The following is a 144,179-nucleotide window of genomic DNA, read 5'->3' as shown; positions in this document are numbered from 1 at the left end:
AGGGTCCTAACCTAAAATATCATCTGCCCATTCCCACCACGGACACTGCCTGACTTACTGAGTTCCTCCATCACTTGGTATTTTAGTCATGATGAGAAGCTGGACTGGATTGTACATGGAAACATAGGAAATAGGTGCAGGAGTAGGTCATTCGGCCCTTCGAGCCTGCACCGCCATTCAATATGATCATGGCTGATCATCCAACTCGGTATCCTGTACCTGCCTTCTCTCCATACCCCCAGATCCCTTTAGCCACAAGGGCCACATCTAACTCCCTCTTAAATATAGCCAATGAACTGTGGCCTCAACTACCTTCTGTGGCAGAGAATTCCACAGATTCACCACTCTCTGTGTAAAAAATGATTTTCTCATCTCGGTCCTAAAAGACTTCCCCCTTATCCTTAAACTGTGACCCCTAGTTCTGGACTTCCCCAACATCGGGAATAATCTTCCTGCATCTAGCCTGTCCAACCCCTTAAGAATTTTGTAAGTTTCTATAAGATCCCCCCTCAATCTTCTGAATTCTAACGTGTACAAGCCAAGTCTATCCAGTCTTTCTTCATATGAAAGTCCTGACATCCCAGGAATCAGTCTGGTGAACCTTCTCTGTACTCCCTCTATGGCAAGAATGTCTTTCCTCAGATTAGGAGACCAAAACTGTACGCAATACTCCAGGTGTGGTCTCACCAAGACCCTGTACATCTGCAGTAGAACCTCCCTGCTCCTATACTCAAATCATTTTGCTATCTTCACTGTGTTAGATGAGCATTGCCTGCTGAGTTGTTGACTTCCTCCTTACGTCTCATGAAGGCAGCTGTATTATCAGGATTCTTGACTCCAGTCCCAGTCCAAGCTGCCATCCATTCTCTATCTATCTTACTTTGCCACCATTGCATTCTCTGTAAGCTCTGCAGCTCGCATGATCCCTCCTTCTGCAAATGTTGTCTCTGTTCTCATGCACTTAACCGATTCCTTTCCACTGACACAGGTCTTTAAATCTTGCTCGGGAGCAGTGACTCCGCTTTATGTTCAGGACCTCCTTGGATGTAATGGGCAGGGATCCTGTGCGGTTCTGTTCAGCTTAAATGGTATTAGCCGATGTTGGAATTTTAAATTCCTGGGCCAGCTCCCGCAGTAACAACGAAAACCTGAGGGAAAAGTCACCACTTGCACATTTACTGCACCTTCCTCTCTCCACGAATGAGCTGATGACCGTTATTAGCTTTTCTTTTCTTTTAGATTTCCAACATCTGCAGTATTTTGCTTTTAATTGTACTGCTTAGTAATTGTATTAATTGGGAAGTGGACAGATGCAAACAGTCATGGGGGTCACATTTTGAATTGACTTCATTAAAGACACTTCAAAGCTGCCCACAACTCTGACATCCATCCAGTGTCTGAAAATGTAAACATTAAAGAGGATAATTGATTTGGAGTGTGAGCATTGAAATAATAAACTGAGTCTATCATACATTTTCCAGATTAATTTCTGTCATAAGTAAACACTACTTTGAGTAATGAATCTGCTTGCTGATCCCTGCAATTCCTTGCGGGAGCTGGAAAATACTTGCTCTGTTTGCCAACCTACAGTGAATTGCAGGTGGAGGAGTTGGCCGGCCTCAGCCATCTCACAGTAATCCAGTGGTACCAGGGGTCTCGTATTATGGATGGGCAGTGATCCAGGATTATATTAACATCAGCTTTGCTAGGCACAACCCTCACCTTATGCTCATATAGCTGCTGTCAACAGTGGTAATTGCTTAACAAAGATATAGGAGCATCTAAAGTGTGCAATACTGGCAAGAAGTGTGCTGCTGCAGAGGGAATATTCTCTTACACTTAGTGTTGAATCTGAATGTTATCCCATTGCCAAACTGGTTGTCTAATTGGAAAGTCCAAAGCCAACCTTGAAATGTGCACCGGGTTCATATAATTCCACCTTCTCCCTTCCCTCCCCTCTCCTGGCTCCACCTGGTAGATTTTGTCTGCCTCCATCTGTTATCCACCTGCCTCTCTCTCCTGACTCTACCTCTCCCCTCCGCTACCTCCCCTGAGTTATTACACTTGTCCAACACTAGAGGGCATAAAGTGAGAGGGGGAACGTTGAATGGAGATGTGATGGACAAGTTGTTTTATGGTGGAGGCCTGGATTGCATTGCTTGGGTGGTGGTGGAGGCCTGGATTGCATTGCCTGGGGTGGTGGTGGAGGCAGATATGATTGTAGTGTTTAAGAGGCTTATGGAAGTGCAGGAATGGAGGGATATGAATTATGTGCAGGCAGATGAGTTCAGTTTAGCTAGACATGATGTTTGGCACAAACATTGTGGGCTGAAGGGCCTGTTCCTCTGTGGTTCTGTTCTATGTTCTATGTTCAGATAGTTTATTGCTCCATATTGAGGCATCTGCAGTCTCTCGTGTCTTCACAACATTGGTTGGCCGAATACCTGGTGTCTACCCTATCTCCAGAGGACATTGATTTTACTTCGGAGTCACGTGAGTGACTTCGTGAAGAAGCCCGCTCAGGGCGCAGGCGCGGCATTACGCCCAGCAAGTGCAACAGCGGCGGCAGCTGGAGTCAGGCTCTCCAGCTGCACTTTAAAACGCACCATCAGGTAAGTGAACGGTGCGTTGGGAAACCGGAGGGAGTTGTTGTTGGTTCTTTGTTAGGAAACATGTCCCAACGCAGAAAACTCTCTCATAGACCTGCCCGTGCGTTAACTCCACCGGAGGAGCCGATTCCAGCGGGGCAGCAACCGGCGGTACTACCGCTTGAACAGCGGTTTGAAATTCCCCAGACCGAGCCGGTCCCAGTCACGCCAGAGCCTACACGGCGGGCTGGGAAAGCCACCCGGAAGATAAACCGGCCGGTCGATTCCGACTCGTCGGAGGGGGAAATGTCCACCCCAAAGCGGGGGAGAGACAGCCGCCTAAGCTGCATCCAGCAGCTATTGGAGGGGATGGTCTACCGAGAGCAGCAGCGCTCTCGGACAGACAGGACAGGCGCCCCCTCCATGGTGTCGAGCCAGGCACCTCCCTTTGCGACCTCGGACCAGGAATTGGAGGTCAGCATCGGTGACCAGGGCAGGGCTGGTCTGAATATGGGGCAGGCGGAAGGAGTCGAAAGAGAGCAGGGTGTGCAGGAAGAACAGCTGCTGGGTGTTGTAAGCCGATTTGTCGCTACCCCACGGGTTGGAGCACCGCTGGAGCCAAGGATGGCTGCCAGCATTAACCATCTCTCCAATAAACCACTTCAGGAGAAGGTGCTCGCCCAAGTGCTGGAGGAGCACACAGCCCCGGACAATTGTGAGGCTCTCAAAGTAAAGAGTCTCAATCCTCAAATCTGGGGCAATGTGGGGGGACCAATTCGGGCACAGGAAGTCAAACTTCAGCGCATACTTCGCCTCCTCACGTCGGCAATTACAGCCTATGCGCGGGGTGTCGAGACGGAGGAGATGACCACACACCAACAAGATGTTCTTGCACTAATGTGCACAACTCAATATGAGTTAAATAATCTGCGCAGAGAGAACATCAGGCCGGCCCTCAATCCAAAGTTTGCAGGGTTATGCAAAACACCATCAGTCGAGTCCGACTCATTGTTATTCGGGAAGGACCTGAATAAACAACTAAAGGACATGGAGGAGGCGTCCAAGACCTTTAGCCTCATGAGGGCTGTACCGGTGACAAACATACCAAAGCCTTTGATTACACCCAGGCGGCAGCACACCACTGTATCTACCAGTCGGCGTCCCGAATATGCGACTGGTCAAAGCTTGGGGCCGCACTATCCCCAGAGACCTTTTTTAGGTTAGGGCCCGCCGCGGACCCCCTGGAAAATGCGCCTCCCCCCAACATCGCCAGCACGTCGACAGGGAAGAACATTGCGAAAGAAAAAACCACAACCCCGCCAATAACCATGGAGGTAGGTGGATCTGGTTCCTACCCGCATATCGAGAATAAGGGTGACTCACTAACGGGTGGAAGGTTACACTTGTTCAAAGAAGCATGGGGAAGGGTCACTGATGATAAATATATACTTAATAGTATTCGAGGGTATAAAATAGAATTTATCTCAAAAATACCGCCAGTTCAACACGTGCCCGAAAGGGTATTTGTACTCTCCAATAAGGAACAACAGGAGGGACAAGCTGAACTGGTGAGGCTTATAAACAAAGGGGTCATAGAAAAAACTAGTCATGAACCCTTGGAATTTGTTTCCAACATATTTACTAAAAGTAAAAAGGATGGTGGATGTCGCATCATCATTGACTTAACATCCCTGAATGAATTTGTTAAGTATATACATTTCAAAATGGAAACATTTGTGACTGCTAGACAACTGATTTCCAAAGGATACTATATGGCCAGCATTGATCTCAAAGATGCTTACTATCTGGTACCTATACATAAGGATTATAGCAGATATCTTAAATTTATCTGGATGGGGGAGCTTTGGCAGTATAAATCACTGCCTAATGGGCTTACTTCAGCTCCAAGACTATTCACAAAAATATTAAAACCAGCCATGGCAACGTTAAGGAAACTTAAGCATATAGTCATGGCATATTTGGACGACATCCTCATAGTTGGGAAAACTATGGAATTGGCTGTAGCAGCAATATCAGCTACTAAACAGCTCCTAGAGACTCTAGGCTTTGTCTTACATCCAGATAAATCCAAGTTAAATCCATCCACAATTATGGACTACCTGGGTTTCACAATTAACTCAGTCCAAATGACTATTACCCTGCCAAGGGGAAAGATGATTGCATTGGTACAATCATGTAATAACTTAAAGATAAACAGAAAACCAACTATTCGACAAGTGGCAGCAGTAATTGGCAAAATGGTAGCAGCATTTCCAGCTATCCAATTTGGACCTTTGCACTATCAAAATTTACAAAGAGCAAAGATAAAGGCTCTAAAACAACATAAAGGTCATTATGACCGAGTCATGAGTTCACCCCCTGAAGCAATATCAGAGCTACAGTGGTGGATACAAAATATTTGGCACAGTTATAGTCCTATTGTTATTACTAATGCTACTGTAGTACTCCAAACAGATGCTAGTGCTCAAGGCTGGGGAGCAACTAACTCCATATCCAGCACAGGTGGTAGATGGACTAACTTAGAATCATCATTACTATCTACACTGGGCATTAATTCTTTGGAAATGTTGGGCGCCTTTTATGGTTTAAAAGCATATGTATCCAATATGCATCACTTGCATGTTAGATTACAAATAGATAATACTACGGTGGTGGCTTACATTAACCATATGGGCGGCATAAAATCTTTATCATGCGACAAATTGGTCAATACGATTTGGCAATGGTGTGTCGAAAGACATATTTGGCTTTCAGCTACCTATCTACCGGGTAAGCTAAATACAGTGGCAGACACCAGGTCACGCAAATTCAATGACAACATTGAATGGATGTTAAATCCTAAAACATTCGCTAAAATTGTAAAGCAATATGGGAAGCCAGATATAGATTTATTTGCATCAAGACTGAATCACCAACTACCTATCTATGTCGCGTGGGAACCAGATCCGGAGGCAGCAGCGGTAGATGCATTCACGCTGGATTGGGGAAAGTTTGTTTTCTATGCCTTTCCTCCCTTCTGCCTCATCAGTCGGGTACTTCGAAAAATCCAGATGGATTCAGCATCTGGAATTTTGGTAGTGCCCGACTGGCCTACACAGCCATGGTTCCCAATACTCCATGACATGGTGGTGGAAGCACCTATGGTATTCCCCAGTCATCCAGGGTTACTGACTCACCCAGTGTCCGGCATCAGCCACCCATGCCATCAAGACATGAATCTCCTGGGTTGCAGATTCTAGACCGACCTTATCTGGACCTGGGATTATCGCAACAAACCATCACCACCATGTCAGCATCCCTCAGAACATCTACAAAGAGGCAGTACCTTACCAACATCAGGAAATGGGAGAGGTACTGCCAGGAAACGGGGACTGCTTACGAAACAGCCACAGTAGCGAATGTTCTAGAGTTCCTGGCCGATTTACATCATCGTGAAGATATGAGCTACAGTGCCATCAACACGGCACGTAGTGCACTCTCCAGCTACCTCAAACCTGCAGGACATCAGCCCATGGGGTCCCATCCGCTGGTGGTCAAACTGATGAGGGGCATATTTAACAGCAAGCCCCCCAAGCCCAGATATAATCAAATTTGGGATGTCAGTATTGTGCTCGCATACCTTCGGGATAGACCACCAGCAAGATCTCTCAGTTTAGAGCAATTAACATTAAAAACGCTCATGCTGATGGCTCTAGTATCTGCTCAGAGGGTCCAGTCATTACATAAACTTCGACTGGACAGCATGGAAACAACGTCAGATCAGATAACCTTCACAATACAAGGTCTGATAAAGCAATCAAGGCCAGGAACATCCAACACGCTAGTGGCATTCCGGGCTTACCCACCAGAGCCACGATTGTGTGTGGTGACCCACATAAAAATGTACATTGACACAACCAATAATATACGAGGAAGTGAGAGAGCCTTATGGGTCAGCCACAAAAAACCACATGGCAGGGTAACAAGCCAGACCATTTCAAGATGGTTAAAACAGGTATTGGAAGCTGCTGGGATAGACATTAATGTATATAAATCTCATTCCACCAGGGCAGCATCCACATCATCGGCAGCAAGGATGGATGTGCCTATTGACATTATCCTCAACAAAGCAGGATGGTCAAGGGAATCCACATTCCGAACATTTTATCACAAGCCGTTGGTGAAACCTGATGTATTTGCAGCCAGAATTTTAGAAACTGCAAATATTTAATTTAAAGCCCGGGGGAGCTATTTTGTTTTTGTTGTTGTTAATAAATACCGTTTTGTTTTCAAAACAGATTAATTGGTTGATTACAATAACACTTCCTTCCTCAAGAGCTTTCGGTAGTGAGTGAGTAAAACTGTTACACGGTTTGAAATCACAGAGCTTTGAAATCTTCACGAAGTCACTCACGTGACTCCGAAGTAAAATAGTAAGATTAAACGAGAACTTACCAGTTTGAAGTTTGATCTGTATTTTATGAGGAGTTACGATGAGGGATTACGTGCCCTCCGCTCCCACCCTCATTACATGGATCAAACTGATAATTGATGTCTCTTTATTCTTCACTATGTTACTTCAAATACGTGTCTGTCTGTGATTCCACACCGCTGCTTGGAAGCATGCCGCGCCTGCGCCCTGAGCGGGCTTCTTCACGTAATCCCTCATCATAACTCCTCATAAAATACAGATCAAACTTCAAACTGGTAAGTTCTCGTTTAATCTTACTATTTTAATACACACGTCGGTTTTACCCAGGGTATGAGTGCTTCCACGTTCTTCGTATTTTCTCCCAAACAAGTTCTTTGGTCGGAACCATGATGAAGCAACTAGGAGAACAGAGAACAGGAGAACTTCAAGGATATTCAAAACCTCTCCACACAGTGGTCAGCACCAACACCAGCCCATCGGTGTTTGTGGCACAAGACTAATCACACTGGAGGAAGAGCATTTTTGGCAAAACGATGGCTCTGGTGGCAGTAGGTATAAACCAAGTGCAAGCAGTGGGAAGACTGCACGGCACATCAAACCATCCCCCCACTCATTTGGGCAAATATCACCCAGCCCATTAATTTTAGTTTAGTTTAGTTTATTGTCATATGAATGGAGGTACAGTGAAAATCCATTCTGGTCGTGTGCCATCCAGTCAGCTGAAAGAATGTGCATGATTACAATCAAGCCAACCCCACAGTGTACAGGATAAAAGAAGCAGAATCACGTCATCCTCAGACTTGAGGGAGAGGCGAAGAAGAATCATATGAATGTTGCTCTTTCTCTCTGTGAGAAAGGGTCGGAAAGCTTTCCCTTCAGTAGGCCCCTGAAGAGGTCAAAGTAATCTTGAGAATAGACAAATGTCATTATGAATGAAAAATTAAATTCACTAATGCTGACGTTTGAGCAAGGAGCAAAAAAACAGCTCGAGGAAGGAAATATTTAACCTTTTCCCGAGTTCCATATGATTGTTCCAACTGAATGCAATCTGACAGTGAAGATGAAATCAGCAAAGCTGGAATAGTGGATCCACTTCTATTGGGTGTATGTGTTGTATGAACTCATGATCCTCGGTCTGCGTGGAAAAGGCTTAGGGAAACTTTTAGCCTTGTGGAATGTGGTCAGCTGAGTGGAGGTGATAGTCTTGGCATTGTGGTTTCCACGATGGTCATTGCTGCTCTTTCTGCCAAGGAATGAATGTGCTGTTTGCCAATTTTATTTTTGAAATTCCACATTCTTTCCTATTTGGGCACTAAAACTCTGATTCCCAGCAGATTTTAAACAAAGAGTTACACGCATAAACTTGTTTTACATTTGAAAGAACGAGATTGAAAGAGACTCCTATTTTGCTATCGCTGCATTTATCCATTTATCAACAAGCTACACACAATGCCCCATAATAAAAAAGCGAAAACAGGTCTTTAGAAATTAGGAGTAGAATTAGGCCATTTGGCGCATCAAGTCTACTCCGCCATTCAATCATGTCTGATCTATCTCTCACTCCTAATGCCATTGTCCTGCCTTCTCCTCATACCTCTGACACCTACTTGTACTAATCAAAACTCTATCTATATCTGCCTTTAAAATAACCACTGACTTGGCCTCCACAGCCTTCTGCGGCAAAGAACTTGGGTGTCTGATTAATCCTATTCTCTGACTCACTTCCCTTGCGCTCAGACCCAGTAGCCTCTCTCTGATTGTTCTATCATCCAGCTCCAAGTTTATTACAGTAGATAATTAACCTAACAACCAGCACGTCCTTGGCATATGGGGAGTAAACCAGAACACCCCGGGGAAACCGAAGCAGCCACTGGAGAAGATGCAAACTTCACACACGGCACCATAGGCCACTGCTTCATGGGTTGAAGCGGATAGTGCTGCCACCTTAGAGCCTATCTCTTGTCACTTTGTCACCTTCTATTCATGTGCCTAGATAATTTAGATTTTTTAAATTGTACACCGTTTCAAACTAATAACCATATAACCATATAACAATTACAGCACGGAAACAGGCCATCTCGGCCCTACAAGTCCGTGCCGAACAACTTTTTTTTCCCCTTAGTCCCACCTGCCTGCACTCATACCATAACCCTCCATTCCCTTCTCATCCATATGCCTATCCAATTTATTTTTAAATGATACCAACGAACCTGCCTCCACCACTTCCACTGGAAGCTCATTCCACACCGCTACCACTCTCTGAGTAAAGAAGTTCCCCCTCATATTACCCCTAAACTTCAGTCCCTTAATTCTGAAGTCATGTCCTCTTGTTTGAATCTTCCCTATTCTCAAAGGGAAAAGCTTGTCCACATCAACTCTGTCTATCCCTCTCATCATTTTAAAGACCTCTATCAAGTCCCCCCTTAACCTTCTGCGCTCCAGAGAATAAAGACCTAATTTATTCAACCTATCTCTGTAACTTAGTTGTTGAAACCCAGGCAACATTCTAAATGTAAAACAATATTTTACATTTATTGTTTCAAGTGCCTTAGCATTTATATTTGATACTATTGGGTGTATTCTAATAGTTTCTGAATATTTCTGAATGCCAGTTCTTTAAAAGCAAGCAATTGCACGATCCAAGTGCATTGATAATATGCCTTCCCTAGGACATCCCTCCAAAGAATTGTATTCATGGAGACTGCAGATGAGGGAATCTTGAGCAAACAAACAAATTGCTGAGGGAACTCAACGGGCCAGGCAGCGTCCGTGGAGAGAAATCAACAGAAGACATTTTGGATAGGGACCCTTCTTCAGACTGAGTCATTTTCATAAATTATTTGCAACAGTTAGGAGGGTCAGAGGGTGAGGATTTTGACTGGAGCATAATTGCCCCCTTTGTATTTGTTTCTCATCCACTGGGATTCATAGTTTGACAGGTCTCAGTCCCTATGATTAGGCCGTGCTCTTCTATGTGATCTGTCCACCTCTTGGCCCTCATCCACTGCTAACTGTGGAGTATTATAGGGTTTATAGTAAATACCTTGCTTCCCCCCAAAAAAATGCATTTCTTGTTGAGGATACCGCCATGCTTGGCTTTATAACGACCATATCATTTTATAGGGTGCAACGAAGACTGTAAAAAGTTGAAAACACTGCCCAGTCCATCACCGGCTCTGACGTCCCCACCATTGAAGGGAATTACCAGAGTCGCTGCCTCAAAAAGGTAGCCAGCCTCATCAGAGACCCACAGCACCCTGGCGACACACTCTTTTCACCCCTGCCATCAGGAGGAGGGTGCAGGAGCCTGAAAATTGTAAGGCCCAGGTTCAGGAAAACTACATAAACTATTATTGCACTATTATTGTCTGTTTTTGTGTGTCTACGTATATGTGTGTGAGTGTGTGAGTGTGTGTGTGTGTGTGTGTGTGTGTGTGTGTGTGTGTGTGTGTGTGTGTGTGTGTGTGTGTGTGTGTGTGTGTGTGTGTGTGTGTGCGTGCGTGCGTGCGTGCGTGCGTGCGTGCGTGTGTGTGTGTGTGTGTGCGTGTGTGTGTGTGTGAGTGTGTGCGTGCATGTGTATGTGTGTGTGTGTATATATATATATATATATATATATACTAGACTAAGTGTTCACACGAGAGGGCTGGTCCCCCAACGCAATATTTCACCTCTCCACTAATTCCAATATTGGTGACCAGGGGGGGGGGGGGGGGGGGGGGGGGGGGGGGGGGGGGGGGGGGGGGGGCTTTCTGGAGCGCTGATATGGGTGTTGTGTGCTGAAGGGACTGGTCTCCTGAGTCCTAGTATGGACATTGTGGGCCAAATGGATTCTTTGGGTGGCAGCTGTCCCTCAAGCCAGATGTGCTGGCAGGCAGTTGACTCACGGCTATTCCTTGAAATTCCATCTCAAGCAGGATGCAAGGCCACCAAATTCAGGTACAGTTTCCTACCACTTCAAGCAGGGTGCAAGGCCACCACATTCAAACGCAGTTTCATACCATTTCAAGCAGGGTGAAACCACCATAAAACCACATAAAACACCACACACAGTTCAGTAGACTTTCAATGTGTTCAATTGATTCACAGCTCAGACAGAGTCGTGACCTCTCCCTCCCCCATCATGTAGAGACTGAGCCACACCCACACTTCCGGGTTTTATAATCCCTCCACCCCTCCCACCAGAAATGGTGTGGCCTTCATGGCGTGATTGACAGGAGAGAGATTCTCAACATTTTTAAAACACTAATAACACTTTCATTTTTCATTGATGGGAAGAATCCTCTGCACCTGACGCGCGGAGTGGGACTGAGTAAGATGGCCAAAAATCACAGCCGTAAGTGGTAGTGTTTTATCTAAAATCAATATACAGTGCAAACAAGAAGTTGTCAAGTTTAGACCACCAGCCATTTGCAGTGCTTTTTATTTCAACCCAAAAACCCCACCAGCCATTTGCAGTGCTTGCCACCAGCCATTTGCAGTGCTTTTTACTTCAACCCAAAATGCCACCAGCCATTTGCAGTGCTTTTTACTTCAACCCAACCACATTTTCATTTTCAAACCACATTAAGGGCACTCAAGGTCAGTAAAACCACACTCACAGTTTAGTAGACATGTGTTCAGTGAGAGATGTGACCCTCTCACTTCCCCCATCTTGCAAAGATTGACTGAGGCACAACACTTCTGGGTTTTATAGTCCCTCCCACCAGCAGGGGCAGCAGAGAGAATGTCAACATTTTTTAAACATTAATAACTCTTTTATGTTTCATGAATGGGAAAAATCCTCTTGTCCTGCGCAGCGGAGTGGGACTCTGAGTAAGCTGGCCAGAAATCACAGCCATAAGTGGCAGCGTTTTTTCTAAAATCATAAAACAGAAAAACAGGAAGTGGTCAAGATCTTACTTTTGGTAATATATATATATATATATATATATATATATATATATATATATATATATATATATATATATATATATATATCTATATCTATATCTATCTATATATCTATAAAACTCTGGGGCCATCCGACCGACTGCCGACCGGCGCCCTTCCTGCCTTTTGATTCGTGCCCGATACTCGCAGATGTCCAATCGGAATGGCCGATGCTCGCAGATGTCCAATCGGAATGGATTCATTTGCATGTACGGCTGCCGGCTGCATTTCTTCCTTTGATTCATTGCCACGCCCAATCCAGACGCTCAATCTCCGAGATATTTTCCATTTCGGTAGAGATTTCGCTTTTCTTTCTAAGTATCTGCTCCTCATTTCATTTCGTCGTGTTGAAGTACACGTTTTTAATCAAATCCTTCTCCCCCCCCCCCACCCACCCCCAAGTATTTCAAAAATAAACAGGCTTCTCCATTTACATGTCAGCTTCCAACACACTTCGAAACAAAGTTGCAAGACAGGAACACTGAACTTTTCACTGCTGCAGCAGGCAGGGGAGGTGCCATTGGATTTTTTTTTAAAGTGACAGGGCAGTGCTGGAATCTTACTTTTGAGAACGGCTTCAGTTCCATTGGAGGAGACGGGTGCATGGTGGAATATTGGGTTGGGGGATCACACCATTGGGGGAGCAGACCCAACGGGTCTGCACTTGGTCTAGTATATATATATATATATATATATATATATATATATATATATATATATATATAAATATATATATATACATATTGATCTATATATATATATATTGATCTATATATACAGTATATGTGTATTTGTGAGCTGAACATTTTTTTCTCTCGTTTATTATATTGTTTACAGTGTACTATGTTTACATATTCTGTTGTGCTGTTACGGGTAAGAATTTCATTGTTCTATCTGGGACATATGACAATAAAACATTCTTGACACTTGACTTTTAGAAGTACATCCATGTTTAGGGCTAAGGAACTAGTTTAGTTCAGCTTAGTTTATTGTCACATACACCGAGGTACAATGAAAAGCTTTTTGTTATATGCTATCCAGTCAGCGGAAAGACTATACATTGGTTACAATCGAGCCGTCCACAGTGTACAGATACAAGATAAAATAAATTATATATAGTGCAATATAAAGTTCAGTAAAGTCCAATTATGTGCTACTAGGCTGAGAACTATTTTCAGCACTCTGTATCTGCCCCTTTACTCTACCTATTGTACTTTGACTCAATTGTATTTATATACAGTATTATCTGATCTGTTTGGATAGCATACAAAACAAATCATGCAAAACAAAGCTTTTCACTTTTCTTCAATACAAATGACATTAATAAACCTAAACCAATGATTCTCTCAGCTGTTTCAGTGGAGGAGCTTGAAGGAAAGTCTGAACCACTAGCTTTAAAGTGTCAACTAAGTCTACTGGAATGTTGTAAAAAATCTTAATGTTTAATGAGTAAGATATTTACTCTCCTATAAGCTATTTAAGATTATGTAGGCTGACATAACTATTCTCCTCAATCATCACCCACCTATTTCTTAATAGTCTCACACACGTTTTCAATCTTTTAGTTAATTTGCCATGAATTCCAAGAACCACAGTTTTTTTTAACAGCTTTACTTGCAAAAGGACATTGATTTACATCGCCGGGCTAGCTCTGATCCTCAAGGGACCATTTGAACATAACCTATCCACCAGGAAACCAATAGGATCAGGTTGAACCCTGGTTTTACACTCGGTCTGATTTTACTTTCCATTGAGGTTGATTGCAGGAGCTGTAAAATGAACATTCAGTCCAATCCTGTCAGTACCCGGCGGGAAGGTTCACTTAGAATGACCTCTAATAAATCCAGCAGATGGAGTGAGGCATGAACAATGGCTTCAAACTCCATTTACTTGTTGGTCACTGTGCTCTTTTCCCATCTATTTATCAGCTGCAAAGGGGTCCTTTATTTCCTCCCCTCAATATTTTGTTATGGATCCAGGAGGAAATTCTATCTTGCCTCGGCACCCTATGGTTAGATATTTTGTCATGACCATTCTGGGGTCAGGGTGAAGTCAAGTGTACATAGCCTGTAATGGAAATTAGTAACTTGGTACGATGGATGTCTTCCAAATGTGTAATGTAACCCAGAGGGTCATTTGTTGAGATGGCGAAGCAAAGCATTGGGAAAAATTATCTTCAGCAAAACAGTCGATTCTTCATCCTTTCAGTCTACCTGATATGGTTTTACTTGCTTTCAATATGTCCTTTGCACTCCATTCATAACCAGGAATAAGGCAAAGAGTTTACTTAACATGAAGCTGGCCAGTGCAAAATAGATCAGAACAGAAAGGTTGAAAGCAAGTCTGTCGACATTTGAAAACAAAAACTGGTTAATATTTCCGGACTCTATGTCGAGACTGAACTTGAATTATTAACCTGTCCTTTCTTTGCAGGTGCTGGCAGACGTACTGCACATTGATAGCGTTGTCTGAATTCATTTCTCATCTCCAGCAGTCATGGTGAGGTCACCGTACAAATGAGTGCCCTCTGTCAGGAAGGCATTTCTGGAGCACCTTGTCCCCGTCACTGCATCTCCTTTCATCCGCTCACGGAAAGTGGAGAATTCCAGAGAGAACCACTCTTAAATTATGCTCACCCAGTGGGTGAAATGACACACTAGGCGCTGGGGTAAAAAGACACAAAGTGCTGGAGGAGCTCAGCAGGTCAGGCTGCACCTTTGGAGAACATGGATGAGTGATGTTTCAGGTCAGGACCCTTCCAGCAGCTGGAGTTTGTTTAATCCTCTACACTAAAGATACTCAGTGAACATCCTTTACATGGTTACAATCTGCCTGTGCTTTTCAAGTCAAAACTCATTATTTGAGTTAATAGTTATTTAGGTAAATAGTATCTCGTGTGGTGTGTGCCACAGTCTGTGATAACCTGCGCCCTAACAAATCTTCTTAAAACTTAGCAAGACCCATATTATCTGTTTGTATAGCTCAGCCTTTTTTTTTAAATCTAGATCACATCCAGGATATATTACCTTCTGGTATGGTGCGGTTTTCATTGATGATGAGTTAATTACATTGTAATTGTAATTCAATTTCCAGTTCTAATGGGTAGAAACAAAGAACTACAGATGCTGGTTAACACACTAAATGACAGGAAGGGCTGGAGTAACTCAGAAGGACAGGCAGCATCTATGGAGAACATGGATAGGTGATGTTTTGGGTTGAGATGTTTCTTCAGTTCTGATGGGTATTGGAACTGAAGAAAAGAACGTGAATGGAGATAGCTCAATCCTGTACTTTGGAAATTGCTTTAATGCATTTTAATGGTTTTCATTGTGAGTCATCCTAATGCTGTTATTGCATAAGGATTACATCTGCAAGGTTCCCAGAAACAGTGTTGTTGGGTTTCTCTGTGTAACGCCATACTGTTTCAGCGCATTGCAGGTTTTTGCAGCTGTGAACACATGATTGAGCAGCTGTGATCTTGGCTGAACCACTTTGAAGGGAAATGTCACAATGCAAGCAACACTCTTCCAGTTCCTGGCGATTGCTGCCCCTTCACAATGGATCGTGCAATAATGAGATGGATATGCAGTCGTAGAATACTCCCTGTGGTTCAATGGTTCTTTATTGTCATGTATGCACAGCACTGTGAAATTCTTCTGCACAAATGCACAGTCGCAACAATTTTGGTGCCATTTGAAAGACAGAGAAAGAAAACGGAAAACCCACAGTCCAAAGTGCAAAGTCTAGTCCAGGTGTTGGAACTCCTGGAGTGCCCCCCATCCAGGTAAGCCTAGGTAAGCCCGACCTGACATCCCTCTCGTCTGCCGACTGCCTGAGTCCGGGGTGGTGCTTACTGCAGTCGGCCTTGAACGCGCTGGAGGCAATACCCCCAGTCCCTCCCCTACCAGCACACTCCTCATGTCCGTTGCCACCAGCTGCTCCCTCCTCCATTTTCCAGTCTTTGTGGCCACGAGCTTCCCCCGCACGTGGCCGATGGGGCTTCGTTCTCGGTGGCCGACAGGTCTTTGTTGGTGTTGTTGGCCACCGGGTCCGTCCTTGTCCCTTGTTCTCATCCGTTCTTGTCCGATCTGTCATCGTTCTCGGAGGTCACTTCGATCCGCAGGGCTCACCTTTGACTTTGGCAACCTCCGGCCGGTTCGGGTCTTGATCGGCTCTGTGCTAGTGGCTGGATGGAGAGCAGCGCAGGGGGGATTTGGCAGAGAGAGGCAGATAAGATAGAATGAGAGAGTAAACAGGAACTGTAGACCAGACCAGTGAAAATTGTACTGGAGACACCTTATTGTGCATTGCCAACATTACTTGCCTCTTAATTAGACACAAAATGCTGGAGTATTGAATTGAATAACCTTTAATAATCCTTTACAGGAAATTGCAGTGCCACAACAGCTTCAAGACAGACATAACACCACACATTTCCACAGATAGCTTCAATACTTAATAAGTTAAAATACAATGAATGAATATTAAAAAAAAAAAAAAATCCAAAATTATTTTTGTGCATTATAAAACCTTATAGCAGCAGGTATACAAGACTTCCTATATCTCTCCGTTTTGCACATTGGTGCAATCAGTCTCTGACTGAAGATGCTGCACTTGATCACCTTCAGGGCGTGGAGTGGGTGAGTGGGGTTGGTCATTATTGAACCTAGTTTGTTCAGAGTTCTGATCAGCTTGGCCAGTCTGTTTTTGTCCGCTATGCGGGCGCCTTCTCCCCAACAGGCCACAGCAAAAAACAGAGCACTGGCCACCACTGAATGGTAGACACTGCACAGTAGGGGTTGGCAGATGTTGAATGACCTTAGCCTCCTTAAAAAATACAGTCGACTTTGTCCCTTCCTGTACACCGCCTCCATATGACTCTTCCAGTCCAGCTCACTGTCAAGCTGCACACCAAGGTACCTGTGGTTGGCGACCACCTCCACCTCAGTGCCCCTGATGGTGATTGGTGTTGGTTGTTGGTAACTCAGGTCAGACAGCATCGCTGGAGAAAAATAATAGGTGCTGTTTCGGGTTGGAACCCTACTTCAGACTGAAACGTCACCTATATATTTTCTCCAGAGATGCTGCCTGGCCCGCTGACTTACTTCAGCATTTTGTGTCTATCTTTGGCATAAACTAGCATCTGCAGTTCATTCCTATTGCTTACATCTTTTTGCTAAGCTTTACATTGGAAAACAATATTTCTAGTGCTAGGAAATCAGAGGTTAAATTTCTCACCAGGTTGGGAAAGATGGCCTGAAATTGAAACAATTTTGCTCCAAGCAGGGTTAAGCCAGTTTTCAATTGTCTTTTCATGTGCAGTTTCAAGGTCTGACCTTATACCCCAAGTGAAGCATGGATTTCATAGAATGTGTATAAAGATATGCAGCTATTATCTATGCATTGAAGATTGGAAAGGTTTCAAAGAGTAACATACAAGAAGCATGTAGTGTGTGGTTCTTGGTTAAAGTTTCGACTGGGCAATGTTGTCCCTGACTATTTTAACGGTGTAGAAGGAACAGGACTGGATGGAGGAAGGAAGAGCGAGACAGAGACTGTGTTTGTCCATCTACCACCCATGGTCATCATCTCTACAAATCCAGACATCTTGTGAAGATGAAGCACTGTGATGAAAAGATGAGAATGCTGATGAAAAGTCGTGGAAATGAAACATAAACTATCTCTCTCAGTCAGAAGTTATCGGACCTGCTGAGCATCCCAAGCCTTATCTGTTGTCTAAGAGGGCTTCCCCAACACCTGTGCTATGATTTGATACTAAGATCATCAGCTTGGGCAATACTACCTGCAGAACAAGCCTTTCCCATGCATTTTGTACAAGTCTCTTCAGTGACAAGACTTTGTGATTGAGGTGAATTTTAGGCAGGCACAGTAGCGAAGGGGTAGAGCTGCTGCCTCACATTGCAAGAGGGGGCAATTCAGGTTCAATGATAGTTATCAGGCAACTGAACCATCGTATCACCAACAGGAGCAGGGGGTCTACAAACAATGGCCCGCGGGCCACATCCGACCCGCCACGAGATTTTATCTGGCTCGCAGCAAACTCATAACGGGTTCTGTGCGGCGGGCTATTTAGCGGGTCCTGTGGTAGCGAGGGAACTTACACGTCAGTTTGCCGTGGGCTGTCGGGTTGAGGGTTTGGGTGCAGATGCTGACAGGTTACTGTCAATGGCCCTGCGGAGACAGTGAAGATCGGCAACAGCGGTGGCCCCAGTGTGTGTGTGTGTGTGTGTGTGTGTGTGTGTGTGTGTGTGTGTGTGTGTGTGTGTGTGTGTGTGTGTGTGTGTGCGTGCGTGCGTGCGTGCGTGCGTGTGTGTGTGTGTGTGTGTGTGTGTGTGTGTGTGTGTGTGTGTGTGTGTGTGTGTGTGTGTATATATATATATATATATATATATATATATATATATATACTAGACTAAGTGTTCACATGGGAGGGCTGGTCCCCCAACGCAATATTCCACCTCTCCACTAATTCCAATATTGGTGACCAGTGGGGGGCTTTCTGGAGCGCTGGTATGGGTGTTGTGGGCTGAAGGGACTGGTCTCCTGAGGGCTAGTATGGACATTGTGGGCCAAATGGATTATTTGGGTGGCAGCTGTCCCTCAAGCCAGATGTGCTGACAGGCAGTTGACTGTGTGTGTGTGTGTGTGTGTGTGTGTGTGTGTGTGTGTGTGTGTGTGTGTGTGTGTGTGTGTGTGTGTGTGTGTGTGTGTGTGTGTGTGTGTGTGTGTGTGTGTGTGTGTGTGTGTGTGTGTGTGTGTGTGTGATTTTGCCTGAGAAACGTATCTCCTGGAAAACCAGATGCCGCAGACGTTTTACACAGAGGGTGATGGATGCCTGGAATGTTCTAGCAGGGGTGGTGGTGGAGGCAGATGCGATGTGAGGCAGAGAATTAGCATTTTAGATAGGCACATGGATATGGAGGAAATAGAGGGATATGGAATATATACGCAGGAGGAGACGATTAGTTTAAATTGGCATCATGTTCGGCACAGACATTTTGGGCAATAGAGCCTTATTCTATGCACTAATGGAACATGATGGAAGATAAATATCATTGGTGATTTAACCTACAATAGGAGCTGCTTATTTATGTCAATAAATCAACATTTCCACAGATTACATGTGATGTCATGAAATTGACTTGATTTGAGAATCAACCTTACCTACACCAAAATTCCATCCTGGAAAGTTTCCAATCAGGTTTGAGGGCCCACCACAGCACAGAGTCTGCCTTGTTGAAGGTACACAACGACCTGCTTCTCGCCATCGACACGGCGACTGTGCAATCCTGCTCCTTCTTGACCTCAGCGCAGCATTTGATACAGTGGACCACACCATCCTAATTGACCGTCTCTGGTACGGGGTTGGTATTGATGGCACTGCCCTGAGCTGGTTCATCTCCTACCTCAAAGATAGGAGTTTCTCTACTAACATAGGCAACTTTTTCTCCTCCCCAGCTAGCCTTTGCAGCAGGGTTCCACAATGCTCCATCCTAGGCCCCATTCTCTTCTCTCTGTATATGCTCCCCCTAGGCCAAGTCATTCAAAGGCACGGCATTTCCTTCCACTGCTATGCAGACGATACACAGCTCTATCTCCCCCTGAAGCCCAACAACCGATCAAATCTACTCAGCCTTATGCACTGCCTCGAGGATATAAAGTGTTGGATGGCGCAGAACCTCCTCCAACTAAACGAGAGCAAGTCTGAGGTCATCCTACTCGGCCCCTCGGACTCCATCAAAACGATAGCAGGAAGCCTTGGAAGCCTAATCTCCTTACTCAAACCTCACGTCAAAAACCTTGGCGTGATATTTGACTCCGCATTGAAGTTTGACAAACAAGTCAATGCTGTGGTAAAAGCTAGCTTCTTCCAGCTTCGCACGATTGCTAAAATCAAATGTTCCATTTTTCTCCTCCCGCCTTGATTACTGCAACTCCCTCTACACTGGCATCAGCCAATCATCCCTGTCCCACCTGCAATTGGACCAAAACGCTGCAGCGAGACTTCTGACGGGCACCCGTAAAAGGGACCATATCACCCCAATTCTGGCCTCTCTCCACTTGCTCCCAGTGCGGTTCAGAATCAATTTCAAGCTCCACCTTTATGCATACAAACCCCTTAACGGGCTTGTCCCCACCTACATTATAAATCTGCTAACCCACGATTCTACCTCCAAGTCCCTCAGGTCGGCCGACTTGGGGCTACTGACTATCCCACGGTCCAGGTATAAGCTCAGGGGCGACCGCGCTTTTGTGGTTGCAGCACCTAGACTATGGAACAGCAACCCTCTTCTCTTTAGAACTGCCCCCTCCATCAACTCCTTTAAGACTAAACTTAAAACCTATTTCTACTCCCGAGCGTTTCTTGAGGTACTCTGAGGGAGCGCTGTACGTATGTATTTATGTTTGTATTGTTAGACCTATGTACCACTGTATGTAGCACGTTAGTACCCGCACTGATGTAAAGCACTTTGGTCAACGAGATGTTAAAGAAGGAACTGCAGATGCTGGAAAATCGAAGGTACACAAAAATGCTGGAGAAACTCAGCGGGTGCAGCAGCTTCTATGGAGCGAAGGAAATAGGCAACATTTCGGGCCGAAACCCTTCTTTAGACAGATTGTGTACCTTTGGTCAATGAGAGTTGTTTTTAAATCTGCTATAGAAATAAAATTGACTTGACTTGACATGTCTAGCAATTTGGACCTTGTTTTGAGAATCTTAAAACTGAGGCATTACTCAACTGGGAGCAAATGAAGGTCAGTGAGGAGAGGGACACAGGGCAACCAGGATGATGCAAAATATAGCACGCACATCAGAGTCCTGGATTATATTTTTAGGAAGAATTGAAGATTAGAAACCTGCCAGGAGTTCACTAAAATTGACAGGAGTTGAGATAATAGCAGCGTGGTTTTGGGAGCACAGTGAATCAGTGGATGGGCCAAAGGAGGAAGATGGCGACATTAGTTACTGGACAGGCATGTGGCAGGAAGGTTACACAGGGTCAGTTGTGACATTGAGGATGGAAACATTCTAGTAGCTGTCAGGCAAAGGGACAGAGGCAATGGAAAAGGAACAGAGTTTTTGCTTTCAGTTATCAGTGCATATCGTTTAATACCTTTCTCGATGATTCACATTGTTTGTATGATTGATGCCACGTGTCATTTGATAAACAAGCAACCAACCAAAGTCTTAAAATTCAGCAACTTTTGGACTGTTATCGGGAGCGCCACGAACAGCTGCAGGGACGGAACATCTGGCTGTCCGTTGAGGTGAGCCGCCGCTGGCTGACCTCATTCAGTCCAGTGTGTTTGAAGAAAACAGGAAGATCTCTTCATCTCGTTTTCCCTCCACTTTTACTCTCCATCCAGCTGCGTACATCAACTTTATTATTCACAAAATGATCCTTTCAAAACATCTCTTCAAGAAACATGAGTCGCAAGTTTTTTTTTTTACTGAAGTGGTCTCTTTGTAACTTGACTTAAGCTCTTCTCTTCGACATTCGTCACTTCCCCAACCAAGACAAACACATGACTGTAAAGTATCTACGTGGCCTCCTTTCAATAAAAAAAGTTTTTTTTTTAACCAAAGATAGAAGAAGCATAAACTAAGGTTTCAAAGACCCTGGGGTTTAACCATAACTGAATGAAACATACTCAGTGTACATCTGTTTACCATCAGCGCTCTGTAAGGCAAAAAAAAAAAGAACATCTTTGAAGTCCAATTTTAGCTATTGTAAAATGTTTTAACCCAGCTGGTATATACTTGATCACATTTGGGTAATTAAGAACTCTACAGAAAAAAATTGCCTGATAAATTTTTTTCAGAGTCTAATGAAAGCTTTATATTATGGGAGCTCATTTTATCTCACCCTGCCCCACTTTTAGTGGCATGATTAGGTTAAGTAAGGTGCATCTACTGATGGATTGTTATTGGTATAGTTGATGTTAATTCATTAAGTTTTATTCATAAAATATCTGTTAACTTGAATCACTGCAGAGTAGGTAGAACAAATGCACATTCTTTCACCCAGAGTACGGGAATCAAGAACCAGAGGACATAGGTTTAAGGTGAGGGGCAAAGAATCTAAGAGGCAATTTTTTAATACATATCGAATGAGCTGCCAGAGGAGGTTGTTGAGACTGGTACTATCACAACATTTAAGAAACATTTGGACAAGTACATGGTGAGGATAGGTTTAGAGGGATATGGGCCAACCGCAGGCAGGTGGGACATGTGTATATGGGGCATGTTGGTCAGCATGGATAAGTTGGGCTGTATGACTCTATAACTATGACTACGACTCAGATGATCACATAGGTGTCAACTTGGTTGGTTGGTAGAATTCTCAAATCCAATTCAGCAGGTTTAAGACTAACCACGAGGAGCACGTGATGTGAGTTGTCATTACATTGTAGTAGACGGGGATTACTCTTTCATAAAGGAGATTAAATGGCAGTCCTGAAAGACGTTGTGGCTGTTGGTGCTTTTGAAGTATAGTCATGCTTTTCTTCTACAATGCTGACCAACATCCTCCAAGAGCCAATCCCCAAAACGTTTGATCATTCATTTACTGCCAATGAAGCCTTGTGATATGACAATTGGCCAATGAGACAGCCACATAACAATGAATACATTCAAGATGTATTTCTTTATTTTAAAATACTTTGTGACGCTTCAACAATGGATATGCAGGGAATGGAAGGATATAGATTACGTGCAAGCAGAACAGATTAATTTAATGTCATTAGAAACGTCATAGGCCATTCGGCCCTTCGAGCCTGCACCGCCATTCAATATGATCATGGCTGATCATCCAACTCAGTATCCCGTACCTGCCTTCTCTCCATACCCCCTGATCCCCTTAGCCACAAGGGCCACATCTAACTCCCTCTTAAATATAGCCAATGAACTGGCCTCAACTACCCTCTGCGGCAGAGAGTTCCAGAGATTCACCACTCTCTGTGTGAAAAAAGTTCTTCTCATCTCGGTTTTAAAGGATTTCCCCCTTATCCTTAAGCTGTGACCCCTTGTCCTGGACTTCCCTAACATCGGGAACAATCTTCCTGCATCTAGCCTGTCCAACCCCTTAAGAATTTTGTAAGTTTCTATAAGATCCCCACTCAATCTCCTAAATTCTAGAGAGTATAAACCAAGTAAATGGGCTGAAGAGCCTAAACTCTACACTGTTTAATAACTGAAGAAGTGTCTCGACCCATTCCTTCTCTCCAGAGATGCTTCCTGTCCCACTGAGTTACTCCAGCATTTTGTGTCTACCTTCGATTTAAAACAGTATCAGCAGTTCTTTCCTACACTGTATTGTTTTATGTTTTGATATGATAGTTGACATATAAATGCAAATTGTTTCAAGGATGATGTGTGTGACTTGGGTGTAGATCAAAGAGAAAAGATTTCAGAGATGTGCTAAGAGGCATCTAGAATAGTAATTCAACATGGATAGAAACGTGAACACCTGGATATATTTATGTGCCAAGGAGTGGGTCTTGGTACTAATTTTTCTGCTTAATTGGAGTACTTATAGAATATGTGGCAGATATCATCGATGATTTGATCTACAGCAGGGGCTGCTCTATCTGTGATAATACATCTACCTGGCCACAGATTACATGTATTATTTATTTTTTCTCAGTTGGAAGCCGAGACTGGGCCACAAACGATGCTGCTCTTGGCATCAGTGAAAAACTGAAGAATACTTGCTTGAAAATAAGATTAAAAGATAGCTAGTGAAAATTCCAGGAACGTTTTTTTCCCTTTTCCCAATCATAATGATAATTGCCATGAACAAAAGCTTTCTGCCCACACACATTATTATCTTATAGAGCAACATTCACATGGCATTGAGATGTTTTACTGGCAGTCTTGTTTTCTCATATAAACTATGGATTTATTAATGCCCTCGTTTTTACTGTTTTGAGACAACAAGATTTAAATAAATAAGGTTGTTTTTCTCTAATGCAATCCTGACTGGGAGATTCATGGCCGTTCCAAAAATTAAGCTAGATATTTGTGCAACATTGCAGCCTTTTAAATTACTAGTTGATAAACCCTACATCTGGAATTCTGCTGGGCGCCAACAGCACATGAAACACTTAAATATGAAACAGGAGGCACTTTGGATTGGAAAACTAGAATGGAGATTGCATTTTATCCAATTCAATAATCTTTGCAGATTATCCTGCACCTTCTGCCACTTTTCAGATCCTTGGACAATCTGCTGCTATACGATGCTCTTTTGACCCATCAATTCCTGACTTTCTCCATTTACCCTTTTTCTATAAGTTACACTGCAATCAGTTTGCTTTAGAACTAAATGATAAACCTTGTAAACACACATTTTTGCAGGATTCATTTGTATTTGTGCCAGAATACTTTTATAAGCTTTAGGCTAGATCCTACGGATTTTAGGAAAGTACATGCACATCACATACTGAAAGACACAAATGATCTGAAGGACTCACCAGCGGAACTGACATTAGCTACCTCTGATCTTCCTGCTTTTCATTAAGACATTATAGGGTTTCATTCAGAGATATTCTTGTGTTACACCGTAAGATCTTATCACGGGGCACATAAACAACGTTGGAATTATTTCAAGTTCTGTTAAAACACCATACATTCAGACTTTCATATAACTACATGATGTAGAATCATAAGATCATTGCAGTACAGAATGGTGGCTGAATGGAGAATGATGCACAGGCTTTTTTCCAAAGAGTTTTCTGGTTATCTTAATGCTGGTGATATGATGCTTCAACATGAAGACGTTTATCGAAAAGTGTTTAAACAAGATCATTCCCTATGTATTTTATTTAGATTGATGCATTTGGCCTCCTTCAGGTTTGTGATTTCTTTATTTTTTGATAATACTTCTAATTTTGTTCTGAAGAAGAGACAGAACAAAGCTAAACACAGTGTTGCAGTAATTCAGTGGGTCTGGCAGCATCTCTGGAGAATATGTGTAGGTGACATTTTGGGTTGAGACCCTTCTTCAGACTGATTGTGGTGCAGGAGTGTGGGAGGAGGAAGAGGCATCACCATTAACTTTGCCAGATTCCTTGTCTTCATCTGGTAAACACAGAGGAGAAACGTTCATTGGGGATCTCCTGTGTCTCGATGCATAGATGACTACTTTGGTTTATGAACAGCCCTAATCTCTCTCGAGTTACCTTTTCCTCTAATATACATATATTTCTCTGGATTCTCCTTAATCTTATCTGCTATAGCTATCTCATGCCTCCCTGTTGCCCTTCTCATTTCCTTCTTGAGTTCGATCTTCAATTCCTTATACTCATCCAGGTATGCTCTTGATCCCAGCTGCCTATACCATACCCATGCCTCCTTCATTTTCCGGAACAGAACCTCAATTTCTCTTGTCATCCAATGTTCCTTATTCCTACCTGCCTTGCCCTTGACTCTAATGTTAAAATATCTTAAACTCTAACCATCACACTTTTAAAAGCATCCCACTTTTCGTATGTCCATTTGCCCACAAGCAACCTACTCCGATGAACTTTTGCAAGTTCCTGTCCAATACCATTAAAGTTGGCCTTGCTCCCAACTTAGAACTTTAACTAGTGGACCAGGCCTGTTATTATCCACAACTATTTGAAAGCTAATAGAGCTGTGGTTGCTGGGGCTAAATGGTTCATCCACTGACACATCAGCTTGAACTACTTCATGCAACAGGGAAATCGAGGTCAAGTCTTCTGAGACATGAGCAGAAAACGTTGTTTGTGCAGTTTCCCAATAAGGCATCTGCAATTCCTGTTGATGGCTAAATATGATGACGGGGGGATTCCAACGTTGAAGCTATTTGCAACCAAGCTATTGCTAAACACAGAACACACCTGAAGACCTGTACTGCTCCAAAACGCCGCTTGTCCATTCATACCCCAGATGCAGCCTAATTCATTAGGTTCTTCCAGCACATTGGTTTTTACTATAGATAAACACGTATTTGGCTTACACAAATTCATTGAAATTCTATTCCGCAAAGCCAATTGAGAATCTAGCCAGTTTATTATCACGTATCAAGAAATGCCTAACTAGGTATTCCTTGTACAAGACATAGGTATTTAGATAATCTGTTGACCTTTTAAAAAATTAAAGTTGGTTAGCAAACTTTTAGCAAATGAATTCCAAAAGCTATTGTTGAAGATGCTTAATGTCACAAATATTTTGTTTGCAAACTTATGAAACCAGCATCACTTTGTTTTTCCTTGGCATTGATTTACATCAAATACTCAATTTTGCACAGGAATGCAATTGCGTTTGTAAGTTTGGCCAGCAAACTGTAAAATAACCACATTTTAGACCATGCAATTCAATGAAAATACCCTTCTAAAGTATTGCAGCAATAACAATGTCTGGATATCATTTTTAATGTAGGAAAAAACCTCTGTGGGTCATGATAACAAAATCAAGCAAAAAAAGGATCCCGAGAAATTGAAGCAATTAGATGGATGCTCAAATAAGCCATCAAAAAAAAGCCCGTGATCACTCTATCTAATTCTTATCCTCTCACCATGGCGAGTTGTCAATAGGGGATAATCAGGTGGAGCTGTGGGATGGTTTGGAAAACCATTGCAGAGCATGAACTTTACATAACTGAAAGCACATTTGACAATACGATACATTGACTTAATTTACACCTCACGCTGCCTTGACAATGCCACCAGCATAATCAAGGATGAGTCACACCACCGCCATTTCCTCTTCTCCCCTTTCCCATCAGGCAAAAGGTATAGAAGCTTGAAAATGCATACCACCAGATTCAGGGACAGTTTCTTCCCAGCTGTTATCAGGCAACTGAACCATCCTACCAAAAACTAGAGAGCAGTCCTGACCTGCTATCTACCTCATTGAAGTCCCTCGGACTATCTTTGATTGGACTTTACTGGACTTTATCTTGCACTAAATGTATTTCATGCTATACCCTTTAACATTTACCTGTACACTGCAGATGGCTGAAATGTAATTGTGTATTGTCTTTCTGTTGACTAGTTAGCATGCAACAAACCCTTTTCACTCAACCTCAGTACACATGACAATAAACTAAACTCAACTCAACTCAAAACAATGAAGCACGGGTCTTAGTATTGCTTTATTATTATCTCATATGCTGAGATACAGTGAAAATCTCTGTTTTGTCTGCTAACCAAGCGAATCATACCATCCATGAGTCATAGTCGTAGAGTGATACAAGGTGGAAACAGGCCCTTCGGCCCAAATTGCCTACACTGGCCAACATGTCCCATCTACACTAGTACCACCTGCCAGCATTTGGTCCATATCCCTCCAAACCTGTCCTATCCATGTACCTGTCTAACTGCTTCTTAAATGTTGGGAGGATAAGATTACCCCTAATTCTCCAGCACTCCAAGGAATAGAGTCCAAGCCTACTCAATCTCTGCCTATAGCTCAGACCCTCTAGCCCTGGCAACATCCTCATAAATCTTCTCTGTAACCATTCCAGCTTCACAACATATTTCCTATAACACAGTGCCCAGAACTGAACACAATACTTTAGGGGTTGGACAGGCTAGATGCAGGAAGATTGTTCCCGATGTTAGGGAAGTCCAGGACAAGGGGTCACAGCTTAAGGATAAGGGGGAAATCCTTTAAAACCGAGATGAGAAGAACTTTTTTCACGCAGAGAGTGGTGAATCTCTGGAACTCTCTGCCACAGAGGGTAGTTGAGGCCAGTTCATTGGCTATATTTAAGAGGGAGTTAGATGTGGCCCTTGTGGCTAAGGGGATCAGGGGGTATGGAGAGAAGGCAGGTACGGGATACTGAGTTGGATGATCAGCCATGATCATATTGAATGGCGGTGCAGGCTCGAAGGGCCGAATGGCCTACTCCTGCACCTAATTTCTATGTTTCTATGTTTCTAAGTGTGGGTAGACAAAAATGCTGGAGAAACTCAGCGGGTGAGGCAGCATCTATGGAGCGAAGGAAATAGGCAACGTTCCGGGACAAAACCCTTCTTCAAAAATGTGGCCTCACCAATGTCTTATACAACTGCAACATGACCTCCCAAGTTTTATACTCAATACTCTGACTGATGAAGGCTAATGTGGCAAAAGCCTTTTTGACCACCTGATCTACCTGTGACTCCACCTTCTGCGAGATATGCACCTGCACTCTTAGATCGTACTGCTCTACAACACTACCCAGAGCCCTGCCATTCACTGTGTACGCCCTGCCCTTGTTAGACTTTCCAAAATGCAACACCTCACATTTTTCTGCATTAAATTCCATCAACTATTCCTCAGCCCACCTGGCCAATTGATCAAGATCCTGCTGCAATTTTTCACAACCATCTTCACTATCACTGCAAAACCACCCACTTTTGTATCATCTGCAAACTTGCTAATCTTGAGTATAACCAACCCGTACAAAGGTATAACAGGGACTGTAAAAAAGGAAAGGAAACAGAGTGCAGAATATAGTGTACCAACAACAGAGAAAATGCAGATTTAAAAATAGGGTAATGGCAGCAATGAGGTAGACTTGGAGAAAGGGACTACATCCTTAGCTTATGAATGATTTGTTCAGTAGGTTGAAAACAGCAGGGAAAGAGTTGTTCCTGAATCTAGTGGTGCGTGCTTTCTAGCTTTTGTATCTCGTGCCCAATCGGGTGCAAGAGGTCCTTGATTATATTGGATGCTTTCCTGAGACAGCATAAAGTGCAGATGGAGTTGATGGCAGGGGGGCGATGCATTAGGCTACATCCACAACTCTCTGCTATTTCTTATGGTCTTGGGCAGAACAGTTGCCAAATCTGATAGGGGGCATCTCTAGAAGTTGGTAAGAGTTGGAAATATGTCGCATTTCCAAGGTCTTCTGAGGAAATAGAGGCACAGTGGTTGCATAATGTGGTTGCACCAGGTTTAGGTACAATATTGTCACGTGTACAAAAGTACTGGCTTTGTTTTGCATGCTATCCAATCAAATACAACCATACATAACTACAATCATGACAAACTCAAGTACAATAGGTAAGCGTAAGCAAAGGGGCAGATACGGAGTGCTGAATGTTGTTCTCAGCATTGTGGAAAACTTATTCCATAGACAAAGGTGACAAAGGTAGAGGTGAATCGGACCGTACGTGAGCTTATGAGTACCATAGCTTATTCAACTGTCTCCACTTCAGCACCATTGATGCTGAATGGTGTTCTCCACCCCATACCCTGAGGTCCCTGCACACACAGAGCAAAAGTACTGAGAATCTGAGACAGAGAAAAATAGCTGGAAAAGCTCACTGTCCAGGCGGCTCTAGGTAGGTTACTCTTCAAGATTAGATTGCATGGGGTCCAAGGAGAGATAGCTGAATGGATAGAAAATTGGCTGCATGGAAGGAAGCAGAGGGTGATAGTAGAAGGTTATTTTCCAGACTGGAGGCCTGTGACTAGTAGTGTGTCTCAGGGTTCGGTGCTGGGCCCATTGCTGTTTGTCGTCCATATCAACGATTTGGATGAGTATACAAATACTCTTCTACTATAGATGAGGCTCTCACCAGGGTCTCTTCTATACCCCGTAACTCTGCTCTCACTCACCATCCCCCCACTCATAACAAGGGCAGAGTCCCCCTTGTCCTCACCTTCCACCCTACCAGCCGTCACATACAACAAATAATCCTCCGACATTTTCGCCACCTCCAACGGGATCCCACCACTGGCCACATCTTCCCATCTCCTCCCCTTTTGGCTTTCCGCAGAGACCACTCCCGTCCCTTCCCACCCAAACCACCCCCTCTCCTGGCACTTTCCCTTGCAACCGCAGGAAATGCTACACTTGTCGCTTTACCTCCCCCCTTGACTCCATCCAAGGACCCAAGCAGTCTTTCCAGGTGCGGCAGAGATTCACCTGCACCTCCCCAAACCTCATCTATTGCATCCGCTGCTCTAGGTGTCAGCTGCTCTACATCGGTGAGACCAAGCGTAGGCTTTGCGATCACTTCACCCAACACCTCCACTGGGTTCGCAATAACCAACCTGATCTCCCGGTGACTCAGCACTTCAACTCCCCCTCCCATTCCGAATCCGACCTTTCTGTCCTGGGCCTCCTCCATGGCCAGACTGAGGCCCACCGTAAATTGGAGGAGCAGCACCTCATATTTCACATGGGTAGTTTACACCCTGGCAGTATGAACATTGACCTCCAATTTTAGGCAGTCCCTGCTTTCTCCTTCTTTCCCCTCCCCTTCCCAGCTCTCCCACAGCCCACTGTCTCCGCCTCTTCCTTTCTTCCCCCCCCCCCCCCCCCCCCCCCCCCCCCACCCTTACATCAGTCTGAAGAAGGGTCTCGACCCAAAACATCGCCTATTTCCTTCGCTCCATAGATGCTGCCTCACCTGCTGAGTTTCTCCAGCATTTTTGTCTGCCTTGGAACAAGTAAGTTTGCAGATGACACTAAAGTGGATGGTATTGTAGACAACGAAGATGGTTGCCAAAATTGCAGCAGGATCTTGATCGGTTGGGCAGGTGGGCTGAGGAATGGTTAATGGAGCTTAATACAGAGAAGTGTGAGGTGTTGCATTTTGGGAAGCCAAGCCAGGGCAGGACCTACACAGTGAATGGCAGGGCTCTGGGAGTGTTGTAGAGCAGAGGGGTCGAGGAGAGCAGATACATAGTTCCTTGAAAGTAGTGTCACAAGTAGATCGGGTGGTCAAGAAGGCCTTTGACATATCAGTCTTCATCAGTCAGAGTACTGAGTATAGAATTTGGGAGATCATGTTATGGTTGTACAATACATTGGTGAGGTCACATTTGGAGTATTGTGTTCAGGTTTGGTCACCTGTACACAGGTTTAGGTATATGGATAGAATAGGTTTAGAGGGACATGGGCCAAACACAGGCTGGTGGGACTAGTGTAGATGGGGCATATTAGCCGGCGTGGGGAAGTTGAGCCAAAGTGCCAGTTTCCACGCTGTATGACTGAGGAGAGAAACAGAGACAACGATGTGGGATAAAAACCTTTCAGCCATCAGAGAGAAACAGACTACCTGCCTCAGAACCCTCTGCAAAGCTCTGCCACTGGAGTTATCAGAAGAAGGTAGGTAAATCCTGGGGATTTTTCCCCTTTATCATTCCGCCCACAATATTTAATATGTAAAAGAATATGTGATTCTGTTCCATTCTGTTTGTAGTTTGTTTGCTTGTTTGTTTTTTGTTGTTGTTTTTTTTGCACCAAGTCCGCGAGCATTGCCACTTTTCATTTCACTGCACATCTCGTATGTGTATGTGACGAATAACTTGACTTGACTTGACTGGGAAGAAGTAGAATATGAAGGACCAAAAACAGGGCAGAACAGTGGCGCAGCGGTACAATTGCGGCCTTGAAAATGACGAAGACAAAGGAAAATAGGAGCAGGCGACATGGGGCAGAGAATTCCTGTGATTCACTGCCCTCTGTGAGAAGAAATTTCAAATTTTTTCAATTTTAACCGACCTCCTCTTAACTGACCTCATTTGGAACTCTCGACATCTCAACAAGGATTGCGAAGAATTCTTGGCAGGTTAGAAATTCAGTTTGAAGGCCAGTTTTTGAAGCAAAGCAAACATAAAAGATTTTGTAACTGATGAAAGCAAAATAACAGAAATTAACCTGCTTATAGCCTCCATTTCACTAATCGTATTTGCTGGTCCTGGTATAGCAACCTGGCACTACGGCCTTACAGGTTGTAAACTGGGAAGCAACACTTACACATTGCTGGCTACCAGAATGACCAGCGGTTTACTTACTGTCTATTAGATGAGAAGCTCAAACTAAGCCCCATCCACCCTGTCTTTGCAAGTAAAAAAAACAATTTTAAAGATGATCAGGTGTGTTAATCCTCTTGCCTTGGTCAATATGTTTTCCTCAATCCATATTATATTATCCAAACTATATTCTGCACTCTTATATATTTCTCTTCACTCTACCTATGGCTTTATTGTATTCATGCATAATATTATTTGACATAATTAGATAGCACGCAAACAAATGCTTTTCACTGTATCTCGGTGCACATTATAAAAATAATACCAATATGTTTTCCTCAATCCATATGATATTAAAACAATTGATCTGGTTATTACTTCCCTCTCATTTGTGGGGGGGGGGGGGGGGGGTGGTAGTGTACAAATTGATTACTACTTTCCCCTCTGTAACTATTCATTAAAAATATTTCATCATCTGCAAAATACTTTGGGATGACTTGAGTCTGTGAAGATATTGTATTAATGCAAGTCTTTCTTGTTCTTTGGAGTTCTGTTTTTTTTGTCATTATCAGATATTTTAGTGTCGACAAGCAGAAAAACACCAAAAAATAACATTTCATAGTATTGAATATAGCAGTTATATATACCAATGGTAAGGCCACATTTAGCGCATTGTGTTCAGTTTTGGAACCATGTTAGGAAAGATGTTGTCAAGCTGGAAAGGGTGTGGAGAAGATTTACAAGGATGTTGCCAGGACTCGAGGGCCTGAGCTATAGGGAGGGGTTGAGTTGGCTGGGACTTTATTTCTTGGAGCACAGTTGGATGAGGGGTGATCTTATTGAGGTGTACAAAATTATGAGGAAGAGATCAGGTGAATGCACAGTTTTTGCCCAGAGTAGGGGAATTACGAACCAGAGGACTTAGGTTTAAGGTGAGGGGGGGAAAGATTTAATAAGAACCTGAGGGTTAACATTTTTACACAATGGGTGGTGGGCATATAGAACGTGCTGCCAGCGGAGGTAGTTGAGGTAGCAGGTACTATCGCAACGGTTAAGAAACATTTTAACAGGATAGGTTTAGAGGGAGTTGGGCTAAATGCTGGTAGGTGGGAACATGTTGGTCGGCATGGGCAAGTTGGGCCAAAGGAAATGTTTCCATGCTGTATGACTCTACCACTGTCTACGAAGGTACTCCCAGAATCACAGTGTGGCTTCCGCCCATCAAGAGGTACAGCAGGCATGATATTGACAGCACGCCAACTCCAAGAAAAATGCCGTGAACAAAGACAGCCTTCATAGACCTTGTACTTGGCCTTCATAGACCTGACAAAGGCTTTTGTCTCGGTGGACCACCAGGCTCTTTGGAGCATACTATCAAGGTACGGTTGTCATGACAACTACATCAGAATATTGAGGATTCTACATGATGGCATGTCGGTTACAGTACTCAGCAACTGCAGCTCTGAGTCCGAGCCGATCACTGTGAAAACGGGGGTCAAACAGGGATGCATCATCGCACCCACCCTATTTGTCATCTTCATTGCTGCCATACATCACCTCATTGGTGAAGAGCTGCCACAGGGGATCCCAATCCTCTACAGAACTGATGGTGGACTCTTCAACCTTAATAGGTTGAAGGCCAAGAGCAAAGTCAGTAACATCGCCATCATGGAGCTTCAGGATGCGGACGACTGCGCTATTGCAACACACTCTGCAGAAGACATCCCGGGCATCCTCAATGCCTTTGCCAAGGCATACAGAGCCATCATGGGCCTAGCCATAAACATCAAGAAGATCCAGGTCCTATATCAACCTCCACCCAACCAGCCGTCTACCCAGCCCATTATAAAAGTGAACGACACCACTCTTGAAAACGTTGACCACTTCCCCTACCTTGGCAGCATTCTTTCCTCAAAAGTTGACATCAACTCGCAGGTCAACCATCGCCTGAGTTGTGCCAGCGGAGCCTACGCCAGACTCGGGAAAAGAATCTTTGAAGACCGAGACCTAAAGGCTAAAACAAAACTGCTGGTCTACAGAGCCGTTGTCCTCTCCACCCTGTTGTATGGAGCCGAGTCATGGACCACCTACAGCAGGCACCTGAGAGCCCTGGAACAATAACATCAAAGATCCTTACGAAAGATTCTGAGGATCAGCTGGGAGGACAAACGGACCAACATCAGCGTTTTGGAGGAAGCCAACATGACCAGCATCACCACCACAATAATGCAGCACCAACTTTGATGGACTGGCCATGTCATCCGCATGTCTAACACACGTCTCCCTAAACATATCCTGTTCTCTCAATTGAAGGAAGGTCGGTCAGCCCGCGGCGGGCCAAAGAAACGCTTCAAGGACAACATCAAAAACAGTCTGAAGAAATTCCACATCACATCGAGTAACTGGGAGCACTCTGCACTGGTGGAAATCCGTGCAGGAGGGAGCTGCACATCACGAAATGGAACTACGCCGTGTTGCAGAGACCATAAGGAGAGAGTGAGAAGGGGGCTTGACAACTACCAACCACCGCCAGTCTCCACTGTCCGCCTTGCACCAAGGTGTGTGGATCGCGGATCGTGGATCGGCCTCTACAGACATCTGCAGACCCACAAGTTGACGACCCTATGGAGAGGACAGTCATACTCGTTTCAATGATGTGACTCTAAGACTCTGTAACATTTATTTTCATCAATCTTTTGCCCTGCTGCTCAGGAAATGAAATATGTTCCATTCTACTTTCCCCAAAATAGGTTTAAGGACTTCCAGGTAAATTAAAGTACAGTCAGCAACAATGTTCAGTACAGATTTCTTGGACTTACCACAGCATTAGTATAATGGAGGCTATTGCATTAGTGTGATATTTTCCATGTCCCACACTAGCATTCCTGAAGCCGTTTGAATAAGGTTGCTAACATCATACCAATTAATGCCAACTTTGTGCTGTGGTCCCCTAGGAGTTAAATCGAGTCTGTCCAAAATGCAGTTTATACAGGATTCTTAATCTGATCGGGTAGGGCTCCAGTTTCAACTGACAGCTTATTCCAAGTTTCCTCAGATTTCCAGTAAATTAAATTTAAAATGTGGTAATATTCTACAGAAGAGGAAATTATTAAATTTCACTGAATGGTTTGTTTAAGGCTGACTTTGCATTGAGAAGATCGTGAGCACAATGGTGTGCCATTACAGTTCCTGCAATCAGGTGCAGGCAATGCAGAATAAAAACCTGCAGGTAAAGCTGACCATGGCAATTTTAACAACAAACTTTAATGATAGCTTTGAAATAGCTGCAGCACAACAAATGGACCTTCATCAAAGAGTAGTCAACATAGAATGTAGCAAAGTACAGCAAAGGATCTGGCCCTTCTGCCCACAATATCGATGCTGACCATGATGCCAAGATAAACTGACCTCATCTGCCTGCATGTGTTCCATACCCCTCCATTCACTGCATTTACAAGACGTTTAGAAGTGCCTCTCCAAAAGTCTCTTAAACACACTTTTGCAGTGCAGCAGATTTATCCCCGTTGAGTGAAAAGAATAGTTACTGCGTTTGAAAAACAATTAAAACTCTTAATTGAAAACAATGTATTATTTCTGTCAATATGCCATATGAAAGTTAGTGACAGGAAACATCATGGTCAAACAGGCTCAGTTTCGCTGAGTTAATTTCTCTTTTGGCACATCCTGTCAGTTTGAGTTGGCAATTGCAGCACTTTGTTGGCTGAAGGGAACGGGAATGAATTCCCTCATTACTCAGTGTGGAACAGCTCACTATTTTGTTTTGCAGATGTAACAGTAATAGGTTGAATGTGATACCTCTTATTAACTGACAACATATGAACAACGGTCCCCAAAGCCTCATTTTTTAGAGCCCCGACAAGCCAGGCCACTTCTGGGACAGCTTCTACCTCAGCCTTTGTTTCTACAAATCAGTAAATCTGCAATATGCCTCTAGTTGGAGAAGTCTTGCAATTTATTTTTCAAAGTACCGTATCCAAGCTAAATGTTGACAGAACATCATTGAAAAATGAGCTTTCAGGGGGGAAAAAATAATCTTTTTTTATTATAAATGCATCAGGGACTGTGTATTCCTTAACAGAGTGGGGCTTCGTGCAGTTAAAGTTTTTTGTTCATTAAAGAATATAGCAACCATCCCACATTTAATTCAGTGGGATTTATCAGACTGACTGTCAGGAGAACATTTTGTTCACATTAGTGAATCTGATAAATGAAAGCTGTGCAATGGCAAAGTGGAACCACACATCCGAGATTATACATAGTCATTCTGTCCAAACAGATTTGATACACTTTGCGTATTACTGTATTGTTTTCAACATTTGTTTGTTGTTCATAACATTCTTTATTAAAATTGCATTTAATCTTAAAATGACAACGTACAGCATGACCACATGTTCAAGTGCAAGCTCAGGACATTTCAACATTAATAAGTATCGAACTGCTGAGATGGAAGCAAACAGTGAAACCCCAATGGTGCAAACAATCTGTGCAGACATCTGACCCTGCAGAAGGAAAGGCATTCAAGGAATAGCTGAGAAATACAAGTGGAGCTCAATGTGAACCAGTCCTACAATTATCATTATTTAATATGACACCAAAATGTTACCCAGCTTGAGGTTGAGTTAGCCAGTGACCTGTTAGTTGTTTTGAGTGTCCTTGGAATTTTGAAATGGTGGTCATGGTGCACGCAAATAATTCGTAGGCAAATTGTGTTTGACATCTATTACCGTGAGGATGTTAAAACACATTGGGTGAACATCAGGCAGAAGTATGAAGAACAACGTGCAAAGCTGAGTTGTTGACAAGCCTACCATTACAAAGTGCAGTGTTGCAGCCAATGCCTCCTCTTAACCCCACATACCTTGCCACCCATTCAACAGAAGGGAAAAACCTCCCATCAGTGCTGTTCAACTCGTCATCAGTTAGCTGCTAAATAATTTATTCTGTTTTTTCATGGTATTTGGGCATTACCGGCACGAACATATTCCCTAGTTGTACTTGATAAGTAGGTGCTGTTTAAACTGTTGGGCGGCACAGTGGCACCACGGAAGAGTTGCTGCCTTACAGCGCCAGAGACCCAGGTCCGATCTTAACTACGGGTGTTGTTTCATGAGTTTGTATGTTCTCCCTATGACTGTGACTTGTCTATTGACTGCGTGGGTTTTCTCCAGGTGCTCCGATTTCTTCCCACATTCCAAAGACTTTCAGGTTTGTAGGTTAATTGGCTTTGGTAAAATTGTAAATTGTCTCTAGTGTGTAGGATAGTGTTAGTGTACAGGGTGATTGTTGTTCGGCGCGGACTCAATGGGCCACAGGGCCTGTTTATACACTGTATCTCTAAAGTCTAAAGTACTGCAGTCCTACACTTCTACAGACATGTCAAGTTGTTAAAGTCTACATGGAGGGGTACATATTGATGGGCAATTTGGTGGCTGCTAAGTCTGTGCAATCGAGACAGAGGATGTTGATTACATTGTTATCAGCAATAACTTATCTTAACTCAGAGGTACACTGATGGTTATTAGAGAAGTTAAAATTATTTTTGACAGTCATGTTAGGACCTTTTCAAGTAAAAGATGTAATGGAAAAATCTGCCTGTCATGACTTTGATGAGTTTTATACAGGAACTGGAAGTAAATTAAATGAACTCAATCTGAAAAAGGTCAATAAAATTACTTTTGGAAGAGTCATGTTGAGTGTTTAGCTAACCAGATGGAAAATAAATATTTTGATGATATTTTAAAATAAATTTGGTGGTAGAATACGATCAGTTAATTTGGCAAAACATGGTCAAAAGTGCTAAACCAGAGAGATGAGGTGAGAGTGGCTGTCCTTGATGTCAAGGCAGCATTTCACCAAATGCACCATTAAAGAGCCCTGGTAAAACCTGAGCCAATGCACAGCAAAGGGAATACTACCCATAGGCTTGAATCACACCTCAGAAGATGCCTGTGGTCTTCAAGGGTAAACATCCCCAGTGCTGCCGGAATTCCTCAGGGCAGTACGTCTTAGACCAACCATCTTCAGCTGATTCATCAGCAACCTTCTTTCCATCATCTGGACAGATGACAACATATTTGTTGCGTGGGAAGGTACTGCAGATTCTGGTTTACATCCGAAGATTGATACAAATGCTGGAGTAACAGCGGGACAGGCAGCATTTCTGGAGGGAAGGAATGTGTGACGTTTCGGATTGAGACCCTTCTTCAGACTGAGAGTCAGGGAAGAGGGTAACGAGATATGGAAGGGTACAAAGAGAATGTAAGGTGTGAAAATGGCACATCAAAGCAGATGATGATCAAGGAAATGTAGAATGGTTCATTGATGACGGAGGGGAAGATGACAGCGAGGCATACAAACAGAAAAATTAGACAATTAGGCAATTAGACATATTTGTTGGTGGTTTCGCAATGTTCAATTCCATTAGCAGCTCCTCAGAAAACAGAGCAGTTCATATCTACATGTAACCAGCTTGACAATATACATACATGAGTTCTAGTTGGTCAGCACATTTGTGCAACCCAAGTTCCCAAGTTTAGTAATAGTGATCCAAACATAGAAACATAGAAATTAGGTAGGAGTAGGCCATTCGGCCCTTCGAGCCTGCACCGATCATGGCTGATCATCCAACTCAGTATCCTGCAAATACCCTCTGATAGCCACAAGGGCCCATCTCTAACTCCCTCTTAAATATAGTCACATATACCTACAGTATGTACCTAAGTACTGTACTGTGAAAATCTTTGTTTTGTATACGGTCATACTATAGATAAGCACAATCATAGATAAATAGTGTAACAGTAGACAGGAGTTTAAAATGGCAACTCAACATCACCTGCTTCACCCCCCCACCAAGTCAGAACAGGGATAGAGACTTACCCTTCACCCCACCTACCTACGAATCCAACACATCATTCTCCGATGTTTCCACCAGCTTCACCGCCAAGCTACCGCTGGTCACATCTTCACTTCTCCACTCCATTCCCCTTCCCACGGAGACCGCTCTCAACACAACTCTTTGCTTTGCTCACCTTTCCTCACATTCCCCAGCCACTGCTGGAAGTTCAACACCTGTACATACACCTCATCCCTCACCTCCATTCAAGTACCTAAACAGCCTAGATAAGTCAGACGTTCACTTGCACCTCCTCCAACCTGGCCAATTGCATTTGATGCTATCGATGTGGCCTTTTCTGCAGGTGTGACTCTATTTGCTTTACCTTAGTGCTTTAGTACTAGAGACACAGTGCAGAAACAGGCCTTTCGGCCCAACAAGTCCGTGCCATCCACACTATCCTTCACACACTAGGGACAATTTACAATTTTTACTAAAGCCAATTCTGTACTTCTTTGGAGTGTGGGAGGAAAGCCCACACAAGTCACAGGTAGAACATACATACAGATAGCACCTGTGGTCATGTTAGTTTTGCTGATTATCTGCTATAACTGAGTGGGGGGGGGTTAAACCAGCGGGAATTCACAGGCCGGGGAATTCAGAGGCCGGGGAGCCCCACACATAGTGCGCCAGGGATGGGTTCAGTACTCACGCCATCATCATGCTGCTCGCTCTGTCCGCTCCCGCAACCAGAAGCATGCCACGTGATGCTACCTCATTGAGTAGGTGGCAGGAGATGGGGGAGTGGGGCAGCGGTGTAATGGGAGCCTTGGTCTGTTATAACCGAAATCGGCAATATGTAGGCCCATAATTGCGAGGATTTATTGTAGATAGATATAGATATGCCATTTATTGTCACTGTACATGTACAATGAGATTAAAAGCAGCTCGTACTCAGTGCATACATATAATTTAGTACAAAAAACAAGAAACAGAAAACAAACAAAAGGGGGAGAGGGGGGGGGATAGGTGCACAATTCTGCGGCGCTATATACATATCTATAAAGGCAAAATGGTGAAGGATGAATAGGTAGTATTCTTAGGCAGATGTTTAAAGATTATATTAAATATTTTTTTTTTAATTAAAAAATATTAAAAATTACAGTTACAATACACATTACAGTTCCAAATTTCAGTACGTGGATAGAATAGATGGAAGTCCGGGTGTTGGGCTGTGAAATCAGTGCATGTGTGAATTAAGAGTAGTTATGACTTTCGGAAAACAACTATTCCTGAGTCTATTTGACCTGGATTTGATGCACCTATAGCGCCTTCCAGAGGGCAGCAGGTCGAGCAGTCCAAACGCAGGATGGGAGCTGTCCTTGATGATATTCTTTGCCCTGCTAAGGCAGCGGGAGGTGTAAATATCCATCAGGGAGGGGAGAGGGCAATCCCTGACAGTGAGTGGAGTAGTACAGGAGCCAGGTGAGGGTGGGAACAGGGCTGTAGCAGGTGAGTGCTGCTGTTGTGATTTTTCGAAGCGGGAGAAGAAGCAATTTAGCTTTTCTGCCAGCGGCGCACTCAGGTCTTCTGAGTTTGTGGCACAGCCTCTGTAGTTGGTGATATCTTGTATGCCCCGCCATACCTCCCGTGTATTATTGCTGGACAAGTGGGACTCTATGCTCCCTACTATTGTATTAGAGTTTAGAGTTTAGAAATACAGCGCAGAAACATGCCCTTCAGCCCACCGGGTCCGCGCCGACCAGTGATCCCCACATATTAACACTATCCCACACCCAAACTCATCTCCTAATGCCTGGACCTAGGAGTCAGCACCTTCCTCTGCCACTGGATCCACAGACCATGTCCAGTGCGGATCCTCCCTCCGCAAGGATTGTCAACACCGACTTCCCTCAAGGATGCGTTCTCAACCCCTTATTATATTCCCTATACATTTACAACTGTGTGACCAGATTCTGCTCTAACTCCATCTACAAGTTTGCAGATTATATTATAGTGGTGGGTTGAATCTCAAATATGGAGTGCAGGAAGGAGATAGAGAGCTTAGTAACATGAAGTGAAGACAACAACCTCTCACTCCATGTCAGCAAACCAAACGAGCTAGTTATTGAGACATAAGGAAGCTTGTGTTGAACACAAAATGCTGGAGTAACTCAGGGGGTCAGGCAGCATGTCTGGAGGACATGAATAGGCAACATTTTTGGACAGGGCCCTTCTTCAGACTTAATAACTTCAGGATGTGTGGTGGAGTACAGGCCCCAATCAGCATCAATGGTGCTGACGTGGAAATGGTCGAAAGCTTCAAATTCCTAGACATAAATATCATCAACAATTGGTCCTGGTCCAACCACATTGAAGCTGTGGACAAAAAAACATACCAACGCCTCTACTTCCTCAGGAGACTAGGGAAGTTTGGCATGTCTCCAATAACTCTTCCCAACTTCTACAGTAGAAAGTATTCCATTGAGATGCGTCACAGCTTGGTTTGGGAAAGTTCTGCCCACGATTTCAGGAAATTGGAGAGAGTTGTGAATGTAGCCTAGTCCATCACACAGACTAAGCTCCCCACCATCAACTTCATTTACACTTCACGCTGCCTCATGGAGGCAGCCAATAGAATCAAGGACCTTTTTCACCCTGGTCATTCTCCCATGTCTAAGGGCGGCACAGTGGTGCAGCTACTAGAGCTGCTGCCTTGTAGCGCCAGAGACCTGGGATTAATCCTGACCTCTGATGCTGTCTCTGTGGAGTTTGCACGTTCTTGCTGTGAAGTATGGGTTTGCTTCAGGTACACCCGTTTCCTCGCACATCCCAAGGCCTTATGGGTTTGAAGGTTAATTGCGTAGCATGCAGGGTGTAGATTACAACCAGTGTGAGCAGGTGATTGATAGTTGGGATGGACTCGGTGGGCTGAAGGGCCTGATATCATGCTGTATTGCTAAACCTGATGGCTTTTGGTAATGGGTATTGAATGTATTATTGCAGCCTCAGTCCAGCAGTCAATGCCTTTATTCATTTCATGAGAGATAAGGTAACTGTTAGCTGAGAAACATTGCTGGGTGGTTACTGCAGTGTCAGAATCACCGCTAGCTTTGGCAGCTAGAGGGTGCTTCCAAAGTGACGACATTGTAGAGCTCATTGTTTCATTGCTTTGGATATTCAGCAGAGGGCACCATAGGATGGAAAATAATCTCACAACAATTGTTAAAACGAATGACAAACTGAATTCTCTGTTGATAAAATAAGAAGAGTAAGGTCAGAGTTTTGCTAACAGTGCCCATTATGCCTGGTGGGCTTTGCACTGTGGACTTTGTTAATTAGAAATGGGGTCACATAGCTCTACATTTTCACCACTAATTGACCTTTGAAGATCAAATTGGCACTCCTGGTTGCAGTTTAGTAGCAATTCTGTAGCAAATTTGAATAATACGGATGTCAGCGGTTATAGGGGGAAGGTTGGAGAATGGGGTTGAGGGGGAAAGATAGATCAGCCATGATTCAATGTTGAAGTAGACTTGATGGGTCGAATGGGTAAATTTTGCTCCTATAACCTATGAACAGGTCGGCAGCAGGGTCACCGTTTGCCACACGTGATGTACAGAGAGTGACGTCAGCTATTTGGAGGATTGATAGTGGAGACTGGGTCATGATTTTGTGGCTCCAGGCACATGTGCTTCTGTCCACTGGGATCCTGGATCACTGGGCACTTTTCCACAGCAAACATTGCGGGCTGCATGGCACCTCAGAAAGGTATTGCAAACTAATGGGATAAAATGGAATAACTTTAAAGGGCATCAATAAATACCCAATTGAGAGAGATAAGCAGCGGCAGCTAATCTTATGGCGCCCTTTCAAGGTTCAAGGACTCTCCCTTCCGGCAAAGCCATGTTGGAAACAAAAAAAAAAATATATAACAACAAAAATAAAAAAAAATAGTTTTAACATTGACACATCAATACCAGAGTAGTGACTAATCCTACACATTCCTCACAGCAGTGGAAACGGCAAAATAAATTTCAAGTCCTTCCCCTAGTTCTACACACTCCTCACAGCGGTGGAAGGCAAAATAAAGTTCAAGTCCTTCCCCAAGCTCCTCCTCGTTGACGGGACGATCTTGACTCCCGTAGCCAGCGTTCAGGCCCTCCGCATCGAGGCGCTCCACTCCCGCATCGGGGGGATGTCAGCTCCCCCGCGCCGGGCGGTTGTATCTCACGTCGGGGCTGGTCGAGCCCTCCGCGGCGTTGAAGCACCCAACTTGGCCTCACCCGAGACTGCGAGCCCTTGACGTTAAAGTCTGCGGTGGTCACGGTGGGAGCGATCCCAGGCAAGGGACCCGCTCCGATGTTAAATCCGCGCCCTGGGGTGGGGCTCACGACAGTCCGAGGAGGCTTCCAGCTCCAGCGATTGTAGGCCGCAGCACCCGGAGAATGTGATCCGAAAATTGATCACATCTCCGGGAAGGTAAGAACATGAAAAAAGTTTCCCCCACTCCCCTCCCCCCCACATAAAACACACCAAAGAACAATAAAACAAACTTAGAACAAACTAAGATGATGAAGAATTTTGTTCCCAGAGGGTGGTGAATCTGCAGAATTCATTGCCACTGATGGCAATGACACCCAAGCCTTTGGGTGTTTTTAAAGTGGAGATTGACAAGTTCTTGATTAGTCAGGGTCTCAAAGGGGAGAAGGCAGGAGAATGGGTTGAGAAGGAAAGATAGATCAGCCATGATTGAATGAATGAGTAGATTGGATGGGCTGAATGGCCTCATTCTGCTCCTATGACCTATGAAGCTGACAGAATGTCTTCTGGGCTGGTGCACCTCTTCATTTGTGAATGACTATCTGGATGGGGCTGTAGGGCAGGCATTGAAGCAAGACTAACATGCCGGGAACAAGAGGAATGGCTTGCGTTTTGTTTAGCTTAGTTTAAATTAGTTTAGTTTAGAATCATAGTCATATAGTGTGGAAACAGACTCTTCAGCCCAACTTGCCCACACCAGCCATCATGTCCCAGCTACACTAGTCCCACCTGGTCCATATTCCAAACCTGTCTTATCCATGTACCATGTTAAGAACATTTACTGCTTCTTAAATGTTGTGATAGTCCCAGCCTCAACTACCTCCTCTGGCAGCTTGTTCCATACACCCACCATCTTTTGTGTGAAAAAGTGACCCCTCAGATTCCTATTAAATCTTTTCCCCTTCAGCTTAAACCTATGTTCCCTGGTCCTCGATTCACCTACTCAGGGGAAGAGACTTTGTGTATCTAGCCGATCTATTACTATCATGATTTTGTAAACCTCTATAAGATCACTCCTCATCCTCCTGTGCTCCAAGGAATAGAGACCCAGCTTTCTCCACCTCTCCCTATAGCTCAGACCCTCTTGTCCTGGCAACATCCTCGTAAATCTTCTCTGTACCCTTTCAAGCTTGACAACATCATTCCTATAACATGGTGCCCAGAATTGAACACAAGAACTAAATGTAGTCTCACCAGCGTCTTGTACAACTACTACATGACCTCCCAACTTATATACTCAATACTCTGACTGATAAAGGCCAATGAGCCAAAAGCCTTTTTGACCACCTGATCTACCTGTGACTCCATCTTCAAGGAACCATGAACTTGCACTCCTAGATCCTTCTGCTCTACAACACTCCCCAGAGCCCTACTATTCACCGTGTACGTCTTGCCCATGGTAGACTTCCCAAAATGTAATACCTCACATTTCTCTTTATTGAATTCCCTCAACCATTTCTCAGCCCACCTGGCCAATCGATCAAGATCAAGATGTATCAAGGTTTAGTGTAGAGATACAACGCGGAAACAGGCTGTTTGGCCCACTGATTCTGCGCCGACCAGCAATCCCTGTACACTAGCACTATCCTACACACACTAGGGACAATTTTACCAAAGCCAATTAACTACAAACCTGTTCATCTTTGGAATGTGGGTGGAAACCGGAGGACCCAGAGATAACCCATGCGGTCACAGGGAGAATGTTCATTCTGTGTACAGCCAGCACCCGTAGTTAGGATCGAACCCGGGTCTCTGGTGATGTAAGGCAGCAACTCGACTGCTGCGCCACTGTGCCGCCCTTTACAAATTAAAATTAGAGGAACTGGTGTCATACCAGGACTGGTATCCATTTGAGTAGCATCATCCAATGCCCGAGGGGTGCAGATGTATCTGATTCAAGACTGTATTGGTGAGTGTTGAATTGAACCAAATATCAGAACTCAAACTTGACATATCTCATGAGATCATGGAAATCCTTTCTGCACCATTCCCAGGCACAGTTCACAGTAATCTAGGCAGCGATTTGTGCTTCTACATCCTATTATCTCCTTTTCACTGCTCTCAGGGCCCACCTAACCCTTACGTAGAGGTCATGCCCCCATCCTCAGCCTCATTCACATTGATGTTTCGGACCATGCCTCCAAACCAAGGCATACTTGTTCCACACTTGTTCCCTGCTTCCTCTCCAGCCATTTCCAATGAGCAGCAAAATACCCACTTCCAGCAGCATTCTGGCTCAGTGGAGAAGGTCCCTTTAAACGTTGGAGCCATTACACCATTTTACAGAAGAATAGGTCTGCAGGTTTATAATACTGAGCCACTAATTACTGTGAACCTTACACCAACGAAAGGCCGATTGCACACTCAAAACCTGCATGGACACAATTGGCATGATCATGATAGAATACCAAATGCGATGTACTTCAGCACAAGCATGCAGGAGGTAAGCACAAAACATAGTTGGAAGCAATCCAGATCCAGATGTGTTTCCAAGAGCTTTTTGTGCTCTCCTCTTTTAAATACTTCCGGTGCATTCCAATGCAACTGGTGTTGCACACCAGGAGTGCAGATTCCTGAAGCCGACAGGATTTCCTGAGCGGAAGCACATGCAGAGGATGGAGTTCCTTACAATTCACCTGCATTTCCAGATTTTGAGAAGCCATCGCCTTTCTTTGTATCATTTGGAACATGAACTAGGGAGCAGGGTGGCACAGAGGTGCTGTCTTACAACGGCAGAGACCCGGGTTCGATCCAGACCACAGGTGCTGTCTGTACGTTCTCCCCGTGATCGTGTGGGCCTTCTCCGGGTGCTCTGGTTTCCTCCCACACCCCAGACGTACAGGTTTGTAGGTTAATTGGCTTCTGTAAATTGTTCCAGGTGTGTAGGTTAGTGCTAGTGTACGGGTGAGCCCTGATTAGGCAGACTCGGTGGACCGAAGGGCCTGTTTCCACGCTGTATCTCTAAACTAAACTAGAAGCTTGGGAAAGAGAGGCACCTTTTATTTCTGCATCAGGGAGATGCAGCAAGCAGTTCAATTTGATGAAGATGTGGTCAGGATTTGTACCAATGGATAATCTTGGTGTCACATGCATTAAAAGGTCTGATATTGAGATAATTCTTGTCAAAGAGATGAGCTAAGACAGCAGGTCTGGTGAAAATAAATGATACATTATAAATCATAAAGCACATCCTTGCTAATGTGGTGTCTGCAACAGAGAAATATTTTGATGCCTCAGAGATCATTCAAGTCTCACGCCACAATTCTGTTTCTTTTTATCAGTACCTGAGAGACAGGGTTAGGGAGTTTCACCAGCAGTTGTTAGAGGCGTCAAGTTTTTGAGAAATAGAAGGCAAGCTTTCATTATCAGCCAAGCATTAACTTGGCAACAATGGGTTGGCTTCCCATTATGTATCTGCCCTGATTTTCCTTTCTATTGAGTTCCCTCACTGCACACATGCTGAAGTTGAAATTCAACACCTTTCACTACTTTCACTACAAAAGCTCAACTTTCTTTAAAATCATAATTTCTCCCTTTCCCTGGTCTCAAGGCCCTCCTGCATGCCTAAAAATCTTAAGATTGACATCAGATGCTAAGACCAGCAATATTAGCTCGCGCTCAGAGCCTTCGTACCAGCGGTACAGCAAGCTTGTTAAAGTTTCAATTTTGGTACAGACAGAGAGGGCCTGTTCAAAACTGCATGGTAACTTCCTAGCTTTCATTTGCCTGATTTAATCTTGCAAATCAGTGATTCTTTGCTATATTGACTTAGTGAGAGAAAAAAATGATTGGAAGGCCATTAATCACATTCCAGAAAATATACATTCTTTTTCATCTGGCCTTACTGCATAAAATAATGGGTATCCCTCTCAGAACATTTTATGTCAACATTCCCTGGGGTGCAATGACATACATTACTTGTGTATTATTTGAGCTCTTTGCAAATGCCAGCCACTGCAGGGTGCACTGGATTGATGCACAGGATATATAAAACTGCTACATAATCAGCAGCTCCAATTCCAAACCATTTCTGTCTTCACATTGGGAGATTGAAGAAAAGTTGCATGTTCTCAAATGTCTAAAATATAGTTTGATCTCCCCAATAATGCATTTGCGCAGAAACTGAGCCAATTTGCATCTGTTTTTGATGCATGAATTTGTCTGAAGTATTTGCAACCATTCACAAAGTGAGTCCCAGCTGCATGGGGAGTGAATCAGGTTATTCGAAACATCATGCTCCAAACAGTTTTATTTGCCTGTCACATTTCCCCCATGTCAAACCATTAATTGGATCAGTTTTGTAGCTTATGTAGATTGGAATAAAATGAGAAGTACTTCACACTGAAACAATGCATGATTCAAAGTGCCATATTTATTTTCAATGTATGCTCGCATTAGATTTTTATGAGGAAACAATCAAAGCTGACAGCCTCTATAAAGGGCGAGGCTTCTGTGAACTGGATCCCCTGGTTACCACTGAGCACGGAGAACCATTGGGCCCACTCGTTAGTCAGAAGGAACATTGACTTGTTACTTCCTTTCCCACCCTCTCTTCCATTTCTTCCTCAGTTTCATAGAAACATAGAAACATCCTTCTCCATATTCTCTTCCATTTCCAAGGCAGCCACAGGCAACAGCTGCCTGTGAAATGCATAGACTGGGATTTTATAGTCGACACAAGGAACAAATCAGGACAATGGTATCTTAAATCAACAATGCCCCAATTCATGATATTTTTTTACGACTTCCAACACGTCGATAGGGTTTTACATTGCATACCAATAACCCTTAGTGTCTAGACAATAGTTTCCATTCTGGGGACCATATTTCAGGGAGGGCATCAGCTTTGGAAAAGGAACAGAGGTTTACTATAACAATATAAGAACCGAAAGACATATGGCGAGGCTCGAGAAGTTAGTTCAATTTAGTTTATTGTCAAGTGTACTGAGGTACAGGGAGAAGCTTTTTGTTACGTGGTAACCAGTCAGCTGAAAGACAATACATTATTACAATCAATCCATCTACAGTGTATAGATACATGATAAGGGTTCAGCGTTTAGTGCAAGGTAAAGCCAGCAAAGCCCGGTCAAGGATAGTCCGAGGGTCATCAAAGAGGTAGATAGTAGTTCAGCACTGCTCTCTGGTTGTGTTAGGATGATTCAGTTGCCTGTTAACAGCTTGGAAGAAACTGTCCCTGAATCTAGTGGTGTGCGTTTTCACACTTCCATACCTTTGGCCTGATGGAAGAGGGTGGGAAGGAGGGGCTAGGGTGTGACTCATCCTTGAATATGTTGCTGGCCTTGCCGAGGCAGCGTGAGGTATAAATTGAGTCAATAGAAGGGAGGTTGCTTTGTGTGATGGCCTGGACTGTGTCCACAATTCGCTGCAATTTCTTGCAATCTTGGATGGAGCTGTTCCCAAACCAAGCTGTGATGCATCCTGATAAAATGCTTTCTATGGTGCGTCTGTAGAAGTTGGTGAGAGTTGTAAGGGACATGCCAAACTTCCTAAGCATTCTAGGGAAGTAGAGGGATTGGTGTGGCCTTTTGGTCGTTGCTTCAATATGGGTGGTCCAGGAGAAGTTGTTGGTGATATTGACTCCTAGGTTTCAACCATCTCTGCTTCAGCACCAGCATTGCAACTGGGGTGTGTGTACTGCATCGCTTCCTGAAGTCGTTCACTATCTCTGATATTGCTGACATTGGGAGAAAGGTTGTTGTCTCGACACCAGGACACGAGGTTCTCAATCTCCTTCCTGTACTCCGTCTCATCATTATTTGACATCCGGCCCACAATGATGGTGTCGTCTGCGAATTTGAAAATTGAATTAGATTTGTACATGGCTGCACGGTCGTGGGTGTACAAGGAGTAAAGAAGGGGGCTGAGAACGCATGTATCCTTGCGGAGATCAGTGTTGAGGATTAAATGTTGAAGTTAAGACTTTCTTCGAACAGAATAGGCCAAGTGGATAATTAGTAATGCTCAAAACAATGAACGTTTTAATAGGGTATGAGAAATCATTTCACACTGCCATTAAGATCAGCAACTAGAGGACACATATTTAAGATAATTGGAAATATTTGTCGATGCAGTCATTTGTTCTGTTTCAAATACATTGCCTGAGGGGCTAAAGGAAGCAGATCTAGTGGAGATTTCAAAAAGGAATTGGATATAGGAGAAAAAAATGCAAGAGTGGTGAAGGAAGAGGAAGTAATTGGATAGTTCTTTTAAAAATCCTTTGAAGGTCTGATGGGCCATGTAGCTTCCTTGTGGGATGTAGAATTCCATGATTCTTCTCCTTCTTTGTAGAGGAGAGAACATATTTTTTTACACCAGTTGGTAATTTTACTGGTAATATACAATGAAAAATGTGCATGCCGCCAGGTAAGATTAAACATCCCTGCAGGATTTCCATAAAAAATCAGACATATATTAGGCACACCAAAAAACATGAAGGAAACAGAGTGCAGAATATGCAGATTACAAAAGTGAAACGGCCACAATGCGGTACATTGAGGGACTGGGATACATCTTTAGCTTGTTCAGCGTCCATTCAGCATTCTAATAAAAGCAGAGAAGACGCTGTCCTTGAATCTTGTGGTAGGTGCTTTCAAGCTTTTACATCTTTAGCCCAACAGGAGAAGTTGAACAGCACAATGGTACAGCGGTAGTGTTGCTGCCTAACATAGCTAGTCGATCCTGACTACGGGTGCTGTCTGTACGGAGTTTGCACATTCTCCCCGTGACCGCATGGGATTTCTCCCACGTTCCAAAAGACGTACAGGTTTGTAGGTTACTGGCTTCTGTAAATTGTAAATTGCCCCCAGTGTGTTGGATAGTGCTAGTGCGCGGGGTAATCACTGGTCGGCACGGACTCGGTGGGCCGAAGGGCCTGTTTCCATGCTGTAATTTTAAAGTCTAAAGGAATGACTGTTGGGGCAGCATGCAGAGGTGGTGAGCGAAAAGGAGACAATAAGTTACATTTACTATTCATTTAGACTTTTGTTGTTGGAGATACATACAGATGGAACATAGCACAGGACCAGGCCCTTCCACCCTCATTGTCTGTGCTGAACATGATGCCAATCTCCTCTACATCCCTCCATTCCCTTTACATCCATGTGCCTATCTAAAAGCCTCTTCAATACCACTAGCATATCTGCCTCCACCACCGCCTCTGGTAGCATGTTCCAGGCACTCACTGCCCTCTGCGTAAATCACTTGCCCTGCGCATCTTTTTAAAGTTTGCCCTTTTCACTTTAAATCTGTGCCCTCTTATCTTTGATAAATTTATTCCATTTAATTGCCCCCACTTTAATAGAATTGAGTTTGCTTGACAAAAGGGTAACTTACATTCCAGATGCCATTGATATCAGCTCCTCTCTATTGATCAATTGGGTCCTTTTGAAGATTTCCTATCTCTTGCAGCTTCATTCACTTCCAATGGAGAAAGTGCAACCTAGATTTGGAGAATGGGTCAAAGCTGCAAACAATTGCAAAATTATCTTTTCTCTCATTCGAACTGAGATGGTTTCCTTCAGGAGATCAATAATCTAGCTCTTGGAAGCTGTTCAGCTCCACCAGCGTCTCAGTCATTCAGTATGATGGTAGCTGACTAGCCAAGTTCAGTAGCTGTTTCTGCTGTAACAATGTGACGGACCATAATTCCGGGCAATGACCCTAGAACAACGAAGATTTAACATGCCTGCAACAATAACTAAAGATAATTGTCTATGGAGTGTTGTAGAATGCAGTGACCTGGGGGGCACAAGTCCATGGTTCCCCAAAAGTGGCGAGTCAGACGATACAAGAAACTGAAGATGTTGATATCTTGAGCAAAATATAAAGCAAAATGTTGGAAGAACTCAATGGATCAGGCAGCCTCTGTGGAGGAAATGGACAAGCAATGTTTTGGCTCAGAACCCTATTCGATCTGAACAAAGGTCCCGGACAAAACATCACCTGTCCAAATGTCGCTGAGTTCCTCCAGCACTTTGTGTTTTTTTTAGTGAGGAAGACACTTGGCAGCATGTCTTCATCAGTCATGGCCTTGCATACAGGATTTCAGGCGTGGAGTTACAACTGTATAAGTAATTGGTGGGATGGGACTTTGAGTGTTGTGTATAGTTCTGCTCGCCCAGCTGTAGTAAGGATGCCATTAAACTGAAAGGGATGCAGAAAAGATTTGCGAGGATATAACTGGACTGCAGGGCCTGCGTTATAAGGATAGATTGGATAGGTTGGGACTTGCCCTTCAGCATAAAAAGATGTGGGGTGACCATATAGAGGTATGTAAATTCATGAGGGATGGAGATAATGTGGATGATTTTTATCTAAGGGTTGGAGATTCAAAAACTAGAGGCCATGGATTTAAAGTGAAAGGGGATTTAAAAGATCTGAGGGGCAACTATTAAAAGGAACAAAATCTGAGGGGCAACTCAATCATGCTTTATTGTCATCTTGAGGGTAGTGCAAAATAGGTATATCGGACACTAAAAAACATCCAGTCCCTGATGGAACAGTATCTGTAGAAGAGGGGTACAACAATACAATAAAAATGTCCGGGGCCTTTAGTGGCCAGTGACATTAAAGTTGGAGAATGTGACTGTGAGTGAATGAGGAAAGGTTTAGAGTTTAGCAGTATGGGCGGGCTTAAATGCTTCAGGCAAAATGGAATTAGATAGTCCTTACAAGCTGGTCGCATGGACATGTTGGGACAAAGGGCCGGTTTCCATGCTATACACAGTAACTCAATGACTCTTTCACTCTCTGTAGGTTTTTTACTCAGAGGATGTGATTTGTATTTGAAAATAATTCTTGGGCAAGAAAGTGGAAGCTGTAAGGGATACTGTCAGAGAGAATGGAGATAGACACAAAAAGCTGGAGTAACTCAGCGGGATAGCAGCATCTCTGGAGTGAAAGAATGGGTGATGTTTCGGGTCAAGACCCTTCCTCAGTTTCGACCCGAAAAGTCACCCATTCCTTCTCTCCAGAGATGCTGCCTGTTCTGCTGAGTTACTCCTTTTTGTGTCTATCTTCGGTTTAAACCAGCATCTGCAGTTCCTTCCTACACAGAGAGAATGAAATTGGATTAACCATATAATAACATATAACCATATAACAATTACAGCACGGAAACAGGCCATCTCGACCCTTCTAGTCCGTGCCAAACACATAATCTCCCCTAGTCCCATATACCTGCGCTCAGACCATAACCCTCCATTCCCTTCCCATCCATATAACTATCCAATTTATTTTTAAATGATAAAAACGAACCTGCCTCCACCTTCACTGGAAGCTCATTCCACACAGCTACCACTCTCTGAGTAAAGAAATTCCCCCTCATGTTACCCCTAAACTTCAGTCCCTTAATTCTCAAGTCATGTCCCCTTGTTTGAATCTTCCCTACTCTCAGTGGGAAAAGCTTTTCCACGTCAACTCTGTCTATCCCTCTCATCATTTTAAAAACCTCTATCAAGTCCCCCTTAACCTTCTGCGCTCCAAAGAATAAAGCCCTAACTTGTTCAACCTTTCTCTGTAAATTAGTTGCTGAAACCCAGGCAACATTCTAGTAAATCTCCTCTGAACTCTCTCTATTTTGTTGATTAAGTAGCACAAATGGAGGTGGATGCCAGCAGAATGTTGCTGAGCCAAAATGGTCACTGTTGTGCTGATCTTCACCATCGTAGCTTAATGTCCGTTTGAAAAATGAAAATAAATGCGTAACCATATAACACCACCTTAGTTCCTAGTGGATGTAAATTTCATCCCAAATCTCTTCATAAAAATAGATGACAAAAAAGAATCACAATACTTCATCTCAGTTTTAATACAAGCTGAATCCATCAATGTTTACTGTTCACAAGCCAAAAAGAAGTATTAAGATCTAATCAGTATCAAGAAAAAAATAACATAATTTTCTTAAATCTTGCTATGTTATCTTGTCCCTCTCCCATTTGCATGCTTTTTCCTCGTGGTCAGGTACGAGGGACATATCCAACTCTCATTAAAGTTCATCCACTTAGAACTTTAACTGTTTCTTTCGGCACAGATAATGTATGATTTACTGTTTCCTGCTTTTTTTGTTCCTTTCATATTTCCTGCATCTCCCATACTTTGTGTTTGTATTAATCTTTCAAACTCTGCTTCTTTTTCTCCAGGAATTTCTACATTGAAGAAGTTCCGATCTTCTCCCTGACCAGATTCTGTTTTGTATTGTATTGTATTGTATTTTAATGACCACACAGCCAGGCTGGTGGAATTTGTTATCAGTACAGCTCGGTACAGGTTCCAACATTTCATTAAACATTAAACATATAGCATAGATATACATACAAACAGACACATTACATAATACATAAGGGCCATGCTTATTCTTATTCCTCACCGTACAGAGTTTAAAATGTTAATTGCAGTGGGAATGAAACTGTTTTTAAAGCGGTTTGTTTTTGAGGCAATTGTCCTGTAGCGCCCCCCAGAGGGCAGTAGCTGAAAGGCATAGTGTGCAGGGTGAGTGGGATCAGAGATGATCTTGCGGGCTCTGTGTAATGTCCGTTTGTGGTAAAGTGATTCAAGGGATGGTAGGGGTAAGCCAATAATTTTAGATGCTCTTTTCTTGTTGTTATTAATTATTTATTTTCCCAGTCAGTGACAACGGCCTCTTTCTCCCACCTACAGAATTCTTACTCCCAGTTGGACTGCTTCTTCTGGCCTTTGATCCTGATTTGGCCCTTTGATTGCAACAGCACACAAGTATGTTAGTGACGTTCTCAGTTTTGCTATCATGATGAATTACTCTCACCTACCACACCTTGAATTCACATCCCTTCTTTGGCAAGAGATCAGGCCACATTTGGAGTATTGTGAGCAATTCTGGGTCCCATATCCGAGGAAGGATGTGATGGCTCTGGAGAAGGTCCAGAGAAGGTTCCTAGGAATGAGTGTGTTAACATATGGTGAGCATTTGATGGCACTTGATGTCTACTCACCTCATTGAAACTTACTGAATAATGAAAGGGCCGGATAGAGTGGATGTGGAGAGGGTGTTTCCACTAGTGGGAGAGTCTAGGACCAGAGGTCATAGCCTCAGAATTAAAGGACATTCCTTCAGGGAGGAGGAAATTCTTTAGTCAGAGAATGGTGAATCTGTGGAATGCATCACCACAGAAGGCTGTGGATGCCAAGTTGATGGATATTTAAGGCAAAGATAGATAGATTCTTGGTTAGAATGGGTATCTGGGGTTATGGGGGGAATGCAGATGAATGGGGTTAGGAGGGAGAGATAGATCAGCCATGATTGAATGGGGAGTAGACCTGATGGGCCAAAAGGCCTAATTCTTCTCCTATCATGTGAACTTATGAAGATAGACAAAAATGCGGGAGAAACTCAACGGGTGAGGCAGCATCTATGGAGCGAAGGAATAGGCAACGTTTCGGGTCGAGACCCTTCTTCAGACTTATGTGGGGGGCGGGGGGGGTGGGGGAAGAAAGGAAGAGGTGGAGACAATAGGCTGTGGGGGAGCTGGGGAAGGGGAGGGGAAGGGGGGAGAAAGCAAGGACTACCTGATATTAGAGAAGTCAATGTTCATATATGTCTATCATTATTATTAAACATGTCGACAGAAGCAGTACTGCTGTTTGGTGATGCCAGGTCTCAATCATTCCCTACCGAACAAAGCCACATCTCTGAATATTGTCATTACTTCCCGGATGCTATCTCTGCCAGAGGTCTTCCTTTCATCATCCAAACATATATATCACAACTATCAACTGTTTTGGTTTCAGAACTGAACTTATTTACATAGCAACACTAACTCCCTCTTAGAAAATAGCCAATGAACTGGCCTCAACTACCTTCTGTGGCCATTCGAGCCCTCTCGTGCCTGCACCGCTCATTCTAATATGATTTCCCCATGGCTGATCGTCCAACTCCAGTATCCTGTACCGGGCCTTTCTGCATCTCCATCCAACCCCCTGATTTTGTAAGTTTTATAGATCCCCCCCACTCTTAAATCTAGCCAATGAACTGGTCCTCAACTATCTTCTGTGGCAGCGAATTCCAGAGTCTTTATTTCAGCGCACTCTCTAAGGGGTGTGAAAAATGTCTTTTTTCTCATGAGAGGGGTCCTAAAAGCTTTTCCCCTTTATAGGGAAGATTTAAACTGTTGACCCCAGAATTAAGGGACAGAAGTTTAGGGGTAACATGAGGGGGAAGTTCTTTACTCAGAGAGTGGTAGCTGTGTGGAATGAGCTTCCACTGGAAGTGGTGGAGGCAAGTTCCTGTGACAAGGGAATGGACCCCTTAAGAATTTTGTAAGTTTCTATAAGATCCCCCGGCACAATCTTCTAAATTCTAGCGAGTACAAGCCGAGTCTTTCCAGTCTTTCCACATATGAAAGTCCTGACATCCCAGGAATCAGTCTGGTGAACCTTCTCTGTACTCACTCTATGGCAAGAATGTCTTTCCTCAGATTTGGAGACAAAAACTGTACGCAATACTCCAGGTGTGGTCTCACCAATACTCTGTACAACTGCAGTAGAACCTCCCTGCTCCTATACTCAAATAGCTTAGAGATACAGCGTGGAAACAAGGTCTCCGGCCCATCAAGTCCATGCCGATCACCTGTGCACTTGTTCTACATCCTACACACTAGTGGTAATTTACAGAACTCAATTAACTTACAAACCTGCTCATCTTTTGAATGTGGGAGGAAACCTGTGCACCCCGAGAAAACCCATGCGGTCACAGGGACGATGTACAAACGATGCACAGACATCACACATAGTCAGGATCAAACCTGCGCCTCTGGCACTATGAGGCTGCAGCCCTTCCGCTGGACCACTGTGTTGCCATTTCTTCCTCTTTCAATTCCATCACTTCTCACCTCGGCCAGTGTCTTCCCTCCCTTGTGCAAGATCACCTGGAACCCTGTGCTACTTTATCCTGGTCTCATTTTCAGCATGGACCTCCCTCCCATCTGTTTGCACACACTTGTGCCAAAGGATTTACAAATGGAATTGTGGGAAATGTAATGTAATTTCATTGATACCCTTGTCTAAATTATAAAAACACAATAGCTAAGGAGTCAAATGGATGAAAGTAATGACGGAGACAGGAAGTTATCACATGTTTATTTAAACATATGGTATTGCAGTTATAATGAAATAAACTAGTATTTTTAATGTGCTCACACAGCCTCCAGAGTGGACTAACTTTTCAACAGAATCCTAGCCTATTTACATAGCCGCATACCCACTCATCAAAATGACATTTCCTATCAGTGTTAGAGGAGTAACATCTACACAGGGCATGTGTAGCAAAGTGGATAAGATACTGGGCCAGAGGGCAGGGCTATATATTGTGGAATGTAATTTTCAGGTCAAGATCCTGCATCTTTTATTTTTGCTATTGAATAACGAAGGGTAAGTCAGGAAGAGATGTAACTAGGAGGATGTGAATGGAATCGGAAATGCCACAAAAGGACACAAAAACAAATGCTAGAAATGCTACAAACCTGAGTGATTGAATCCCTGGAACTGGTGAATTCAACACTGAGTCCAAGTTAAAGGATGAATTGCTGTTCCTCATTCGGCTTTGGTGGACCAGTGAGAGACCCAAAGCAAACAGGCCAGCGTGGATCTGAAATAAAGTGATTTGAAGTAACATTTAGAATGGGTTCCCTCAGTTTTAATTTGTATTGTGCATCTTTGTAAGTGGGCAGCTGGTACACAGTACTGGATGCTTTAAACTTTTGAAGTATCTCCTATTCTCCTGATTATCCTCTCACTTCTGCCCCAGAACAGTTGCTTTGAGGCTGCAAGAGTGGTACTTGGAGCCCCAGGGTGGCATACTTGACTCTCATAAGATCATAAGGTCATAAATGATATTAGGCCATTCGGCCCATCAAGTCTACTCCACCATTCAGTCATGGTTGATCTATTTCTCCCTCCTAACCACATTCTTCTGCCCCCACCCCATAACCGCTGACATCCGTACTACTCAAAGTTCTCTTCAGACTTCTCTCAGTAAAGGTGCTAGGCTCGTCCCAGTCCAAATACCTCAAAAGAGAGAGCATGTTTAATTGTCATGTGCACCAACAACAGAATAAGGAAATTCTTACTTGTAACAGCATAACTGCCCTATAACATAATCACACAGATAATACATAATAAACAAAAAAAAAGATAAAGTAATAACCACAATACTCATGCAAAAAAACTGCAATCTTTAGTGCAATCAAACATAGTCTATAGAAGTGTAAACTTGAGGTTAGTGTTGTGCAATGTTCAAGAGTCTGATGGTTGTTGGGGAGAAGCTATTCTTGAACCTGGAGGTCAAAGTTACCTTAAAGTTATGCTTGACAGTCTTTAGCATTTCCACCCTGGGAAAAAGGTTCAAATCTATTTATGGTTCTCATAATTTTACATACTTTTATTCAGTCTCCCCTAAACCCCAAACATTTCAGGGAAAACAATCCAAGTTTGTCCAAAGTCTTATAGTTAACACCCTCTAATCCAGGCAGCATCCCGGTAAACTTTTAAGAAATGGACATGCAGAGCTAACAACTTTATTCTATATTTCTACTCATACAGAGTCATAATCACAGGGCACAGAAACAGGCCTTTCGGCCCAAATTGCTCATGCTGACCAAAATGTCCCAACTACACTAGTCATACCTGCCTGCATTTGGCTCTTATCCCGCTAAAACTTTCCTGCCCACATCCCTGTCCAAATATCTTTTAAATGTTATATCTTCGTTGTTATACCAATTACCAGTTGTGAATTTGTGGAATTCCCTGCCACAGAGGGCAGTGGAGGCCAAAGCACTGGATGGATTTAAGAGAGAGTTAGATAGAGCTCTAGGGGCTAGTGGAATCAAGGGATATGGGGAGAAGGCGGGCAAGGGTTAATGATTGGGGATGATCAGCCATGATCACAATGAATGGCGGTGCTGGCTCGAAGGGCCGAATGGCCTCCTCCTACACCTATTTTCTATGTTTCTATGTTTCTTTCTCTAGTACAAATGCCCTCAGCAAAGTGGTGTTTGTATATGGATAAACCCTGATGAATATTTGGGCGGCAGGGGATTAAGCCTCTGAAAAAGTTTGTCTTACAAATACTTGTTAAATATGAGTCAGGATCAGGTACTGTAGCTGTGAGGTAGTGGTCATTGCACAGATCATCACTGCTCAGCCTGCTCTGGGTCTCCAGTTAAGCCCTTCTCCCTACTCTTCATTGTACAGAAATACAAAAGCAATCCTGGAATTAGGAAAGGAAATCATAAAGGTCTGTTCCCGACCTTTCACGGTAACTCATGCCAGAGAATAAGTATGCTGATTGGCAGGTGAGACTAGAATTGGACTTGGCTTCAACACTCCCTGGGATTTAGAAAGCTCTTTTACATCTATTTAGTGGGCTTACAAATGAAGAACATTGTTCTGGGCACACATCCAGGTCGGCTGTTGCCCCTCACATCTCAGCAGGGGTCCATACAATCAGGAGGCCAGGGAAGAAATCTGAGGAGGAGGCATTGTAGCACCGTGGGGGATCCATGGACTGAGTAGACCCAGGTGAGACCTGAACTGACACCGACAACATAACCTTAGCCTGCGGGCCAAAGAGGTCTATGAAAGTCTTTCAGAGAGTCTGCATCACACCTGACTGCTGGGAGAGGAGGGCAGCTGAAGAACTGTCACTTGCATGTCAGCCTCCAAACTCAAGGCATCAAACACCTCACGTTGCATCTGGAAAGCAGCTGGAATCTATTTCCTGCCTCGAGCAATGAGCCTTCACTCTTTTTAACATGAGACAAATTGAATTGCAGAGCATTCACTCGCCAACAAGCAGTCAACTGGGTCTGTGTTTTCACCCAATTGACCCCAGGTGCCCAGCTTAAAATGAGAAGTTAATCCATCTCCGACCCCAGGCATTTTGTTCATGTTTGTGATAAAAACAAGACAAATACAACAAAGTATTCGGAAACGCTCGGTATACTTTCTCCAATGGCAGCAAGTAAATATAACATAGGTACTCTGCTCTTGTACTTATACAACAAAATTAACATTAAGGAATAGAAGAAACAATAAAAAAGAAACACAGTTTATAATAAAGGTCTTTGGTCAACTTTTCTTAAATATGATCAGATGTTCGTAGAATCTTTGGAAATACTATTGTGGTTTTCTGTGCAGATGTTTACGTGCAGAGGCCTCTGGATGTGCAAAGTAAGGTCAATCAACATGCATCACATGAATGTATTTTGCAGCAAAGACATTTTGCCTGTGGGCAGTTGGGGTTGGGCAATAAATGCTATCTGTGCTAGCGATAACAATATCCCATTGATTGCAGCAAAAGGGGGAAGAACCACATGAACAATAACTACAGATAGACACAAAAAGCTTGAGTAACTCAGCGGTTCAGACAGCATCTCTGGCGAAAGGGAATAGGTGACATTTGGGTGGGGACTCTTCTTCAGACCTTCAGGATCTTCAGAATAACTACAATAGGATTCACTACAAGTAAAATAGGTGAGTATAATATACTGCAGTTATCTTTCAGAGGAATGCTTTCACGGTTAAGCTACCTGAGTAGATAATTGCCTGCTTGGTAATATATTCTAAATGGACTATTAAATAGACTAATGTAGTCAAGCCAACCAGAGCTTGCTGTGTGCTGAATAGATTTGCCTTTTCTGTGGAAGGATAGCTTCTCTGTGACCATTGTAATATAAATACAAATTCAGATTTAGATTCAGATTAGTTTATTGCCTTATACACCAAAATGCAATGACATTTCTTGTTCAAATGAAACGTAGAGTAAATAGTATACGTACCGGGACACAAGAAACTGTAGATGCAGCAATCTTGAGCAAGACAAATTACTTGAATAACATGACAAAGATGTTCTTATTGTTAAAGATGATCCAGGGCTGAATATAGTGCAAGGGAGATGGAATCCTCTGTAGAACTATATTCCTGTATGCAAATTGCAAGGGTTCTAGATTGTCCAGGAGATCAATCTTACAAAGCACTTCATCATGGTCAATGTTACAGCTACTGGGTGATAGTGATTGAGACTACTTTTCTTGGGGACTGGAATGATGGAGGTTTCGTTTGAAGCAGTAACAGCTTCAGTAAGAGATTGAAGATGTCGATGATAAATATGGCCGGGTGATTGATGCACCATTTCAGAACCAGTCGAGGGACTCCATCCAGGTTGCTACATTCCATGAGTTTACCCTCATGAGCAGGTCTGGCTTGTATGGGACAGAGCCAGCATCAGGCAATGAGGGGCATGTCTTGGTGGAATTTTGTTTGCCTGCTCAAAACAGGTGCAAAGAGGGTTCCGGTCATCTGGTTCAGATGTGTTGTAGCCAGAGATTACCTCCAATTTTGGATTTGAGTCTGCGATGTTACTGCAAGCAAGTTTGCCATTGTAGCTGTACCTCAATGTACTTCTTCATATGACAACAAACAACTTAACTTACAAGGTACAGAAAAATGCTGGAGAAACTCAGTGAGTGCAGCAGCATCGAAGGAGTGAAGGAAATAGGCAATGTTTCGGGCCAAAACATTGCCTATTTCCTTCGCTCCATAGATGCTGCTGTACCTGCTGAGTTTCTCCAGCATTTTTCTGTACCTTCGATTTTCCAGCATCTGCAGTTCCTTCTTAAACATCTTAACTTACAACCTATGTTTATATTCTGGCCTTGTGGCAGTTCCCTCAGTTGAATTGAGCCTCTATCTTGTTCTGAAATTCTCTATTGCCATTCCTGATAACCATACAGAGATCATACTCGGCCATGCATAGAGCAGGTTCATCCTTCAAAAAAGCCTCAGAATTGGACTTTAGCAGGGTTAGGATAATCCTTAATGAACCTTCCTGTTCACCCAAGACACCTCAACTACTTATCTCATTATTTTTCTTTGCATTTGAGGAATATACTGTAAATTTACTGAATAAACTAATATTCTCTTTTCAATATTCTCGTGCAACTTGTGAACGGCTTGGATAGAGTGGATGTGGAGAGGATGTTTCCACTAGTGGGAGAGTATCGGACCAGAGGTCATACCCTCAGAATTAAAGGACGTTCCTTTAAGAAAGAGATGAGGAGGAATTTCTTTAATCAGAGGGTGATGAATCTGTGGAATACTTTGCCACAGAAGGCTGTGGAGGCCAAGTTAATGGATATATTTAAGGCAGAGATAGATAGATCCCTGATTAGTACGGGTGTCAAGGGTTGTGGGGAGAAGGCAAGAGAATGAGGTTAGGCGGGAGAGATAGATCAGCCATGATTGAATGGTGGAGTGGGCGGGATGGGCTGAATGGCCTATCACTTATGACCTTATGACTGAAATTGTTTCAGATCCATTTGTTAATAGTACATTATGGGAGAGTTGAACATTATCAAGTCTGTCTTATAATCTTACAGTGAGGTTCACAGCATTGCCAACAATATGAAAATATTAACGTACTTATTAACAAGGAACCCCGACATATATTAACTGCTCTTATATGTTTGGCTTCAGTTTGCAACAAATAAATTCTTTGCCAATAACCGGGTGGCACCAACAATGGCTGCCTCGCCAACAGTCTATCTGTCCTTTCCTTCTTTGTGTTTTAACAGTATGTCTTAAATGTATGTTTTTCGTGTTCTTCAGCTTGTTTTTATGTGGGGGGTGGGGGGGGAGTTGGGGGAAATTTTTTTTAATCTCTTACCTCGACGTTGATGCAATTTTTTTCCGTATCGTATCTCCGTCCGCACTGCGGCCTAACATCGAGGAGTTGCCGGGCTTTGCTGGAGACCGACTTTTGAGAGCTCCACCGCGGGGAGCCTGCAGGATTTTAACATCGCAGAACCCGCGATCCCTTTGCCAAGGATCGTCCTCAGAGCTCCAACAATGGGTGCTTGTGGACTTAACATCATGGAGCCCGCGGTCTCTGGTCAGAGACCGACTTCGGGAACTCCAAGCCGCAGGAGGTTCGACTGCAGGAGTTTCGACCGCCCCGACGCCTGTTTCGACTCCCCCGACGCGGAAGCTGTGATTGCCCCGACACGGGGGCTTCGGCCGTCGGTTGCGGGAGCTTTGATCGTCTCGACAAATGGTTCGACTGCCCAAACCGCCAGAGAATAAAAGAGTAAGATGATTGGACTTTTCTGCCTTCTATCACAGTGAGGAATGTAGGGAATCTGCTGTGGTGGATGTTTATGTTCACTTTTATGTCGTTGTGTGACGTTGCTTTTTTTTTCATATGGCTGTATGGAAATTTGCATATGTGTACCTTAATTGGTACATGTGACAATAAAAGACAAAGGTCTTTGTCCTTTGAAACCTTTGAAACAACGGTATATTGTGCAGACTAGTTGCTATTCGTGGATTTGAACCCAGGAAAAATGATTTTTTTCAAGTAAAAATAAAAATATAGGAAAAAAAACGTAACCTGACTGTGATTATGAGCCATATCTGCCATCTCAAATTATTTTCTGTGGGACAAAAATACTGGACTTCAATTTAGCTCAAGAACTTTATAAATTGGGGAATAGAATGAGAGTAGTATGAAAAAAAAATGCAGATGTTTAATCTCTCTGAGGAGTTAAAAAACATTAAAATAAACATGTTTTGAACCAAGAATTAAACTTTGAGTCCTGACTGCTGACAATGATGATTTGGGTTATGTGTGTGGACATAATGCTGGATATAAGGTGACATTGTAATAACACAACTTACGGACAGGGTTAAAGGAATGTTTTTCATTATTGGCACTTCATACCCCTGTTTTAATTATCATACTGCTTGCGTGAGAAAGGAAGCTTTTACATGATTGTGTATTTAAACAAGATCCTGAAGTGTAACAGTGTCACTGAAACAGATCCACGTGTAAAAACAGAACCCCTTTCTTTGTAAAACGAGTTGGAAACCTGAGACGTAGCATAACCTCATGGTCTAAATCATAACAGAGTGAATGACAACTTAATCAGAAGGCATTCAATATTTGGCAACTAGGGTGCATTACCTATTTCCTGCCACTTATTAATCCTAACACTTATAATTTGGAAACACGAAGCTCCATTTCATTTCTCCCGACCCTCTGGTTTTGTGAACAAATAAATGCAACAAATAAACCTGAATGGCCGCGGTTTGTACCTACATTCAGTGTTGTCATTTTTCTTCCATGTTCCGGGAAGAAGAAAGATGAAAGATGTGGAGGTGCATTTTCAGGCCTAAAATTGATAACACAAGAAAGCATCAGGTAAAGGAGAGGGTGCACCTATTTCCAAAATGAGTCATGTGACGAGCTGCAGATATCAGCAGAGACAGCTCAACAGACTGAACAGAATAAATTTGGCCCAGTATCCTCCCAGACTAAGGTTTCTCCTGATGAGAAACAGGTAATGGTAGGGAGGGTGGTGAAGACTGAGGGGTGGTACAGTGGCGCAGCTGATAGAGCTGCTGCCTCACAGCACCAAAGACTAGGATTCAATCCTGAATTCGGATGCTGTCTGTATGGAGTTTGCATGTTCTCCCTGTGACCACATTGTTTCTTCCCACATCCCAAAGACATGCAAGTTTGTAGGCTAATTGGACCCTGTAAATTGCCCCTAGTGGTTAGGGAGTGGATAAATAAGTGGGATAACAGAACTAATGTCAACTGGTGTTCAATGGTCGGCATGGACTCAGTGGGCCAAGATCCATGTTGAATCTCAAAACTAAGCTAAACTAAACTAGTGGTAAAAGAGTCTACCAGCAGGGACCCATGGTGACAGTCATGATTCCTGTCAGGTCAATGGAAAATTGTGCTAGTTTACATTAACTCAGCACAGAATTATTGAAAGGGGATATAATTTCTCTGGCAGAGGCCTTGCTGTCAGTCTCCCCTTTTGCACCATGTCTTCCAAAGTGCTCTTCAGTTTGCTCATAAGAAATGTGTCAGTAGCACATGTGAAATCTCCAGGAGAAGGTTGGGCTTCAGGATGGGTACATTCCAATGGTTCACAGGCAGTGACGGACTGGGTCTAAAAATATTGTATGCCAGGAGACAAAGGGGGCCCACTTCATCAGGGGCCCACTTGCCATTGGGCAAGCTGACACCCTGGCCAGCCCGCCACTGTTCACAGGTTTCTCGTTGACTTGAACATATATATATATCAGCACAAGATCCTATAACATTACCCATCATTTATCTTCTTCTATGAGTTTTCCATCTCACTGTCTCATTACAATTTTCCAGCATGTACATATTAATTGTTAAAGGTGCTACAGTGAAAGAAGTTTCATTTGGACACTTGGCACTGCAATTTGGAAATTAATACAGAATATATCTGGGACATCGTAATATTGAGGAGGGTCCTCCACATAAATAAATTCAGCTGTTCTTAGACATGGGAAAAAATGCCAATTTAAAAGAAAAACCCTGCAGCTTACATTTATTTATGAAGACAGATTGCTGGAGTAGTTCAGCAGGTCAGTCCAACGTGGATGTTCCCTGACCAGAGATGCTGCCTGACCCGCTGAGCTACTCCAACACTCTGTGTCTTCTCATGTAAACCAACATCTGCAGTTCCCTTCTTTTCACATTTACTCATAATCAATTTTCAAATTATTTATTTTGAATAGTGGGATTGTTGTAATTCAACATTGAATGACAAAGAGCTTAATGAGGCTTAAAGATTCCCAGTAGGCCATACTATACAATAATAACTCAACTTCACAATGGCAGTAACAACACGTGACATTGGCAGGAGCTTAACTGCCCATTTAGTGTCTGCGTTATTTCACAGAAACAGCTTTTGTTTCACCTATTCACCTACCCCACCCCACCCCCCCCCACCCCTCCCCCCAGCCCCATCCTCACTTTCTCTGCTGCCTAAATTAACTTGTTGTAGACAGAAGTGCTGGAGAAACTCAGCGTGTGCGGCAGCATCTATGGAGTGAAGGATATAGGCAATGTTTTGGGCCGAAACCCTTTTTCAGACTGGTGTGGGGGGGAGGGGGGAAGAAGTAGTTGTCCCTCTTTCACTGTTCTGATGTAGAGTCTTCAATCTTAAACATTAACTGTTTCTCTTTCCACAGAAGCTGCTTGGCTTCCTGAGTTTTCCCAGCCATTTCTGTCTCTATTTCAGATTTCCACTATCAATTGTTCTTGTGCATTTTTATTAAGAATTCAAAACCATTCCTTCTTTTCTGCAAGCTGGTTTATGGCTGCGATCTAGATTTCAGCTCAATAAGCATAAATGAGCTTTCCTGAATGCTTAAGTTTAGGTTTATTATCGTCTTGTGTCTGACGTACAATGACAAGCTGTGTTCTGCATGCTATCCAATAAATACAATCAAGTCAAACTCAAGTACAATAGATAGAGCAAAAGGGAAGATGCCAAGTCCATAATATAGCTCTCAGCATTGTAACGGATCAGTTCTATAGCAATGAAAGCCAGTAAGGTATTTGACTTTGGAGGCATTACAACTGGGCACAATACAATTCATAACTACAGACGGCTGTGGAGGCCAAGTCCTTCGGGATTTTTAAAGCGTAGATTAATAGGTTCTTGAGTAGTAAGGATGTCAAAGGCTACGAGGAGAAGGCAAGAGAATGAGGTTGAGAGGAAAAAATAGATCAGCCATGATTGAATGGTGGCACTAACTCGATGGGCTGAATGGCCTAATTCTGCTCCTGTGTCTTATGAACATATGAACTAGTGAACTAGGGTCTTGCTTGCACATCCACAAATGCAGGATTACTGCCTCAAGGATGTAATCCCAGCCACTGGCACCTTGGGCACAGCGTTTAACTTGTTTTTTCTTCCACCAATTTCAAAGGCACTAGGGTCATGTGCAGTATGAGTTTCTATGCTAAACAAGTCCATGACAACAAAGCTCCGCTCCATTTGGCTAGTACAGGACCCAAAAGCCGGCATCATTGGTCAGGGCCTTATGTTTATGGCAGGCCCACACTGGTGTCAGAGTGCATTATAGGATTTACAATGTCAGTGAGAATTTGCAAAAAATGCAACTTTAAAAAAAATACAAACAATATCTTCTGCCCCATTAGGGCAAGTGTGAACATGAAGTGCACTGCAATGGAATGTAAAAAGCAATCTGAAAAAGCAGTTCATTCCTTGTTAGGATAAATCTAAACAGATATTCAACTTCAATCAAAATATTTTAGATCTTGAAAATGATTTTTAGTTATTTATGATGTAGAAGTCGAAGGGATAATGTAACCCATTGAAAAAGCTATGGGCCAGTGCCTCGAGTGACCTGACTAAACAGAACCAGCTTGCAGTCTTAACAAGATGGATACTCAAGCAATGAAAAGCAGCTGGAAAATCCTATCATGTTTTATTGAATTTTCATACTACCAATCTGTCTGGACTATACACAAGACAAACATACATGGCAGCATAACGCACTGTGCCGACTGACTCGAAGCCAAGGAGATGTAGACAACAGAATCTGTTTACAATTAACCTTTTTACGGCCTTCAGCAGAGGCTAGTGAACATTCCGATCCATTCATTCAAGCTGAACAACTTCAGCTTTCTTCTCATTCAATCTACGCTTTGGATGAGGTTCTGGCATTATGTCTTTCTTTGACAATTTGCCAGCAATGTTGTTGTAATTCAGAACAGTAATTCTCAGCAAACGTTAAGGACCTTTGGACAATCTATGTGCATCTCCAGCGGTGAGTCCTGAACGAACATCATCATAATATGGGGCTCCGATGACCCATTGGTAACATTTCCTCTTGCCACAAATAAGAAACACATGCACATTAGAGTACGGTGATGGTACATAACTAACAGTCCAAAAACCAGAGCGCAAATACCACCGTGACAGCTGTGGAATTTAAATTCAGTTTATATTCTGATTTTGGGGGGGAAAGAACTGAATCAGTTATGGGGTGAGTATCCAGAAATCGGAGGTGCAAAGGGACTTGGGAGTGCTGGTGCAGGATTCCCAAAAACTTAATCTGCAAGTCGAATTGTTAGGAAAGAAAGCAAGCTCTTTACTGCTCAATGCTATGCTACTCAATGTTAGCATTTATTTAACGAGGATGTTTCCACTAGTGGGAGAGTCTAGGACTAGAGGTCACAGCTTCAGAATTAAAGGGCGCTCTTTTAGGTAGATGATGAAAATTTTTTTTAATTAGAGGGTGGTGAATCTGTGGAATTCTTTGCCACAGATGGCTGTGGATTCCAAGCCAGGTTATTTTTAAGGCAGAGATAAATTCTTGATTGGTATAGGTGTCAGAGGTTATGGGGAGAAGGCAGGAGAATGGGATTAGGAGGGAGATAGATCAGCCATGATTGAATGGCAGAGTAGACTTGATGGGCCGAATGGCCTAATTCTACTCCTATTCCTTATGACCTTATGAATGCAAAAATCAACAGATTGTTGATAATATAAAGTTTACCAATACCTTACTAGGGAAGAAATCTACCATCTTCACCCACCAGCCTTGATGTGACTCCAAAACATCTCCTATGAGATTGACGTGTTTTTAGTTAGGATCTCTGGAATGTCCTCAACCCAACCCTAACCCTACCTCAATAATGAAAGAATGTGGCCCACCTCCTGCACTATTATGCACTTGATTTTTAGTTTTTTCTAATTGTGTTTTTGCACTAATGTTTTGGGTTTTATTTTTACAGACTTCTTTCTTTTAAAATTTACGTGTAACTTATGTATAATTTGCTTTTGTTTGTCTGTCTGAGAACATGTGCGTGTGATGCTGCTGCAAGCAAGATTGTTCATTGTACATATGCCTCACTATACTCACGTGCATGACAATAAATGATCTTGTACAAGAACTATAAAGTCACAGTTCAAAGGCATTTGGGAATGGGCAATAATCCAGTAATGCTCAGATCTTAATAAGTTAATTTAAATTTAAGGGCAGCGCAGCGGTTGAATTGTTGCCTTACAGCGCCCGAGACCCCGGTTCAATCCTGATTACAAGTGCTGTCTGTACAGAGTTTGTATTTTCACTATGTGACTGCGTGGGTTTTCTCCGGGTGCTCCGGTTTCCACCCACACTCCAAAGACACGCAGGTTTGTAGGCTAATTAACCTGTAAATTGTCACTTTTTCCCTAGTATGTAGGATAGTGTTTGTGAACGGGGTGATTGGTGGTCGGCGTGGACTTGTTAAGCTGAAGGGCCTGTTTCCACGCTGTATCAATAAAGTCTATTAAAAAAATGAAGATAATACAATCACTGGAAATGTGTCAGGAACTGTTCATTGATAATAAGTCGGACAACATCACACTTTCTAATTAAGAGGAAACTCTAAAAACTCTCTCCATCCCCTTCTTCAGTTCGACCTGGCACCCCCCTGGACAGGAGAACCCGTTTCTTGGGTCTTTTTCAGGAGGCTCGAACTGAGATTTTGTTCAATGGTTCAATAGTGATTTATTGGAACATGAACAGCCGAGAACGAAGGGGGGACACAGCGGGGATGGGGGGGGGGTGGGGGTGGGGTGGAAACTGCTGCCACGTGCGGCGGCAGGCTGTAGATCATAATGTTTAGTGAACTGTTGTAACTTTGTCAGTGCCAAAACGTGGTGACACTGGTGTACTGCCTCGATGAGATCTGCTACAGTATATGATTTTTTACCGGATTGTAGGCAAAACAAAGCATTTCATTGTACTCGGGTAAATTGAATTGAATTCTTTATTTGTCATTCAGACCTTTCGGTCTGAACGAAATGTCGTTGCCTGCAGCCATACATGTAATAATAAACAACACACAATAAAAACAAATTAACATCCACCACAGTGAGTTCACCAGGCACCTCCTCACTGTGATGGAGGCAAAAGTCTTAGGGTTGCTGTCTCTTCCCTCCTCTTCTCCCTCTGCACTGAGACGATACCCCACCGGGCGATGGTAAGTCAGTCCCGCGGTTCAACCTCTACGGCCCGGGGGTGGTCGAAGCTGCCGCCCTCCAGTCCAGCGGACGCAGTTGTTGCCACGGGAGCTCCGGAAAACAGGCATCAACCTGTGACCCGCGAGCTCCCGACAATGTCATCCACTGGCCTGTGGCCGAGCCCCGGATTCAGGTCGCTGCCGCCAGAACGCCGCCTCAGCCGCCGGAGCACCGTCTCCGCCCCGCACCGGGCCGCCCACACGGGAGCATCTCAGCCCCGCACCGCCCACATGGGAGCATCTCAGCCCCGCACCGGGCCGCCCACACGGGAGCGCCTTCCAGCCTCGCACCGGGCCACCCTCACAGGAGTGTCTCAGCCCTGCGCGCCGTCCGCCCTCACCGGATCGGCGAGTCGAGCCGCTGCCCGAACGCCACCGTAGCTCGAAGACGGCCAGCCTCGCGTTGGTAAGTCCTGGCTGGCTCAACCTCCGGATCCTCGAGGTCGGTCGCAGGTTGGAGGCTGCCAGCTCCGCCATTAGGCCTCAGCTTAGACGGGGGAAGAGAAGGGGGATATGACAAGAAAGTTGCATTCCCCCAAAGAGAGAGACAGACAGCGAGGACAGGACCAGAGTCGTCAAACGCACATCATATGTTTGACATATTGCACATCATATGTTATTCCGATCATTTTCATAAACCACCTCTGGACCTTTACCAGTGCCAGCACATCCTTCCTCAGATATGAGGCCCAAAACTGCTCACAATATTCCAAATGTGCTTTGACCAGCACCTTATAAAGCCTCAGCATTACATCCATGTTTTTATATTCTAATCCTCTCAAAATGAATGCTAACATTGCAATTGGCTTCCTTACCACCAATTCAACTTGCAAATTAACCTTTTGGGAATCCTGCACCTGAAACCCCAAATCCCTTTGCACCTTCAATTTCAAAATCCTCTCCCCAATTAGAAAATATTCGACGTGTATATTTCTACTACCAAAGTGCATGACCGCACACTGCACTACGCTGTGAATCAGTCTTGCCCCACAATAATTGTGTGAGTCAGTCTCGACCTACATTAATTATGGTTCCTTCCATCAATTGTTGTATTGGGGACTTATTCTGTTCCAGCACAGAAAGTCCCCTGGAGGACGCATGGAGACGGCATGTTGAGTTACCTGCTACTATGATTGCTTCAGATTAAAGAAAAGTAAAGAACCCAACTGTAGCCTGAATATTACCCACAGCCCAGAGCGATTGGAGTAATTCAACACCATATACTCAGGGTTACAATATCAACACCATAATGTCTGAGCCCAGTCCTATCCTCAATGGACACTGATTAATGCAAGAGACCAGCAAGACTGTTTCCTTCTTTTCTCCCGTCCTGCCTGCAGTCAGCTACAGAACCACCACCCATGGTTCAGCAAAAGCTGTTCTAAAGGTGGGTCTCTCTCTTTATCCCAGTGCTGTCCTGGGCAACGACCGAGCCAGCAGAGGAATAGTACATTTCCAGCTGTAAAAGAATCTCCAGTAAACAGTGACTATGATATGATTGTCATAATTGTATAACTTGGAATAAGTAAAATAATTAATAGAACGACAAAAACGTTTCTGTCAAGTGTCAAAGACGCCAGTTAAAAAAATAACGTGGCAAACAATTTATTGGATTAAGAATGCGATACCAAAGGCAGCACAGAAAGCTGCAGTCGGCAGAAAAGAACTAGTTGCACCTCAATACTGAAGTCTCATTTCACCTTTATTACTCTGTTTCGAGTTTACTGTCTGAACTCCTGGGGTAACTCAAATAAGCACTGCATCATTCAACATGTCCAAGGCATTTCGTGAGTAATGACTGCAATTACTTTAAACAACTCCCTGTGATTTAGAAGAAAAGCACATGCCCTAAACTGGCCGGCCTGCTTTGTAACAAACATCTGCAGATACACCTGAGAAATACCTTAAGTTAAAAATCCAATGGCATTAGCTATCCACCTCCGTCTAATATCCTGAGATTTGTGATAAATTCAGAATCTATAAAAGTTAGCTATGGCGGGGGAAACAATATACACTGCTATGGTAGTCACAGGATATTGCTCTCTCATTGGCTGAACAAAAGCCTCATTTATCCTTAAAGTAAATTATGTTTGGAAGATAATCCCATTGATTTATGTACAGCAGGTTTTGATTATACACAATAATAATAATAACCTAAAGTGGAATTTAAATGAAGTTTTATTTGCCATTTTAACTACTTTGTTTCAGTTAATGGAAACACTTGACCTGAGATGTGTAACAGGCCTAATCGTCATCACATGTGTAAAACCTTGTGTGCCCATCGATGGTGAAAGGGTCTGCATACGTCCTAGTTCTAGAGTTGGATATGGCTGGAGATGTGGTGGGATGGGAGGGCAAAAGTGGGGGGAGGGGGAGAGATGGGCAAGGTCTTTCTTGGTATGCCTCCTGTGTCTTATACACATTTTATATCCTCTTCCACTAACCCTCAGAAGGTCGAGCAGATCAAAGTTGGTTTTGGTACCGTGTTCAGCGCTGACATTGTGGGCCGAAAGGCCTGTTCCTGTGCTGTACTACTTTATGTACCTGGAGGAGCAACTTGATTCCAAAGATCCTGTCAAAAACTGCTGAAAATAGTGATCTCCCCCAAAGCCCAGGAATGCTTTGGCAACTGTCTAAGTCATGCTCCTCGGTTCCATGACCGTTAAAGCGGTAAGAAAGACTATGGATGTCTCTGGGAGAGCAAAGAACCCGATCTCCAAGAACAAACAAAATGACAGCAGCATGGAGCTCTCAGAAAGTTACAGGCTTTTTTCTCGTTAGAAGCTCTCTTGAGTATGTCAGATTGTCAGTCTGGCCTTGCACTGCCCGTGAAAATTAATTTAAAGGAAGCAAAATACACATTTTACCACTAGGGAGTTGGGAAGGCTTAGCTGCAAATCCGTGGCTCCTGAAGTACCAACCAACATGGTCCATCTACCTGCATTTGGCCCGGATATCTCTAAACCACTATCCATATATCTATCTAATGTTTTTTTTTTAATTTTGAGATGGTACCTGCCTCAACTACCTCCCCTTGCAGCTCGTTTCATATACCCACCACCCTTTGTGTAAAGAAGCTACCCCTCAGGTTCCTATTAAATCGTTCCACCTCACCTTAAAACAACATCATCTGGTGCTCGATTCCCCTACTCTGGGCAAGAGACTCTGTGCATTTACCCAATCTATTCCTCATCTTCCTGTGATCCAAGGAATAGAGACCTAGCCTGCTCAACCTCTCCCTATGGCTCAGACTCTTGAGTCCTGGCAACATCCTCGTAAATCCTCTCTGCACCCTTTCTAGCTCCAGTAGGAGCGAGATGAACACGTACAGGGTGGTATTGGTCTTTGATAAATTGGCTGTCTTGTTGAGGCATTATTTGCTATCGACCCCTTTGACGGTGGAGAGGTCAGTACCTGTGATGGACTGTGCCGTGTCTACCACTGTAATCTCCTTCATTCCTGGGCTTTCAAGTTGCCAAACCAGGCCTTAATGTGGGAATTCAGTGGATGATCCTGTGAATAACTCACTAACGATGATTGCTGTACACCAAACTGGAGCTTAAGTTCCATCGTACCCAAACCCATGCTCAGTGACGGCATGTTAGAGCAGAGAAGCACTGTATTGAAAGTATTCTTGGTGCTTAGTAATTTAAGTCAATGAACCGTGAGCACCAGCGAGGGACCAAATGCCTGCAGCTGCCTTTCTTTCTGAGTTGATTGGGGACTGAATCTAGGCCTGTGCCTCGCACACAAACAAGATCTTACTCTCATCTTTTGCTCACATTGGATAATTGAATTCAGTAGACCCAAACCTCACATTCCAACAAACAAGAGGTGAATATAGACACAAAAAGCTGGAGTAACTCAGCGGGTCAGGCAGCATCTCTGGAGAAAAGGAATAGGTGATGTGTTGGGTCGAGACTGTTCTTCAGACTGAGAGTCAGGGGAAAGGGAAATATAGACGGTGTTAGAGATAGAACAAAAATGAAAGATATGCAAGAAAAAAAACGATGATCAAGGAAAAGTGGGCCGAAAGGCCTGTTTTCATGCTGTATGACTATGGTGCTTTCTGATAGAAATGCTCTGGAGAAAATGAATATGTGACGTTTCATGTCGAGACCCTTCTTCTGGGTAAGCAGAGGTTGGGAATATAAAAATACCAGGTTAAAAGAGATGGCCAAAATGATGCACAGTGATACACAAAGGGGGGAAATCTACAAGTAGTGGTTATGTGGATATTACTTGAGGATGCTGAGTTTACACAGTGCATTCAGAAAGTATTCAGACCACCACTTTTTTCACATTTTGTTACGTTACAGCCTTATTTGAAATAGGATTAAATTCCTTTTTTTTTTAATCATCAATCTACACACAATACCCCATAATACTCCATAAATAAAAGAAAATTTTGCAAAGTAATTAAAAAGAAATAACTGAAATATCACATTTACATAAGCATTCAGACCCTTTACTCAGTACTTTGTTGAGGTATCTTTGACACCAATTACAGCCTAAAGCCTTCTTGGGTATGACGCTACAAGGTTGACACACCTGTATTTGGGTAATTTCTCCCATTCTTCTCTGCAGATCCTCTCAAGGGCCTGTCCCACTTGGCGATTTTATCGGCGACTACCGGCGTCATTGACTGACGCATCAGTGTCGCTGAAAGATTTTGAACATTTCAAAATCCAGCGGCGACAAAAAAAAATGTTGTGACATTTGAGGAAACACCACGCATCAACACGCCGTGTCACGCCACATCATGTCGCAAAACGCCACAACTTTTTCGATGACCAAAAACGTCAGTCAATGATGCCGACAGTCGCCGAAAAAAATCGCTAAGTGGGACAGGCCCTTCAAGCTCTGTCAGGTTTGTTGTGGAGTGTCGATGCACAGCTATTTTCAGATCCCTCCAGAGATATTCGATCGGATTCAAGTCCAGGCTCTGGCTGGGCCACTCAAGGACATTCACAGACTTGTCATGAAGCCATTCCTGCGTTGTCTTGGCTCTGTGCTTAGGGACGTTGTCCTGTTGGAAGGTGAACCTCTGCCCAAGACTGAGGTCCAGAACGCTCTGGAGCAGGTTTACATCAAGGATCTCTCTGTACTTTGCTCCGTTCATCTTTCCCTCGATCCTGACTAGTCTCCCAGTTCCTACCACAGAAAAACATTTCCACAGCATGATGCTACCACCACCATGCTTCACTGTTGGTATGGTATTGGCCAGGTGATGAGCGATGCCTAGTTTCCTCCAGACGTGACACTTGCCATTCAGGCCAAAGAGTTCAATATTTGTTTCATCAGACCAGATCTTGTTTCTCATGGTCTGAGAGTTCTTTAGGTGCCTTTTGGCAAACTTGAAGCATGCTGTCATGTGCCTTTTACTGAGGAGTGGCTTCCATCTGGCCACTCGACCATAAAGGCCTGATTGGTGGAGTGCTGCAGATATAGTTTTCTTCTGGAAGGTTCTCCCATCTCCACAGAGGAACTCTGGAACTCTGGAGCTCTGTCAGAGTGACCATCAGGTTCTTGGTCACCACCCTGACCAAGCCCCTTCTCCCCTGATTGCTCAGTTTGGCCGGGCGGCCAGCTCTATGAAGAGTCCTGGTGGTTCCAAAGTTCTTCCATTTAAGATTGACAAAGGCTCTTCGGGACCTGCAATGCTGCAGAAATTGTTTAATACCCTTCCCCAGATCTGTGTCTCGACACAATCCTGCCTTGGAGGTCTACGGACAATTCCTTCGTCTTCATGGCTTGGTTTTTGCTCTGGCATGCACTGTCAACTGTGGGTCCTTAAATAGACAGGTGTGTGTTTTTCCAAATCATGTCCAATCAATTTAATTTACCACTGATGGACCCCAATCATGTTGTAGAAACATCTCAAGGATAATCAATGGAAACAGGATGAACCTAAGCTCAATTTTGAGTGTCATAGCAAAGGGTCTGAATACTTATGTAAATGTGATATTTCAGTTATTTGTTTTTAATTAATTTGCAAAAATTTCTAAACACCTGTTTACGCTTGTTCATTCTGGGGTATTGTTTGTCGATTGATGATTTAAAAAAAATGAATTTAATCCATTTTAAAATAAGGAAGTAACATAACAAAATGTGGAAAAAGTGAAGGGGTCTGAATACTTTATGAATGCACTGTAATTGTCATTTGAGTCCTGCGGAGTTGGTGGCCAGATACTTATTCATAACTTTCCTGAACTCTATATAAGTTTTGACATTTTATGCTTACAGTAAGGACACAAAGCTTCAACGCAGAGCTGTTAGTAAGGGACGCCTCCCATTATGTTTTACAAGAGCATGTCTGAGTAGTTAAGGCACAAGTCGGAAAATTGAAGCAGATTGGCTCAGGAATTTTTAGACTTGGCTGCTGCACTAAATGTTAGAGAGAAGCAAATTTTGCAGACACCAGTCAAACTCTATGGGACAAAAGCCTCCTTGAGATTACATCAAGGACAAAAGGTTGGCAGGGTGTTGTGGCACCAGTGGCACATGGGTAAAGATTCCTCCATCACAGGAAAATAAAATATAAAAATACCACCTCGCCTCCTCTCTGCACCACTGTACACCTCCCCCACCACATATCCCTCCTGATACATGTTTCTCCAAGATGCTCTAAGAAATACATTGGGATAGCACCACCTGGTGCTGAACATGAGAAATTGAAATGAAGACAAAAACAAATTATTTAATGGCAATTGAGTTAGTCACTTCAATTGATTATGATCAAAGGCAGATCGACTTCAGTAAAGCAGGCATGTGATCTGATGTTCACCGTATAACCTATGTTGCACAGCAATACAAAAGCATGTTGACAGCCTTTAATATATGTGTAGGAAGGAACTGCAGATGCCCGTTTAAACCGAAGACAGAGACAAAGTTGGAGTAACTCAGCGGGTCGGACAGCATCCCAGGAGAAAAGGAATAGGTGATGTTTCGGGTGGAGACCATTCTTCAGAATAAAAATCAGGGGAAAGGAAAACGAGAAATATAGTGGTGATATAGAGAGATATAGAACTATTTCAATATCTATCGAGAGTGATTGCAATTCCAATAATTTCACCACCTCGTCAATGTAGCCATTGTTACTTTAGGTCCAAAATCATAATTACTTCACGTACAATCTTGGCATTACAAATTTGAAGCTGTACTGAATTTTCTTTTATATTCTAGTGGCAATTTCTGTTTCCGAACCCTCCTAAGACTATGGCAATGCCATGTCCTTAACAAACTAAATCTGATTTCCAACGGTAAATAGTCTAAAAAAAAAGGAAATTCTCTGTCTCCTTATCTACTGTTTACAATGGAAAAATGTAGAACGTAGAGTGAAAATGTTGACCCTCCCATCACTACGTGCATTATGGTTGGCATTCAAACCGGAAACCTCCATCTTTCCTGAAGGACTCCCTATAAATGTGACGTGAACTGTCACATGGGACATTAAAGATTATATATCATTATTTAGAAAAGAACTGAGGCGCTGTCCTATTGACATAGCTAAAACTCCAATCTAATCCCCCAGATAGATGATCTAATCATGCTATTTCCTGGCAGTTATTTGAGATAGCTGTGTGTAAATTGACTGCTACATTTCCCATAAAGGAATGGTGTATGATTGATTGTAAAGTATAAGAAAAATTTGAAATCATGAAAGGGACAATATAATCTTTTTTTTTCCCTTTAGTTTCCATAATACAGATACACTTAGAGAGCATTTCAAGTTAAGATAGTTTAAGGTAGTTCTTCCCGACATCTGATATCACCACAATATCTTAAGCACACCGTACCCTATCTAAACACAACCAGCACTGGACAAATTGTTCCAACTATTTCCATTGTATTTCCCAGCATTGCAATAATCATTCTAGCATTATCAACAATCTAGAATAGATAAAAATGTTTTTGGGCAGCTTGACAAAAATAAATTAAGATCTTAATGTTATCTCTTACTCATTCACTGATGATGCACTACAAACAAGGTGCATACAAGATGATATACAATGCTTCCTTGAAGGATGAGTCGCAGGTAGATAAGGTGGTCAAAAAGGCTTTTTGGCCATCAGTCAGAGTACTGAGTACAGAGGTTTGTAGGTCATGTTGCATTTGTATAAGACACTGGTGAGACTGCAATTAGAGTATTGTGTTCAGTTCTGGGCAACATGTTGTAGGAAATAGTGTTCAAGAAGGAACTGCAGATGCTTGGAGATCGAAGGTACACTGAAATGTTGGAGAAACTCAGCGGGTGCAGCAGCATCTATGGAGCAAAGGAAATAGGCAACGTTTCGGGCCGAAACCCTTCTTCAGACTGATGGGGGGTGGGGGGGAGAAGGAAGCAAAAAGGGAGGAGGAGGAGCCCGAGGGTGGGGGGATGGGAGGAGACAGCTCGAGGGTTAAGGAAGGGGAGGAGACAGCAAGGGCTAGCAAAATTGGGAGAATTCAATGTTCATGCCATCCGGACGCAAGCAACCCAGGCGGAATATGAGGCGCTGTTCCTCCAATTTTCGGTGTTGCTCACTCTGGCAATGGAGGAGACCCAGAACAGAAAGGTCGGATTGGAAATGGGAGGGGGAGTTGAACTGCTGAGCCACCGGGAGTTCAGGCAGGTTATTGCGGACTGAACGGAGGTGTTCGGCGAAATTATCGCCCAACCTCCGCTTGTCTCCCCGATGTAAATCAGCTGACATCTAGAGCAGCGGATGCAGTAGATGAGGTTGGAGGAGATACAGGTGAACCTTTGTCGCACCTGGAACGACTGCTTGGGTCTTTGAATGGAGTCGAGGGGGGAGGTGAAGGGACAGGTATTGGGACAGGACAGCAGCAGCAGATTAGCAAGAGATACGACTGATTGGCTCTAGCCCAAGTGGGAGGAGAGAAGTGAGTCAGTGTGGGAAAACAGTTGAAAACTGAGGAATTTGCTTTGTAAATTGGTAAATCAGGCAATTTATCAGTCAATTTAAGCAAGACGGCTCTTAGCGAGCGGCAGTGAGTGAATGGCCTTGTGAGGGAAGTGTGAGTCTTTGGCTCGAGAGTCTTAGGAGAGGAGACCACGCAATACGCTTGAGAGGTAGAGACGAAAGAAGGAGATGTCGGGTAAGCTGATTCAGTGCGATGCTTGCAGTATGTGGGAGGTCAAGGACACCGCTGGTGCCTCTGGCTGTTAGAAATGCGAGAAGTGCATCCTGGTAGAGCTCCTGAAGGACCGTGTTGGGGAACTGGAGAAGCAAGTGGATGACCTCCGGTTCATACGAGAAACGGAGTCGTTCCTCGACAAGTCCTACAGTACGATTGTTACACCTAAGGTACTGGAAGAGAGAAGATGGGAGACAGTGAGAAAGGGAGGGAAGCATAGAATGCCAATGTCCCTGGGTGGTGTACCTCTTGTAAACAGGTTCACCTGCTTAGAAACTGTTGGGACAGAAGACGTGCTTACACTGAGCGGCGGACTGGCTTGCGATGCGAATAGGGCTGTTGAGCAAAAACCAAAAAGGCCTAAGGCAGGCAAGGCCATTGTAGTGGGAGACTCCATTGTGAGAGGTACGGACAGGGGTTTCTGCGGCAACAGACAGGATGCAAGGATGGTGTGCTGCCTTCCCGGTGCCAGGATCCAGGATGTCACGGACAGAGTGAAAATCCTCAAGGGCGAAGGTGAACATCCGGAAGTGGTAGTGCATGTTGGCACAAACGATGTCGGAAAGAAGGGGATGAATATTCTGCAGCGTGACTTTAGAGAGCTCGGAAAAATGCTGAAAAGCAGGACCTCCAGGGTTGTTATCTCTGGTTTGCTTCCAGTTCCTCGTGCTGGCGAGAGCAGGAACAGGGAGATACGGGACCTGAACGTGTGGCTGAGGAACTGGTGCACGGGGCAGGGATTCTTAGATCACTGGGATCTGTTTTGGGGTAATGGGGAACTGTACAAAAGGGACAGATTGCATCTTAACAGGTGTGGGACCAGCATTCTGGCAGGCAGGTTTGCCACTGCTACACGGGTGGTTTTAAACTGAATAATGGGGGTGGGGTGTCAAATGTGATAGTGGAGGATGGAGTTGAAGGGAAAGGGTTTCTTAAATGTGTGAGCGTAGAGACCGAGGGGTGTAAAATGAGGGTAGAAGCAATAGGTAGCAAGGTGAAAAGTAAAAGTGGCAGGCAGACAAAACCAGGGCAAAAATCAAAAAGGGCCACTTTTCAACATAATTGTATAAGGGGTAAGAGTGTTGTAAATTGTTCACCCCAGTTTGGCAAAAGAATAAATCAGGGAAGGTAGTACATCCGTGGATAACAAGGGAAATCAGGGATAGTATCAAAGCGAAGGATGATGCGTACAAATTAGCCAGAAAAAGCAGTATACCGGAGGACTGGGAGAAATTCAGAGACCAGCAGAGAAGGACAAAGGGCTTAATTAGGAAAGGAAAAATAGATTATGAAAGAAAACTGGCAGGGAACATAAAAACTGACTGCAAAAGTTTTTATAGATATGTGAAAAGAAAGAGATTAGTTAAAACAAATGTAGGTCCCTTGCAGTCAGAAACAGGTGAGTTGATCATGGGGAACAAGGATATGGCGGACCAATTGAATAACTACTTTGGTTCCGTCTTCACTAAGGAAGACATAAATAATTTGCCGGAAATAGCAGGGGACCGCGGGTCAAAGGAATTGGAGGAATTGAGTGAAATCCAGGTTAGCCGGGAAGTGGTGTTGGGTAAATTGAATGCATTTCTGGATAGAAGGAATGGGTGATGTTTTGGGTTGAGGCCCTTCTTCAGACCCTTCAACCATTGAACCAGCTCATTGGACTGTGAGCTTCTTCTTGGTGTGCAGGTTAGTCATTCACTTACCGACCCATGTTGTGTCGCTCTGTCTTTCGCTCTCTCTCTCTCGCTCTCTCTCTCTCTCTCGCGCGCTCTCTCTGCCCCACACCCCATCTCGTCTCTCTCTCGCTCTCTCACTCCCTCTTTCTCATCCTCTCCTCATCATTCCCGGAATCATTGCGATTTTGCAGTGATGGCTGCATCTGCGGTTCCTTTCTTTTGGAGGGTGTCATTGACTTTTGTTGCCAAGGTTTTAGAGTAAAGCATAACTCACTTCCCCTAATGTGCTGGACATAACTAGAAGGTGCATTGCCCTGCACTGTTTCACAGACCTCCAATGAGCTGGTTCAATGGTTGAAGGGTCTGAAGAAGGGCCTCAACCCAAACCATCACCCATTCCTTCTATCCAGAAATGCTGCCTGTCCCGCTGAATTACTCCAATATTTTGTGTCTATCTTCGTTTCAATGGTTCAAAGGTTTCCATATTATTAAGAAAACTAGAGGTCAGAAAAGGTAAAGAACAGATCATTCTTTTCTGGGGTTTGTTCTGTATTCTTTGCATACCTCTAGTTTCCCTCTCCCCTTCCTCTCTCCCCAGTCTGAAGAACTGTGTACAGGATAGTGTTAGTGTGCAGGGGTTGGTGCAGACTCGGTGGGCCGAAGGGCCTGTTTCCACGCTGTATCTCTCAACTAAACTAAACAGATAATCTATGGAAAGAAAGCAGAGCATCTTTATTGGTACATTATGACTTGACGGGGATTTCAAATCTCGCACGATATACCTTTACGGCATGGTGGCGCAACGGTAGAGTCGCTGCCTCACAGCGCCAGAGACCCGGGTTCTTTCCTGATGACCGATACAATTGAGTCTGGTTTAGGTTTTTAGTTCAGAGTCAATGCTCAAGGCAGACCAAACGTGTTAAACAGAGATTGGTCAGATACTGAGCTTTACACAGTGAGAAATCATGTGAAATAATCACAGAATTTTATTTTAAATGAATGTACCTGCATGTTATACTGTTTAGTTTGGAGATACAGCGAAGGTAGTCCACTGAGTTCGCACCGAGCAGCGATTTTATTGTTTTCCTATTTGTCCATTTTTTTGTGCCCGATTATTTAGCGGCCAATCAACCGCTGTCTCTAAGGGGGTTGCGTCCAATCACCAACCAGCATGCTTTAAAATTCCCGTCCAATCAGCCGCTGTCTCCAAGGGCATTGTGTCCAATCACATAATGCAGTTTAATGGTAATTAGCAGCTACGGTAAAGGTTGGAAGCCAGCGGAGGTACTGACAGTCAGACGGAAGCAGAAGAGATTCAGACAGTGTATAATCCATATACTTCAGTGTACAATTTCATAATATATACTAAATACTCAATAACAGAGCTGACAGACCTTGGCTGGGAACCTGGGGCTCACCAAAATTGTTCCCAATTGGGCCCCGCACTTCCTGAAACCCCCTTTTCACGGTGCGACTTGACGCAAGAGGTAACCAGAGTTTGACATCGTGGGAACCTCGTGCGGTAACAATACGGCATTCGTGGACCACCGTGGCGCTAACGGCATGTAATCGTGTACCTTGGGTACTCGGGAGAAAATTCAAACATGTTTGAATTTGTCCAAGAGTGTCTTGTGCACTTGTGGTTGAGCATTGCAACATTTTATGAACGAAGTGTCCCGTGCGATATCGGTAGTAACTCTTGCGGTCACCGTGGGAACTCCTGCCAACGGTGAACCCGGAAGTTGGATAGAGTGAATCCAGCCAGTTTGCTATTTACATACAAATCTAATAAAACTAGCTAAGCATTTCATTAATGTCAGTGTGTCTCTTTTTGTCTGAAAGATGGGGGTGTCTTCATTTACTGGCGGTGGGTGTCTGTCACTGAAACAGGCAGGTAAGATTTCGCATCCACCTTGTGTGTGCGTCTCTCTCTCTCTCTCCCTCCCTCTCACACAGGCGTGAATGGATGAACTCCGCGGGCCAGACAGCATTTACGGAGAGAGAGAGGGAGGGAGAGAGAGAGAGAGAGAGAGAGAGCGAGGCAGTCCTGGTCAGTCCTTTGAAGATAGACACCAGTTGCTTAGAGCAACTCAGCGGGACAGGCAGCATCTCTGGAGAGAAGGAACTTAAATGCTGCCTGGCCCACGGAGTTCCTCCATTCATGCCTGTGTGAGAGTGAGGGAGAGTGTGAAGAAGGCTCTCGACCCGAAACGCCACCCGTTCCTTCTCTCCAGAGATGCTGCCTGTCCCGCTGAGTTGCTCCAAGCAACTGGTGTCTATCTTCAAAGGACTGACCAGGACTCTCTCTCTCTCTCTCTCTCTCTCTCTCTCTCTCTCTCTCTCTCTCATCTCTCCCTCTCTCTCTCTCACACAGGCATGAATGGATGAACTCCGCGGGCCAGGCAGCATCTACGGAGAGAAATGGACAGCGACCCATTCTTCAGGCTGCCTTATGTCTCTCCCCCCCCCTCACCCCAACTCCCACCCACACACGCGAATGCTGGAGAAACTCAGCGGGTGCAGCAGCATCTATGGAACGAAGGAAATAGACAACGTTTCGGCCCCGCTGCACCCGCTGAGTTTCTCCAGCATTCGCGTGTGTGGGTGAGAGTTGGGGTGAGGGGGGGGTGGGGGGGGAGACATAAGGCAGCCTGAAGAATGGGTCGCTGTCCATTTCTCTCCGTAGATGCTGCCTGGCCCGCGGAGTTCATCCATTCATGCCTGTGTGAGAGAGAGAGAGGGGGAGAGAGAGAGAGAGAGAGAGAGAGAGAGAGAGAGAGAGAGAGAGAGTGTCCTGGTCAGTCCTTTGAAGATAGACACCAGTTGCTTGGAGCAACTCAGCGGGACAGGCAGCATCTCTGGAGAGAAGGAACGGGTGGCGTTTCGGGCTGAAAGTTTCTTCAGACTGAAAGTTTCACCTCTCAGTAGATCATAAAATAACACAATAATCATGGTCAATGTGAGATACAGTCTTTATTCATATTTGACAAAATAAAAAGACGACTTCTTGCACATATTGAGAGAAGGTGCATCACACCAAACAACATTTGTCTAAAAAAACAGATTATTCTTCAGCTCATTAAAGAGCTCGGGTGAAAAAAACGAATAGAGTGTGTGACAACAAAGTAACATCATTTGTGCCACGTGATTAACTACACTACAGTCCACGATGTTGATTCGGGAAAGATCGGGAGACGGACAAGTCACTCGCACAAATGACAGAATTGCCGAGTACCGTGCGAACTCTTTACTCTACCCCCATTATATCGTGTGATATCGTGCTAGACCACGACCACTCCACTCTGGCTACATCTTGCGTCAAGTCGCCCCGTGAAAACTAGCCATTAGGCCGGCCCTGCAGGAGCCTGAAATCTGCAACATCCAGGTTCAGGAACAGCTATTTCCCCACAGCCATCAGACTAAACACAACTGCAAACAAACTCTGAACTATAACAGCCTATTGCACTTTATCTGTTTATTTATGTGTGTATATATATATATTTATGGTATATGAACACACTGATCTAATCTGTATTTATGCCTACAATATTCTGTTGTGCTGGGGGGTTGAGTAGGGGAGTATTACTTGAAATTGGAAAATTCAATGTTCATGCCGTTGGGTTGTAAGCTACCCAAGCGAAATATGAGGTACTGTTCCTCAAGTTTGCGTGTGGCCTCACCCTGGCAATGGAGAAGGCCAAAGATGGAAAGGAATAGGAAAAGGAATGGAATGAGGATTAAAATGGTTAGCAACCAGGAGATCCAGCAGGCTATGGTGGACAGAGCGCAAATGTACGGCTGAAGTGTTCAGTGTAAATTGCAATCTATTCTGTACTGCAATAGACAACTTTACTCCGGTGGCATAGATTTTTCAATTTTGTTTTTCAGGGGCAAAAAATCTATTACTAAAGAAATACTTGTCATCAGGAAGGATTATTGTTATATTATACATTAAGGGAATGCACAAAACATGAACAATTCAGCAAGCAGTTAACCATGAAATTGAAATGAAAGCAATAAAACTGCAGTATTACATTATCGGACTTTCTTTACTATGATATATGCTAGACTTTTTGTGCTTATGTAAAATCCAAGTGCAAGACTATCTAAATAAAATCAAAAATGCCAGATCCACTCAGCAGTTCAGTCAGCATCTGTGGAACGGGAAAAGGAGCCAGTATTTCAGGTCACTGACCCCAATCAGAACCAGAATAGTGAGAAAGCAAGCATGTTTAAGCTGCAGGTAATCGGTAGGGATGGGGGAGAGGCGGCACAGGAGCTCAGCGGTCGAGTTGCTGCCTTACACTGCCAGAGACCTGGACTCGATCCTGTTTGTACGGAGTTTGTACGTTCTCCCTGTGACCACATGGGTTTTTCTCCAGGTGCTCTTGTTTCCTCCCACATTCCAAATATGTGCAGGTTTGGAGGTTAATTGGCTTCTGTAAAAATGTCCCTAGTGTGTAGAATAGAACTAGTGTATGGGTGATGGTCGGCGTGGACTCGATGGGCCGAAGGGCCTGTTTCCATGCTGTATCTCTAAACTAAACTAAACTGTTGGAGAAAATGTGAGGAGTGTCAGTCTTAGGTGGGAAGCAAAGTTGATGAGGGAACATGACTGCATTCAGTGCTGCCTCATTGGAACAAGAATAAGTTGGAACCATACAAGGCAGAACACTACAGTTTTGCTGAAAATCTGGAACAAAGGAGAATGCTGGAGATACCCAGTAGATCAGGCAGCATTAATAGAGAGAGAGAGAGAGAAAAACTGAGTTAGTGCTACTGGTCAATAACTGCATTAGAGCTGCTCAGTCTAATACCTATAGGAAGGACTGCTAACCTGAAATTGCTGAATTCATTATACAATCCTGTGGGCCACACAATGTGCATGGACAGAGGATGAGGTGTTGTTCCTGGAGTGTAATTTGGGCATCATTGGAACAATGTAGGTTCTGCTAGTACAGACTCTATAGGCTAAAATGGTTGCCACCTGTAACTGATTGACACAACAGTGGTGGGCCTTATCCGGGACGACAATGAACTGGCTTACAGGGAGGAGGTGAAACAACTGGTGGACTGGTGCAACACGAACAATCTGATCGTGAAGGTTGAAAAAACAAAGGAGGTCATCGTTGACTTCAGGAGAAACCGGCACAGTCACTGGGAAAAAATCATCGGGACTTCTCTTCCTTCAATCCGGGACATTGCGTGCAAACGTAGCTTGTCCAAGGCCAACAGCATTATAAAAGACCCCACACATCTCCATCATGGACTGTTCACTCTGCTGCCCTCGGGCAAAACGTATCGCAATATAAGGAGCTGAACGGCCAGGTTTTGAAACAGCTTCTTCTCCTGAGCCATGAGACTCTTGAATTCCATATAATGTGCCGCCACTATTATCTATTTTATCTTCTTATCTATTTTATCCTTTTGTTATTTTATGTTGCATGGTGAGCCAGATGTAATGAAGTTTCGTTCAGATTTGCATTTGCTGGTGTATTTTTGAATGACAATAAAGTCTTTGATTGATTGATTGATTGAGATTGATGGGCTCAAATATCAAATAGAGTCCCTGGGAAATAACGCGGTGAGTTTCTATGCCATGCTGCTTGGATTTCGCTTTCTTTCAGTACAAGCTCCTCAGGAGGCAATCCCCACTTAACCAAGACTTGTCTTGTACCTTTTTCTCCAGGCTTCAAGGAACTGCCCAACGATCCCAATGCACAGGATAGAAAGAGGATAGCTACCTGATTTATTTTTCCTTTGTTTCATGGAAACAGAAAATAGATGCAGGAGGAGGCCATTCGGCCCTTCGAACCAGCACCACCATTCGTTGTAATCATGGCTGATCGTCCCCTATCAATAACCCGTGCCTGCCTTCTCCCCATATCCCTCGACTCCACTAGCCCCTAGAGCTCTATCTAACTCTCTTTTAAATCCATCCAGTGATTTGGCCTCCACTGCCCTCTGTGGCAGGGAATTCCATAAATTCACAACTCTGGGTGAAAAGGTTTTTTCTCAAATAAAGCTAGCCACTGACTCCAAGAAAATGTAGAAACAAGGAACTGCAGACGGTTTACACCAAAGAACCCAAAGTGCAGGAGAAACTCAGCGGGTCAGGCAGCACCTCTGGAGAACATAGATAGGTGACATTTCAGGTCGGGACCCTTCGTACATACTACCTTTGTTTGTATATTTGTGCGTCTTTGCTGCAGACAAGGGATATTTTCTGCTTTTCTAGCTCACCAAACACTTAATTTCCTAATGCATTCTTGTCATATGTAGTTGCAAATTTTTCATTTCATTCCAATGTGTTGACAGGTTTCTTAGTACATCAAGTTAATCATCACCATGCACAGGATCACATTCAGTCATCAACTCGGCATTCTTTCCTTCTTGTTTCCTTATGTTGGTGTTGGATGTCTAGAGTTTGACCCCCATAAACCTTTCCTGCAGGATAGAAAATGATGAATAAACAAGTTAAAGAAAAAGTCAATCATTACAGAACAAATTGAGGTATTTTTATTCAAGGGAACACAATAGTTTTAACATGTGCCTAAAATTCCTGAATGCCTGGAGAGCTGAGCTGCACCACAGGGGGGTGTTTGAACTAATTAACTTTTGAAGGATGAATGGAATAAAGTTTTCAAACACTCCACTCCTAATCCAGAATCTGACCCAATGTTTAATCTTTAAAGAATTACCACGGTCCTTGGAAATGCAGCACCATCTCAAGTACAGCGGTCTGTTATACTTGCATTGCAGCATTTTAAATGAAAAAAAAAAGCATTAACACAGATAGTTCTAATCGCTGACAATGTGAACCCTTCAAGAGAGCACATGCTTTGTTCCCTTTCACACTCACTTGTGGTATTAGATAATTTCTCGCAACAATCACGTTGATTCCCCGTTCCTTATTCCCCACAAGGGCCACCTTGTTGAACTGCTGTGGTCCTCCAGTCGTGAAGCCCAACGGTGCCAGAGGAGATGGAGATCCAGGGTTTAGATCTTATGATGACGTTCAGAGATATGGACATGAATTGTTGTGGATGATCAAACATCCACTGGGAGGAAATCACTCCAGGAACATACCCACCCTCAATAATGGTGAGTTCCAGCAATTGAGTACCAACTTCAGGGCTGGAATCAGGGCTCAGAGTAAAAGGTTCCTTGTGATGTTTGAATTTGTCCATCAGGTTTTCACTCCAGCTACAGACGTGAAATAGTAATTGTCAACAAGAACACAGGAGAATAGGTGCAGGATTATGTCACCCAGCGTCTAGAGTCTGTCCCACAGTCCAACATGTTTGCAGTTTATCTGCCACATGCCTCAACTCTCCCTCTGTGCCACTTCTACAGAAGCACTTAAATCTCCAAGCTTTCAAACATTTATCTACCTCCTCTTTAAATACTACCTTCCACGTGTTAGTATTTAAAGCATAGAGAATAACCGAGATTCACCCTTTTTGCTGCAAATCCAATGAGGCTCAGTTTAAAATGCCCAGCCCTGTATTTTGTAACTATATCTCTTCATTGAGACTCTCCGATTCATGGAAACATCTCAACATCTACTTATCATGCCCTTTTGGGATCTTGTACATTTCAGTGAGATCACCGTTTATTCTTCTAAACTCCAAAACTCTTTGACATTTGCCTTCTACAGTAGATAGATTCCAATGTACAAACATCAGAAATGGCATCTTCCATGACTATGACATTGTACAATCTCTGGCCCTTTTTAATCTTTCTACAGGCTTTATCTTTATCTTTGACCCCCGGTAATAAATTTAACATCCTTGCCTTTGATTTCATCCTCCTCCCAGCTCCAGCTCCAAATCAAAGACCTTTTAACCTCTATACCCATCAAAATACCTCTTGAGTTATGATTCCAACCACTCTGCCTTCCCCCCTATGAGGTCTCTGCACCATTCAATATATTTTCACCTCTCAACTGGTGGATGTGCGTTTGACAATTTTGGTGACATAATTTCGTTCAGACCGAAAGGTCTGAATGACAATAAAGGAATCTAATCTAAAAATCTAATTCTTGCTCTGGTCTTTTTTTGGGGAAGTGGGAGGAAATTGGAACAGCTGGAAGTAACCCTGAGGTTCAGTTTAGGGATACAGCGTGGAAACAGGCCCTTTGGCCATCGAGTCTGCACTGACCTAAGCCCATTAAACTACAAACCTGAAAGTTTTTGGAATATGGGAGGAAACCAGAGCTCCAGGTGAAAACCCACGTGGTCACAGGGGGAACGTACAAACTTCATACAGACGGCACCCATAGTCAGGATCGAACATGGGTTTCTGGCACTGTAAGTCAGCAACTCTACCGTTGCACACTGTTTCACCCATAACAGAGAGAATGTGCAAACTTCACTCAGACAGCACGAGCCTTCCTTCCTCGTGTCCAGCCATCTTCTATATCACGTCTTTTCGGTCGGTCAGTGACGGTTGACGGTTGATGGTCGGTGGTTGCAGAATTGGCTACTTCAGTCAGTCACTGTGGTACAGCTTCTGTCGTCAGCATTGCCTGGGATGCGCCACATGGAGGCTTCCGCTTGCATCCCACAGCGCGAGTTAATCACAGGAAAAGAAACAAAGTGATGGAGTAACTCAGCGGGTAAGGCAGCATCTCTGGAGAGCATGGATAGGTAATGTTTTGGTTCAAGACCCTTCTTCAGACTCACTTCTTCAAAGTAGGCATCCCTTGAGGATATTTAACAGGAGATCAGTAAAATTGGATGTAAGGAACTGCAGATCCTGGTTAAATACAGATTGCTGGAACTGTGAGGCAGCAACTCTTCTACTTACACCTTAGATTTGTTAGTTGTAGATTTAGTGAAGGTTATTTCACTTCATTCCCTATACCTTTGGGGATTTTTTTCATCTCTCTTTCTCCTCTCCTTAAAACCCACTTTTTAGAATCTCTCTTAATACTTTCTTGATATGATTTTACAATCCATGTGATATGGAAACTTATATAAGAGCACAGCGCAGGTTATTGTTGCTATTTAAGGTGTTGAGCAGAACGTTACTGGCTAAATCTAATAGCTTCGGGGAGTGACTGACATTGTAAGAATGTCAAACTCACCCAAAACTGACACAAACAATGAAGTGGGAAAGTCGCTGCACTCTTGACAGTCTTGAACTTCATGCCAATCTTTTCTTTTGGATTCAAAGAGCCCTTTGAGTAACTCAATTAGAACAGGAACAAAATGTGCAATTGATCTGAGACACAATTCTTCTTTTGTATATTAGGTGTAACTGCAACAGATACAGCCTGAGGCACCACTTAATTCTTCCTGAGAACCGCAATAAAAAAACAATAGTTGATTGGCAATAACATTTCAGGCTAATTACCCAGGTATTTCAAATATGTTATTATATGCTATTTGTATTTGTATACATGTGTATGCAAGCAAAGAATCTCACTGTGCCTAGTCACATGTGACAATAAAGTATTCCTATTCCAATTCCTATTGAAAGACTGTAGGAAAGAACAGTGGATGCAGGTTTATACCGAAGATACACACAAAATGCTGGAGTAACTCAGCGGGTCAGCCAGAATCTCTGGAGAAAATGAATAGGTGACGTTTACGGTCGGAAAACGAATTGGTGACGTTTCAGGTTGGAACCCTTCCTCGGTCAGGTTCCGACCCGAAACGTCACCTATTCCTTTTCTTCAGAGATGCTGCTTGACCTGCTGTTACTCCGGCATTTTATTGGAATATTGATGAGTTCCCAAGACTTTGATATTTTTTCACTTCATTTTAACAAACTTCAATTGCATTGATCATCTAGTCAAAACTATTTCACTATATAGTACAGTGTGCAAATAAATCAGGACTGCAGGGTAAGAGAATATGTAGATCAAGCGGATGAGGGGGAAGGAGGATGACAGGAGATGGGAGAAAGATGGGGAAGCTGAAGCTGACCATGAAGGGAAAGAGAAAACGAGAGAGGAATCAGAAAGAACAGTGAGAAGGCATATCAAATAGAGAAATAAGAAAGAAAAGCAAAGAGGGATGAGGAGAGGGTCATAGAGGGAAGATTAAAGGTTGAGTAAGAGGCAGAAGGGAAAGATAGGGTACTTGAGGCATGTGAGCTGTTAATGGAAAGAGGAGAATTGGAAATGTGGCGAACAGGGGAAAGGAGAGGATAAGGATGGAAAAGAGGAAAAAGGAAGCGGGGAGCAGGGTAGATAGAAAATGTATCCTGAGGGGGATATGGAAAATGATTATGGATGGTGGGGAACATATGAGTAGGTAATGGAGGTGGGGTAAGTATGGGAACACGTGAAGCACAGAGAGGGCATTCTATATTGAAAGAGACTAGGCCAGGTAGTGATATCAGTGGAATACTAGATGGGAAATCAATTAATTTGTTAGGTATGGAGACAGGCCAACCATTAAACTCATTTAAGGAACCAACCAAAGATGAGTCAGAATACAAATGAAATGACTGCATCTTGTGCAAACAATAGGATTGGGTAAGAACACGCAACTGTATCACAAAAGCATACTGAGGTACCATGTAGACCTCATGTAAATGTTTCAATATAGAGCAAAAGAAAACAATGAGAGATTATTATTATTATTATTATTAACCAGAATCAGGGCCGGATTTAGATGAAGAGAGGCCCTAGGCAATTCAATGTGAGGCCCATCCCAATCACCACCCCCACGACGAGAGGAAGATGGAAGAGTCCACCAGGTTGACACCAATGTGCAGCTGAGCATGGCCAATGAGATAAGGGCTGGAAAGCTGCGCTTTTTATTTATTGCCTGTGCTAATGTCGAGTTATCGGCTTAAAACACTATTATTCTGAAATGGAGGGCAAGGAAAATTACTGAAGTGTTGTTTAGACACTACAGTACATTGTGACAGCATATGTAAGAAAGGCCTATGACAGTGTCAAAAATATTATACACCAGGCCCATATGAAGCTTTTCAAAGAGGGGGGTGGCATGGCAGGATTACAAAAATTTTATGTGAAATAAGCATATCACAAGCGCGAAGCTCAGACCCTTAAGGGCGGGGTCCAGGGCCCGCTTAAGGCTCTGGGGTTTTAGATGCTCTCTGGTGCATTCTGAACCTTATTTTGGAGCATTTTTGCACCAGATTTATGACCAATATTTCAGAAATGATCTTGGTTGAGTCAAGAATAATGAGTGGTTGGAATGGGATGATTGGGGTCATTGTTGTATACGTTTTTTAAATCAATAAATGAAGCTGTCCTTGTTTTAATAATCAAGTTTTACTGTAAAATGTTATAAAGGAGCATGCAAACTGCAAATAAAACCTTTTTGCAGTAAATAAAACCTTTTTTTAGAAAATGTTTTGTGTGTTGATTTGATTGCCTGTTACTGTTCGACTGTGTTAGTGTGTGCACATTAAAAATATGATACAAAATGAAAATCGCAATCTATGGAATTGATATTTTTCGGTATTGTTATCAAGGAAAAGAAAGCAGTTCCAATTGTTTGATATTCATATGGAGGAGAAAATATAATTGCTCTAAAACCTACCTTAATTTTGCAATCTAACTAAAGATAAACCCCCTTTCCCTCTCTCTCCTCCTCCTTTCCCTCCCTCTCCTTTCCCCTCCCTCCTCCCTCTCTCTCCCTCCACTTCTCTCTCCCTCCCCCCCATCTCTCTCTCCCCCCTCTCTCCCTCTCTCGCTCTCCCCTCCGCCCTCTCTCTCTCCTCAACCCCCCGCTCTCCCCCTCTCTGTCTCAACCCCCCTTCTCCTCTCTCTCCCTCCCTTCTCCTCTCTCTCCCTCGCACGCAGCGAGGTTCCGACTCCACGATGCAGACACCGCAGCCCCCCCACCCCGGCCCGGAGAAACGGGCACTCCCGCAACGCAATGTTCCACTACTACCTGGAGTAGACACCTAGGATCTTTGGTAGACAAGAGGCATCGAGGTGATTGTGTGGAGCGCAAATGGAGATCTGAACCCGCCCGGACCCACTGCGCACGTGCAGAGAGACAGCGTTGTTTTGCGTCGCTACTGCGTCACCGGCTTCCCCCAACTGCGCAGGTGCGGATGGTCACAATTTTTCCCCCCAAAACTTCCAGCGGGCCGGAACCAGAATTTCGGATAATTTCTGCCAAAGTTGAAACGCTGATAGCGCTCCAATTTTTTTTCTCTCTGGATTTTTTTTACTCTGGGGGAAAAAAACACCTTGGCCGGAGGCCCCCTAGATTTTGTGACCCTATGAAGCCTATAGGTAAATCCAGCCCTGCCGAGGTCCCCCAAGATCTCGTGACCCTAGGCTTAAGCTTGTGAAGCCCTGACCAGAATAGATTGGGTAAAGAGAGCAGTGGAAAGGAAAGGAAGTAAAAAGAAGTAGGCTGATGTGGAAGAAATAGAATTGTGGAGGATGGTAAAGGCCTGCCTTGCATTGGGTTCTGACAAATTCCACTGGGAGTGGAATTAAAACTGGTTCACCTTGTCAAATATGTGATAAACTGTTGATATCATCCTGAAGTGGAAAGATTTTGTCTACTTAGTTACACTCCAGTTAATTTTTGTATCATCTGCAAACAGTTTACCATCCTGTTTCAGCTTATAGTGCAGATGATAAACAGGATGATGAGGGGCAGCATGGTGGCGCAGCGGTAGAGTTGCTGCCTTACAGTGCAGGAGACCCAGGTTCGATCCTGACTATGGGTGCTGTCTGTACGGGGTTTGTACGTTCTCCCTGTGACCCCAAGGGTTCTCCCCAGGTGTTCCAGTTTCCCCCCACACTCCAAAAACGCACCGGTTTGTAGATTAATTGGCTTCAGTAAAAATTGTAAATTGTCCCTCGTGTGTAGGATAGTGCTGGTATACGGGGATCGCTTGTTGGTGTGGACGTGGTGGGCCAAAGGGCCTGTTTCCACACTGTATCTCTAAACTAAACTAAACTAAACTAATAAACACAGTTTGCAAACGAAACAAAAATTGGCTGGAGTATTACTGAACTTCCACATCAGGAAGTTATCAACAGTCTAGTCAGTTGAGCAGAAAAAGGGGTAAATAGAATTTAATCCAGAGAAGAGTACATTTGGGGAGGAACGAAAAAAGCAAGGATATAAACGCAAACTTTTGAGAAGCATGTAGGAACAGTGGGCCCATTGACTGCTAGCCCTATATCCTTAAAGGTATCAGGCAATGCAGGTAAAGTGGGTAATAAAGTATTTGTAAGGGTATCCACTATTACCTGAGGGCCAGAATGATAGACCTGGGAGATTAGGTTCGAACAGTATACATTGCTACTTAGGCCACAGCCTGAGAATTGTACATAGTTTGGTCAACACTTTACAGGAAAGATTAGATTGCACTGCAGAGGATAGCAGAGGAGCCTACAAGGATGTTCCAGGGCTGGAACATTGTAACTGTGTGGAAACATTTGTGGGCTAGGGTTCTTTTCTTTGGAACATTGCTGGCACTGGGGAACATAGATGAGGTATAACAAAATCATAAGCATTTTAGATATAGGAAGGGCCTACTTACCTTGGGAGAGGGGTCAAATACCAGGGGATGTGAATATAAAGTAGCTGGTATAAAGTTTTGAGGGAAACTGAGGAGACAGTTTCTATGCAACATATGTTAGGGCTCTGGGAGTGTCAGCAGATCTATATCGGTGAGACCAAGCGGAGGTTGGGCGATCGTTTCGCCGAACACCTCCGCTCGGTCCGCAATAACCAAGCTGACCTCCCGGTGGCTCAGCACTTCAACTCCCTCTCCCACTCCGTCTCCGACCTCTCTGTCCTGGGTCTCCTTAAAAAATGCCTGGATGTGTCCGTTTGTCATAGAATCATAGATTCCATAGAGATACAGCACAGATCCCCAAGCACTTTGGATCACTGAGGGTCCATGGCAACCATACAGCTCCCACGTAATGTAACCCTATGTTATTAATTTCATTTTTTAAATTCGCCACATTCTCATCAATTTCCCCGAGATTGTACCACTCACTTGCACACTACATGACCAATTAAACTACTAACCCTCCAGGTTTTGGGATATGGAAGAAAAACAGAGCACCCAAGAGAAACCAGATGGCCAAAGGGAATACTTGCAAACTCCACACAGGCAGCACCCAAGGTCAGGATGGAACCCAGGTCTCAGACAGTAATGCAGTGGCTTTATTGGCTGCACCTCTGTGGGAATAAACCCACTTTTGTTGTGCAGGTCACACCTCAACAGAATCGAGGACCGGAAGGTGAGATTAGGTTGGGAACAGGCACGACGGACCAAATGTCCCTTTAGTTTAGATTAAAGATACAGCATATAAACAGGGTCTTTGGCTCACCTAGTGCATGCTGAACACCAATCACCCATTAACACTTGTTCTATGTTATCCCATATATTCACCCACTCTACACACTGGGGCAATTTACAGATGCCAAATAACCAACAAATCTGCACAATGTTGGGATGGGGGGAGGAAACAGGAACACTCAAAGCAAACCCACTCAGTCACAGAGCAACGTACACACCTCCGTACGGCCCATAATGCGTCAAAGGTTTTCTATGACTCTCTAATTTCATCAATGACTTGCCCATCTCTGGTTGGATGAATGCAACAACATTTATGTTTTGTTGGCTGGAAATTCCTATTTCTCTGTACAAAGAAGTGGAAGGTTGTTGAGGTGGTGACCTGAGTGAGAAGTGAGGGGGGTCCTCTGTAATTATTATTCACAGATTTAGAAATGATATCATCACACATTTCACCACTGGTTATTGGCTTCCAGGACACTTGAAATCTGCCAGTCAGGTGAAGGTTGAGGATTATGCATCTTTCTGCTTTAGGGAGGAGGGTTTGCTTTGATTGACCAGTGGAGCCTCCGTTGCATTGACTCCGTCTATACTTTCACGCTTTCCCGGGAACGCAGCCAACATAATCAAGGACTACATACAGCCCAGTCATTCTCTCATCTCCCCTTTCCCATCGGGCAGACGGTGCAAAGGCTTAAAAGCATATAAAATCAGTTTCAGGAACAGCTGTATCTCCACTGTTATCAACCTATTGAATGTGCCTCTCATATGCTAAGGGTGCAGTCCCTCATCTTCCAATCTTCGTCATTGCGGTTTAAATTTCCTAAAGAGTATTTCATATTCATAGGGCAGAGGTTGATAGGGATTTCCACTTGGGTTTTTTGCTGACAGCTGAATGGTATGTTCTCATTTGCATTAGTACTCCATGCCAAATATTTACTGATTGCATTGAAGATTTAAGGCTATTTTTATAACATGCATTCCTTTGATGAAGGGACCATAAACTTTCATTTTAATGAGACAGTTTGGCATTTGAGGGTTGTCATGTGACAATCAGCAAACCCAGCCGCCCGCAATGATCTATATTTGTTATTTCTGAATCTCAAAGACTCTCGTCCTGTCGACTTTAATATTTGATAATTACTACATCAATGATTTTAGGGATTAAAATGTTTCTGTTCACACGATTCTTTGTGATCTTTGACAGTGAACTTCTCCCAATTTACTCCCTTCTATCATTGAAACATTGCTGGAAATGTGACAACAAGTGCAATTATGTTGAGACAACATAATTAAATTGCACAATTATTTGTTTGAACACCTTTTATCAGCACAAATAGATTCAAATCTTTTAATTTTTAGCATAGAAATAAAAGTAAATCTCTCAATTTTGTACTGCATTAATATCAAACAACAGAAACCCAATTTTCTGTTTGTAAATTAAACTATCAACGCAGTGCCTCCAATTGTACTGAATGAATCATTCTTCTGGAGCATTTGATTCATTTATCAGCCCCAGATAGTGATAGACAGGTCACTACCAAAGTAGAAAATGAACCCTACTTAAACTACAAGAAACACTTTACCTATGTAGCTCTCGATCTTTTTGTTGTTCCAATAGCAAAGTTAGCAGGTGATCAGATGAGCCAGTATGCTTCAGATGCTCATTTGGCTTTTGAATCTGGCTTTCTTTTCTCTGAAAATAAACAAAAGACATGTCAAGAAGTTAATGTAAGAATACTACCTTATTATTTTCAGTTTTGTTCATTAACTAGAATTGTTAAATATGATAATTTCCCTTAAAACAAACGGTTGATGTTGTCCAAATGAAAACTACTATGGAGCAGAATTAGAGAAACTTAAAGATAAATCCTCAATCCTCACTAGTATCTGAGGGGTAACTAATCTTCAATAATGAAAGAAGCAAAAAAGGCAGTTTTATTTTCTCCATAATTGCAGCCAAAATCTGCCATGGTTACAAATCTGGAACTTGCATTACAGACTTTATAATTTTGGTTTCATTAAACTTACTAGACAGAGGGGCAGATAGGATTTATCAAGCAGAATGATTTCCCAGGTGGGAAAAGCATTCCTCAAAGAAGCAGAAAGGGACAAAACAATTCTGTCAAATGAGAATAGAGTGTGAATCAAACAAAAGTAAAGCAGAATCATGTTAAAAAATAATGAAAGAATGAAAAGCAATATTTGCAGTCAGAGATCTAGAGAATCTATTTGGGAAAATATATATTTGTAGGTCATCCTGCCAGACGTTCACAGTAAGAATCCTCACCCAATCAGTAACAGAGAAATGAAAAGTCTACTGGGAATTTACAATTAGCGTCAGTATTCCTTGCCTATGCAGACTAGAAATAATCCGAGGTTTGCTTGATCATTACTTACTTCTGGACAACAAAATAGGCTGCGATTCCCTTACAGATGAATAGCCTACTATCTTATTATCTTATATACTTGCTAAGCCCACAAACAAGGATAACCACACGACTGAACTACCTATGGGTGGCTACGGGTATATGGTTCGCTATATAAACCGAGAGAAAGCCGGAGATGAAAGTTGAATTGGATGAAATAAAACATTGTAAATAATCATGTATTTATCTCTTACTAACCTGAACTGCATTAAAGATAACATCAAAAGCTAATGAACGACTCATCTGGTTCACACTGTAGATCTCTTCAGCAGCTTCATTGGACAACTCATATGTAACCTGAGATACATGTATTAAAAAAAAATAGCAACCAAAAAAAACACCGTAACATTGGATTACCATTGACCTTGGGTAAAATACACCAAAGGAGCATTTTTGGAGTCATCACCATCACAACTGTGTGATCTACACTGGGACAGATGTAAAAATAGCTTTATATTTTACTGGTACAGATGTGTACTTTTCTAACAATTACTGTTGTAACACAAATAGCTTGTAAATTGGTTACCTAGGTGGACAGTTTCCCTAGAATTCATGGCTCTTCCAATGTAAAATGGGTCCACAATTTAATAAATTATCCTCCTTTTTATTTTCTAAGAAAGTAGACTCAAGAGGGAAATGTGGGCTCATGCACTGACTGTAGCAGATACAATCAATTGTTTACTGCCAGAAAGTAGGAGAGGGAGTGGTGTTGGCCACTGTGGACAATGATTCTTTTTTAGAGAGAGCTTCGGGAAGTTTTGGGCGGCAAATCTGAGGCGGAGAAGGGGAAACTGCTCATCAGATTTCAGAGAAAGAGGGAGGGATTAAAGATAGGAAGTGAGAATTATTTGTTTTATCTGATCATTCTATTCAGGTGTTGAGAATTCCACGGGTGCTCTAAAGCATGAGGCTAATTCATTCTCTGACTCCATTTCTCAACCATTGTCTTCCAAGAATTTTATAGCATTCTCTGCTTTTGATTTCAATGAAGGTATTGTTCAGACATCTTTGATATTGAGCAAGCCACCCCAGTAAACTATAACTCCAATGGTGAAAGTGAACATTACCCTCTTCATTTCCAACATAAAATGGGCAGAAGCTTGTGCGGAGAAGTACTTACAAATTTCAGGTTTCCGCAAACTTGTTTGCATTTGGAAGATTATGTAATACATATGAGGGTGACGTTTTGTTTAGTTTGCTTTCTATGTTAAAATCCAAACAGTTTACGGTTTGCAAACTCCTTGACCCCTTTACATCAACATAAAGCAAAAGGCATTGCACATATTTTGCATGATAATTATCTTCAGGTTATTATTAAAGCCTGTAACAGCATATATCAAATGTAATTCTCAGCACTCAAATAGAATAAATGGCCAAAACTAAAGAATGTTCATTTCTTCAAGACAGATTTCCAGAAAAATGAGAACAATTTCCAAAGGCCTCCCAACAATCTTTAAACACAAAAAGGCAAGAAATAAAATACTGGAAAAAAAGAGTAAATAGCAGAGGGCAAATTCCTGCCATTTCAGTCTGCATTTCCAGAGCTTCAGGGGTTCAACAATATGGTGGTGAGTCTTGCAGATAATCTCTCAGTGAGATGGTATGAAAAGTAGCCTAGCAGAAAAGTACAAATAGGCCCAACACAAGGTGTCAAACAATCCAATCACATTAAGATGCACAGAGCCTCTTGCCCAGAGTAGGGGAATCGAGGACTAGAGGACATAGGTTCAAGGTGAAGGGGAAAAGATTTAATAGGAATCTGAAGGGTAACTTTTTCACACAAAGGGTGGTGGGTGTAAGGAACAAGCTGCCAGAGGAGGTAGTTGAGGCTGGAACTATCCCAACGTTTAAGAAACAGTCAGACAGGCACTTGGATAGGACAGTTTTGAAGGGATGTGGACCAAGCACAGACAGGTGGGACTATTGTAGCTGGGACATGTTTGCCGGTGTGGGCAAGTTGTGCCGAAGGACCTGTTTCCACACTGTATCACTCTATGACCTTATTGATGATTTACTATCTCGGTTTGTGCATGCTCAAGCTTCCAGAACATTGAATTTCTAGGAATTAATGAAATACAAAAATCTTTTAGCTTTTAAGCAATATAATTTATATATTTTTTAAAACTATATTTATTCATTTAATTTCTCCAATTAAGAGCATTATGTTGCTAGATACATGATGCTAAACCTGAAATCTGAAGTTAAGAATTGGATAATAACAATTGTGCCGCCTGCTGCGTTGAGATGAATGATCATTGAATGACATCTTTACATTCCCTGTGTCCAATCACTCAGAGGCACCAGATCCATTTAAATGTATTCACTCAAGGCTGTGAGGTGTAAGATCATAATGAAACAACAAGTGGGCTAAAAGCAATTTGGATTGTAATGAAACAAGGAACATGCTGTATTTCTTATTAAATCATGAAGTGGTCAATTTATTTTCTGGATTTTATTTGCAAAAGTTGTAAAAGGTGAACTTCCACTCTCAAACCGATATGCTGTATAAAGGATGTCATCTGACAGTGGAATACCTTTTAAGGACCAAAAGAAACTCGTTCACATGGGCAAATAATTATATTTTCTTAATGTGGCTTTACCACAAAAATAATGTGATGGCATTAGTCATAGAGTGATACAGTGTGGAAACAGGCCCAAGTTGCATCAAAGAGTCCAAATCCGCACACAACAATCTCACAATACAAATTCTGCAGCGTTCTTTCGCAAAATCCAGCTGGTTCACTGATGCTATTCTATGAAGTTAACTTAGCACACCCATGTGATTTTAATCTTATACAATCTAGTTCACACCATCTGGGCTAACCAAAATGGACACCAAAGTGACTGGGACTGAAGAATTAATGTACCTTGCCTGCACTTGGAAGTTTAAAATATACTAGACCAAGTTGGACCTGTTGGGCCCTGTTCCCCAACGAGCAAGGGGGGGGGCGGCGTCGGCATTCACCCCGGTGGGTGTGGGGAGTGGAGGTTGCGGAGGGTTGGGTGGGAGTGATGAGAGTTCCCCCCCGCCCGATCGGCCCTCCCCACTCCCTGCCTTGTGGGCCATCACCAGGATCGTGGGGCAGCAACCTCGTTACCGTTGGCAATGTCCCATTGTGATATCATTGTGGCAGTCGGCAGCTTGAGAGCCCATTGTGATTGGTGCAGTGTGAGTGGCATTGTGACATCAGCACTGGAAGCTCCTTGAAAAGTCTGTTTGTGAGAAGGCGGTTGGTTCTGGCTTTTTTTTTTACTTCAATCATGAATAACTTTTGAAATATAGCATGAAATATGGGATTACGATGGGGAGGGGAATCAGAAGTTGAGGAGCACATTCTGCAGATATTAGTACAGTGGCAGCAACCTCGTTACCATTGGCAACGTCTCATTGTGATGTCATTTGTAAATGAGATCCATTGTAATTGGACGTCTGTGAGATGACATTGTGACGTCATCACTGGAAGGTGCTGCAAGAGTCTGCCACTGAAAAGCAGTACATTTTTTTCAAATTTGCTTATGGAAAAACTTTAATCATGAATAACTTGAAATATAGCATGAAATCTTAAGTGAAGCTGAGTACGGTGTGGGACCAAAATGCAACCAGAACTTGAGCAGCCCCTTCAGATATTGGTAGAGGGGCAGCAACCTCGTTACAGTTGGCAACGTCCCATCGTGATGTCAATTGTGGCAGTTGGCAGCCAATTTGAGAGCCCAGTGTTACCATTGGCAACGTCCCATTGTGATGTCATTGTGCCAGCTTGAAAATCCATTCTGATTGGTGCACTGTGAGAGGCATTGTGACATCACAACTGTGAGAAGGCTGGAAGCTGCCTGTGAGAAGGTGGTTTTGGTTGTTTTTTTAATTTCAATGATTAATAACTTTGGAAATATAGGTGGAAATGCGACGGGAAGATGTTTATCCCACCAGGGGGAAAATGTGAGTAGGATGTGTGAAAATGGGAAGGCTGTGGCCTAGCATTTGGAAGAAGATAGGAATTGACCGGATTGGCACACACACTCAGACACAAACAAGACAAAGACTTTTAGTTATATAGAAATTCTTCCCTATCCCAGTAGAGGAGCTGTTGACAGAATAAAGAGAGAGACGTAAAACCAAAGTATTTCAATTCTATTGCTGATTTGGAAAAACAGGCTGCATAGGGATGAATACGGAATGTAGCTTCTGCATTATCAGTCCACACTGTGTGCACCTGTGGTTAGAAGGCCCAGTGGTTGTCTATGCACCAAAATCCCCCTCATCCCACTACCTTCAATTATCATAACAAATGTAAATCAGGAATCTAATTCTTATTTTCAGATACAGGTACATTTAAATGATTGTACCATTACTATTTTGTATTTAGCTTCAGCTGTAAAAGAGTGATTGGTTCTGTCTTGACGCAAGGGTCTGACCCGAAATGCAAACACCCCTTTGCCTCCATAGATGCTGTTTAATCTGCTGAATTCCTCCTTCAGTCAGTTTTTTTTCCTCCGGGTTGCAGCATCTGCAGTCTCTTGTGTCTCCAACTAGATATTAGACTGCTCCCTTGTTAAGCACTGTTGTGCGGTTACAATTGTCCGTACTGGCATGCAAAATTAGCCTGGGAAGTCCTTGAAAAGAAACAGTCTGTGTTGAGTTGTGACAGAGAATGGTGGAAATATTCACAGATTAGAAAGCCATCAGTGGAGAAAAAAAAAAATAGAGTGAATGTTTCCTAATGGCAACTTTTCACGCTATCCGAGTAAAATTAAGAATCAAAGGCACAAAGTGCTGGAGTAACTCAGCAGGTCAGGTAGCATTTCTGGAGAACAAGGATAGATGTTGTTTCAGGTCGGGGCCCATCTTCAGTCAATGTTCTCCAGAGATGCTGCCAGACTTGCTTACTTACTCCTGCATTTGCGTCCTTTTTTATTAGCAAGCATCTGCGGTTCCTTGTTTCTACAAAGTTAAGAATCAGACAGGTTTGAAGCTATGGAGAAGAGGGCAGAATGGAGAGAACGAAAGAGAATGTCCATCATTATGCTGGTTCTAGAGGTGAGAATATCATAAGCAGGATCAGCTGAGCGATAGTAGATCAGTGCCAGTTATTGTGGTCTCACCTCCGGTACCCTTGAAAACGCTCTAGGCATTCTGAAGTCAGCTTAGGGAGCTCCCCGGTGCATGGAAATGGAGCAATGGCTGCGGAAGGCAAAGGTCGGCATGTTCTGTGGATGCCCTACAGCAGCCAGGGGATTATGTGGATCAGGCACCACTGGAGCCCCACAGAGGTCAGATGATCACGCAGATCAGACCTGGCCTGTAGCAACACAGAGCGACGGAGCAGCGATGGAGGACATCAACAACTTCGCCAGGCCATCGCCAGGCCAACCTCTGCAACACCGACCCAGTGCTACCATTAAAATAATGGGCATTTCAGGCTAAGATAGTTATAATAACTTAAAACTTGAGAGGTACAAAATGGCGCCTGGAACGTGGTGGCTCTTTATGTACTTCCTACAGAAAAATCTATTCTTACACTACAATCATTGCACTTGCACTGATGTACTTATGCATAGTATAGGTATGTTGCAAAACTTACCTTCAGCGGCGCTGCAGTTCTGCCGCTGCCCGTGTGCGCGACTTTGGCGCCTTTGAGAGGGGGGCGGGTTTAAAACGCAATTTTCTCTAGGCTGTTGAAATCGATGTTGTTCAGCCTACTTAGTTGCTGACAAAAAATCGCTGCGAAATTCGTTCGCTGCAGGTATTTTTAAACTAAATTTGGTTATTTAATTGTTAAAGTAGATTAAGAATCATCCTCTAAAGCCGCGAACGCTGACAACGGGACGGATCTCATGTAGGGGACAAGGCAAGGTAGGTTGGGGTTTTTTACATTAAAAAGGGCTTCTTAAGATCTCTTTATACAAAATGTTATGTTGCGAGTAGCTGACTTGGGGGCCCATTCAATCCCGCAGTATCTTTCATGCCATATGGGCTTCAAATTCACCACAATGCCAGCATTCCAAACCAGCGCGTTCTACAAAATCCCACTCGCAAGCTGATTTAAATGGCCATTGAATTACAGCAATTGAACACTAAATCCCTTCCATTTGGCATATAAATTAATGTCAATGAGTTTTAAAAATCATGTTTTATTGTGAATTATTGTGTGAATGTTCTTTGGAACACTTAGGCTATTTAAAAATGTTAATCTTTCCTTAAGAAATGACTTCAGAATTAAGGGACAGAAGTTTAGGGGTAACATGAGGGGGAACTTCTTTACTCAGAGTGGTAGCGGTGTGGAATGAGCTTCCAGTGGAAGTGGTGGCGGCAGGTTCGTTGGTATCATTTAAAAATAAATTGGATAGGCATATGGATGAGAAGAGAATGGAGGGTTATGGTATGAGTGCAGGCAGGTGGGACTAAGGGAAAAAAAAGTTGTTCGGCATGGACTTGTAGGGCCGAGATGGCCTGTTTCCGTGCTGTAATTGTTATATGACTATTGTTTGTTATATGGATAGATGTTTAGATCTAGTAATTGAATTTTGGAATCAGCTACAATTGGGTAACTAACCAATTATATGCTTTAATTTCAGGTCATCCAAGTAAGATTGTTTAATATTTGTTTCAAAATGCTTCAATCTACAATAACTGAAATTTTCTTTCAGTTCTCTTAATTTTTAATAAAGTTATGGGCTTTAGACTCATCTTGATCACAGCTTTTGTGTTAAGTCAATGGAAAATCAATACGGAACAAGATGCTAATTTCCGAGTATGAAAATGGCCATAACATTTTTAATACTGAAGATATGAAAGTGAATTAGGTGTCAAATTAAACTTCTTGTTATGCTTTATCTGATGGGATAAATTGCAGACTTGATTTTTTAAATCTCAAAATCTTGTAACATTGCTACATAGTATGATTTTACTCGTTTGTATGCAAAACAAAGAATTTCACTGTATTTTCATGCATGTGACAATATCATACCATTGAACCATCGAGTAATGCAAGTTTTGTTACCTACAGAAGATTTGTCTGCCGATGCAAGTATAAAGAGATGAATCGAAATAGGCAGTGAGAAAAAAAGGGAATTTTTGAAACTCTAAATGCGAGAAATAAAATGACTCAGATTTTCAATGCCTCTTCTTGGGGGTGCGAGTGTGTGGAACCACCACAACAAAGAACCAGGGAGGACATCAATGTGCAACATAGGTGGAACCATGAACATTCCTGAACTTCCAGTGTCAATCTCTCTCGATGAGGTAGATGTAAGATGTAACACACCTGGAGTATTGCGTACAGTTTTGGTCTCCAAATCTGAGGAAGGACATTATTGCCATAGAGGGAGTGCAGAGACGGTTCACCAGACTGATTCCTGGGATGTCAGGACTGTCTTATGAAGAAAGACTGGATAGACTTGGTTTATACTCTCTAGAATTTAGGAGATTGAGAGGGGATCTTATAGAAACTTACTAAATTCTTAAGGGGTTGGACAGGCTAGATGCAGGAAGATTGTTCCCGATGTTGGGGAAGTCCAGGACAAGGGGTCACAGCTTAAGGATAAGGGGGAAATCCTTTAAAACCGAGATGAGAAGAAACTTTTTTCACACAGAGAGTGGTGAATCTCTGGAACTCTCTGTCACATAGGGTAGTTGAGGCCAGTTCATTGGCTATATTTAAGAGGGAGTTAGATGTGGCCCTTGTGGCTAAGTGGATCAGAGGGTATGGAGAGAAGGCAGGTACGGGATACCGAGTTGGATGATCAGCCATGGTCATATTGAATGGCGGTGCAGGCTCGAAGGGCCGAATGGCCTACTCCTGCACCTAATTTCTATGTTTCTATGTTTGTAAGGTCTGCCAATTGCAGGAAAGCAAGCAATCTCTGAGATTGATCTGAGTAATTAACCAAGATTTTGTAAGAATCTTGATATTCTGGAATCTCTACAAAACCAACACCCAAGATTTGCAAAAAATATAGTTTGCACCACTGTTAATGGTTTTGGTCTGCAATTATTTGTCTTGGAAGTATAAAGTTTTAAGAACACTCTTGGGTGTTTTTCCCAATGTAACTATTCCCCAAAATAGTCTCCACTCATCTGACATTGATGGCTGTAATTTCAGCCCTTTTCTGAAATTCAACCTCCCTTACCTTCAACATCCACTCTCTTTCACGTATTATTAAAGCTCTTCCCCTAGACTGGACTTTCACCTCTTTATATCTATTTCTGTCCATTTTACCTGCACATTTTTTTCACAATTCTTTACAGGATTTAGGAGACATTTAACAATGTTTGAGCAGGAAATAGAAATTACAGTTGCTGATGATGAAATAGTCCCTTAGGTATCAGAATGATGAGCATCTGCTGCATTTCTCCAGTGGAAACATTTCACTTCCTTTCCCCAAATATTTCCATTACTTCCGCTCTTTGATCTGAGCACAATTGGGTGTTTGTACTTTTGAGCATATGTTGGATTCAGTCCAATCATTTACCTGGATTATCCTTTGGGGAGCACAGAAGTGCGGTGAAGCACACTCCATTTCTGTTATTAAATTTCTCTCTGGTGTTATTACAAAATCACTCTCTCAGTATAGGTTTGCAAAAGCTGAATGCATTTCAGTCTTGCCCGAGAGTAGCAGCAGAAGCAAGCAATTTCGACAGAATATAGCTTTCTCTGTGATTGCCTAGGGCTGTTGATTACACTCTTGTCACATTGCAATTCAAATAAAAGATGGACTGCCTGCAGAAAGAATTTCTATTCCCTCAGTGTGTAGCCAGTGTGTGACTATGCACACTGCCCGACATGGGTCCAAAGCCCAGCAGATTGTGTCAGTGTTTTCATTCTGGGGTAGGCCATGTGCTATCTGCATTTAAGTCACCATGACAAAAGGGGTGTTGGTGCTAACCATGACACTTGGTTGTCGTGACTGTATTGCCCATGTGACAAATACCATGCTGTCCTGTCATACCCAATGCAGAAGAGCAGACCACTGGTGATATCATCACCTTGCTTGTGCTGGACAAAATTCTCTGTGTCCAGTAGAGCAGGTCTTAATGGTGGACCTGCTGCTTGGTATACCATCTTACGAAACTGAGACCTCAGGCCATATCGTTAGATATAGATGAACAAGTATATCACCGGATATATGGAACAGGATGAAGACGAAGAAGGAAACTTAGTTTCCCCCTTTTGACCATGTCTTGTGACCAGCTCATAGTGTTTACATGAACATAACAAAAGTGCTACGCAAACTCAGCATTCTGCATTATATTTTCCTTTCAAAAATCATACAAATGTCAACCAACCATCCTTGTGCATTACCTCACTGCTTATATCTTTCATATCAACTCAAAGTATCAGAACGGCCCAAGAAAGGAATGTAACTGAAGACACTGACACAGGCATTTAGAGAACCTAAGCTCGTAGAAAAATGGGAACAATCTAAAGCCTCATGGATGGAAAAAACAACAAGAAAAACATTCCAAACCATATCAAGGCAATGAAAGGAGAGGTCAACATCAACAGTTTCAGCTGTGCTGGGGAAAATGTTCCCGACCTTATCCAAGAATAGGAGAAATATTTTAAATAGAGGAGGGACCGCAGAGGCAAAAGAAATGAAGCTGATAAGATTTCAATGAGCTAGCAAAAATGTCACCATGAAATCCATAGAGGAAATGTTGTCAAGAGTAAACTGTTGGGAAATGTTGGTGTGTTATCATGAATATAACTTCATGTACTCATGTTTGAAGGCTTTACATTTTAATACAAACAAAATCAAAATCATCACCATGTCAGATGTAGCGCAGTTGGAAATATTTTCGGTTCTGACTAAGAAATTGTAGTGCCTGCATCCAAGATTCAAGCACAAAGTTCTTGGTTGGTAAGAGCTAGATAGAGCTCTTAACGATTGAGGAGTCAGGGGATATGGGGAGAAGGCAGGAACGGGGTACTGATTAGGAATGATCAGCCATGATCACATTGAATGGCGGTGCTGGCTCGAAGTGCCGAATGGCCTAATCCTGCACCTATTGTCTATTGTCTAAAGTGAAGTATTGGATGGCTGCTGCACAGCCAGAAGTGTCACCTTTCGGATGAGTCGTTAAACCTTGGCTATGCCTCCCCACTCACAAAGAAGTGAGAGGTCACTTATCACTATTCAGAAAAGAGCAAGGAGATTATTCCCAGGACAACCTCAACCAACCAACGTCACTAAAACAAATTATCCACTCGTTATTGCAAACATATTTGAGGCAATTGCCACACACCATCATAATTTCCTACACGCTGTTAAATTTCCTACAATACAAGAGTAACCTATAATTTGGTAAGTACCTCTGGTCCCTACAGCATTTTTGGGGTGGAAGATTGCAACCTTCACGTGGTCCGCCCTGTTTTGACTAATGCAATCAACCCGGCGTGCACAGTCAAATAAGATCAAATAGAACAAGTTGTCCTACAACTTTAGGCTGTGCACGCCATACGCAAGAAGAAGAACAGCATTTTTGAACGAGCATAAAACAATCATAATGTAAATGCAGGGCTTTCTTTCCTTCACCTGGATGTAACAATGACAGTGCAAGGCAAGGCAATTTGCATCATACACATCGCTACTCCTGCTTTTATAAGCTCCTTCTGCCTGACTTGAACCAGCATGATTATTCCCATTGTCAGCGAGAGTACTGGAATTGTCTTCATTTAACACCATTATATAAATGCTGTCTATGCAGGATAATTAAGGATAGCCAATAAATGTGGCCCTGCGAATGTCACCCACATACAGAGAAGAATTCAAATATATTTCAGGAGGTCACACATCAAACATCTCACAATTCTTCTCACGTATCTGAAATATGCAATACATGCAGTCTTGCTAATATTTATCTGTTCCAAGCTTGAGCTAAGTGCTGAAAACACACTACAGATACATTGCTAAGTACACATACATATGTTCAAATTAAAGAAAAATAGTTGACTAATTTAATTTTGGGCTGAAATTTGACAGAAATATTTAGCACAAAATATACTCACAATGAAAATTATATAATCTTTTGATTCCTGTCTAAATTTAAATAACCTCCAATGGCACCATGTCAGATCTATAATAAACTTTGCTCGAGCATAGAAATTACTGATAGAGAGTTATGTTAAATAATTAGTTAATAATACCTATAAAGTGTGCCCCCAAAATATAATGTAATTTTCCAGCTAAAGCTAAGTTGCCATTAATGATCATAGCCAAATTAACTTCTATTGCGAACTATGGCTTTACCACCAAATGTTCTTTTTTTTGCTTATTCCACATTTAGTGTTGGCCCAAGGGAAATTCCTATAAATGTCTAATTTCTACCCACATTCAGCAGGATGAACAATAAAGGACAAGAACATCTTTTTTGGCCTTCACACATCAAAGTATTAAAGAGCAACATTATGTTACTAGACTAAGTGGGACCCATTGGGTCCCATGTTCACATGGGAGGGCTGGTCCCCCAACGCAATATTCCACCTCTCCACCAATTCCAATATTGGTGGCCAGTGGGGGGGCTTTCTGGAGCGCTGGTATGGGTGTTGTGGGCTGAAGGGACTAATCTCCAGAGGGCTAGTATGGATATTGTGGGCCAAATGGATTCTTGGGATGGCAGCTCAGTCCCTCAAGCCTGATGTGCTGGCAGCTCACTCATGGTTGGTGGGCTGGCAGATGACATGGCTATTCCTTGAAATTCCATTTCAAGCCGGGTGCAAGGCCACCAAATTCAAATGCAGTTTCATACCACTTCAACAGGGTGCAAGGCCACCGAATTCAGGTGCACTTTCCTACCACTTCAAGCAGGGTGCAAGGCCACCAAATTCAAATGCAGTTTCATACCATTTCAAAGAGGGTGCAAGGCCACCAAATTCAAATGCAGTTTCATACCATTTCATGCAGGGTGCAACAACACCACATTCAAATGCATTTTCATACCATTTCATGCAAGGACAACACATTCAAATGCAGTTTCATACTATTTCAAGCAGGGTGAAACCACCATAAAAACCACACAAAACACCACACTCACAGTTTAGTAGCTATTCAGTGTGTTCAGTTGATTCACAGCTCAGACAGAGCCATGACCTCTCCCTCCCCTATCATGCAGAGACTGAGCCACACCCACACTTCCGGGTTTTATAATCCCTCCCCCTCCCACCGGAAAAGGTGTGGCCTTCATGGCATGATTGACAGGAGAGAGATTCCCAACATTTTTAAAACACTAATAACACTTTTGTTTTTCATTGATGGGAAGAATTCTCTGCACCTGATGAGCAGAGGGGAAGTGAGTAAGATGGCCAAAAATCACAGCCGTAAGTGGTAGCGTTTTATCTAAAATCAATATAGTACAAACAGGAAGTTGTTAAGTTTAGACAAACAACCATTTGCATGCAGTGCCTTTTTACTTCAACCCAAACCCCCTAAACAACCATTTGCATGCAGTGCCTTTTCACTTCAACCCAAACCACCCACCCCCCAAAAAAACAATAATTTGCATGCAGTGCCTTTTCACTTCAATCCAAACCCCCCAACCAACCATTTGCATGCAGTGCCTTTTTACTTCAACTCAAACCCCCCAAACAACCATTTGCATGCTGTGCTTATTTACTTCAACCCAAACCCCCCAAGCAGCCATTTGCATGCAATGCCTTTTTACTTCAACCCAACTCCCCAAACAATCAATTGCATGCAGTGCCTGTTTACTGCAAACCAACCATATTTTCATTTTCAAACCACATTAAGGGCACTCACAGTTGAGTAGACATGTGTTCGGTGTTATTCAGAGCTCAGAGACACGTGACCCCCTGGCTTCCTCCATCTTGCAGAGACTGAGTGAGGCACACCACTTCCGGGTTTTATAGTCCCTCCCCCCTCCCACCAGCAGGGGCAGCAAAGAGAATGGCAATTTAAAAAAAAATTAATATCTCTCTGATTTTTAATCAATGGGAAAAATCCTCTGGTCCAGGGAGGCGGAGGGGAGCTCTGAGCAAGGTGGCCAAAAATGACGGCCGTAGGTGGCGGCGTTCTCTCGTAAAATCACAGCACAGCGAGCCAAAAGCGGTCAAGATCAGACTTTTAGTAATATAGATAGATGTCACTTCTTGACATCTGTAGACACACATTAGTTACTATGCATGTGCTCCTTCAGTTTCAATGCAGCTTATTATATCATTCTGTAAAGTTCCATACACGTTCAAAGAGACAATGTTTCAGGTCAAACTCTGGGCACGACTCCATGTTAATTCTGGCAAGTAGCCACAACTGAAAAAGTTGTTTGAAACTTATTCTGATGAATTGCACAGTTTTTGAACACTCTTTGGTCCAAAAACTTGACGTGTCAGGAACGAAATGTAGCATGTAGCAAAAGTGATCCTTATAAAGCTGCTTTATAATTTTCCTCTTCCCCTCTGGTCTTCAGTTGTGAGGCACAAAGGACAGTCTATGAGCAGTATCTATGAATGCTAGTTTGCAGATGTTCCAGACTCCATCTATTTATGCTGGAGGCATGATGTAAAAAATTGAATAAACTGCATTAGATGGGCCAGCTAATTTAAACAAAGATAGAAAACTATTTTTCATAAGGCACTATTAAATGAGAGGGCTTATGCCCTGGATTTTATAGTGATGTCATGGTGCCACAAAGTCTGGGATTGAGTTAGGCTTGTACAAAATGACTTCCCTGCATTATTGTTCTTCAGGATAAACCTAAGAAATCACGCTAAATAGACAAGGTGCTAAATTACATTTAAGCACATTAAAAGTAGTAATTAAGATACTAGGTTTTCTTGTTAATTGAGGGGGGAAATTCAAACATAAAACAAGCTTATTTCCTAATTAAATGACCCAGCTGTACATTGGTGCAAACTAAGTTTAATAGCTTTTCTAACTGATTCTTTTATTTGAACATAATAGAAGTGTACCATTTTAAAAGGAACTTCACTTTTAAATTAAATTTAAATCCTGTAATTGCAAATGTTTGAAAATGAACCACTTCATTATGTAGAAGGAAAAGGACACCTTGACTATAAATGAGATACCAATCTTCCTGAAAGGGTTTTAAATATTAAATTTCACTTCTTCGCCCCCTGACATCTTCCCCACCCCCAGCCCAAACACATAAACGCACCAATATATGGAGAATTTGGAAAACAACATTACCACTGTCCCCTGTGGTTGTAAAAAAACTCCTACTTGGTATCCTACTTTAAAGTATCCTACTTTGCCACTTAAAACAATATTACATAGATTTTAACTATTTCGATAATAGTTATACATTTATGTTTGGTACAACTTGAAGCAACGGAATGAGTGTTTTTGTAGAATGTATTTATCTTAGATTGCAAATCAAAACTAACCAAGAACGCAAGTCACACAGGATCTCCATCATCGTACAAATTATTTTTTTCCTATTTCACTTTGAAGCACAATTTAGTACAAAAGTTGGTGATTATTTTGCAACATATTCATTATATCAATAAACATAATACTGAAATTTAACTTTAAAATAATTCTATAATTTGAGTGAAAATTGAAAATAAAGTTCTCAGCTTTATTGAAAGTCTGCAGAAACCACATGCAAAAGTGAATTTCCAAGACTAATGTAGAATCTTCCTGTGATTATTCTATTCACTACCATGGTCATCAACAGTTCTTTAATAGCATGAAATGATAAATGCTTGGCCGACAACGTAACAAATAAAGCATTGTGCTGATGCTACATTGAGGAGTTTGTGCTCTTCTGTTTGTATATAAAATCTACAGCTGAAATCAGAGTTGTTTTTGTGCAATCAAAGTTCGCGAATGGATAATTTCATCTGAACGCAAGCAAACCGATTCACATTTCAGTATCAGTATTGCATCCAACTCCCTACATGCCACCATCTCACCATTTTATTTTCTTCAATGAGGCGGCACAGTGATAGAGTTGCAGCGTAACAGCGCCAGAGACACGGGTTCGATCCTGACTATGGGTGCTGTCTGTATGGAGTTTGGACGTTCTCAAATTGACCACATGGATTTTCTCCGGATGCTCTGGTTTCCTCCCACATTCTACAGACATGCGGGTTTGTACGTTAATTGGCTTCTGTAAATTGCTCCTTGTGTGTAGGTTGTGAAACTGGAATAACATAGAACTAGTGTACTGGTGATCGTTGGTCGGCGCTGACTTGGTGGGCCTTTTTTTCAAACTCTTACCTCAACGGATATGCAATTTTTTTCTGTATCATATCTCCGACCCGGCGCTCCAAGCCGCAGGAATCTGCGGGACGTTAACATCACGGAGCTTGCGATCCCTTTGCCGGCGATCAAAGCTCTCTGTGGACTTTAACTCCCTGTGGCCTGTGGACTTTAGCATCGTGAAGCCCGCGGTCTCTGGTAAGAAGAGGCCGACTTGAGAGCTCCATGCTGCGGAGAGAGCTTCCACCATCCCGGCGCAGGAGTTTCGATCACCTCGACGGGGGCTTCGAATGTCGGCTGCGGGGGCTTTGATCGCCCCGACTGCGGATGGTTTAACTGTCCCGACCTCAGGAGACAGAGAGGTAGAAGATTGAAGTTTATTGCCTTCCATCACAGTGAGGAATGTGGAATCCGCTGTGGTAGATGTTTATGTGAACTTATATGTGGTTGTGTGTCTTGTTACTTTTCACTTAGTATGGCTGTATGCTAACTCAAATTTCATGGTTCCTAAATTGGTACATGTGACGATAAACTGACCTTGAAACCTTGAATATAGCAATAATAATGTTCTTAATTACAACTGAATTAATCCTAAAGGATTACAACAGAACAATAGAGGTTCAGTATTGTTTCTTTATTATATATGGCCAGAGATGTCTGACATATTTCTTCTAATGAAGACATGGGTGAACTTGTTGGCAGTATATAACAATCCCAAACTAAAACCTCAGTTGGCAGCTTTAATGAATTAAATTTCATAGCTTGCCCTATTATGATTTGAACCTTGTAACTTTGGTTTATCTGTCTAATGTCATAACCACCAAGTTAGTGACATTATTCCAGCTGGTTTCTTCGATTAAAAAGCATGGAAAGTAACTCTGATCTCTCAGTCTCACAAAACCTAAACAACTTTTCTACATAACCCTTTCTGAACACGTAACTAGGCATGGTTTCTCTATTTCAGGGTAAATATAACAATCGAAGATAGTCACAAATTGCTGCCTCTCTGGAGAGAAGCAATGGGTGACGTTTCGGGTCGAGACCCTTCTAACAATTATTCAAAACAAATACCTTGTTACAAATCTAAGAATGAAAACGTCTGGTTTCAAGTTCGAGTGGAATTTGTTCCAAAAATTCTGAACCGATCAAGAGAGTGGCATTCAGTTCACACAAATGTATAGAATTAAAGAATACTCATGTGTGATGAAGTGCAAACTGACCATATATGATATCCTTCTGCACAGAATACTACTTCAAAAGCAATGCAATGCAACGGAATTTCACATTTCACAGCTGAACATTGGCTACATATATGAGGACAAAAGCTAAATATTACAGTTGCTGAAATTTTCTCCAGATGTTGCCTCATCTGTTCATTATTTCCAACAGTTTTCTTAAGAATTTTGATTCACATTTTTGAATTTCCTGATGGTGCTGCCATGTACTCTCCCAGCGCCTTACATTCCCTTCCACCATGCCTCCCGCTGGTTCTACATTTACCTTTCCATCTCTCTTACTTAGGAGAATCAACCATCTGCACTATTTTGGCTTCTCCATTTCATCTCCTGCCTTAGTACTGTCTCCACCCATCTCTTCCTTGGCAATCTGTCAATCAATCTCTCCTCACCTGAATCCACCTACTTGAGAGTTCCTGCCCCAACCCCTTCTTCTCACATCTCTCTAGCAGCCATCTCCTCCTCTACTTCATTAGTCTGAAGAAGAGTCCCAATTCGAAATGCATCTCTCTATTTCCCTCCACAGTCTGACCCACTGAGTTCCTCCAGCAGTTTGTTTTTTACTCAAAATTCCAGCATCTACTGTCTCTTGTGCCTCTAATTTTACTCTTAACTCTACCACGTTTGGTTTTTCTGTTTTTACACTTTCTTTTTTTTTATTCCTTCGGATTACAAAACAATCTTTGCACATTCTGCTGTTTTGCATTTGTCGTAATTATTGTTGTAACCATCATTATCATGTATACTGTGTACTTTATGAGCTTCATGCAAATAAGTAATGTCATTGCTCCCCAGTATATATGATGATAAACTAATCTGAATCTAAATATCCAAATCGAAATGCCTTGATGTTCTATTCTTATATCTTACAGTACAGATAAAGGTGTATGGAAAGAAAATTGAATCAGATGCGTGCTAAACTTTACCATCATGTAATCCACCAGATTACATGATGGTAAATGCAGGAAGATTATTCCCGATTATTCCCGATGTTGGGGAAGTCCAGAACTAGGGGTCACAGTTTAAGGATGAGGGAAGACTTTTAGGACCGAGATGAGGAAATCATTTTTTACACAGAGAGTGGTGAATCTGTGGAATTCTCTGCCACAGAAGGTAGTTGAGGCCAGTTCATTGGCTATATTTAAGAGGGAGTTAGATGTGGCCCTTGTGGCTAAAGGGATCAGGGGGTATGGAGAGAAGGCAGGGATGGGATACTGAGTTGGATGATCAGCCATGATCATATCAAATGGCGGTGCAGGCTCGAAGGGCCGAATGGCCTACTCCTGCACCTATTTTCTATGTTTCTAAGCTATTCCTTACTAGGTCACATGCTTATATCTATACCTTAAAATAACTATATGCAAGCAATATTCTTCCTTCTTTTCACTTTTTGAGATGGAGGCATATTTTCAAGTTCTACCATCATCTTTCTTTTGCTTCTCTGACTCACTTGGGATCCGTAGAGATTGTGGGTGTGACTATAGCTAGTGAGATAAACACATAGATATCAAGCAATCCCTAACTGGGAGAAGAGATTCCCAGCTGAAACAACCAATCTAAATCTCCAATGTAAAATTGAAGAAGCATTTCATTTTCTGGAGGCACTCTACTGCAGAATTTTGAAACCTTGATGCTTCTATTTTAGACTTACCTCCAAAACAATCTGCTCCATAACAAGGCTGGTGACTCTATTCGTCTTTACTTCCTTCATTAGCCTCTTAGCTTCTTGCATGTTTTTCTGGGCCAAATTACTGCAATAGATGCGGTGAAGGAAGAATCGGCAGTTTTTACTTGGCTGAACATTGCGCATTGTAACCTTGCACCCATTGTACCAATTCAGACTCTTTGAGAATAGATTTCTTGAGCATGAAATTAGGCTCAGTTGCGTCCATTGTTTAGAGATCACAGGTGCTATGTGGGCCTGAAATGTGTGCCTCATGCACACTGATGACATTTCCTGTGATGATTCAAAGCAGGCAGATCATGTATCAATGAGTATGCAGCATTAATTTGATCAAATGCTGCCATGTTTGAGTATAGAACTTGGGATGTAATGTTAAAATTGTACAAGGCATTGGTGAGGCCAATTCTGGAGTATGGCGTACAATTTTGGTCGCCTAATTATAGGAAGGATGTCAACAAAATAGTGAGAGTACAGAGGAGATTTACTAGAATGTTGCCTGGGTTTCAGCAACTAAGTTACAGAGAAAGGTTGAACAAGTTAGGGCTTTATTCTTTGGAGCGCAGAAGGTTAAGGGGGGGACTTGATAGAGGTCATTAAAATGATGAGAGGGATAGACAGAGTTGACGTGGATAAGCTATTCCCACTGAGAGTAGGGAAGATTCAAACAAGGGGACATGACTTGCGAATTAAGGGACAGAAGTTTAGGGGGAACTTCTTTACTCAGAGCGTGGTGGCTGTGTGGAATGAGCTTCCAGTGAAGGTGGTAGAGGCAGGTTCGTTTTTATCATTTAAAAATAAATTGGATAGTTATATGGACAGGAAAGGAATGGAGGGTTATGGTCTGAGCGCAGGTATATGGGACTAGTGGAGAATACGTGTTCGGCACGGACTAGAAGGGTCGAGATGGCCTGTTTCCGTGCTGTAATTGTTATATGGTTATATGGTTATATGGTTAATATGCCTACTGTAATATTGACCCATTTTCTTTCTGGGTAGTCAAAGAAATAACAGCTTACAGTGAGTCACTTCAAAAAGTGGGAAAGATATTAAAGCACGACAGGGTCTGCATGTGAGGTCTGAGAACAGTGATATCTCGCAGATAGGCAATCATGACGTTGGTGCTTTCTCAGGGTTTGTCAGAGTTGGCATCACAGCCACATCATCCCAGACCTAATGTCATAGATTATCAAAGTAAATCCTGAGATATTCACACTATACTAGCTAAAGTGGTTGGCAATGAAGTGATGATCCATCTGCCTAGCCATATTTCAGCTTTTAGCACCAAAATGGACAGTTTCAGTCAGTAAAATACATTCTATATGTCCACACTTTTCCTTCACAAATTGCTGGCTAATGTAAATTCATTAGATCTTTTATAACCACTACGTGATACTGGAGATTCTCATTGAAATGCAGCAGAACATTATGCTGGGAGCCTTTTACAAATGACAGAATTTCTGGTGCTGACCTATTAAAAGTACGTATGCAAATATAACAACAATATCATAGAAATGTATCATGGAAAAACTAAACATAAAGTGAAAGGCATTAAATTTGTGAAGACGAAACACCATGTTATAAAATATATAGTTATCCATGAGTGATAGACATCTGAAATCTGATCGTGGTTTCACATGGACTGAAAGAAAGTGGCTTGGTACATTGGAACTCACCGTAATATGAACTGCTTAGTTTAAGTAAACAAAAGGATACTCTGCAGAGGAGGAATCCATTCCACCTGGAACTTTTTGGATGTAATCGTCCATCAACTTTTCCACCATGTCATTGAGTATTAATTGAACCTAACAAAAACAATTACAATTATAATAACTGACACTCATTTTACAAAATTGTCAGTCATGGGGCAACTAAATGTTGGCTCATGATTATCTCAGCTTGTATTACTTTAACTCCAGACAATTGCGCAAAATGCTCTACTCTGGGAATCGCACTTTAGTGCAAGTGGACGAAAATTACATTATGGTCGGCACTTATTTCACAGTGTGGAAGATTCCATCCAATGAAAATAGGAATGTAATTGAAAGGAATTAGGAGATGAGCAACATGATTTCCAAAGTACGCTAGGACGCTGTGTAATACTGGCACTTTCAAATTTTACATTTCAGAATTGATTTAGGAAAACAGAACTTAGAAACATAGAAACATAGAAATTAGGTGCAGGAGTAGGCCATTCGGCCCTTCTAGCCTGCACCGCCATTTAATATGATCATGGCTGATCATCCAACTCAGTATCCCGTACCTGCCTTCTCTCCATACCCTCTGATCCCCTTGGCCACAAGGCCCACATCTAACTCCCTCTTAAATATAGCCAATGAACTGTGGCCTCGACTACCCTCTGCGGCAGAGAGTTCCAGAGATTCACCACTCTCTGTGTGAAAAAAGTTCTTCTCATCTCGGTTTTAAAGGATTTCCCCTTATCCTTAAGCTGTGACCCCTTGTCCTGGACTTCCCCAACATCGGGAGCAATCTTCCTGCATCTAGCCTGTCCAACCCCTTAAGAATTTTGTAAGTTTCTATAAGATCCCCTCTCAATCTCCTAAATTCTAGAGAGTATAAACCAAGTCTATCCAGTCTTTCTTCATAAGACAGTCCTGACATCCCAGAATCAGTCTGGTGAACCTCTCTCTGCACTCCCTCTATGGCAATAATGTCCTTCCTCAGATTTGGAGACCAAAACTGTACGCAATACTCCAGGTGTGGTCTCACCAAGACCCTGTACAACTGCTCCCTGCTCCTATACTCAAATCCTTTTGCTATTTGAAACTTGTTATTTAAAGTGTCTTCTTGCAGAGAGTGGTGAGTCTCTGGAGTTCTATGTATTCTATATCCCACAGTTTTGTGGAATGTAGAGCATGTGGGTATTTGAAGGGGAAATAGATATATATTTTTAAAGATGAGGAAATTGACATGTATGGTGAACTGGCACAGAAGAGAAGATGAGTCCTGGAGCAGATCAGCTATGTTCATGTTGAAAGGTGGGGCAGGCTTTGGGGCTGAGTAGCTAATTTCTGATTTAGGATTGAAATATAGTGTAAAGTTAAACAACTGTATTTGCCCTTACATATTGCCTTTGATCTGGGTGTGTTCAATTTGATAATTGTGTGTAATAGGGATACTAAAGAAGAATGATTGCTCCTCTCAGACTGAACTAAAATAACTCTCAGAACTAACCATGTTGATGTTTCTGATCTGGTACGGTTCTGCTCCTTCATGCACAGAGTCTTCATTGTGTGAAATCACTTTTTTCTCATGGTCTTTAGAAACCCTCAATCTGCAACACAGAATTGAAAACAATGATAAATAGTAGTCATGAAAGATAAGTTAGAATATTTTTATTGTATTTTCTTTCAAGTAAAAAGTATGCTGAAAAGCATGAAGTTAAGATTAAGGTTTACTTTTACAATTCAGCACAAAGACTTCCACTTCATTGAAATCACCAACAGTAGGCCCTGCTTTGTCTTAATGCCCACTAGCATTGTAATGTATACTTTTATCAACTCTGGTCTAAATTGCTCCAATATACGTTTTCAGTTGTTTTCCTAACCACGACCTTCCATGGGCTTCAGTTGACTAAAACATAGGCCTTTACAACATCCAAAATTAAGAAAAGACATCCAGTCACCAAATTTAAAATTTCACTTTTTTCCGTAAACAGAATTAACAGCCTGTAGAGAATGATGTCAGGTGTTACAGTTAAGGTTTAATGCTGTATAAGAAGCAGACCACAGGGGTCCTACGAGAGTACAACAATTTGGAGTATGTAATGTTACATGTTTTTGAATTTCATGCAGCATCTTATACCAAATTATTGCATCAACTACGACACTGATTGTGTTGATATTATTTTAATTGTAACATTTAGTTGGGTTTTAACAAACGTTTTTAAAGATTTTGTGGAATATTGTGCTCTGGGCTCAGACCCAACTCAAAGGGTAGATATAATGCAAACTAAACATGTGTACCCCTTGTAATTGTAGTATGTGACCTAACTGCTCTCTTTATTTTGTTACAAATATATTGGTGTAGAACTGGACAGAGTAAAAACACATTGTTTATCTCTAAGTTATTTTTTTTAAAGTATTTTGTTCTTCAAGTTTTACTGACTAAATAAGGAAAAGATACTGAAATGACAGGTAAATCATCGTAGCAAATTATCTGAAACTGTTCTTAAAAATTTCTCATATAGATAGAAACATATAATAAAAGCTCTAGATAAGCCCACTCACCCAAAGGCTTACAGATGGGAAAACATGAAAAACAAAATACTTATTCACGAAGAAAATGTATGGGCATTGGTACATAAAAATAAACCTTAGTTTTTGTATTCGGTCTTCCATGGCTGGGAGATTGTTCCTAATCTCAACAATTCTTGCCTGCAGGGCACCTGGATGGTCATGCTTGCACGAGGGAATAATAAACTCTGTCAAAGCAATAAAGTGGCATTTTTTTTAATGTAATGAAACAATATTAAATAAACAGAGCACAAAAATGATTATGAAGTTCACCGAGCACATTATTATGATTGCAACAAAATGGAAAATGCTGCAGACTTTCAGCAAATCAATCAACATCTGTGGAAAGAAAAAAAAGTTAATGTTTCAGATCAATGACTCTTCATCAAATCTGGGGAAATGTGAAAATAAGTGCCTTAAGTAGCAGAGAGGAAGCAGGGTGAAGTGAACAAATGAAATGTCTGTGATACTCTGGAGACCAAGGTTGTCCAGTTGACACAAATGCTGTTAGTGCCATATAAGAAATAATTGTTTGTGAAGGCTTGTCATCACAGCGGGTCTTTTTAGAGATGAATGAGGGCAGCAGAGAGTTAAAAAGGTGTTGCTGGAAATGTGTGATACAGAACAGAGCATGCTGGAAATGGGAATCACAAGAAAATGCTGGAAATTCAAAGCATATCCAGTGGTGCAGGGGCAGCACAATGGCACAGTGGTAGAGTTGCCTCTCAAAGCACTAGAGATCCGGATTCGATCTTGACTATGGGTGCTGTCTGTACGGAGATTGTCCATTCTTCCTGTGACCATGTGGGTTTTCTCCAGATGCTCTGGTTTCCTCCTACATTTCCACGCTTACAGTTTTGTAGGTTAATTGGCTTTGGTAAAATGATAAATTGTCCCTAGTCTGTAGGATAGTGCTAGTGTATGCGGTAATTGCTGATATGCATGGACCAAAGGGTTTGTTTCGCGCTGTATCGCTAAAGTCTAAAGTGTATAATCTAAATCAGGTAGCATTTGTGGAGCGAGAATAACTGTGGATGACTTTACAACAGAACATGCGGGTCATGTCACACGCAGGAAATGCTGGTTATCTGAAATGGTTGTATTCAATATTGAAGCACAAGGACTACACCATGCCTAGATAGAAGATGGGGTACTGTTCCTCAAGCTTATGATGGATTTCAGTGAAAAAGAGCAGGAAGCAAAAGCCAGGACCCAATTTTCCTTTTAGTACCAGAACTGTCCAGTTTTGGTTTCATGTCATCTATCATGTTAATGTAAAATTAACTGGACTCTTCTCTTCAGGTGCTATCTGTGCTACCATTGTACATATTGGCACAAATGGCATTGGTGGAAAACGCATGTGGTCCTGCAGAGTGAATACAGGGAGTTCAGCAAAAGGCATGGATGTTCCGGTTAGAATAAAGGACAGTCACATTTGGATCTGACGGTGGTGCAGCAGTAGAGTTGCTGCCTTACAGCGAATGCAGTGCCGGAGACTTGGGTTCGATCCTGCTGTCTGTAAGGAGTTTGTATGTTCCCCCCGTGACCTGTGTGGGTTTTCTCCGAGATCTTTGGTTTCCTCCCTCACTGCAAAGACGTACAGGTTTGTAGGTTAACTGGCTTGGTAAATGTAAAAATTGTCCCTAGTGGGTGTAGGATAGTTTTAATGTGCGGGGATCGCTGGTCGGCGCCGACCCGGTGAGCTGAAGGGCCTGTTGCCGCGCTGTATCTTTAAACATAGAAACATAGAAAATAGGTGCAGAAGTAGGCCATTCGGCCCTTCGAGCCTGCACTGCCATTCAATATGATCATGGCTGAACTAAAATTATTCTCCTCTTCAGGTGAACCAGAAGAGTTCTCTATTATTTTTTAATCTAGATTATGTAATTAACTGAATACTACATCTGCTGTGGTGGGATTGAATCATGTTCCTGTATTATTCATCTAATAATTTAACTACTGCCCCACCTCTATCCATGACTGGGTGCTGAGTAAGTAATGTACAAATATATGTTGAATTCCAGGATTGGTACCTGACCAGCTTGGACTTTTGAGACATTTCAAAATGGGTGATTTTATTTTAAAAAATCAATACTTTTTTTACCTCCTTCCAAATGGCTCTTTTGTAGCTGATGTTTAAACAGTTCCTTCTTCAAACTTTCTTTAACTTCCTCTAATTTCCTTGAAAGAAAATCAGTGAAAAATCAGTCGACTAGAAATTAATTCTTTTAACACCACCCTTTGTGCAATTCAATCTCCATAAACACATTGTGAAAGAAAATTGGGGATTAACAGAGTGACTTTCAAAGTCCACTATATTTTCCCTGGGATCTTCTATGCACCTACTGTATAAATCACAAAGGACTACTGACATGCACTTTGTTCTGGGATTTTTATTCACACTGGAGCAGCCCACATCCACAGCATCCCACTATTCAGAAGTAGGCTTTCATAGTGCGTCTGTATGATTTAAAGAAGACCCTTTAAGTCCAATACCCAGTTCTTCAGCAACTGAGTAATTCTATCATGCGTTGAATTCTACAAACAGCACAGCCCTGCTATCTGAAACCAACTCTGGTAATGTCTTTCTTCACCAACTCCCAACAATTCATCCAAACTTCATTAAGGAACATCTTCCAGGTTTATTTCCCCTTCCTGAGACTTTTCCACATCCATTCACTTTCACTCTATTTGCACCTATTTCTACGAACGAATACACCACAGACTTCATAAAGAAATGTGTAGAGGACTGCATCCCGACAAAAATCTTCCGAGTGTTTCCCAATCAGAAGCCTTGGATGAACTTTGAGATCCGCACTCTCCTGAAGACCAGACACACCGGGCATTCATGTCTGATGATACAGTGGTCTACAAGAAGTCCAGATACGACCTTAATAAGGCCATCAAAAAGGCCAAAAGGGATTTCTGCTCCAAGCTGGAGAATGTGACAGATGTTCGGCAACTGTGGCGGGGCCTGAATGCAATCAACTCCTACAGGGCAAAATCAGGAGGTAGCTCGAATGTCAGCGTAGTATCACTCCCTGACGAACTCAATGCGTTTTACGCACGCTTTGATAGGGAGAACACTGATGTGCCTTCTCGAGCCCCCATTCGCTGTGATGGTATTTCAGTCACAGAGGCCTGCGTCAGAAAATCCTTCAGAGGGGTGAACCCTCGAAAAGCGCCTGGACCTGATGGTATACCGGGTCGTGTCCTAAAAACCTGTACGGACCAACTGGCTGGAGTTTTTACAGACGTTTTCAACCTCTCACTTCTGAGGTCTGAGGTTCCCACCTGCTTTAAAAGGGCATCAATAATACCGGTGCCCAAGAAGAGCAAGGTGACGTGCCTCAACGACTATCGACCGGTGGCAGTAACGTCGGTGTTGATGAAGCACTTTGAGAGGTTGAATATGGTGCAAATCAACTCCTACCTCGAGAAAAACATGGACCCACTGCAGTTCGCTTACAGCCACAACAGATCAACGGTGGATACGATCTCGCTGGCTCTCCACTCCGCTCTGGACCACTTGGACAACAAAAACTCATATGTCAGGCTGTTATTCATTGCTTACAGCTCGCCATTTAATACAATCGTCCCCTCCAAGCTGGTTATCAATCTCTCAGAACTGGGTCTCGGCGCATCCCTCTGTTATTGGATCCTCATCTTCCTCATTCACAGACTACAGACTGTTCGAATTGGTGGAAAAGTGTCAGTCTCGATAACAATCAGCACGGGAGCACCTCAAGGCTGCATGCTCAGCCCCCTGCTGTACTCGCTCTATACTCATGACTGCGTAGCCGGTCATAGTGCGAACTCCATCATCAAGTTCGCTGATGACACCACTGTTGTGGGACGTATCACTGATGGGGACAGGTCAGAGTATAGAAGTGAGATCGACCGACTGACCAAATGGTGCCAGCACAATAACCTGGCCCTCAACACCAGCAAAACCAAGGAACTGATTGTGGACTTTGGAAAGGGTAGGATAGGGACCCACAGTCCCGTTTATATCAACGGGTCGATGGTGGAAAGGGTCAAGAGCTTCAAATTCCTGGGTGTGCGCATCTCTGAAGATCTCTCCTGGTCCGAGAACACTGGTGCTATTATAAAGAAAGCACATCAGCGCCTCAACTTCCTGAGAAGATTACGGAGAGTAGGTATGTCAAGGAGGACTCTCTCTAACTTCTACAGGTGCACAGTAGAGAGCATGCTGACCGGTTGCATTGTGGCTTGGTTCGGCAACTTGAGTGCCCAGGAGCAAAAAAGACATAGAAACATAGACATAGAAACATAGAAAATAGGTGCAGGAGTAGGCCATTCGGCCCTTCGAGCCTGCACCGCCATTCAGTATGATCATGGCTGATTATCCAACTCAGTAGCCTGTACCTGCCTTCTCCCCATACCCCCTGATCCCTTTAGCCACAAGGGCCACATCTAACTCCCTCTTAAATATAGCCAATGAACTGGCCTCAACAACCTTCTGTGCCAGTGAATTCCACAGATTCACCACTGTCTGTGTGAAAAATGTTTTTCTCATCTCGGTCCTAAAAGATTTTCCCCTTATCCTTAAACTGTGACCCCTTGTTCTGGACTTCCCCAACATCTGGAACAATCTTCCTGCATCTAGCCTGTCCAACCCCTTAAGAATTTTGTAAGTTTCTATAAGATCCCCCCTCAATGAAGTGTTGGTTGGGGTGGGAAATGGTCCAGTCTTTTCATACTGGAGTCTTGCCTTAAGTAGGTGTGAAGCGGTGAATGGGAAGGAGAGGGTGCAGGGCCCATTCTTTGTAGACTGGTGTCTGGCTCTGTTGGTTGGGGAGGGGGTGCCAGGGTTACGTTTCTGATTTTCAAACCTGCAGTAAAACTCATTCGGGTCGTTGGTCAGCTGATGATTGTCCAAAGTGGGAGCCTGAGATTTCAATTCCACAAATGGATTAGCACTTAAATCTACTCCAACATTGTTCACCTTCAATAAAAAATAAAGACGTAAGAGGCAGAAGCAGGAATAGTCCATCCAGCCTGCTTTGCCATTCATCCGGACCATGGCTAATCTTTTTTAGCCTTCACACCATTTTCCTGTCCTATCTCCATAGCTCTTGTATCCAATAACATCAAGTAATCTAATTATCTCTTTATTGAGCCTCCACAGCACTCTGGCAGTAGATAGTTCCAAAAGATTCACCACCCACTGAGTGAAGAAACATATCCTCATCTTAATTTTAAATGGCTTCACCTACAGTATATTCTAAATCAGTGATCTCTACTCTAGACTTCTTAGCCAAGACAAACATCCCCCCTGCATGCAGCCTGTTATATCCTATTGGAATTTTGCAACTTTCAATACCATTACCTACCATTCCAGGAAACGTTTGAGAATACAAGGTTAATCTATTCAATACCTTGTAAAGTGGCAAACTTTCTGATCCTGGAATTGGTCCAGTGAATCTTCACAACATTCCCTGCATTGCAAGTACATCCCTTTTTTAGGTAAGGAGAGAGAAACCATGCACAATTTTCCAAAAGTAGTCTTACAAAGGGCCTAAATATTTACAGCAAGACATCCTTCCTCGTGTACTCAAATCCTGCCATAATAAAGATTAACAAACATAGTCTTCCTACTTCCTACTTCGCTTATTGCACTCACAAATTGACTTTCAGTGATTTGTGTACAATAACAACTGGGACCCTTTGAACATCACACCATCCAATCGCACTCTTGAAAACAAAACTACTTAATTCTCTCTAATAAGCTGTCCCACGTTAAATCCAAAAATATAATATTCTGAGCATATTAACTTTGAATGTCTTGCTGACATTATTAGATTCTCCTCATTGTATTAATTCTGCAATTCCATTGTGCTCACTTGATCACCTTTTATTTTTTTCCATCTTCAGTACAGCTGAAGATGGAAGAGGAGCAGTACTTTAATATAAAGGGCTAGAATTAACTGATTAAAAAATCCGTCCATTTGGAAAAGCTTTTACACCAGTAAATATACTTACACTGAACTAATATTTGTATTCATTGTTCTAAACAAAAGGGACTCATGGTTTTCAAAATACTTATAGATACTAGTGCTAGTAATGAGATAAGCATGATATTCAAAGCAATTACTGAAGGATTCTGACCTATTTTGTGCATGATGCTCTTCTTCCTTGAAAAACTGCTCAACTTTACGTCTGGCCAATATTTTGTCAATCAGCCGTTGCTTGGGGCTTGAGGTAGCAGTTAGCTTCCCATCTGGAAGAAGGAAAAAATTGGAAAATATTCATTTTATATAAAACATGGTTGGAAGAAGTTTTACAAGGGTGGTCTTCCATTGCATTTCCAGAAGGAATCTGGAAAGGGTTATATTGCAAAGATCTGGCAGCTTGCTCACCATGTGTGCTGAATAAATAGTATCATAAGAACTATTAACTTGGAGTACTAGAGTCATACAGCATGGAAACAGCCCCTTTGGCCCAAATTGCCCATGATTACCAAGATACCACATCAACACTGGCCTCACCTGCCAGGATTTGACCCATATCCCTCTAAACCTCTCTTATTCATGCACCTGTCTGAATGCCTCTTGAATGGTGTTTTAGTAACTACCGCAACTACTTCCTCTGGCTGCTTGTTCCATATGCCCTTCACCTTCCGTGTGAAATAGTTGTCCCTTGGGTTGCTATTCATTCTTTCCCCTTTCACCTTAATCCTATGTTCTCTGCTTCTTGAGTCCCCTATTCTGGGTAAAAGACAAAGCGATCACCCTATCTATTCTCCTCGTGATCATATACACCTCCAGTAGGTATGTTACAATACTTACCTTCAGCGGCGCTGCAGTTTTACCACTGACCGTGTGCGTGACTTTGGCGCCTTTGGGGAGGGGATTAAAATGCCGTTTTCTCCTGCCTGTCCGAGATATATTTTCTCGGGCTGTTAGCTGATGCTGAAAATTTGTTCCAACTTGCATTCTCTGAAGTTTTTTTTTTAAATCGTGGGACAATTTAATCGCTGGAGTAAAATAAAAAAGCGACTTCTAACGCCGTCAATGGGACAGATCTCACGTAGGGGACAAAACATAAGGTAAGTTGTTTATTTTACATATAAACTTGCTTCTTAGGATGACTAATCAAAATTTCATTGCCGAAAATGTGATTATGGAAATATACGAACCGGCAGTGTTTTGCCTGCCGATATGGGGTTCAAATTCACCGCAAACCGCAACGTTCCAATCAATCGCATTCCAGAAAAAAACACTCGCAAGATGATTAAAATGGCCATTAATTTACGGGAATTAAACATTAAATTCCTTCCATTTGGCCTATAAATTCATGACAATGAGATTTAAAAATCATGTTATATTGTGAATTCTTTGTGAATGGTATTTGGACACTTAGACTATTTAAAAATGTTAACCTTTTCTTAAGAAATGGATAGATGTTTAGATCTAGTAAATTAATTTTGTAATTAGCTACAATTAGGTAACTAACTAATTATATGCTTTAATTTCAGGTCATCCAAGTAAGATTGGTTCATATTTGTTTCAGAATGCTTCAATCCATAATAACTGAAAATTTCTTTCAGTTCTCTTAATTTTTAAGAAAGTTATGGGCTTTAGACTGTCCTCGATCACAGCTTTTGTGCTAAGTCAATGGAAAAGCAATAGGGAACAAGATGCTAATTTCCGAGTATGAAAATGGCCATAACTTTTTTAATACTGAAGATATGAATTAGGGTTCAAATTAAACCTCTTTTTATGCTTTATCTGATGGGATAAATTGCAGACTTGATTTTTTAAATCTCAAAAATTTTGTAACATTGCTACTTCCAGAAAATCACTGCTCAGCCTCCTGTGCTCCAAGGACTAAAGTTCTTGCCTGCTCAACCTCTCCCTATAGCTCCCTATAACAACATCCTTCCTATTGCAAGGTGACCGAAACCAAACACAATTCTCCAAATGCAGCCTCATCAACGTCTTGTATAACTGTAATATAAAATCCCAACTTCTATACTCAATACCCTGACCGATGAAGGCCAATTTTAAAGCACTCAATCTACCTGTGACACCACTTTCATAGAAACAGAAACATAGGTGCAGGAGTAGGCCATTCGGCCCTTCGAGCCAGCACCGCCATTCAATATGATCTTGGCTGATCATCTAAAATCAGTACCCCATTCCTGCTTTATCCCCATATCCCTTGATTCCTTTAGCCTAAGAGCTAAATCTAAATCTCTTGAAAACATCCAGTGAATTGGCCTTCACTGCCTTCTGTGGCAGAAAATTCCACAGATTCACAACTCTCTGGGTGAAGACATTTTTTCTTCATCTCAGTCCTAAATGGCCTACCCCTTATTCTTAAACTGTGACCCCTGGTTCTGGATTCCCCCAACTTCGGGAACTGCATCTACCCTGTCCAATCCCTTAAGAATTGTATATGTTTCTATAAGATCATCCTTCTAAATTCCAGTGAATACAAGTCCAGTCGGCCCATTCTTTCATCATATGACAGTCCCGCCATCCTGGGAATTAACCTGGTGAACCTACGCTGCACTCCCTCAATAGATGTAATGTCCTTCCTTAAATTAGGAGACCAAAATTGCACACAACACCCCAGGTGTGATCTTAACAGGGCCCTATACAACTGCAACAGGACCTCCTTGCTCCTAAACTCAAATCCTCTCACAATGAAGGCCAACATGCCATTAGCTTTCTTCACTGCCTGCTGTACCTGCATGCTTATTTCATTGACTGATGAACAAGGACCCCCAGGTCTTGTTGCACCTCTCCTTTTCCAAATATGACATCATTCAGATAATAATCTGCCTTCCTGTTCTTGCCACCAAAGTGGATAACCTTACATTTATCCACATTATACTGCATCTGCCATGCATCTGCCCACTCACCCCTGTCCAAGTCACCCTCCAGCCTCATAGCATCCTCCTCGCAGCTCACATTGCCACCCAGCTTTGTGTCATCTGCAAACTTGGAGATGTACAAAGAACTATGCACCTGCACTCCTAGATCCCTCTGCTCTACAACATTCCCCAGTGTCCTGCTATTCACCCTGAAGGTCCTGCCCTGGTTTGACTTCCCAAAACGCAACATATTGCACTTATCTGCATTAAACTCCATTAACCACTAGTCACATGCCTCCAGTCCCAAAAACACCCTTACACCATCACCCTCTGCTTCTTTACAGGAAGCTAATTCTCTAATTCTCTATCCAGTCAGTTAACTCTCCCTGGATCTCATTTGATCTAACCTTCCCCTGCAGCCTACCCTGTGGAATCTTATCAAATGCATTGCTGTAGTCCATATATACAACGTCTACAGCTTTGCCCTCTTCAACTTTTTTGGTTTCATCTTCAAAAGACTCAATCAGATTCATAAGACATGATCTCCGATGTATAAAACCATACTGCCTATCTTTAATCAGCCCCTGACTATCCAAATGCGAATACAGTATATTGTATCCCAGAATCCTCTCCAGTAACTTCCCGAGCACAGATGTTAGGCTCACTGGTCTAGTTCCCAGGCTTTTCCTTACAGCCCTTCTGAAATAGAGGTACAACATTAGCCATCCTTAAGTCCTTCTGGAACCTCAACTGCATCTGCTTGTATAAAAAACACAAGACTGGCTATCATATTATTTTGTATGCCCTGCAGAAAAGTGTATGGTCAAGTTATAGAATGAATTATAAGGTAAATATACTCCAAAATTTTCCTTGAGTATCACAGCTAAGAGCACCATCTTTATTTGTCAGATTTTACACTTTTTCTTTTCATTCATCAATTTACGATGCAGTGTATTACCAAGTTGTTAAATGACAATTTCATGTATGTTGGGGTTCTTGTCATTTCATTAGACACAAAAGGAAGTACTTGGAGATTAAATCATATTTTTAATTTAATGCTACTAAATAATTATTTCATTTTATATTGTATGGTAAAAACATTATCAAATGTACAGTTCAAATCAAGGGTGGAACAAATACTATAGCCTTTCATTCTAACTTTAAGTATAATATCTCAGAGCTGCGTAGCAAAGTAATGGAAGACTCATGCAATAAATATTGTGATATCTGAGCATATTTGACTATACATGAAGGTTGCCAGTATATTATAGCGATAGAGTGACTTTAATCGGGACCTGAAGGAGGTGAAGACTAGCTAAATCAATATTAACTGGAAATGGAAGGAAAAATAACAGTTGAGAAGTACCTTAGAGATATTCTTGTTTCACCAGAGGTAATATGAGTTGTGATGAAGTTTTAGTAACGTCATGAAGGCAAAGTGAAAAGAGGTCAAAAAAAATCCCAACCAAAGTTCTTGCAGATACTGTCACAGATTGACGGTACAAAATTCCATTGATATATATGTTGTGGTTTGTATTATTCTGACAAATATTCTGTGAAACAATAACATGTATAGATCTGTTGGGGGGGTCACTATTTACCTCTGGATCCGTTGGCTCCTGGAAAGATTGCTGTAAGTCATTTATTGTAAAATGCTTTTATGCATCTGTACATCACTTAAATGAAGTATCCATTATAACCTTTACTGGGACAGTCAATATAAACTAAAGTAAAACATAACTACTCTTAAATAGTCACGGATTAGTTTTCTTTGATCCAACTACTCTTTTATTTAATTTTTTTGGCGATAAATAATCTTTATGGGCGATCGTTTCGCCGAACACCTCCGCTCGGTCCGCAAGAACCTACCTGACCTCCCGGTGGCTCAGCACTTCAACTCCCCCTCCCATTCCCCGTCCGACCTCTCTGTCCAGGGTCTCCTCCATTGCCATAGTGAGCAACACCGGAAATTGGAAGAGTAGCACCTCATATTCCGCTTGGGGAGTCTGCATGAACATTGAATTCTCCCAATTTTGTTAGCCCTTGCTGTCTCCTCCCCTTCCTCAGCCCTCGGGCTGTCTCCTCTCATCCCCCAGCCCTCGGGATCCTCCTCCTCCTTTTTCCTTCTTTCTTCCCGCCACCCCCTATCAGTCTGAAGAAGGATTTCGGCCCGAAACGTTGCCTATTTCCTTTGCTCCATAGATGTTGCTGCACCCGCTGAGTTTCTCCAACCTTTTTGTGTACCTTCGATTTTCCAGCATCTGCAGTTCCTTCTTGAATGCTCTTTTATTTAACTTACTTTGGTATAAAATTTCTGCACCGTTTTGATTGATTGCCTCTGAGGTACAAGGTCCCCGTTCCATTTTAATCTCCCCTCTCAAGGTCCTTCCAGATAAATGCGTCTCATCTGTTTTTTCCTTGTGTTTTTTGGTAATGGATAGCTGGTTCATTTTGCTAGAACCATTTAATAATGAAGCCTGCAATGAAAATCAAAGAAAGAAGTTAATGACATCTTGCTCGCTACAAAAATAAGATTAAAAAATAGATTAAAAAAGTGAACATCCTCTCAATTTGCCAAAACTTTGCTGGAAAAACCATTTATGCAAGATCTGAACAAGAACTCTAGAAGACGTACTGTGTCCGACTTGGCCTATGCGATCTCCGGTTGGCAAACACTTTAGCTCCCCTTCCCATTCTGACCTGGGCCTCCTCCGATTGTCAGAGTGAAGCCAAACGCAAATTGGAGGAACAGCATTTCATATTTTGATTGGACAGCTTACAACACGGCAGTATGAATATTGATTTCTCTAACTTCATGTAACCCTTGCATTCCATCTCTCTCCGTCCCTCCCCCACCCTAGATGTCCGACTGATTTCACTGTTGTCCTGCTTAGTTTCACTCTTTATATCCACTCGCTATCACCTTCTCCATTGACAATAATAAACCATTGTGGGCTCCACCTTTCCTTGATCATTGTTGTTGGCTTTGATTTGTCCTTTTGCATACCATTCATTCTTTTGTTCTTTGCACCTTTTCATATCTCTAGTTTCCCTCTCCCCTGACTCTCAGTCTGAAGAAGGGTCTCGACCCAAAACGTCACCTTATTCGGGAGAAGGGTCTCGACCCTATCCTCCAGAGATGCTGTCTGACTCGCTGTTACTCCAGTATTTTGTGTCTATCCACGTTGCAGGGAATTTGGCCAAGGAGTGGACATTGCCATTGGTTCTCTTACCCTTCCAGTGAATTAAGCAACATTTTGGAGTCAATGTTGGTGGGATCTTTCCACTGCCATGAGGTGCCACCTATAGGTCGTTCAGATCTTAGACCCATAATAAGAGGCAATGATCACTGCTGCCCAGTAGTCCATGAGTTTTATGTCAGAGTTAAAGTTTGCGGTCTCGATCTCTCAGCAACCACCATTTAGCAAAAGCAGTCATCCTACGATGAAATTCACCATTATCCTTAATGAGCCAACTCAGTCTTCACAATAATTGAGGAATATGGTATTTGAAGATTAAGACATCAGATCTGGCATAATGTTAATGTCTACCAAGCAAAAGTCCAGATAAAAAGTCTTGAAGCAAAACATCAACTGTCCATGTCCCTCCACAGATGCATTGTGGGTGGCGAGTTCCTCCAGCAGCTTTTTATTTCTGATTCCAGCACCTGCAGTATTCACTGTCTACAGTCATCCCTGATCTTCTATATTTGGAAAGGCACCAGCTAACACCAAGAGAACTATGACCAGCCAAGAAAAAAAACAGCAAATAAAAGAATAAGGCTTCCCTGAACAGTTGCGCTCAGTCCGCCAAGGCCATTGGATCTCCCACTAGCTAACCATTTTTAATTTTCTTTCTCATTCCCATATTGACCTTTCTGGCCCTCCCCGTCCCCCTTCTCCCCTACACGCCCCTTTCTCCCATCCCCTCCCTTGTGCCCCACCTGGACTCCATCTAAATTTCCCCACCCCCTATCCCACATCCTACATTCCTTCCTCTGGCCTCATAATTTATAACTCTTCCATCCTGTCTCACAACTTCCGCTTTTATCTCAGGCCTTTGTTGCAACCATCTGCATAACCCCCCCCCCCACTTATCTGTGTGCAATGCTTTGTCCGAGCCTTACTCTCTTCCAGCTTTCCTCCCTCCCCCTACAATCAGTCTGAAGAAGGGTATCAACCCCAAATTTCACTGTGCTCATTGGTGCATGTGACAATGTATGTCTCTTAAATCTCTTGAATCTTGACCCAAAACGTCACCTGTTCTATAGAGATGTGGCCCGGCTAAGTTATTCCAACGCCTTATGTCCAAAGGGACCCTGTGTCCCTTTGTGTACACCAGGATCTGCAGTTCTTTGTTGCTCCTTCTTCAACAAATAAAAGAGGCCAACTGCCTACTTGAATCAGAAAAATGCCTGAAATCAAACAGAAGCTTTCTGTTGACCTCACAGATAGCCAGCATTAGCACTTCAGACTTTATAATTGGGGTCAGTCAAGGCAGAGAAGAAATTGACCATGTTGAAGGCCTATAACTGTCTTAAGAGTCAATGTCAAATGAGACCAGGCGGCAATACCCGAGACCTGTGATTGCAGTAAGAGGAAGATCTTTTGATCTAGTTGCTGCTCAAGGATAAACTTTCCAGTGCCAATTCACAGGCTTTGCATGGCACGTCTTTGGGAAGTTCTGTGACGTGTCCATGCAACAAAGTGGAGGGAGCAAATCAGCTGTTTTCTAGAGTTTTGAAACCCCATGCAATGAAGAAGAAGATAGCATGAGGTTTCAAAGCTCTAGAAAACAGCTGATTCGCTCCCTCCATTAAATTAGATGAAATATAAAATACATCAACCACGTTTACAAATTCACAAGTTCTATATTGCCATATTAAATATTTTATTAACTGTCAATAAATCCTTGAGTATAAATTTGTTATTCTTGAGTGTGATTGATTGACCACAATTATGTTTCTATTAGGAAAATGTACTGGTCACACGTAACCTCTGACTTGCTTTTTGGAGTTTCAGTACACAATGTTCGGTTTATTTGTCTCCTGGAAATATCAGAGCAAAATCAGCACCAATCTGTTCCTCACTGGAATGTTCTTTGGCTTTTTTTTTACCTCATACGTTCCTCAGAGTCATTACATTTTGACTTTATTATGCATCATATAAAATTTGACATCCATGTGATGATATGTGATGAGAGCTCTCTTCTACCGGCATTAAGGAGGCAATTAAACACACCTGAGCAATTACAAACACCTGTGAAGCCATGTGTCCCAAACATTATGGTGCCCTGAAACGGGGGGACTATGTATAAACACAGCTGTAATTTCTACATGGTGAAACCAAAATGTATAACATTGGCCTTTATTAAAATCTGACCATGTGCACTTTAACCACATGTGATTTTTTTATTTTTAAAAATCTCAAATTTGGGAGTATAGAGGCAAATAAATAAATAAATGATAAGTCTTTGTCCCAAACATTATGGAGGGCACTGTGTTTTTTTAATGGAATGATCTGTGACTTTGGTGCATGAACATGAAGAAGAAGATAGCATCATAAACCTTGAGATAGTCACCCACTTCCTCTCATCTTCACTCATAACAGGAGCAAACAAAAACAGAGGCAATGTCAAACCACATATAAAAAAAATAAAAAACATATTTGTAGCCTTTTTGCAGAAGCTGCAATCTTGAGCAAAACACAAAGTGCTAGAGGAACTCAGCAGATCAGCAACAACTGTGGGAGGAATAGACAGACACCATCTTGGATTTGAACCCTTCTTCAGACTGATGGAGTAGGGCAGAGAAAGCTGGAAAAGAAAGGAGGGTGAGGCAGAGGACAAAAAGGTCAGTATGAGATGGGAAGGGGAGTTAAATGGTTGGCAGCAGGGAGATCAAGCAGGCCTTGGCAAACAGTAAAACGGTTGCCTAGTCTACGATTGGTCTTGCCGATGTAAAGGAAGCCACAATGGTAGCACCAAATGGGATAGACAATGTTGGAAAAGGTGCACGTTGACCTCTGTCTTAACCTGGAAGAGCTGCTATGGTCCCAGGATGGAAGTCCGTACTCCTGCCCATGTCTTTGGACCTCTCTCACTTCCATTCATTGCCAGAGTGAGGCCAAACTAGAGGAATCGGATCCCATATTCCGTAACACAAAGGTATGAACATTGAATTATCCAATTTCAAATAATATCCCCCATACCCCACCTCCTCCTACCATGTGCACTGTCCTAGCGTGCACATGTTTCTCCCACTATCTCCCGTCACTTCAGTCACCTTGTGCAGAAAGGAACTGCAGATTCTGGTACAGTATATACCGAAGATAGACACAAAGTGCTGGAGTTACTCTGGTGGTCAGGCAGCATCTTTGGAGAAAGAAAAGGGAGGGATCTGGAGGTAAGAAACCTCCACCTCCAGGTCCCTCCCCTATATTTTCAGTCTGAAGAAGGGTCCCGACTCAAAACGTCACCCATCCTTTTTCTCGAGAGATGCTGCCTGACCCGATCAGTTGATCCACTTTGTGTCTAACTTCAGTCACCTTGCGCGTTTCTCTACCCACCCCATACATTCATCACCCATCCCTGAGCCCCACATTTCCTTTATACCTGCACCTATTTTCTATGTTTTTATTCCATCGTTTGCCTGCCTCCTGTCATTTTCCACTAATATCGCTCCCTCCGAATTAAAATGCTTCTTCCTTTATCCGACACCCTTTGTCTCTTTTCACCTCGAGCCTTTGTCATTTAATCCACTCATCTGATAATCACACTCTCTTCCATCGGTACCCACCTATCATTTGACAGCCTCTTTTTTCCACCCTTTACTCTGCCCCGTCGGTCACAGATGCTGCCTGACCAGCTGAGTTCCTCCACACTTTGTTTTATTGTTGCTTTTAAAACTGGCCCACTTCTTGCACTGAGGAAGCGTTCCCTGTACCAAAGATACTAGAGGAGCTCCTCTAGTATCTTTGCCCTGTACAATGTTGCCGGATATCAGCAGCACCGCTGCAGGACTGGAGATTGCTGAAGTAAGGCGTGCAAGAGAGTGAATGTCACATTAAAAACGTGTAAACGATTTACAACAGATTCTCCCGCGATGTCACACTAAATGAAAACTCTGTGAACACCCACCTTGAGTCGGTGCATTGGTCCGTTGCTATGGAACAGCATGCACACAAACCGAGAGGAAGTGCGAGCCCCTGGCGCTCCTCATCGGTCACGTGTAGGAAGGAACTGCAGATGCTGGTTTACACCGAAGATAGACACGAAATGCTGGAGTAACTCAGCGGTACAGGCCACCTATAGCAGAGCAGGATCTTTGGTACAGGCCACCTATCTGGAGAGAAGGAATGGGAGACGTTTCAGATCGAGACCCGTCTTCAGACGTGTGGCGTTTTCGAACCCGGCCCGGATCTTTGGAACGTTCCGGGGACCTCCAGCGTGCCCGTCCATCTACTGATCCGCGGCATTGAACTGTATGTAGCTCGGGTAATGTGATGCCAACTTCAAGCATGTACTGCGACGAGTTTTGCACCTGGTTTGTACTCCTTTCAGAAAGACGTGAGATCGTTAGCGTCTAGTGGTTCTTGACTAATTTGAGTGGTATTGTGTCAGGGTTAGCCACGGGTAGATGGGCATGTTGCATCCCCCCCCAATTTTGGTAATAATGGTAATGTGTTTTTTTTAACAGTTCTCCTGGAAATCAATCGCAAAAGGTTGCTTGGGACGTAGACAACGCGATTGATAATCAAATCCAGTGGAGTGTGATCAGCACTAACTCCTATAACTACCAACTTCTCTACTGACTGATGAACACCAAAATCGGGAACTTTACTCGCATTGCATTACTTGCTCAACAAGTAGTATTTGTTCCACATAAAAATCATCAAACTATGTCAAATTCCACACAAGAGATTGGTGTGCAAAAATAGAGCACATGGTATTGGGGATAGGTTATTGACATGGATGGAGAACTAGTTGGCAGACAGGAAGCAGAGTTGGAATAAGCGAGTCCGGTATTCCAAAAAACGCAAGGAATCATGCGACTTGCCAAAGTTCATTAGAGAAAAAAAAGCGAACAGGGTGCCAGGTAGCAGGAGAGCGGGATGTAACAACGAGAGAGAGGGGGCAGATGCGAGTTGGAGACGGGGGCGAGACTGGACCGGCGGAGAGACGGTGAAAGACGGGGGGAGAGAATGGGGTGGACGACCTGCGTGTTTGTGTGTTACTCACAGATGTGTTTAGTTTAACATTCCACGGGGAGTGCCGGGGTTTGCACAATGGTTGCAGACGGGGGCAATGTGCACCAGTCCGGGGTGGAAGCTGGGGGGAGGGATTGTCCCAGTGTCGGGGAGTTCTTGCGGAGACCGTGTGTCCGGGACCTGCAGTGAAGCCGCGATAGCAAGTTCCTCTCTCCCCATTTCTCTTCCCATCTCCCTCCCCGCCACCTCGCCTTTACCTGCGGACAGGCGTCGCTCTGTAGGAAGGAACTGCAGTTGATGGTTAACACTGAAGGTAGACACAACATGCTGGAGTAACTCAGCAGGACAGGCAGCATTTTTGGAGAAAAGGAATAGGCGCCGTTTCTGGTTAAGAACCTTTTTCAGAGATGTTGCCTGATCTGCTGAGTTACTGCAGCATTTTGTGTGTATTCCCGTAGAAGACTGGTGCTCAGCTTTCACCGGCACGGAGGGGGTGAATGGCCTACTCCTGCACCTATCTTTCTAAATTCAGATTTGCATTGTCATATACACCAGGGTGCGATGAAATTCCTTGTTTGAAACCAGTAGACCACACAGCTTACATGGTAATGATGGATACAACAATAAATAATGTAAATGCAAAACAACAGCATGGAGAAAAAATTGTGGTGCAAAACAATGTGAAATGCAACAACAGGATAATCAAATGAGGTAGAATTGAATGGCAGCACCTCCAGGAAGTTGGTGTGGAAAAGGTAATTGGTTCAGGAGACTAATAGTAGTGAGGAAGAAGCTGTTCTGGATGTTTGGGCTTTCATGAACCTGTATCTTCTCCCAGAAAGTTGAAAAGAGAATGGACAGAGGCAGGCATCCTTGGTGTAAAGCAAGGTGGATTGGATGGAAGCACTATTCATCACTCACTGCAGATTCAGGTGGTCACGAGCAGTTGCCATAAAGATGCTGCTGTACTTACTTGATCACACCCGACACTGAAGCGACCTTGTTAAGTTGATTGTAATGAAGATGAACAAGGAGGGAAGAGACAAAGACTTTAAGACGTTTGTCTTCCATCACAGTGAAGAGGTGCTTGGTGGACTCACTGTGGTGGATGTTAAATTTGTGTTTATTGTGTGTTTTTGTTATTTTTATTATATGTATGACTGCAAGGCAACAACATTTCGTTCAAACCGAAAGGTCTGAATGACAATAAAGGATACTTTGACTTTGACTAGGTTGTGATCATTGCCTTGCTTTCTTGGGTCACTAACTAACTCTTTCATCTTTTAAACATTAAGGGCTGGGATGTTGTTCTGACACCATGACACAAGGTTCCCGACTTTTTTTTCCGTATTCCTTCTCGTCATTGTTGATGCACTGGCCAACAACATTGGTATTATCAGTGAACTTAAAGATTGAGTTGCCACTGTACTTGACCACACTGTCACGGGTTCTGGAGTATTTAGAATTATGCATTGATTAAAAACTAAATCCTCTTTAGCTGCTCAGAAGTAAGCTGATTACTGCCCTAATTTACCGTTTCCAATTGGTACCGAAGAGATTTTGTGTCTCTTCCTCCTCTCAATCGTTTAAAACACTATTTCTAAATTTGGCATATCATGCAGACTTTATGGCAATCCATATTCTGTTCACTTGTTGTAGCCTTTGACTATCTGTGCAGTCGGCCATGAAGATTTTAACTACTTAATGCAGCAACAAGGAGTAATACTCATCACCAAATTGCCAATGCCAATCTCAATTTACCAATTATCAGGTGCTGACAGAAAATGTAGCTTCACTTTGTTGCATGATGTGGAATGATAGATAGCATACATCTGAATGGTTCAAAGCATCTAATTCACTCCACCTAAATCCATCCCAAGTTCCAGCTCCATCTATTCCTTACCGTATCAAAGATCAGGAAAACTTTAAAATTTAGTGTTCAGTCCCTGATGTGTAGTATGTGGGGAACTTCTCTACCATTTTCTTTTTACAGGTTTCCATTTCCAACACAATGCAACCATTACATCACTGTCAGTGTCTTTACATCCCATTGTCATTTCCAGAGTAACCAGCTTTGATTATTGACCCCTTTTGTATCATCTTTCTGTTGCTCCTAATGTCATTGAGAGATACACAAATAAGCCATGTAAAGCTTTATTTTCTGTGAACATGTGTCTTCTTCACAAACTTAGCTCACTTCTTCACAAAGTAGCTCACATGTATCTTCTTCACAAACCTTCCATACAACTGTGCAGAGCTAGCTGCACGAGAAATAGGCTGAACTACCCATCACTCGTGACTTCGAGTAAGTAGAAGCTTCTTTCAGCCGCCTTTTACAATGGACACCCTGATTGAGTAGGCCAAATTGGCAATATTAAAATTCATGTCGCCTCATCTTTAATATCGTAAGAAGCATCTACTGATAAAACCCCTGAGACTTATCAGCTACAAAAGCATGTCGTCTATCAACTCCATGACACAATGCTCTTATGATCTGAGTAGGGCAGCATTAGCTTTAGAATCTTTGTAAATAGCCTAGGCCTGAAAACAACCCCTAGGTAGAGCCTAAAATTTCCACCACTGGCTCAAAAAGCACCAGCTACATATGTGCCTGCCATGTACAGATATGGAAAAGTATGCATCTTTAAGATCGATTGAGGCCCTAAATCCTCTGAATCAGCTAAATTGCTGAAATACAATTATCCATCTTAAATTAGTTAACCAAACACATGATCAGACTAGCCAAATCTTAACTGATTTAGCATGCTCCACTTTTCTTCAACCTTGAGAAAAATATTAGAACTATACCCCTCTTGTTGTTGGGCAGACTACTCCTCCTTTGTGAGATGTCTCCGTTTCCACTTGGATAACCATAGTTTCCATTATTGATCATAAGGACGACAATTTTTGGCTTTTCTTGCCGTGGAGGAATAATCAACTAGAAAATGAACCTTATAATTCAGTGTGATTTGTGAACTGGAAAAATTCCAGAGGTCATCTGTCCCCACCTGTTTGTTGAACCCCGACTTAAATATCGACAGCAGATCTCATGTAACTAACGTAATAACATTTGCATTCTCAAACCACCTCCAGCTCAATGTTGCCTTGCTGTACATGAGAAGACAGATGATGACTGAAGATTAGATCAAGGCAGTTTCTGAGAAAGCACTTGCTGTAACATCCACCAAGAAGATCCTTGGCCTCAGACAGAAGACTAACAGTCAGCTGATCCTAGACTTGCTCTGTCACTTTGCACATACATCATGACCCGCTGGGGACCGTACTGAGTATGAAGAAAGCACAGCAACCATGTTGAGTATTGAACCTGCGGATAAAAGCCCTCTGTCTTTGATAGAAGAGTAGGCCTGGTGCTCCAACCAGCCTCCGTGGAGCTGTATCCTCTTACTCTTGAGAAATTTTAGCATAAATTGGATAGGCCTCAAGCCTGTACCATCCTAGTCAAATTGAATTTAGACTGCGTATAACACAGAAGACCCTCTACTGACCTTATACAAGATGAATCCTTCCCTGAGAAGTCTCAAAACTTTCTGGGTTGAAGCCTTTCGACTTAGATTTTGCCTTAACTGATGGCATTAACCTACAATCTCCAGTGGCTGACTGAATCAGAACATACATCAGATCCTTATGCAACTAGAATTGAAGTGTAGCATCCGCTTGGTGTGGGAATATGAGTTCCCTGTCAATTCGTCTCAGTCAGAGTCACCCTCAGAGTGGAAACTTTCATAATGCAACCCTGAACCAGGAATTACTGCCGCAGTCCTCTGCCTGGAACGACCTATCTCAATCGCCAGAGAGCACAACTTATTCTTTTCACCGTCAGCCTATTCAATCCCGCCGCCTGCTGCCTCGTGGAGCCTTAATGACGATAGCTGCACCGGCCGAGCCGGCAGCCTAATGAATGAAGCTGCCTGCTTCCTTTTTTTAAAATCTCAAAATTAAAAAATATATATATTATTTATTTAAGAGCCTCCACGGCGGTTGTTCCGGCCGAGCCGTCAACCGATTAAATTCCAGCCGCGAGCTCCTTTGCAGAGCCTCACGGCGGTCGCTGCACCGGCCAAGCCGTCAGCCGCTAATTTTAACCAACAGCTCCTTTACGGAGCCTCCACGGAGGTAGCTGCACAGGTTGTGTCAGCTTCTCCGGGTCCGCTGCCCCTATTTACAGAGCAGTAGATTGTTCCTGCAACAAATAACCCCCTTGCCTGCCGGAGCAATTTCAAACTGCTCCGATTCACACGCCATGCATCGACGTATTGACGCGCATACGGGCTGGCGAGCTCTTCACGTAGTCACTCTTGTGACTTCGATATAAAATTATAACACATTGACACTTCCACCATTGCTGACCTTTATTCCCCGCTATCCCCACAAAATCAGATTGCGGCAGTTTAGCAGAGCCACACCAGATTAAATCAAGCACTAATCAAAAGGCACTTCATTGTAAAACCTCGCCAGGTACAATACATCTAATGGGAAATCATATTGTTCTCGCAGAAGATGGTGCTATTCATCAAAAAACATAAGTGAACACTGATTCACTTCCAAAAATATTCTACATAACTATAAAAACTATGCTATTTTTTACCTAAAGTTACACCTGGACAATAGGATCATCATGCATCACATTTCATTTTTATATTTATAGGCGAGCTCTCAATTCAATGTCATTTATGAACTGGAAGTTTTTATTGTAAACAATATACATAATATGCTGCATTGGAGCTAAAGTACTGACATGGATAGAAAATTGGTTGGCAGACAGGAAACAAAGAGTGGAGATTAACGGGTCCCTTTCAGAATGGCAGTCGGTGACTAGTGGGGTACCTCAAGGCCCGTGCTGGGACTGCAGCTATTTGCAATATACATTAATGATTTAGATGAAGGGATTAAGAGTAACATTAGCAAATTTGCAGATGACACAAAGCTGGGTGGCAGTGTGAACTGTGAGGAGGATGCTATGAGGATGCAGGGTGACTTGGACAGGTGGGGTGAGTGGGCAGATGCAGTTTAATGTGGATAAATGTGCGGTTATCTACTTTGGTGGAAAGAACAGGAAGGCAGATTATTATCTGAATGGTGTCAAGTTAGGAAAAGGGAAAGTACAACGTGATCTGGGTATCCTTGTTCATCAGTCACTGAGAGTAAGCATGCAGGTACAGCAGGCAGTGAAGAAAGCTAAAGGCATGTTGGCCTTCAATACAAGAGTTGAGTACAGAAGCAAAGAAGTCCTTCTACATTGTACAGGGCCCTAGTGAGATCACACCTGGAGTATTGTGTGCAGTTTTGGTTTCCAAATTTGAGAACATTCTTGCTATTGAGGGAGTGCAGAGGAGGTTTACAAGGTTAATTCCTGGGATGGCAGGACTGTCATGTGTTGATAGAATGGAGCAACTGGGCTTGTTTACTCTGGAATTTAGAAGGATGAGAGGAGATCTTATTGAAACATATGATTATTACGGGATTGGACATGCTAGAGGCAGGAAACATGCTCCCAATGTTGGGGGAGTCCAGAATCTGGGGCCACAGTTTTAGAATAAGGGGAAGGCCATTTAGAACGGCGATGAGGAAAAACTTTTTCCACCGAGAATTGTGAATCTGAGGAATTCTCTGCCTCAGAAGGCAGTGGAGGCCAAATCTCTTGGTGCTTTCAAGAGAGAGTTAGATAGAGCTCTTAAAGATAGTAGAGTCAAGGGATATGGGGGAAAAGGGCAGGAACGGGGTACTGATTGTGGATGATCAGCCATGGTCGCAGTGAATGGTGGTGCTGTCTCAAAGGGCCGAATGGCCTACTCCTGCATCTATTGTCTAAACAGGGTTTTTAAGATTTAGTTGTTTGACAATTTAATATTAATGATATCATTATTTAGATTATATTGAAATAAAAAAAAACACAAATTGCAAGAGTAACTCAACAGGTCAGGCAGCATCTCTGGGGAACATGGATAGGTGACGTTTCCGTTCGGGACACTTTTTCAGACTGAAAGTCTGACTGATATGAAGAATGATCCTAATCAAGTCAAGAGTGTTTTATTGTCATATGTCCTGGATTCTTACTTGCTGCAGCACAACAGAATATGCACATATGTAAACATAATACAAAACGGAGGAAGAGAAAAAAAGAAAAAGGATCTCAATCAGAAACGTCACCCATTCCTTCTCTCCAGAGATGCTGCCTGTCCTGCTGAGTTGCTCCAGCATTTTGTGTCTATTATTCCCAATCTTAAAAGTTGCCTATCCATGTTCTCCAGAGATGCGACCTGGTCAGGAATTTGAGTACAGGCGTTGCGACAACGTGCTGGAACTGTACAAATTGTGTATTGTGTGCAGTTCTGGTCGCCCAGATGGATATTATTATAAAGGAAGGTGCAGAAAAGATTCATGAGGATATTTCCTGGTCTGGAGGGCAGTGAGAGCTGCTGTTGAGTGCTCCTGTCAAACCCAAACCATGCACTATTGCCCAAGTTATTAATCAGCAAGTGTCACTTAATACCGATGTTGATGACACTTTCCATCACTCTGCTGATGATTTGAGAGTGGACATAATGTGTGGTAATTAGGCACATTGGATTTAGTCATTGAGTCATAGTCTTACACCATGAAAACAGGTCCTTTGGCCCAACTTGCCCATATCGGCCAACATGTCCCATCTGCCTGCATTTGGCCCATATCCCTCTAAACCTGTCGTATCCATGTACTTGTCTAAATGTTTCTTAAACATTGCGATGGTACCCGCCTCAACTACCTTTGGCAGCTTGTTCCATACCCTTACCATCCTTTGCTTGAAAAGGTTACCCCTCACATTCTTATCAAATCTTTCTCTCCTCACCTTAAACAGATGTCCTCTGGTTTTCAATTCCCCTACTCTGGGCAAGAAACTGTATGTCTAACCCATTCTATTTCTCTCATGATTTTATACACCTCTATATGATTACCCCTCATCCTCCTGCGTTCCAAGGAATAGTGTCCTAGCTTGCTCAACCTCTCCCCACAGCTCAGATTGTGGTAATTTCCTTGTTAATCTTCTCTGCACCATTTCCAGCTTGACATCTTTCCTATAACATGGTGCCCAAAACACAACACAATACTCTAAGTGCGACTTCACCAACGTCTTATCCAACTGCAACATGACTTCCCGTCTATATTCAATGCTCTTACTGATGACGGCGAAATTGCCAAAAGCCTTTTTGACTACCCTATCTACCTGTGATGTCACTTTCAACAAACTATGTACCTGCATGTTAGATCCTAGATCCCTCTGCTCTACAATACTCCTCAGAGCCCTACCGTTCACTATGTAGGTTCTGCCCATGTTAATGCTCCCGAAATGCAACACCTCACATTTTTCTGTATTAAATTCCATCAACCATTCTCCAGCCCATCTGCCCAACCAATTATTTTTTTCCACATTGACAGATGGATGCCACTGTTGCAACTGCATAGGAACATAGAATATAGGTGCAGGAGTAGGCCATTCGGCCCTTCGAGCCTGCACTGCCATTCAATATAATCATGGCTGATCATCCAACAGTATCCTGTACCTGCCTTCTCTCCATACCCCCTGATACCTTTAGACACAAGGGCCACATCTAACTCCCTCTTAAATATAGCCAATGAACTTGCCTCAACTACCTTCTGTGGCAGAGAATTCCAGGGATTCACCACGCTCTGTGAAAAATGTTTTTCTCATCTCGGTCCTAAAAGATTTCCCCCTTATCCTTAAACTGTGACCCCTTGCTCTGGACTTCCCCAACATCGGGAACAATCTTCCTGTATCTAGCCTGTCCAACCCCTTAAGAATTTTGTAACTTTTGTAAGAACATCTTGGCTAGAGGCTAATTCTGGGGCATAACTATTCAGTAGTATTGCCACGGTGCTATTCATTCTTATTGGACTTTGCTTTATGCAATATTGACAAATTTAATGAATTAGCATTTCAGCTAAAATTGAAATTTCTGTTTTTAATTTGATCCGATGTCCCTCTTCAGTCATGGATCATTTCATTTTTCCATTTACTTTATTTGTATCATTTAAGTCTCCTTTTCAATCATTTTGCAATGTTACTGGAAAAGTTCTATTTGCCAATTTTTCCTCCCACTTAATCTGGCAGAGGTCCCATTTTAATCTTAATATCTACATTGTGAATCAACTCTTCCACTTGTTTCATTTTTAGGAGCAGTAAGTGGGAAATAGCAGAAAACAGTCAATAGTTTGCAGCATACATAAGAATCAAAGGGAGGGAGATAGAGATAGTATGTGTGGGGGAAATGGAACTGGAGAAGATATTTCCTTTAATGTAAAAGATCAAGCAGTATAATAAACAAACATACTGTTACTTGGAAAGAGATCTGGAAAGCGTTGGAACGGATCAGGATGTTGGACAGCATGTCTGATGTTTTATGTGTAGGAAAGAACTGCAGATGCTGGTTCAAATCAAAGGTAAACACAAAATGCTGGAG

At 42.8% G+C, this 144,179-nt stretch overlaps 1 protein-coding gene across 2 annotated transcripts; it reads right to left on the bottom strand.

Annotated features, from left to right (window-relative positions):
* Nucleotides 1-85,657: 85,657 nt before the first annotated feature.
* LOC129697647 (uncharacterized) lies at nt 85,658-134,962 on the bottom strand. 2 transcript variants are annotated; one of them, XM_055636364.1, is made up of 12 exons: nt 134,834-134,962; nt 134,633-134,800; nt 129,795-129,972; nt 124,783-124,894; nt 120,755-120,831; nt 118,730-118,838; nt 117,590-117,689; nt 116,111-116,199; nt 114,365-114,464; nt 96,500-96,598; nt 95,459-95,568; nt 85,658-86,051 (listed from the first exon to the last, which is right to left on the bottom strand). In XM_055636364.1, exons 2-12 carry the CDS (start codon nt 134,669-134,671, stop codon nt 86,006-86,008), a joined length of 1,059 nt encoding a protein of 352 aa, XP_055492339.1. In that variant the 5' UTR covers nt 134,672-134,800; nt 134,834-134,962; the 3' UTR covers nt 85,658-86,005. The 2 variants fall into 2 exon arrangements, with proteins under 2 accessions (XP_055492339.1, XP_055492335.1); XM_055636360.1 differs by lacking the exons at nt 85,658-86,051; nt 95,459-95,568; nt 96,500-96,598 and adding an exon at nt 110,856-111,824.
* Nucleotides 134,963-144,179: the final 9,217 nt, after the last annotated feature.

Source organism: Leucoraja erinacea, chromosome 1 (genome assembly GCF_028641065.1).
Source record: "Leucoraja erinacea ecotype New England chromosome 1, Leri_hhj_1, whole genome shotgun sequence".
Lineage (NCBI taxonomy): Eukaryota > Metazoa > Chordata > Chondrichthyes > Rajiformes > Rajidae > Leucoraja > Leucoraja erinaceus.
This window is presented reverse-complemented; position numbering and strand designations above follow the sequence as displayed.

What these genes read in the sequence shown, in the direction of transcription:
- LOC129697647 (XM_055636360.1), bottom strand. Translation starts at nt 134,671, where the DNA reads ATGCTGTTCCATAGCAACGGACCAATGCACCGACTCAAG. An exon ending in GACCAATGCACCGACTCAAG is followed by an intron (nt 129,973 to 134,632) that starts GTGGGTGTTCAC and finishes TTTTCATTGCAG; the next exon opens with GCTTCATTATTAAATGGTTC. An exon ending in AGATCAGAAACATCAACATG is followed by an intron (nt 116,200 to 117,589) that starts GTTAGTTCTGAG and finishes TGTTTTTGTTAG; the next exon opens with GTTCAATTAATACTCAATGA.